This window comes from Mesoplodon mirus (assembly GCF_964341445.2).
Source record: "Mesoplodon mirus genome assembly, chromosome: 5".
NCBI classification, from domain to species: Eukaryota; Metazoa; Chordata; class Mammalia; order Artiodactyla; family Ziphiidae; genus Mesoplodon; species Mesoplodon mirus.
Window position 1 is genome coordinate 61,617,096 of NC_138980.1, and position 101,789 is coordinate 61,718,884.

The 101,789-nt window shown below is 40.4% G+C and overlaps 1 protein-coding gene across 4 annotated transcripts; it reads left to right on the forward strand.

Annotated features, from left to right (window-relative positions):
- Positions 1-389: 389 nt before the first annotated feature.
- On the forward strand, positions 390-79,260 carry PRELID2 (PRELI domain containing 2). 4 transcript variants are annotated; one of them, XM_082623090.1, is made up of 7 exons: positions 390-542; positions 14,271-14,328; positions 16,593-16,666; positions 18,202-18,362; positions 45,933-46,038; positions 70,541-70,610; positions 74,994-79,260. In XM_082623090.1, exons 1-6 carry the CDS (start codon positions 468-470, stop codon positions 70,598-70,600), a joined length of 534 nt encoding a protein of 177 aa, XP_082479216.1. In that variant the 5' UTR covers positions 390-467; the 3' UTR covers positions 70,601-70,610; positions 74,994-79,260. The 4 variants fall into 4 exon arrangements, with proteins under 4 accessions (XP_082479216.1, XP_082479219.1, XP_082479218.1 ...); XM_082623092.1 differs by lacking the exon at positions 390-542 and adding an exon at positions 848-868; XM_082623091.1 differs by lacking the exon at positions 390-542 and adding an exon at positions 10,582-10,609.
- The last annotated feature ends 22,529 nt before the right edge of the window (positions 79,261-101,789 follow it).

Sequence of the window (101,789 nt, forward strand, 5' to 3'; positions counted from 1 at the left end):
ATGTATTTATTATTACTTTTTTTTTTAGTGCTGCCAATAGCGGCTTAAGGCTCCAGGAGAGGTGATGACAAAAGCCTCAGTGGCAGGGTCCAAGCCTCCAACACACTGCGCCGCGGCTCCAGGGCGGATACTTGGGTCCATAGGCGTGGTCGGGGGCGTGGCGTGGTCAGGACGAGGCGTGACCGGCGCGGGGAGGGGCGGGGCCGGGGCCGGGCCGCTCCAGGCGCCTCCAGTCGACACCGCCAGGGGCCCAGGCACCTCCCGCGCCCGCCGCCCGACGGGACGCTGGCGGAAGGGGGCGGGGGCGTGACCGACTGTCTGGTTCTCCGGACAATAAAGTTTCGAAAGTTTGAAAAAGGAGGAGAAAAAAAACCTCCCACGCCCCTTCGGCTACCCTGACGCGCGGCCCGGCACCTACAGAGCTCCAGCAGCAGTGTGCTCGGCGGAGGCGTGGCAGGCGCGCCGGAATGGGGGTCACCGTGGACGTGCACGAGGTGTTCAAGTACCCCTTCGAGCAGGTGGTCGCCAGCTTCCTCCGAAAGGTATTCGCCCCGCTCTTTCTCGGCCGGGGCTCGCATTCTCCCGCGCTGCCCCGGTGGCCCAGCGGTCTGCGCTCCGGGCAGCGGGCGCCCGCAGCTCCCCTCACCTCCACTCTGCACCCCTCTGCCCGCTCGGAGGTCCACACCCACGGTCGGTCTCCCCTTCCAACTGCGGGTTTCGCCTCTGGGATGTGCTGGGCGAGGGCGGGGGTGGATTTCCTTGAGAGCTCCCCCACCAGGATGAGCGAAAGGCTCCGTGCGCGGCATCACGTTCACACCCTGCCCCAGCTGGAGGGAGAGTCGCGGGGAACCCAAGTTCTGGAGCTCCGGTGAGGCTGCACAGGGCTTCTCGATCTCTCTAGTACATCATTGACTCCTTCAAAGCTAGTGGAGGCTGTTGAAGCCGTCATCTACCACCTCACCACTTTCTCTTTTATTAACAGCTTGGGACTTTGGGCAGTCCCCATGCCTTAGTTTTGTAATATGTAAAATGGGAAAAATAATAGTACCAACTCAGGAGTTGTGAGGATTCAAGTGAAATAATTCCCGTAAAGTGCTTATCACAGTGACTGATGCTTGCTAAGTTCTTTAAAATATATTGTTTTTGTTTGTACTACTATAACCGTACACCCTAGCCTCAATATTCAGTGGCCCTCTTTATCTCAAGAGCTGCTCCTGGGACTGTGGCTCGTAACGGTAGAATGGGAAGTTTCTTTCTGGTCTGGTTCTGCCTTTAGTTAGTTCACTTGATGACCTTGGTCAAGGGTCATTTTCTCTCTAGGCTTCAGTTTCTGCATCTAAGATGTGTCCACTTAAAAAAATGCACAACCTAAAAGTTGAGAATTATGTTTTATTGGGCAGACTTGCTGAGGACTTAAGCCTGGATACAGCCTCTGAGATAGCTCCTTGGGGCTGGTCTGAGGAGGAAAGGGAGGGGCCAGGGTATATAGGAGTTCAGACAAAAAAAAAGGATAGTTGACCATCCAAAGATTACTGCTAATTAAAGAAAACGGGACATCTCAAGTTAATGAAATTAGTGTTTTTCTGTGTATGGAACAATGCAAGAGTCTGGGCCCATTGAAATTCCTTTGATAAGTGCCTTAACTATCTAGGACCTGTATCCTGTTTTTCTCCGTCCTGAACCCCCTCAGGGTGCACCGCTGGGGATGGCTGCAGAGGCTGAAGGACTTATGGCCACAACATCGTTTGTTTACTGAAATGGCAGGTGACGTTTTTTGTCCACAGATGAGTGTTGTATCAGATCTTCTTTCAGCTTTCACGATGTTGAGGAAGATTTGCAAGAATTGTAATTTGCCTTGGACAGCTGCCACTGGCAGTGCTCCCGGTGTGCCACCTGGAAGCCTGGAGATGGATTTTTTTAAGTGATAAGACCTGACCTCCATTAGAGGATGCACTTGGGGGCCCAGGTCACAAAGGAGTGAGTAGGACCCTGGTTAACATGAGGCTGCCATGGAGGCCTTTTTTGGGGGGGAATGTCAGCTGGTTAATATTGTTAGTTATCTCCTGTATGTAGTACCTGGTACCTACTAGGTGCTCAATACAAATCTGATGAATGATGAATGAATAAATGAATGAATAAATGAATTACAGATGTGCTGTAGACTTTGCCTTAGGCTAGGCTTCTGGGCCCTAAAGAGAAAAAGCCAACACCCCATTTTTGTTTTAGGGCTGGCACTTTGGAGTGTGGATTCTCCAGTGTCACTGCCCCTTTGGAAAGCCTTTCTGGGTTATCCTCATCAAGAGGCAATCTCTGCCTTGTCAGAGCTGGAGGGACACTTTGGGCCTCAGTGACCATCTTCTACAGTGTTGGGTAGTTACTACTGCATGTGTCTTTTCCCTCATCAGGCTCTAACCTTCCTCGGGGTAAGTCTCACTACTGAGGAAACACGTAGCACAGTGCCAAGCTCTCATTTAGAGAGTACTTGGCATGTGTCAAGCTTCTGGGCTAAATGCTTTTCTTTCATTCAGCAGGTGTTTAGAGACACTTTGTGTGCCAGGCTCTGCGCTGGGTGTAGGGCACCACAGACAGACTCTCTTCTCATGGAGCTGATGGTCTCTGGTGGGTGAGACTGACATTAATAAATGATTAACAAGGGAAAACGTAACTCCAGCTGATGATATGTATTTACACAGGGAAAGTTCACAGTGTTGCGAAGTCCCGGAGGGTGACATAGGGAAGACTTCTTCGAGAAAGTGACATTTGGGAAGTGATGGCTGAAACATGAGACGAGTTTCCTAGGCCGGCGGGGTGGGGGAGGAAGTGCTGTCATACGTTATCGTTTTTACTCCTCCCAGCAGCTTCAGGAAGTAGTTAGGATTGACTTCCATTCCATGGTCTGGAGAAACTGCGGTTCGGATTCCAAGCTCCCGCAGCTAGCAAGTGGGAGAGCCAGGATTTCAACACATCTGACTCCAAGCTCACACCCCCTAATCACCAGGCTGTGCTGCCTTGCACATAATAGACACTCAGATAATCACTGAGGGAATACCGTGCTGTAGACTCTACTTTGTGTAGAGTCTACAGTTTCCTTTTGCCTGCAGTCTTCTCTCAGGGTTTATTCATCTCCGACCGGTTGTGCCTGGTCTAAGGGTATAGCTTTGAAGGTGCGAGGGTGAGAAAATACATTGTTTTGGTTATCTGCTGTGTAACAGATCACCCTAGTGATTTAGTGGCCTAAACCAATGGTAAGCTTTTGATGGAAAGCTTTTAATTCTCACATTTCTACGAGTTGATTGGGCTCAGGTGGGCAGTTTTTAGGTGCCAGGTGTTATAGCTGAGGTCGCTTCTCTAGCTCGGTTTAGTTAGGATCTGGAAGAGTTTTTTTTTTTTTTTTTTTCAGTACGCAGGCCTCTCACTGTTGTGGCCTCTCCCGTTGTGGAGCACAGGCTCCGTATGCGCAGGCTCAGCGGCTGTGGCTCACGGGCCCAGCTGCTCCGCGGCATGTGGGATCCTCCTGGACCGGGGCACGAGCCCGCGTCCCCTGCATTGGCAGGCGGACTCTCAACCACTGCATCACCAGGGAAGCCCTGAAAGAGTTCTTATACAATACTTAGCAAAGCGCCTGGCACATAGTAAGTAAAAACTGAGGAGGACATTTTGGAAGGTAAGGCTAGGGAAAGTGGAGGAGGACATTTGCAGGAGGACATTTGCAGAAAAGGTCTAGGGATGGGACAGTGTTATCTCTATGGACAGTACACTTGCATTCTTTCTATTCACAAGGCAGTCCTTCAGAGATCCCTGGATGGGGCTATGTGACTGTCTCTAGGATGTCAGTAAATTCAGTTGCTCTGAGAATTTTTACCTTACATTATTCATTCTTTTTTCTTTTCTTTTCTTTCTCTCTCTCTCTCTCTTTTTTTTTTTTTTTTGGCTGCGCGGCATGTGGGATCTTAGTTCCCTGACCAGGGATCAAATCTGTGCCCCCTGCAGTAGAAGCAAGGAGTCTTAACCACTGGACCACCAGGGAGGTCCCCACCTTACATTATTTAAAGCCATGAACTGGAAGTCAGTAGACCTGGATTCCAATCATTGTGCTTCCTTCATTAAAAGCAGTTTTGAGGTGGCCTTGGGAAACAGTTTTCACCAGCCTATACTGTGCCCTTGAGCAAATTAGAAAGAGGCATCATCTAGGTGTTCTACACCCATAAGCTCACAGTAAATGGGGCTAGTGGGAGGTGTATGGGGCTACTTATGCAAGTTAGAAAAAAGTGCTCCTTCTTCTAGGTGCCCAATGGCCTGCTTGACTGGAAAACCTTGTGCAGTGAGCAACATGCACAACCTTATGAGACAACCCTACTGTCTTAATTTCTTATCTGTGAAATGATATGCTATGTACCCCACCAGTCTCCCAGGATTGTTGTGAGGATCAGATGTGTAACAGTTTGACAAGCATATGTTTCTTTTAAAGCATAAGGTAGTAAGAATGAGCCTTTTAGCAAAATACACTTTTATTTTTCTTTTACTCTTTTTGTATATATATTTTTTTTATTCAAAGGAAAGCACTTGGCAGAAGGGACAATCGTAGGATCTCTGGGAAGCATTTAATCTGATTTTTCACAATGGTATGTTTGAAGGTGCTACAGCACTGAGGAAGTTCTATTTTAAATAGAGTCTACTGATCTCTGGCTTTTGGTATGTTACGGCTTGCCTTCCAAGTTATAATATCCTGCTATTTTTAAAACCTGAGGAATGTTTGCTCTTCTTACACCTGCCTGTTGGATACCACAGGCAAAATATTAGCTACATACTCTCAAAGCTAAGTGGCACCTTGAAAACAAACACCACAATACTCTTTGTTCGTGGAGTGCAATGTTTCTCATTGAACTCTTCATAGAGGAGTGCTGTGAAAACCAAGATGGTTTATTCATCAGATGCTAAACTGCACTTCCCATGAACTACAGTGTCAGTGCTCCTGACAGTGTGTTTTGGTTTCTTTCTTTGAATGACTCTTAGCTTTCTAGTTATCATCATTTATAGCTGTTTCCTTCCTTTTACTGAAAACCATCTGCAAAGAGAACACACTGTTGCATAGATGGATATAGCAGCTGATAGGCTTACTCATCTCTGGAAGCTAACATGGGTCTGTTTAATGGGCTTGCCTTGCATGAGCTGGATTCCTAGATTTTCTAAAAATTTCTTCCTAAAAGACTTCCTAAATTTTGTCTACCTGAAATTTAAAGTCATACAAAAGGCCATTATGTGGCCTGGATTTTTCTTGTTTATTCTTAAATGAGGCCAGAGAAGCTACAGTTTTTCTTAGCATAGAGTTGTTCAGGTTGATTTTCTTGTTATGCTGTAGGTAAAAGAATCACTGTGAATAGAGTGTAAGCTTCATGGGTGGAGATTTTATCATCTGTTCCTGATGTATCTCAAGTATCCAAAGAGATCCTGGAACATAGTAGGTTATCAGCAAATCCTTATTGAATGAATGAGTGAAATACTGTCTTCAGGATTTAGCCCTATGTAATTTCAGACCGAAGCCAGTGTGGATTCAGTAACATGTCCTTACTTTGGGTACTGTAATCAAGCAGACAGATTAAAATAATTTCTTTGCTTCAACACAGTGGCCTCAGATTTTATTTATTCTAGCCAGGAGCTTGATGTTGTGAACAAAATGGTTTGAATGTTTACCCTTAAACTCAGAAAGGGGATTTATGAATGGCTATTTCCATTTAGAGTAGAAAGTTGATGGGGTAATTAATAATGTTTCCATTTCTGATCCTATTTTTTCTTCCTTGCATATCTGACACGTGTGGAACATCTCTCCCTACAGAGCTCCTGAAATATTTGGAGTGGACCCGTATTTCCAAAATAAGTGATTTGAAAATGATAGGCCTGGGTTAGCATAATGGTTATGTATCTTTTTGTTCACACTATAATAGTCTTTCTTCACTTTTATCTTCCTATCCTCAATTCCACTAGAAAATTAGGCACGACGGGAAGAAGGTGCAGACAGGAAGAGCATGGGCTCTGACATCAGCCAGGTGTCGGGGTGCTTCTAGCTGTGTGAGTTTGGGCAAGTCAGTTCATTTTGCTTTGCCTCAGTTTCCTCATCTGCATAATATTAATAATAATATCGTCTGGAGTTGTTGGGGGAAAGTAAGTTGGATAATACACACAGTTGCATACAATATACATAGTTTAATGTCACCACACAGTAGGTGCTTTAGTACTTGTTTAAAACAAGTACTTTTAAAGTACTTGTTAAAAATCGTTATAATAATACTAACAGAAATAATTTATGACATGTAAATCCATGAACTTGAAAATAAAAAGCTGAGAGAAGTAGTCTGCAGAAATCTTTTTAACTTGGAGTAATTAAAGGGAGAGTAACCATGAATAAAGGTGCATATTTGAATTATGACTTTTTTTTTTTTTTTTTTTTTTTTGCGATACGTGGGCCTCTCACTGTTGTGGCCTCTCCCGTTGCAGAGCACAGGCTCCGGACGCGCAGGCTCAGCGGCCATGGCTCACGGGCCTAGCCGCTCCACGGCATGTGGGATCTTCCCAGACCGGGGCACAAACCCATGTCCCCTGCATCAGCAGGCAGACTCTCAACCACTGCGCTACCAGGGAAGCCCCGAATTATGACTTATTTTTAAAATGTCATTTAAATAATATTAAAGCATACTTAGTAAGTTACCTAGTAGAAGTTGTGGCTTAGTACCTGAAAGATAGGAAAATTTTAACTATCAAAGTATAGTAGTTAAACATTCATATGTCTCCTAATAGAAATCCACAATAGGTCTGTGTATCATTTGGCCCCTGGGAGATGAAAAGCTAAATAAAACATATCCCTGGCCTCAAGGAGCTCACTGTCAAAGGGGACAAAGGGAAATGAATTAATTTTTGTGGTAAGTGCCTTCTCAGGGGCATATCACAGACATACAGTGTGGTGCAAGATTCATGTTTTAATTATAAATCTGTAAGGGCTTTTAGAGTACTTAGAGTTTGTTGCCTTTTTAAAAAGTAAGTGTTCTCTCTATTCTCTTCTCCAATGTGGCGCTTCCCCTAATGCTAGTGGGCAGGGATGTGTCAAGGAGTCCTTGTCGTATCTTCTACAAATTCTGCAGTGGTAAAGCATGAGCTTGTGAGGTTTTACTAGTCTAGGAAAATAAGAAATATCTTCTAGTAATTTTTGAATAATCATTTAAATATATCTGGATTGCAAATGGGCACTAATAGTATACTTAATATGACACCACAGTAGGTTACAAGATAAAGACTGAAGTCTTGAAACTAAGTTTTCAAAAATATTGAGTCATTTTTTAGTAGCAAAACCAGTAAGGGTGCCAGGTGTTACACTTTACATAAAATTATTTCCTTGAATTTCTATAACAACTCTTTGAGGTAGATTTTTTTTTGTTTTTTTTTGTTTTTGTTTTTCTAATTTTACAGATGAGAAAACTGGACTGACTGAGATAATTTGCCTGAGCCTGCCATAGGTGGGCATCAACTGAGGTCTCTTAGATTCTAAAACTCATTCTGTTTCCCAGACTTTCTTTATTTTACTTTCGTTTATTTCTTAACTTTTCATTTAGAAGTAATTTGACTTACAAAATGTTGCAAAAACAGAAAATTCGTGTCCTTAACTTCCTCAAACCACTATATAATTTTTAAAATCAGGGAATTAACACTGATACCATGTTAACTGTCCTATAAACATTATTCAAATTTTGGCACTTGTTTACTAATACGATTTTTTTTCAGTCTAGGATTCAATCCAGGATCCCACATTACATTTAGTTGTTGTATCTTAGTCTCCTCTTCAGTTCCTTAGTACTTTCTGGACCATGGTGCTTCCCAAGAGTACTGATTAGTTATTTTGTAGACTTTGTAACTTTAAATGCATTGGGTTTGTGTATGCATTTTTTAAAAAAAATAGATCTTTATCGGAATATAATTGTTTCACAATACTGTGTTAGTTTCTGTTGCACACCAAAGTGAATCAGCCATATGCATACATATGTCCCCATATGCCCTCCTTCTTGAGCCTCCCTCCCACCCTCCCTACCCCACCCCTCTAGGTCATTGCAAAGCACCCGAGCTGATCTCCCTGAGCTATGCTGCTGCTTCCCACTAGCTATCTATTTTACATTCAGTAGTGTACATATGTCGATGCTACTCTCACTTTACCCCAGCTTCCCTCTCCCTGCCCCCGTGTCCTCAAGTCCATTCTCTGTGTCTATGTCTTTATTCCTGCCCTGCAACTGTGCTCATCAGTATCATTTATTTATTTATTTTTTAAGATTCCATGTATATGTGTTAGCATACAGTATTTGTCTTTCTCTTTCTGACTTACTTCACTCTGTATGACAGACTCTAGGTCCATCCATCTCACTACAAATAACTCAGTTTCCTTTCTTTTTATGGCTGAATAATATTCCATTGTATATATATGCCACATCTTTATCCATTCATCTGTTGATGGACATTTATGTTGGTTCCATGTCTTGGCTATTGTACATAGTGCTGCATTTAATGTTTAGGGAAGAGGATTTTCCTTGGTGTCACAATTGTATGAATGATTCTTTTTAATAAACGTCATTATGTCATTGCCAATTATTGGGACATTTTGGTATGAATGAGCGTGAAGTGACGTTGGTTGGCCTTTGTTTAGACTCATAACTTGTCCCACCGGAAGGGCCTTTGAGGATCATCTGGTGGTCTACCACCCGGGCTTCACAGATGGCAGCAGCACAGTCTGCACATCTTGCCTCCTTGTCCTTTGTTTCTTCTCCTTCATCCTCCTACTGCGAAGGCCAACGAACAGCCATTCAAAATGTTTGTTGACTTAAATGTGTTTAGTCTTTTTTTTTTTTTTTCTTTGTTGTTGTTTTTTTGTTTTTGCGGTACGCGGGCCTCTCACTGTTGTGGCCTCTCCCGTTGCGGAGCACAGGCTCCGGATGCGCAGGCCCAGTGGCCACGGCTCACGGGCCCAGCCACTCCGCGGCACGCGGAATCCTCCCAGACTGGGGCACGAACCCGCGTGCCCTGCATCGGCAGGCGGACTCTCAACCACTGCGCCACCAGGGAAGCCCTGTGTTTAGTCTTTGGTCATTGACATTTTGACTAATCATTTGGTCTTGGTATAAAGTCAACTTTGCTTTTTTTTTTTTTTTGTGGTACGTGGGCCTCTCACTGTTGTGGCCTCTCCCGTTGCGGAGCACAGGCTCCGGACGCACAGGCTCAGCGGCCATGGCTCACGGGCCTCGCCGCTCTGTGGCATGTGGGATCCTCCCGGACCGGGGCATGAACCCGTGTCCCCTGCATCAGCAGGCAGACTCTCAACCGCTGCGCCACCAGGGAAGCCCCTTTCTTTAAAAAAAAAAAAAAAAAAAAAAAAAAAATTATTTATTTGGCTGCACCAGGTCGTAGTTGTGGCATGCATGTGGGATCTAGTTCCCTGACCAGGGATCGAACCCTGGCCCCCTGCATAGGGAGTTTGGAGTCTTAACCACTGGGACACCGAAGTCCTGGAAAGTTGATATGTTAATAACTCCTAACTCTCTTAAGAGTCAGCTTTATGAAAGCTTATTATATTTTCCCCTTGTAAGTAAGAAACGTAAATATACCCTATCTTTATGGATCTACTCCCAGAAATGTACTGAATGTTATTCCTGTAGTTAGATGGACTCTATTTCTTGACCTCTCACTCTTCATAGCTATGTATTTGTTTTAATGTGTATTTTGTTTTTTTACCCATTATTTTGAAATTTTTGGCCCCTTGCCTTTTAATATGTAAAACACATGAAAGCAAGGTATATGACAGTGTAGGAGAGTCTATGTTTTACCCTTGTTAGACTGTTACATACATATAATATAAGCAGTGATATTTGCAACACATTTATATCTTGGGGAAAGGGAAGGGATTAGTTTATACGTTCTGTGAAGAATGTAAAAATTATAAGTAAATTCAGAATGAACTCAAATATACCTTGAAAAATCCCTTGTGTCACCCAGAAAGTATGGCAAATGTGCAGAGCCCTGTGCAGTAATTATTAGCCACTGCAGTTTGTGGTCCACTGAGTGAGTTCCAAGGATGGCAAGTGTTTTTGGTAGATATTTGGGTCATCAGTCCACTTTGCTTCCATGAGAGTCACTAGTGTGTAGTGGGGACCGGAATATCCCAGGGTTACCCTGCTCGTGTGCAGGTCTTATACCATTATGTTTTTAACATGGAGACTCCTTATCTTAACACTTGTTAAGAGATTTACTCATTTTGAGGAGACCAAAATGAGATAATACATATGGTGACCTCTAGTATAGCACTCTGCACGGGCAAAGTAGATGTGCAATTAAGTCTGATGGGCTTGATCCTGATCTAGCTTAACCCTTTCCACTGTCACACTGTGTTTGTACAGGTGTCCAGAAAAGCCTGGTCACCTGCTTCCTGTCTTCCCAATTGGCATTCCTGGTGGTGATCCTCTCTGAGCAGCCTTCCCTCTCTCGACCCCTTATTAGCTGACTTCAGATACATTTTTGTGAATTCAATCATGAATATTCAAGTTACCACAAGATGGTGTCAGAAAATTTTGAGTAATGCTAGGTAGGGGGCGCCTCAGCACAATAAATCTTTAAAAAAAGTTAAAATATATGCCTTTCACGTCATGGTATTTAGCTATTGTAAATAAACCTCTGATTTCTTTTTCCATTCACATATGGAAGGAAACTTGAGGCTCATGTCTCTTCAACTCCAAAAGTAGTTGCATAGGAAAATGCCTTGAATCTTGCAAATGAGTTTACTAGAGCGAATAGTTTAGGATTTCTTGTGTTTGGCTGAGACAACTTCCATTTTACTTTGTAATTTGCAAGAATTGTCTAATGAGTGACCCTTAAGTATTTTACAATGGCTCCTCTTCATGATTTCCCAAGCCCCTGTTATCCCTTAGTCTGATTTATTTTCTCCTTATATATTTTATTTTTTGTTTTTCTGACTAACATGTAAACTCTCTAAGAGGCTACAATCTTGTTTGTTTCATTACACTGTCCCTAGTGCCTGGAACAATGCTTAGGTAGTCAGAAAACTGTTAAGTGAAGAATAGTTTCACTATTATTTAAATCGATACCCTTCACCCTAATAAGCAGATATTAAAGTTATATAAAAGCATGAGTAAAGCATTTGAGTTTATAATCTTTAGGAATTTCACTGATAACTTTGTGAAGTAATCAGAACTTGGGGAATTTTTATCATTAGCCTTCTCTGGTGATTATGTTTCCAACCTCTTTCATAATTTAGTTCAGTCATCTTCCTACAACTTACAGTGTATTTATAATATTCAGTCAGTTAGGATGTATTGATGAATATAATAAAATGAGTAAAATAGAACTGTAGTAGAGGCAATATTCTCATACTCTCATTTTACCTTAGTATAAGAGTTCTGATTTCTATACACACACACACACACACTAAAAATTAAGGGCATCTGTGTGAGTCTCAGATATCTCCCTCACTTCAAGGGTATTGTGTAAGTGAAGCCCCCTTGCTGAGGGACAGAATAGCTAAACCTGACCCCCCGTGGTGGCCATTATCTTCAAACAAATACTGAAGGTTAAACTTCAAGAAAACAAGCATTGTAATTTTGAGCATTTTTTTCTGGAGCAAACATGAATGAATGAATAAATAAATATTTAAACAGCCATGTTGGGGAATTCCTTGGCAGTCCAGTGGTTAGGACTTGGTGCTTTCACTGCCGGGGCCTGGGTTTGATCCCTGGTCCGGGAACTAAGATCCTAAAAGCCGAGTGTGTGGCCACAGACAAACAAACAAAAAGGCAAGTTGTTGATGTGTTATCAAGATTGCAGTTGCCCGGATGGGAGTGTGACTGGCAGAGTTTACGGCATGGGGTGTGATGTGGTGTTGAGGATGCCAAGGACTGAGCCCACTGCTCGCTTCATAGATTGGTTCCCCTGGTCCTCGAAGGGAGTAAGGTTTAGTTTCCACATTGATCCCAGAGGTTATCTTCCAGATTGTTCATTCATTCAGCAAATATTCATTGAGTGCCTGCTATGTGCCAGACACTGTGCTGGCTGGTGGAGATACAAAATTCCTGCTCTTGTAGAGTCTGTGTTCTTATCCCAGGTCTTTTGGGGCCACAGATATCTTTAACAATGTGTGAAAGTGATGGTTCCTTTTCCCTGAAAAATCAGTCCCTCAGTCAACCTCTTATACAAACGGATGCATGCAGACACAGAGCTGCCGTGGGGTGGGAAAGAGCCCTGCTCACTGAGTTTTGTAGACCATTTCCTGGGTTCAGAAGGCTTAAAGCTCAAGCTTACCAAGTGGAGGGCCCTGTCCCCTGCCCCCCTGCCCCCAGCCTGTTCGCTGCTCTCATCTCCCCCTCAGCACCTTACGGTGTTTTGGATAAGACTTCCCTGTGATTTTCCTTTCATATTAGATCGCATGATGAAGCAGTAAACCTCTGGGAATAGAGCCCGACAGGCGTTCAGCAGGCCTGGTCAGCAGCCTGCTTGTCCTCTGGCTTTGAGGACTTCTACTGTCTGAGTCTCTTTTTGCATCTGAGCAGTGGAAAGTGTGGGGTTTGAGTGACTGAGGTGTTTGAGGGTAGGTTAGGTGGGCAGGCCTTGAAGGCAAAAGAAAGTATCTGTGGCTAAATTACAGTCTTGATGCTCATTAGCTGGGGGATTTTGAGCAAATGACTTAGTTTATCCAAGCTTAATTTCTCACAAGTGAAAGGGAAAAAAAAAAACAACCCCAGAATGTAACTCATGGAATAGTTTTGAGAATTAAACTGAAATAATATATTAAACTGCCTAGGACAAAAATGGTAGCTATTATCAGTTTTTTTTCTTTTCATAAATTTATTTTTGGCTGTGCTGGGTCTTCGTTGCTGCGCACGACCTTTCTAGTTGTGGCGAGCAGGGGCTACTCTTCGTTGTGGTGCACGCGTGGGCTTCTCATTGCGGTGGCTTCTCTTGTTGCGGAGCACGGGCTCTAGGCACGTGGGCTCAGTAGTTGTGGCGCACGGGCTTAGTTGCTCCGTGGCATGTGGGATCTTCCTGGACCAGGGCTCAAACCCATGTCCCCTGCGTTGGCAGGTGGATTCTTTTTTTTTTTTCCCTTTCTTATTAATTAGTTAATTTATTTTTGGCTGCGTTGGGTCTTCGTTGCTGCACGTGGGCTTTCTTTTTAGTTGCGGTGAGCGGGGGCTACTCGTCATTGCCATGTGTGGGCCTTTCATTGCGGTGGCCTCTCTTGTCGCAGAGCACCGGCTCTAGGCGTGCGGCCTCTAGAGTGCAGGCTCAGTAGTTGTGGCACACAGGCCTAGCTGCTCTGCAGCGTGTGGGATCTTCCTGAACGAGGGCTTGAACCCATGCCCCCTGCATTGGCAGGTGGATTCCTAACCACTGTGCCACCAGGGAAGCCCTGGCAGGTGGATTCTTAACCACTGTGCCACCAGGGAAGCCCTATCAGCTTTTTATTAACATGAAATTGTGTTTCAGGGGAATTTAATCAATAAATAAACTTTTTTTTTGTATTTTTTTCTTTATTGAAATATAGTTGATTTACAGTGCTGTGCCAGTTTCTTCTGTACAGCAAAGTGACTCAGCCATACACATATATACATAAATAAACTTTTGAGCACCTGGCATAGACTCCTTCTGTGATTATACTCCTGTGATGCTGACCCAGCCACCAGGCAATAGTAAAGGACAATAGTGAAGGAATTCACTATGTATTGATACTAGGCCTGATTTAATTTTGTGGTTCTACCACTAACCAGCTGGGTGACCCTAAGCTTTCTGATTTTATTTAGTTTCCATTTAGTTTCTGAAAGATGGGATAATGATATCCCATGATCCAATCACAACAGAGAGGCTGCTTTTAAAAAAGATCATGCAAGTAAAGCATTCAATGCAGTGCCTCTTACAAAGAACACGCTTGATTTATGTAAGGCTGGTTCAGTATTAATAGTATTATTTATTCATTAGCTTAACCTAACCTCCCCCTCTCCATCCAGAGCTAGGTTGACTCCAAAGAAGGTTTCTCCTGATTTCATACAGGTCCAGTTGATGACAGCATCTACTTACCTATTACGAACTAGTAAAATTAAGACTCTTGATTGAAAACTGGCCTTAGAGATTGCTTGGATAATATTTACTGTTTCTGCAAATAACTGGTTACTATGAAGTAATTCACTTTGGTAAAAAAAGAGAATGGTAATTTTTCTTTATGTGTTTTCATTTAGTATCCAAACCCCATGGATAAAAATGTCATCTCTGTAAAAATTGTGGAGGAAAAAAAAGGTAAGTGCTACTGCTCTTTGTAAAGATGTGTGTCTTTGTGTGTGTGTGTGTGTGGCCTGTTATATTTTAAACAGGTATATTAACAGGTATAGTTCTGTATTCGAGGTGACTGATAGAAAAGAGCACCCAGCATTTCCAGCAGTAGAAGGCATGCCTTATGCTCTTGTCACTTTCTCCATTAAGAATTGATGACAGCTGTGACAGTTTACGTTTTTGAACACTTAAGGTGTGCCAGGCACTCTTACTTTTATTAACTTAATCCCCAGAACAATGAGGTCACATGGCTACGTTTCTTGATATATTCATATATCATTTTATAGATGGCAAAATAGATATGACTAATAGCATGTATATGAGATGTGACTGTAAAATGATTGGATTATGGAATCAAAACTGCTTAACAATACGGTGCAGTATTGACTAGAGTAGGGCTTGACAAATTATACTTGTGTTGCCTGTTGTTGTAAATAAGTTTTATTGGCACACAGCTATGCCCATTTGTTTATGTATTATCTGTGCCTACTTCTTTATCACAACAATAGAGTTGTGGTAACAGAGACTGTATGGCCCACAAAACCTAAAATATTAATATTTATCATCTGGCGCTTTACAGAAGATGTTTACTGATCCTTGGACTGGAGTGTAGGAGTCTTTCCTGTTCTCTGTCATTTACATCTCTGGTAGAAGCGTTTTCACTCTCAGTGTTTGAACTCGAGAGCTGGCAATGAAGGAAGCTATAGTGATGCACATCACCAATGTGTAAACCTTTGGAGACACCCAGGCTCGGTCTACCATGCTCTTGAACCTTCTGAGAAGACGTATGAGATGTTCATTTCGTGACTCTGAGGCATTCTCTCTGCTTGGTGAAGAGAGAACTGTCTTTGCGAGGGTATTTCCTGCACTCCCATAACTCTGTAAATATGATTAAAAGCCATTTTCTCAGGTACCTGCACTTGTAGGAGAAAGGTTTTATATGGCATTAGGAAAGTCTGATTTCAGGTCCTGATTTTGTTACTATCTACATGACCTAACTTCTTGGAGGCTCTATTTCTTCATCCGTTAAATGGGAAAATAATAACAACCTGCCTTTAGATTGTTGAGAAGATCAAATGATAGAACAATGTGCATATTCCTAAGTGGTTAATTATAATTTCTACCACTGACAGGGGCATCTTTGCCTCCGGGAGTGGCTCATCCATTTTCACTGTGTGTGCTGCAGACATTGGATGAGATGGCCAAAGGCATGCCAGTGGGCAGAGGAGATGAACCAATTTCTCACCCTACCAACAACTTCTGGGCACTCAGGGTGTTTGCACCAAGGTTCAGGGCTGTTATAGCCAGAGCTTTGAGAAACTGTAGGAACATGCTGAGTCACAGTAATTCACAGAGCAAAAGACAACACTTCAGAGTTTATATTTTTCTCTGATTTGGTTTCCTTTTTTTCTCAGCTCACATTTATTGTGTGTGTGTGTGTGTGTTTTTTTTTAATGTCCCTAGTGCTATTCTGTAAACTTCTTTCCAGAACAGAATAGTTCCAGCCACAGGGGGTCTGCTCCCCTACGAGAGAAGAGTATGCCCAGTATAATTAATAATAGGTTTAAATTTATAGCCAGAAACCTGTGCTTGAAAACATGTTTGGTGCAGAAGGTGGCAGAATCAGATTCTCCATCGTTTTGTTAAAACATTCTCTTTGGGTTTCCCTGGTGGCGCAGTGGTTGAGAGTCCGCCTGCCAGTGCAGGAGACACGGGTTCGTGCCCCGGTCCGGGAGGATCCCACATGCCGTGGAGCGGCTGGGCCCGTGAGCCATGGCCACTGAGCCTGCACGTCTGGAGCCTGTGCTCCGCAACAGGAGAGGCCACAACAGTGAGAGGCCCGCGTACCCCCCTAAAAAAAAACAAACAAAAGAAACCCAAAAAACAAAAAACATTCTCTTCATTGGAGCTGAGCAGGAGGCTCATTGGTCATGGCCATTGGAGTGTTGACATTGATAGTCCTGAGCAGTGAACGATTTACGATTCTTTCGTCCTTGAATTTAGAATGTGCAGTGTGAGTGGCTAGCTATTTTATCCTTATTCCTTGCTCACAGATACTTGGAGGGATTTGGCCCAGAAAAGTGGTCAGGATGCTGGGTTTTGAGTTAAATATTTTCTCTGGGAATTCTACATATAGAACATTGAGATTGACATTAAAAGTTTTATTGACATTAAAACAAAAATACATTTCTGTCAGTTTTTTTTTGAGTGTAAAAATTTTCTGTTTCTAGATGTGTCAACAGGGATCATCTATAGAAAGAGGATTGCAGTCTGTCAAAATGTGGTTCCAGAAATTTTAAGGAAGGTAAATTCATTTCAAAATTTAATCAGATTTGGTGTAACGTTGGGTGTTTTCCAAACAGTCATAGAAAGAGATAGCATTTTCTGATGTGAAGGAGTGTTAGAACTTCCCCAGTTCTCCTACCTCAGAGCCCTTCAAAGGAAGAAATCTGTCTCCTGTCCAACCTCAGTTTTGACAGGTGCTACCAGAGAGAGTTTTTTTCCTGTCTGTTTTGTCTCTTTTATGGAGGGCTCTTAGTGTACATAGAGATGGGCTACAATTATTTTAAAAGATACTTTGGACATTTTGCATGAAGTGGCCATGTTTTCTAATCTGTCCATGGTAGATATGACTCTTAGGTAAGAATGATCAGAAGTGGGCAGATGGTAAATATTAAGTGAAATCTTCAGTAAGGAAGAGAAAAGCTTCAGTTTCCATTTTAATGTCAGTAAGAATGGTTTGGGGAGTATAGTGTTTTCAGCACCCTCTGTAAGTCTTTTTGTGTGTGTTTCTGTAAAGTAATGGTATTGATGATGAAATCTTCATGATAGCAAATTGTTTTCTCTCTTTGAAATCCTTGAGCACTCTGGTGATTGTTGGAAAAAGGTGAGTGAAATTTTTAATCACATTGCTTTAACCGTAGAGGGCTTATTGACAAGAGTTCTTTTAGAATCATTAGGAAATAGAGGAGAGTGTCTTGCTGTGTACTTTTAAAAATGTCTCAGTCTTTTCAACCTGGAAGTGATCCTGTGTGTGATATAAAACCCAGCGGGGCTCCTGCCGGTTAGCTTGCAAATTGCTTTGCTGTGCTGTATGTAGAAAACATGGCAGCTTCCATCACTTTCTTATCATGGATTAAGACTCTGTTGGTTGCTTTAGTGGAAAGAAGGCTGATAGGACAATGAAAATGAACTTTCTTTTATTTTCCAGATAATAATATGTTGCAGTATGTGCAGCAAATTATTGCTGGCTTTTTCCACAGAGTGTGCACCCTGCCTTTGCCCTGTATACATGCTTTGCATCTATTATTTAAAAAGGCATTCAACTTTGTCTTGTATCTCCATTCTTAAATAATTTAAGAACACCCTGACTTGTACAATTCTGCCTTTGTAGCTTTGCATGTTTCCTCCACCTAGGAAAGCATACATTTCTAGATATTGGGCAGAGTTTAAAATGAAGAAAATATTTTATCTGATATTGTCCTGCATGTGAGCCCATAAGTGGGCCCAATTAGAATCTGTCAATTTAAGAAGGCCATAACCAGCCCTAGAGGAGACACGAAGGAGGCTGATACTTTGCTTACTGTTTAGCAGTTAGGGAAATAAGGCCAGGGACTATACAGGCTGTGTAAATCCTTGGCCATTTGCATGTCCTTACTAGCATTTAGTAAGGTCATAGTATGTTTGATTATCAAGGACTTACAGCCATTGGTGAGCCATCATCCATATATCAGGATCACTTGTCCTCTTAATTCCCCAAGACTAAAAGCAACTCTGAACACAGTCCTTATGTAGTCGTTCTTCCTAAATTCAGAAAGCCATTTTCTGTCTTTTGGACAGGTGAACATTTTAAAGGTACCTAATGTCCAGTTAGAAGAGGAATCATGGTTCAATCCTCAGGAAAGGAACATGGCTATAAGGAGTCACTGCCTTACGTGGACACAATATGCATCCATGAAGGAAGAGTCTGTCTTCCGGGAAAGTATAGAAAATCCAAATTGGTAAGATCACCTTGTGTGTGTGTGTGTGTGTGTGTGTGTGTGGTGTGCATGTAGGTTGGGTGTGGGGAAGCACAAATGAGCACGCATATTAAAAAGCTATGATTCCATACTTATAACCTCTGTTTACAACTCACATAAATTATATACTATTAATTTTTAATCACACAAGTAATCAGTAACTAGATTTCCCTTTGGGGAAAAAATGACAGCTCAACTCCTTTCTGACTGTCCTGTCCAATTTGGTGCCCTTTTTGCCTTCTCCAGAGGCAGTGAGTGTTATCAGTGTATTGAGTATTCTTCCAGACCTTTAAGAGATACCTTTAGATACTCATAGGACCTGTATAGTATGGTTTTGATTATCTTTTTTACATACATGCTTTCATTCTGTGTAAATCATTGTGCACTTATCTTTTTTGTTTAGTAGAATGTTTCTAAACTTTATCCATTTGTTGTCTATAAAATCGTTTATTCCTTTGAACTGCTGCATAGTGTTCAATCCTATCATTATACTACATTCTATTTAGCTTTTTTCCTTTTGGACAGATGTTCAGATGGTTTTTAGTTACTCTTATATATAAACAGTACTGTAATATTTGTGAAGCATACGATCCTTGTATATTCTACATGTGAATGTTTCTCTAAAGGAGAATTGATTTTATTATTGAAATATAGTTGACATACAGTATTATGTTAAAGGAGAATTTTTAATTGTCAGGTTTATTGAGTTATTATTTACATACAAAATTTATTCTTAGTGTATAATTCAATGAGTTTTGGCAAACACACACATATACAGTTGTGTAACCATTGCCACAATCAAACTACAGAACACTTCAGGTAGATTTTAAAGAGCTATATGCCAAGATAATTCCATGAGGAAAGAGTATTCTTTTCAACAAATGGTGCTGGCACAACTGAATATCCACATTCAAAAGAACGAAGATGGACCTCTATCTCACACCAAATACAAAATTAACTCAAAATGGATCAAAGAACTAAATGAAAGGGTTAAGACTATAAAACTCTTAGGAAAAAACATAGGTGTAAATCTATGCGATCTTGGATTAGGCGGTAGTTTCTTAGATATGACACCAAAAGCCCAAGCAACAAAAGAAAAAAATAGGTAAAATTGACTTCATCAAAATGAAAAACTTTTGTGCTTCAAAGGACACTGTCGAGGAGGTGAAAAGACAGCTCAACAAATGGGAGAAAATATTTGCAAACTGTATAACTGATAAGGGTTTAGTATCCAGCATATGTAAAGGACTGTTACAACTCAGTAATAAAGAGACAACCCAATTAATAAATGGGCAAGGCATTTGAGTAGATATTTATCCAGAAAGGTATACAGATGACTAATAAGTACATGAAAAGATGCTCAACATCTTTAGTGTTTAGGAAAATGCAAATTAAAACCACATTGAGATACCACTTCAAATCTGCTAGGATGGCTATAATAAAAAAGAGACACAGTAACAAGTGTTGGAAAGGATGTGGAGAAATTGGAACCCTCGCATACTGCTGGTGGGAATGTAAATGCTGCAGCTGCTGTGCAAAATGGTTTTTCAGTGCCTCAAACAGTTAAATGCTGAGTTACCACTTGACTCAGCAATTCTACATTGTATTGAAAAAATCCACAAAAATTTGCAGGAATGTTCATAGCCCCATTATTTGTAATAGGCAGAATGTGGAAACAAGCCAAATGTCCTTCATCTGATGAATATATAACCAAATGTGGTATATCCCTACAATGGAATATTATTCAGCCATAAAAAGAAATGGAGTAGTGATTCATGTTACAATGTGGATGAAGCTCGAACACACTGTTTTCAGTGAAAGAAGCCAGTTACAAAAGGCCATATATTGTTTGAGTCAGTTGATGTGAAATGTCCGTAACAGGCAGATCCATAGGGACAGAAAGTAGATTAGTGGTTGCCATGGGCAAGGAGGACAGGAGAAGAGGGAGTGAACTGCTGATGGGTATGGAATTTCTCTTTGGGGTGATGAAAATATCCTGGAACTAGCATTGATGGTTGCACACCTCTGAAGATACTAAAACCACTGAACTGTGTACCTTAAAGGGGTGAATTTCATGGTATATGAATTATTCTTCGATAAAAGAAAGTTATGTGGCTGGTTCTCAGGACATGCATCTTTTAAGTGTATACAGATTCTGTCACCAATATATTAATAAGTTAATTTACACTCTCAGCAGCAGCACATGAAAGCTTATTTCCTACAATATTGCCAGGACTTAATATTAACATACTTTTTAATTTTTGCCAGTATAATGGGTGAGAAATGATTAATTCCTTTGAAATAGGTTTACAAACAAAAGCAAACTATAACAAGCACCACATGTTAATAGTGATTATTGCTGTGAACTATGATTTCAGAGGATAATTTACTGTATGTTTTTCTGTTCTATATGGTTTGAGATTTTTATTTACCTGTCATTTTAAGGGAAATAAAGCCCTCAAACCCAAATAACTAAAAATCAGAAATCTAAAATCCGTCTGAAGCCCTATCACTTGTTCAAATCATTTCTGCTCCCCATAATTTTGGTCCTATAGTGTTAATTCTAGAATGCTCCAGCAGCACACTGGGTGAGTATGAATGTCAAGTCTTATTAGTGTCTGAGGTGGGCTTGCTGTGAACCACCCACTAGCTTTTTTCTTCTTAGTCTCCCTCATGTCAAGAGCTTCACATAGAACATAGATGTTTAGGATTAACTATAAAAGTTGTGGGTAAAGAATAGAGGTTTTTTTCCCTTTTTTTGTAGAAGTAGTAAAAGGACAGAATTGGCTGATTTTATGCAAAAAGCATAGAAGTCTCTCATATACCTCATTTTAGCCTCATTTTATCAGCTATCTGGGCTGTCGGCTGGTCTGAAAAGCAGTACTAAACCTTCATCAGTTCTTTGTAAAATAATAACTGTCCTGGAGAATCCAAGAAAGTGTCCTGCAGGACCTTTTTCCATTGTGTGTTTTTAAAAATTATTTTTTAAATAGTCATTCTGATTTTGGAAAAAATGTTACATGTATCTTGTAAAAAACACTAAATTCAGGGAAAAAAGCAGTTTTCATCATCTATCAATAGTGTCTGTTTACATAGGTTTCTTGGTCCAATCCTAATGGCATTTAGATTGTTTCTGAATTTTTCTCTATTATAAACAATGCTGTGATGAAATCCCTATGATTACATATTTCCTCACTTATTCAATGACCTTTTAAGGTAGATGGGACAGGTGGGATTTCTGGGTCAATTCAAAGGTTATGTGCATTTTATATTTTGATACATATTACCAGATTCCTCTGTAAAGAAGTTTGACCAACTACACCTTTTCCTTTCTTTGGTTTGTTATGTCCCTGTCCTCTGCAAAACACTCTCTTTTTAATGATTGACACAGAAGGCCAGTATTTACTGACTCCTATTATGTCAAGATCAAAGCTAGATCCTTCACCTGAGGTGTTTTGAAGCTAAGGTTAAATAACTTACCCAAAGAGAGATGGTCACTAAGTTGCCCAGCCAATATGTGACCCCATCTTGAGCAAAGTGGTGACGCAGGAATATGGACATTTTTAAAGGATGGACTTAATCTCAAACTGTAGGTTGCTTTGGATTCCAGGTTATGGAGAATGGGTTTTGTTCTTCTGGCAACAAGCAGTCACACAAAGGTTTCTGAGCAGGGGATGATGTAATGACAGCTGTGATTTAGGCTCTGGGAAACTTATGTTTTCTTAGGTCTTGACATGGATTTAGAAAGGCATTTTAGGTGGACATTCTAAATGAGTGGGTAATCTTGGGGGGACATGAAAGAAAGGACCCATTATTATTTCCATTCCTCTCCTTTGCAGGGAATGTGAGAGTAAGGGCTATCTACTGCGCCCAGAAGATGAAATATGGACAATCTTTTTTTAAAGAAAAAAAATGCTGTCACGGCTGCTGAGTCTAAAATTAGACCTTCAAGCTGTGTGTTGGTTAGCAGGTGTGGATGTGTGACGGGAAACCAGATGTCATTCTGTCCCTGTGCGTGGCCTGTCGGCTCAATTCAGAGATGGCCTGAAATGGGTTTCCCGTAGAATCTGGCCAAGCCTTGATCTGTGTCTCTTTACATAGATCCAGTTTTGGCTTTCTGCTGACGTCTCTGCAGTTGTGGCACCTTCTTGGGGAAGAGCTCCTTCGGTCTTCCTCTGTCTGTGTGTCACACAACTGGGTATTTCTAATATGCTTTCTTCCTTTATTACCTTCATTGGACATTTTTCCCCTGCAGTTTTTATGGAATGGAGTTTACATCCTTTTCAGAAGCTAGAGTGACGTGATGTTTTGCACTCATCTCAAATTTTCCAGAGTCCAGCTTGGCACTCCATGCCTCAGAGACGTCCTCCTATACTTGTTCTGTTCCTTCTCCTATACCCATCAGGCCGCCTTCCACAGCAAATTACAGACACCTTGACTCAGGTGATTCCAGCCATCACTTATATATGTTTACTAGGTGCCAGCCTCTGTTCTAAGTGCTTGATATATGTATGTATTTGTGTCTATATGAGTTTCTATATATAAATTCATTTAATTCTCATAGCAACCCTATGAGGTTGGAACTATTATTATGCCCATTTTACAACTTGAGGCTTAGAGAAGTTAAGTAACTTATACTAGCTAAGATGGCCAGTAAGTGTCAGAGTCAGGTTCAAACCCCAGGTGGTTTGGCTCCAGAATCTATGCTGCTGGCAATGACACTGTCCTTCCTCTTAGTAAGGAGCTCTATTATCTCCTAACCAAGTGGGGTACAGTTTCATAGTTGTTGTTCTTTCGGCTCCACCTTTCCCTGTGTATCCAATTTTTTTTTCAAGTTTGTTTAGCTCATGGCTGCCAGCAGCAACTAGGGTAGCACACATACTTGTCCTCATTTAGTGAGGGAAAGAGACCTGTGAGAGTGAGAGAACCCATCCCAACCAAGAGGGAAAAGGCCTTTCCCTGAATCTCTTTGAGTCAGCCTCAATCACCTGCTCCCTCGTGGACCAGTAAGTGTGATCGGAGGCTGATACCGGCTGACTGGCCCTCGCTAGTCAGGATCTGCCCCTAGAGCTGGGGGTGGGATCCCTTCCCTCTGAAACACATGGGCTACATGGGAGAGGGATGGGCACCTGGACACAAACACCACTGGAGTATAGTAAGGACCACTGCATACCAGTTTTCCTCTTCAACATGGTACCCACTGTCTTTGTTATGCATTGGAAGTGATAAACACTTACTACAGCAAGTGAATACAGGGATATCTCTGTACCAGTCATTGGGCCTCCCAAGGGACAGGAACCAGGAACTAAGGCAGTCTCACAGTCTCTTGTCTTTCCATACTTGGCTCAATTGTCCAAAATACAGATCTACTTCATTACACAGCCAGCCTGGCTGCTCCAGGCCTGTGCAGGGTCTCTCCTGTCCTGTGTCATGGTAACTGACTAGATTCTGGGGTTAGAAACCACCTCTGAAACTAAAATTATATGCCCTTGCACAATTTATTTTGCTTCTCTAAGCCTCAGTGTCCTCATCTGTATGATGGGGATGATATCCCTACCTTGGAGGGCTGTTGTGAGAATCAAATGAGTTGGTACATGCAGAGAGCTTAGAGCAGCACCTGCCCGTGGTGGTCAATAAATGTTAGTGCTCAACATCATGACTTATTGTTGTTGGCATCCTCATCTGCTTAAAAATTCACATGGCTTTTGATCCTAATCCTAAGCATGTACTATTTTAATACAGAAACAGTGTTTATGGGACTTCCCTGGTGGCAGAGTGGTTGAGAGTCCGCCTGCTGATGCAGGGGACACGGGTTCGTGCCCCTGTCCGGGAGGATCCCACATGCTGTGGAGCCGCTGGGCCCGTGAGCCATGGCTGCTGACCCTGCGCGTCCGGAGCCTGTGCTCCGCAATGGGAGAGGCCGCAGCAGTGAGAGGCCCACGTACCGCAAAAAAAAAAAAAAAAGAAAAAAAAGAAACAGTGTTTATGGTTATTTCCATCATGCTGCAGGGAGATGTTCCACGTTGTGATTTTGCATTCCCCAGGTTCACCGTCTCTGGGGGTATGAGCTCCTCAGTTCGAGAGTCATGGGAGTAGGAACACTTCTCTTTTAGTTCCAGAGTGAGATTGAAGCGCTGGAGAGCATAGCATGGAGGGGTCAGTGCAAGCGTTTGTCATGGATTGAATTCTCCTGGATTTGGGGTTCTCTTCTTGTCTCCTGCTATGACCATGGCTGCTGTAGACCCAGGACTGTCACGCACAGTGCTCTGAGGAACTGACTGGGTTTCCAGAGTCAGAGATGCTGCGGGCGATGCACAGCTTGGCCTTGGGACACTTGGGCCAAATCAGAGAATAGAAAAATGAATCTTAATCTGAAATAAAAAAAATCAGAAGTCCGCTCTCGTGGGAACATGCTTTATTTTTATTTATTTATTTATGGTTTTGGCTGTGCCACATGGCCTGCGGGATCTTCCCCGACAAGGGATCGAACCCAGGTCCCCTGCATTGGGAGCACTGAGTCTTAACCAATGGACTGAAAGGGAAGTCCTGTGCTTTGTTTATTATGTAGAGTAGGATACAGACATTTACTCTTGGAAGTGGGGAAAGGAGTACACTATTTTAGATTTTTCAGAATGAAAAGTCATGATGTCTGCCCTCTGAAACATTACTTTCCAAGATAAGCTTATTAATTTCTTACTCTTTTGTGTTTGCTTCTAGACTTTTTAATCTAAAAAATTTTTTTAACATCTTTATTGGAGTATAATTGCTTTACAATGGTGTGTTAGTTTCTGCTTTATAACAAAGTGAATCAGCTCTACATATACATATATCCCTGCATCTCTTCCCTCTTGTGTCTCACTTCCCTCCCACCCTCCCTATCCCACCCATCCAGGTGGTCACAAAGCACCGAGCTGATCTCCCTGTGCTATGCGGCTGCTTCCCACTAGCTATCGGTTTTACATTTAGTAGTGTATATATGTCCATGCCACTCTCTCACTTCATCCCAGCTTATCCTTTCCGCTCCCTGTGTCCTCAAGTCTGTTCCCTAGTAGGTCTGCGTCTTTATTCCCATCCTGCCTCTAGGTTCTTCATGACCACTTTTTTTTTTTTTTTTAGATTCCATATATATGTGTTAGCATAGGATATTTGTTTTTCTCTTTCTGACTTTCTTCACTCTGTATGACAGACCCTAGGTCCATCCACCTCACTATAAATAATTCAATTTCCTTTCTTTTTATGGCTAATATTCCATTGTATATATGTGTCACATCTTCTTTATCCATTCATCTGTTGATGGACACTTAGGTTGCTTCCATGTCCTGGCTATTGTAAATAGACCTGCAGTGAACATTGTGGTATATGACTCTTTTTGAATTATGGTTTTCTCAGGGTATATGACCAGTAGTGGGATTGATGGGTGGTATGGTAGTTCTATTTTAGTTTTTTGAGGAACCTCCATACTGTTCTCCATAGTGGCTGTATCAATTTACATTCCCACCAACAGTGCAAGAGGGTTCCCTTTTCTCCACATCCTCTCCAACATTTATTGTTTGTAGATTTTGTGATGATGGCCATTCTGACTGGTGTGAGGTGATACCTCATTGTAGTTTTGATTTGCATTTCTCCAATGATTAATGATGTTGAGCAGCTTTTCATGTGCTTCTTGGCCATCTGTATGTCGTCTTTGGAGAAATATCTATTTAGGTCTTCTGCCCATTTTTAGGTTGGGTTGTTTGTTTTGGTGATATTGACCTGCATGAGCTGCTTGTAGATTTTGGAGATTAATCCTTAGTCAGTTGCTTCATTTGCAAATAGCTTCTCCCATTTTGAGGGTTGTCTTTTAGTCTTGTTTATGGTTTCCTTTGCTGTGCAAAAGTTTTTAAGTTTCATTAGGTCCCATTTGTTTATTTTTGTTTTTATTTCCATTTCTCTAGGAGGTGGGTCAAAAAAGATCTTGCTGTGATTTATGTCATAGAGAGTTCTGCCTATGTTTTCCTCTAAGACTTTTACAGTGTCTGGCCTTATATTTAGGTCTTTAATCCATTTTGAGTTTATTTTTGTGTGTGGTGTTAGGGAGTGTTCTAATCTTATTCTTTTATATGTAGCTGTCCAGTTTTCCCAGCACCACTTATTGAAGAGGCTGTCTTTTCTCCATTGTATATTCTTGCCTCCTTAATCAAAAATAAGTTGACCAAATGTGTGTGGGTTTACCTTTGGGCTTTCTATCCTGTTCCATTGATCTGTATTTCTGTTTTTGTGCCAGTACCATACTGTCTTGATTACTGTAGCTTTGTAGTATAGTCTGAAGTCACAGAGCCTGATTCCTCCAGCTCCATTTTTTTTCTCAAGATTGCTTTGGCTATTCTGGGTCTTTTGTGTTTCCATACAAATTGTGAATTTTTTTGTTCTAGTTCTGTGAAAAATGCCAGTGGTAGTTTGATAGGGATTGCATTGAATCTGTAGATTGCTTTGGGTAGTATAGTCATTTGCACAATGTTGATTCTTCCAATCCAAGAACGTAGTATATCTCTCCATCTGTTTGTATTATCTTTAATTTCTTTCGTCAGTGTCTTATAGTTTTCTGCATATAGGTCTTTTGTCTCCTTAGGTAGGTTTATTCCTAGGTATTTTATTCTTTTTGTTGCAGTGGTAAATGGGAGTGTTTCCTTAATTTTTCTTTCAGATTTTTCATCATTAGTGTATAGGAATACAAGGGATTTCTGTGCATTAAGTTTATATCCTGCTACTTTACCAAATTCATTGATTAGCTCTAGTAGTTTTCTGGTAGCATCTTTAGGATTCTCTATGTATAGTATCCTGTCATCTGCAAACAGTGACAGCTTTACTTCTTCTTTTCCGATTTGGATTCCTTTTATTTCTTTTTCTTCTCTGTTTGCTGTGGCTAAAACTTCCAAAACAATGTTAAATAAGAGTGGTGAGAATGGGCAACCTTGTCTTGTTCCTGATCTTAGTGGAAATGCTTTCAGTTTTTCACCATTGAGGACGATGTTGGCTGTGGGTTTGTCATATATGGCCTTTATTATGTTGAGGTAAGTTCTCTCTATCCCTACTTTCTGGAGGGTTTTTTTTTTTTTTTATCATAAATAGGTGTAAAATTTTGTCCACAGCTTTTTCTGCATCTACTGAGATGATCATGTGGTTTTTATTCTTCAATTTGCTAATATGGTGTATCACATTGATTGATTTCCATATATTGAAGAATCCTTGCATTCCTGGGATAAACCCCACTTGATCATGGTGTATGATCCTTTTAATGTGCTGTTGGATTCTGTTTGCTAGTATTTTGTTGAGGAGTTTTGCATCTTTGTTCGTCAGTGATATTGGCCTGTAGTTTTCTTTCTTTGTGACATCTTTGTCTGGTTTTGGTATCAGGGTGATGGTGGCCTTATAGAATGAGTTCGGGAGTGTTCCTCCCTCTGCTATATTTTGGAAGAGTTTGAGAAGGATAGGTGTTAGCTCTCCTCTAAATGTTTGATAGAATTCGCCTGTGAAGCCATCTGGTCCTGGGCTTTTGTTTGTTGGAAGGTTTTTAATCACAGTTTCAATTTCAGTGCTTGGAATTGGTCTGTTTATATTTTCTATTTCTTCCTGGTTCAGTCTTGGAAGGTTGTACTTTTTAAGAATTTGTCCATTTTTTCCAGGCTGTCCATTTTAGTGGCATATAGTTGCTTGTAGTAATCTCTCACGATCCTTTGTATTTCTGCAGTGTCAGTTGTAACGTCTCCTTTTTCATTTCTAGTTCTATTGATTTGAGTCTTCTCCCTTTTTTTCTTGATGAGTCAGGCTAATGGTTTATCAATCATGTTTATCTTCTTAAAGAACCAGATGTTAGTTTTATTGATCTTTGCTCTCTTTCCTTCATTTCTTTTTCATTTATTTTTGGTGTAATCTTTATGATTTCTTACTTCTGCTAACTTTGGGGTTTTTTTGTTCTTCTGTCTCTAATTGCTTTAGGTGTAAAGTTAGGTTGTTTATTTGAGATGTTTCTTGTTTCTTAAGGTAGGATTCTATTGCTATAAACTTCCCTCTTAGAACTGCCTTTGCTGCATCCCATAGGTTTTGGGTTGTCGTGTTTTCATTGTCATTAGTTTCTAGGTATGTTTTGATTTCCTCTTGGATTTCTGCAGTGATCTCTTATTAAGTAATGTAGTGTATTGTTATTAAGCAGTGTATTGTTTAGCCTCCATGTGTTTGTATTTTTTACAGATTTTTTGCTGTGATTGATATCTAGTGTCATAGCATTGTGGTTGGAAAGGATACTTGATATGATATGATTTCAGTTTTCTTAAGTTTACCAAGGCTTGATTTGTGACCCAAGATATGATCTATCCTGGAGAATGTTCCATGAGCACTTGAGAAGAAAGTGTATTCTGTTGTTTTTGAATGGAATGTCCTATAAATATCAATTAAGTCCATCTTGTTTAATGTATCATTTAAAGCTTGTGTTTCCTTATTTATTTTCATTTTGGATGATCTGTCCATTGGTGAAAGTGGGGTGTTAAAGTTCTGTACTATGATTATGTTACTGTCAATTTCCGCCTTGTGTTACTGTCGATTTCCCCTTTTATGGCTGTTAGCATTTGCCTTATGTATTGAGGTGCTCCTATGTTGGGTGCATAAATATTTACAATTGTTATATCTTCTTCTTGATTCTTGGATTGATCCCTTGACCATTATGCAGTGTCCTTCTTTGTCTCTTGTAATAGTCTTTGTAACAAAGTCTATTTGTCTGATATAAGAATTGCTACTCCAGCTTTCTTCTGATTTCCATTTTCATGGAATATCTTTTTCCATCCCCTCACTTTCAGTCTGTATGTGTCCCTAGGTCTGAAGTGGGTCTCTTGTAGACAGCATATATACAGGTCTTGTTTTTGTATCCATTCAGCCAGTCTATGTCTTTCGGTTGGAGCACTTAATCCATTTACATTTAAGGTAATTATCGATATGTATGTTCCTATTACCATTTACTTAATTGTTTTGCATTTGTTATTGTAGGTCTTTTCCTTCTCTTGTGTTTCCTGCCTAGAGAAGTTCCTTTAGCATTTTTTGTAAAGCTGGTTTGGAGGTGCTGAATTCTCTTAGCTTTTGCTTGTCTGTAAAGCTTTTAATTTCTCCGTTAAATCTGAATGAGATCCTTGCTGGGTAGAGTAATCTTGGTTGTAGGTTTTTCCCTTTCATCACTTTAAGTATGTCCTGCCACTCCCTTCTGGCTTGCAGAGTTTCTGCTGAAAGGTCAGCTGTTAACCTTATGGGGATTCCCTTGTATGTTATTTGTTGTTTTTCCCTTGCTGCTTTTAATATTTTTTCTTTGTATTTAATTTTTGATAGTTTGATTAATGTGTCTTGGCGTGTTTCTCCTTGGATTTATCCCTGTATGGGACTCTGTGTGCTTCCTGGACTTGATTGACTTTCCTTTTCCGTATTAGGGAAGTTTTCAACTATACTCTTTTCAAATATTTTCTCAGTCCCTTTCTTTTTCCCTTCGTCTTCTGGAACCCCTATAATTTGAATCTTGGTGCGTTTATTGTTGTCCCAGAGGTCTCTGAGACTGTCCTCAATTCTTTTCATTCTTTTTTCTTTATTCTGCTCTGTGCTAGTTATTTCCACTAATTTATCCTCCAGGTCACTTATCCATTCTCCAGCCTCAGTTATTCTGCTATTGATTCCTTCTAGAGAATTTTTAAGTTCATTTACTGTGTCGTTCATTATTGTTTGTTTGCTCTTTAGTTTTTCTAGGTCCTTTTAAAACATTTCTTATATTTTCTCCATTCTATTTCCAAGATTTTGGATCATCTTTACTATCATTACTCTGAATTCTGTTTCAGGTAGACTGCCTATTTCCTCTTCATTTGTTAGGTCTGGTGAGTTTTTGCCTTGCTCGTTCATCTGCTGTGTGTTTCTCTGTTTTCTCATTTTGCTTAACTTACTGTGTTTGGGGTCTCCTTTCACAGGCTGCAGGTTTGTAGTGTCCATTTTTTTTGGTGTCTGCCCCCAGTGGCTAGGGTTGGTTCAGTGTGTTGTGTAGGCTTCCTGGTGGAGGGGACTTGTGCCTGTGTTCTGGTGGATGAGGCTGGATCTTGTCTTTCTGGTGGGCAGGTCTGCATCGGGTGGTGTTTTCTGGGGGTGTCTGTGACCTTATTATGTTTTTAGGCAGCCTCTCTGCTAATGGGTGGGGTTGTGTTCCTGTCTTGCTAGTTGTTTGGCATGGGATGTCCAGCACTTGTAGCTTGCTGGTCGTCGACTGGAGCTGGGTCTTGCTGTTGAGATGTTGATCTCTGGGAGATTTTTGCCATTTGATATTACATGGAGCTGGCAGGTCTCTGGTGGACCAATGTCCTGAACTTGGCTCTCCCACCTCAGAGGCACAGACCTGATGCCCAGCCGGAGCAGCAAGACCCTGTCATCTACATGGCTCAGAATAAAAGGGAGAAAAGGAAGAGAGAAAGAGAGAGAGAGAGAGAGAGAGAGAGAGAGAGAGAGAGAGAGAGGAAGGGAGGAAGGGAGGAGGAAACAGTAAAATAAAATAAAATAAAGTTATTAAAATAAAAAATAATCAAAAAATAAAAAAGTTGAAAAGTCATAAAAAAGAGAAAGAAAGAAGAGAGCAGCCAAACCAAAAAACAAATCAACCAATGATAACAAGCACTAAAAACTATCCTAAAAAAAATCCAAAAAAAAAAGAGAAAAACATGGACAGACAGAACCCTAGGACAAAGGGTAAAAGCAAAGCTATACAGACAAAATCACACACAGAAGCATACACATACACACTCACAAAAAGAGAAAAAGGAAAAAAAAAATATCATTGCTCCCAAAGTCCACCCCCTCAATTTGGGGTGATTCATTGTGTATTCAGGTATTCCAGAGATGCAGGGTACATCAAATTGATTGTGGAGATTTAATCTGCTGCTCCTGAGGCTGCTGGGAGAGATTTCCCTTTCTCTTGTTTGTTCGCACAGCTCCCGGGGCTCAGATTTGGATTTGGCCCCGAATCTGCGTGTAGGTCGCCTGAGGGCATCTGTTCTTCGCTCACACAGGACGGGGTTAAAGGAGCAGCTGATTCGGGGGCTCTGGCTCACTCAAGCCAGGGGGAGGGAGGGGTACAGATGTGGGGCGAGCTTGCAGTGGCAGAGGCCAGCGTGACTTTGCACCAGCCTGAGGCATGCTGTGTCTTCTCCCAGGAAGTTGTCCCTGGATCGGGGACCCTGGCAGTGCTGGGCTGCACAGGCTCCCGGGAGGGGAGGTGTGGATAGTGACCTATGCTTGCACATTGGCTTCTTGGCGGCGGCAACAGAAGCCTTAGTGTTTCATGCCCGTCTCTGGGGTCTGCGCTAATAGCTGTGGCTTGCGCCCGTCTCTGGAGCTCGTTTAGGCCGCGCTCTTAATCCCTTCTCCTCATGCACACCGAAACAATGGTCTCTTGCCTCTTAGCCAGTTCCAGACTTTTTCCCAGACTCCCTCCCAGCTAGCTGTGGCACACTAGCCCCCTTCATTCTGTGTTCACGCAGCCAACCCCGGTTCTTTCCTTGGGATCTGACCTCCGAAGCCCGAGCTCAGCTCCCAGCCCCGCCCGCCCTGGCGGGTGAGCAGACAAGCCTCTCAGGCTGGTGAGTGCCGGTTGGCATCATCCTCTGTGCGGGAATCTCTCCGCTTTGCCCTCTGCACCCCTGTCGCTGTGCTCTCTTCCATGGCTCTGAAGCTCCTCCCCTCCGCCACCCGCAGTCTCCGCCCACGAAGGGGCTTCTAGTGTGTGGAAACCTTTCCTCCTTCACGGCTCCCTCCCATTGGTGCAGATCCCGTCCCTATTCTTTTGTCTCTGTTTTTTCTTTTTTCTTTTGCCCTACCCAAGTATGTGGGGAGTTTCTTGCCTTTTGGGAGGTCTGAAGTCTTCTGCCAGCATTCAGTAGGTGTCCTGTAGGAGTTGTTCCACGTGTAGACATATTTCTGGTGTATCTGTGGGAAGGAAGGTGATCTCCGCGTCTTACAACTCCATCTTGAAGCTCCTCCTGCTTCTAGACTTTAAAATGTATTTATCTGTCAGTCCTGGTTCTTTTCCTTATTATAAATAGATTTTTATTGTACTATGTGGGAATGTAATTGATATGCACTAGATTTGGTTTTAATAACATTTACTGTATCCAAGTAATGTAATTCTAAATGATAATCATCTTGTAAAAGTTTTTTCTTGGGCTTTGCTCTTTCATCATAACTGTGTGTGTTTTGGTGGTAAATAAAAACTGTTATCTTGAAGCAGGATTTAAGTTATCACTGTCACTGGAGACTCATGCTGTTCATGAGGGTACAGAGCTGGGTTTTGCTTCTGAGTGACAAGACTATAATCCCATACTCAGCACTGAGCATCATGATGGCTCATGTCTTCACCTTTCCGTGTCTAAGAGCTTCTGCTTATCCATTGAGGCTTGCAAACCTTATTTCTGAGATTTGGAGATGTTCAGCCTAGTAGAATGTGTGTTAATAACATTGGTTACGTTGACTCAACATTTATAAGATGTCAAAAAAAATCCCACCTGCACTATAGTAAAAGAAACAAAAAAGTCAAAATCAAACTTTACACACAGATTAAATGACTCGGATGAGCAGCTGTTCTTAGTTCAGTAAGTTTTCGTTATCACTGAAGTGACTCGTATGAATATTCTTTGTTCTGTTAAATAAGGTATATAATATTTTTAATGTTTAATTTTTAAATTTCTGGATTAAAACATCCCAAGTCTCAAGTATTCATTTGGTGATTCACAAATAGTATAATTTGCATGTTTCGAGGGACTAATTGTTGGGCATTTTTTGTTGTGTATTTGTTTTTTCCGTACTCTGATGTATTTTTTTCCCACGAGCAAATTTGATAGTTTGGTGACTTGCATGCATTTGGCAGTAGCCTTTTTAGTTGACCTCCACGCTTGTTTTCACTGAGGTATTAAAATATTCTGGCTTTGTCAACTTTACTTAGGAATGATTCCTAAGCCTCGATCATGATGATAAAGGTCTTGAGGGTGTTGTTATCTAATATCCTGAATAAAAACCACTGTATTCATCCCCAAACAGGATGCCCTGTGCTTATATTGACCTTGATTTCCCATGCACCAGTGGGTGATGAGATAATTAGCAGAACGTACTGCCAGTTATAGAACACGGAGCACCAGTGCCTTTTCTGTAAATATGGCAGGCGTCTGGGCAAGAACCTTATTTTCCACTCAGTAAGACTGCCCTACAAAGATATGTTTGTGTCCATATAATCAGGGCCTTCTCTGCTTTTCCATCCTGTTGCACCCCTGCGTCTGGCACAGTGCTGGGCTCACAGAGAAGTCTCCGTGGCCATTTGTTGAATGAATGGCAGATAATGCTTCTTATGGGCTGAAAAGGGGACTGGCAGAAAGGGCACATGCAGATTGGGGAAGTCTGATAGGATATGGTATGAAATTCGGTGTAGAGGGACTCTGAACCCAGTAATATGGATACTTCTCTGCTGGTTTTTGCTGCTTGGTCGCTTACGTGCTGTTGGACTCTGGGAGAAGGGATAAAGCTGGCCTGAGATCCCTCACAGAGTGGTGTGAAGATTTAATAAGATAATAAATGCCCTACACTTGGGGAGTATAAAGCACTAGATAATGTAGGTTGTCGTTGGAACTAATGGTGAATAAATGCTGTTTTCAAAGTGCCGTGTTTCCTTAAAGGTACTAACTTTGACAAGTGGAGTAAGCTGTTTTATTGAAAATGGAGGTGATGATTGAACTGGAAACAATGATGTTTAGCCAAGAGAGCATTCTGTGCCATTTACAAGTAAGAGCTTTTGAAATATATTAGTGAATGCCTATTGATTTTTTTTTTCCTCTCCCATCCTCCTTTGCCCTTTGGTTTTCAGTTGTGTATTAGTGAAGGGTTGGGGGAGTTTAAACGTGTGGATTCATTGTGGTGATTCTAGTTCTGTCGGCTTGGGCTGGCTCCTGGGAGTCAATATATTTAAAGTTTTCCCAGTGAATCTGTTGAGCCTCCAGATTTGGGAACCCTTGATAGCTAGTTAGTATCCTGTGCTTACAGTGGAAAGCAGACATACAGCTGGCACCACTTTTGGAGCTCTGTTTTGTGCAAAGTTCCTGTTAATCTTATAAAGCATGACCAGTTGATAATCTGACTCTCCAGCAAACAGTAAACATTTCTTGGCAGAAACACCCTGCTGAAAGGTTTAGCAAAATTTGGATTAACTTCTGGAATCTCTTATGGAGCAGAGAGGCCAGTTTAATTTCCTTCCTCCCTTCCTCCCTCCCTCTCTCCCCACTTCCCTCCTTCCCTCCCTCCCTCCCTCCCTTCCTCTCTTTCTCTTATTTTTTTTTCTTTCCTTTTTACTTTCTTCCTCCCCTCCCCTCCCCTCCCCCCTCCCCTTTCTTTCTCTTCCTCCATCCATCTCTAGTAAATAAAAAGTTTGGGTATTAAAAATTAGAATGTTTTACCAACCAAGAATCGATGCCATGCAGAAACCCTAACGGTCCTGGGACAGTAGCCAGGAGCCTGATGACTGTCCTCCCAGTGTAAGGGTCTAACTCCTCCATCAGGTTGCGGGTCAACGCCTGGGAGCTGTTCACCCTCTTTTTAATCAAGGCTAGTATTGGTAGCTAAGCAAAGAGATGGGAAAAAAAATTGACCAGCTGAGTTCATTTTCCTGGTTTGAATTCACAGCTACATTTTGAGACATTTTCTGTGCTGGAGGTGGAGGCTGTTCCATTTCATATGTGTCTGACCTCAAGAGGGGTGTAGCCTTGAGAGGAATCTAAGTGGTAATTCCTAGCTTGCTCTGTTTTATTCTCTGCTCTGCTCTGGGAAGACTCAACAGCCTCTTTTCTGAAGGTAGGAAAATGTTCTGGCCCTCACATAGGTCCTGTTTGGATGAGTCTTGCTCCAAGTATTCTTCATTATCATGTTTAAAAATAATGTTTCCAGGGCTTCCCTGGTGGCGCAGTGGTTGAGAGTCCACCTGCCGATGCAGGGGACACGGGTTCGTGCCCCGGTCCGGGAAGATCCCACATGCCGCAGAGTGGCTGGGCCCATGAGCCGTGGCCGCTGAGCCTGCGTGTCCGGAGCCTGTGCTCCGCAACAGGAGAGGCCACAACAGTGAGAGGCCCGCGTACTGCAAAAAAAAAAAAAAAAAAAGTTTCCTCTTTTTTTCACAAGTATTACATGTTCATTCTAGGACAGTTACAAGATACATATAAGAAAAAACAATATATTCATGCCCTCTTCAGGTCAGTGCTGTTTCTAGTCAGTGACCCCAGAGGGAACCAATATTCTGACATCCATCTTTATAGATTAGTTTTGTCTCTTGTTGATCTTCACATGGAATGGAATCGTATAGTGTGTATTCTGTTGTATTAGTTTTTTGTCGTTGTTGTTTTTTGTTTGGCAGTGTGTCTAGGAGCTTCATCTTGTGTGTATCAGCAGTTTAGTTTGTTGTTTTCACATTGCTGTGTAGTACTCCATGGTAGGAGCATACTGCAGTTGCTACAATTTATTTACTCATTGTGCAGAATTTTTACAGACTTGGAATCATACTGTACATGGTATTCTGACTTTTACAATTAAACATTGCATTTGGGACTGTCTTTCCTTATTGAATGTGTCATTTTAAAATGGTTTTTAAAAATGGCTGGTCAGCTGTATTTATTGAATAAAATTATTCTAGTGTGTTTAATTATTGGGCATTGCATTATTTGCCATTATTTGCTCTTTTTTTTTTTTTTTTTTTTTTTTTCGCGGTATGCGGGCCTCTCACTGTTGTGGCCTCTCCCGTTGCGGAGCACAGGCTCCGGATGCGCAGGCCCAGCGGCCATGGCTCACGGGCCCAGCCGCTCCGCGGCATATGGGATCCTCCCAGACCGGGGCACGAACCCGTATCCCCTGCATTGGCAGGCGGACTCTCAACCACTGCGCCACCAGGGAGGCCCCCATTATTTGCTCTTATAGATAGTGATGTGATGAATATGTTTGTAGGCTGGTCTATGCCCTCATCTAAGATTTTTTGCTCAGAACCCATTGTTAGAAGTAGATGTTATGGGTCAAAGGGTTTGCACGTATTTGAAGCTTTTATTAGGTATTGCTAAACTGAAGTATGTATTCCTAAGCATCTCATAAAACTTCCCAGGGACCTGGCAGTTGGCAGTGTTGTATAGACTTATGTTTGAAATGGGATCAGGAACAGCTACATAATTTGCAGGAGCCAGTGCAAAATGAAAATGCAGAGTCCCTGTTAAAAAATAGATACGAATTTTGAAACAGGGACAGTGGAGCATTCAACTGAGTGTGTAGCCCTTCTGGTAGCTGAGCCCTGTGCCACCCCGTAGAACGTACATCCTTGAAGCCAGCCTGAATGGGATACATGCGCTGGTGGGCCCAATATCCCAAGACCAGCCTCCAATTGGACCAGTTCACAGACTTGTGTATTTTGAAGCTTTGTCCACCACTTAGGATGCCAGTAAGCTTGCACTGAATAGACACATTTCTAGGAGGCAGGACTGTGGGAAGGGACACAGGAGCTGATGTTACCTGTGTGGATTCAAAAAGTGGTCATGCCATTTACTTTTGGGTGACCTCATTAGCAAATTTGCCACTCGGAACCTCAGTTTTTTCATCTGTAAAATGGGGTTAATATTATCTACCTCATAAGATAGATAGTGAGGCACGAGAGGCTATTAATAAGATAGATTGTGAGAATGAATGCTATGTTTTAAGAGACTGAGCCCCCCTGCCCTATAATGTTTACCCGCATTAGGCTGCTAGGCTCCTGAGATCCACCGTTTACTTACTCCCTGTTCCTGCTCCTGGTTAATCGTTTAGGCCGCAACCCAGTGGTTCCTGGGATGGGTTAAAGGAGAGCCGCTCAGAGGGGAAGGGCTTTAGGAGTGAAGGTTATAGAGACCAGCAGGGTGTTTGGTCTCTGTGGCCGCTGTGCTGGGTGTGTGACATGTGATAGCAGGGAGGGAGGGAAGGCTGGAAAGATGGAGGGTTCTGGAGCTCCGAGGGCCTTGAATGCCAGCATGGGGCGGGAGGGACTCCTTGCCAAGTAGTTTATGGGGATTGAGTGCCATCTGGATGCCAGTGAAGTGGAAATCCTTTGGAGTTTACTGGAGCTGGATTTGTACTGTGGGCATTTAACCTCCCAGACACCGTGCCCTTCTTTCTGCAAATGGGAATCATAATGATGGTAGTAGCAAATAGCATTATTACTACCAATGTTAGTATGATTAACTAACGTGTATCGAATGCTTACGCATATTACCTTGAGTGCTGCACACCTATTACCTTATTCACCTTTGGAACAAAGTTTGAGTAGGTGTGATTAACCCCATTTTACAGAGGAGACTGGGCTTCAGGAACTTGCCTAACGTGGGCAGGTCCCCATTCGGTGTTAGAGAGGAGATGTGAGTCCAAGCCATCTGACTCCAGGAACCATATGCCTAATCATGTCCTGTAAAGATATATATATTTAATACAGATATATAAAATATAAGAAGCGCATGTATAATTATGTGTGTTCGTGTTAAGGCTAAAAAGTGCTTAGCACTGATGGAGGACCCTGAAAATTGAATTGAGTCTCTGAGGAAGCACAGTTCTGTAAGTGGGTCTGGTAAGCTGGGGGGAGGGACCGCGTGTCCTGGCGTGGTGAAGTGCACGCCCGGGCCGGGCAGTCTCCGCAGCAGTGTTGGGCCCTGCCTGTCCCTTGGGCCACCCCTCTGTGTGGTTACAGGAGAATGCCAAAAACAGCCTGACTAGAACTGAGATGTCATCACAACAAGCATATCCGTGGAACCATTTTTCCTTCTCAGACACTTTAATTAAATTCCCAATCATGAAAACAATTGGGCAAGATTTGCCATACCCAACCAGTCAATAATTCAGGGACAGGATCTCATTAAGAGCTTTTGCTTTCTGGAAACCGCTGTTTTGAGGATTCAGAGCTGGTGGCTGTGTGCTCTGGGGATTAATTCCTGATCCATGTTTCCTCTGAACTTTTTTATTTCCCCAAATTCAGAAGGAAACACATTTTCAAATGACCCCAGAGTAGGAGACTGATGGTGTAAGCTCTCATTCACTGTCACAAAGGTGTTCCTAGCTTTGAGCTGTGCGCTCTGTCATGATTCCATTGTGTTCTGTGTTGAATTCTGTCCGCCCATGGACAAAGCGATAGATGTGACTCAGGTATAGGCACCATGGGAGTGAGTAAGCCTCCTCTTTGAACACGTTTCCAGATGCTGTGCTGGCTTATCTCTCAGCCAGGTGAAGGCTGCCCCCTACTGACACTAGCAAGTGACCTCCTGAGACATTTGGTTCAATTTCCCTGACAGAAGTATTGAGATGTGCCATAAATTTCTCTTCTTTTGCTTCTCCCCTCCTCTCCCTCCTCTCTCCATCCTTCTGCCCCTAATGCATTGTTGATTTCTTACCATGTGCTAAGTCACTGCAATAGGAAATAATGCAATGAAGAAAAAATATATAGGTACAACCATTTAGAAAAACATTTGGCATGTTTTCCCCCGGTTTCTTTTTTTTTTTTTGGGGGGCCACGCTGCACAGTATGCTGGATCTTAGTGCCCTGACCAGGGGTCGAACCTGCGCCCCCCTGCAGTGGAAGTGCAGAGTCTTAACCACTGGACCACCAGGGAAGTCCCGGCATTTTTTAAAAGTTGAAACTGTGCATGTCCTGTGACCCAGATATTTGACCACTAGACACTCTAGAGACACTTGTGCACATATGTAGCTGGATGCATTATAAATATTTACTTTACAGAACTATTAGTAGCCCCAAACTGAGTCCACATTAAATGTCCATCTTCAGTAGAGTGGATAAATAATTTGGAGTATTTTCAAGCAATAGAACAGTATGCAGCAATGAAAACTAACAAACAACAGCTTCATGCAACAGTATGGGTGAATCTCCACTGAGCATGCAGGTTTAATTCCCTGTGCCTTAGTGAACAGTGACAAGATCAGGGTGTGCTTAGGAAGCTGATGGGGCAGTGTGGGTTATGAGGAGCCCATGCTGGAGGCAAGGATCCCATTGGGAGGCAGTTGTGGTGGTCCTGGAGAGAGAAAGTGCTGTGCTAAACCCAGGCAGTAGCAGCAGCAAGAGAGAGAATGACATGGACTGTTGAGGAACATTGGAAGTAAAATAAACACAATCTGGGGACTGAGTGAATGTTTGGATTGATTAGAAAAAGAACCATTTAACCTGTTGCCGAGATTTCTAATCTTATAGACTAGGATGATGGTTGTCTTCTTCACTGAGATAGGAGCAGGACTTGGGTTTTGAGGTGAATCTGCATGACATTAAGCTGTGACCTCAGGCAAGTTATTTAACTTCTCTTTGCCACAGTTTCCTCATGTGTAAAAGAGAGAAAACATTGAGTAACGACCTCAGAACATAGTACAGTGTCTGATACATAATACACATTGTTATTATACAGTTTTTTGAAGAATAAGTGTGACCCTGAGTATATAACATCATAAATGGATGCAGTCATTCCTTTAGGCTTAACAGAGATAAGACAGGTGTAGGAAAACTTGAATCATCTTTATATATCTCTTGAGTGAAACATCAAACAAAACTTGGGAGCAGGAGCAAGTCTTAGATCAAAAGGCACAAAGAAATGGAATTACATAGTGTGAGAAAAGGAAAGCCAAGAGGTGATTTAATGAGACTTTAAATGAAGGATAAGTCCGGAGTTAACATGTCCTCGGCCTTCCCTGGTGGCGCAGTGGTTAAGAATCCACCTGCCAATTCAGGGGACACGGGTTCGAGCCCTAGTCTGGGAAGATCCCACATGCCACAGAACAACAAAGCCCGTGCACCACAACTACTGAGCCTGTGCTCTAGAGCCCTCAAGCCACAACTACTGAGCCTGTGTGCCACAACTACTGAAGCCCGTACACTTAGAGGCCGTGCTCCGCAACAAGAGAAGCTACTGCAATGAGAAGCCTGCTCACTGCAACTAGAAGAAAGCCCACGTGCAGCAATGAAGACCCAACGTAGCCAAAAATAAATAAATAAAATAAGATAAAATTAAATTTAAAAAAGTGGCAGGATACACATTTAAAAAAAAGTTAGCAAGTCCCTTTGCTGAAAATGGTTCTTGGTAGCACAGAACCTTTTAAAGAATAACTTTTTATTTATATAAAAATGATCCTCAAGGATTTATTAGTGATGTTTTTTTGGTGATTGCCAAGTAATACATCTTTATTACAGAAATTAGTGAAAAGAACGAAGTAAATAAATAACACCTATAATTCTAATGCCCGGAGAGTCTGTTCATATTTCAGCTCTGTCCATTTTTCTGTCTGTCTGTCCGTGCATCCATCCATCCATCTTTTTCTCTTTCTTTTTTTAAAAAAGAGCTGAGGACTTCCCTGGTGGTGCAGTGGTTGAGAATCTGCCTGCCAATGCAGGGGACACAGGTTTGAGCCCTGGTCCGGGAGGATCCCACATGCTGCGGAGCAGCTAGGCCTGTGCTCCACAACTGCTGAGCCTGCGCTCTGGAGCCCGCGAGCCACAACTACTGAGCCCGTGTGCCACGACTACTGAAGCCTGCGTGCCTAGAGCCCATGCTCTGCAGCAAGAGAGGCCACCACAATGAGAAGCCCACGCACTGCAATGAAGAGTAGCCCCTGCTTGCCATAACTAGAGAAAGCCTGCACCCAGCAACAAAAAACCCAATGCAGCCAAAAAATAAACAAAGAAATTAAAAAAATAATAATAAAAAAGAGCTGAAATTAAACCCGTAAATTGTTGTGTAAGTTGCTGTGTTTTGTGTAGGAACTTAAATGGAGGCTTATCTAGCATGAGGGATTTAGGTTAGCAATGCGTATTAAGAAGAAAATGTCTGATGTACTTTGTCAATGAGTTATTGAGAGAAAGCACAGCAGTTCCTTCTCTGGCAGTCTTAAAATACAGTGGGATAAACTCTCATCTCATTGATGGCAAGGGCATGACCCTGCTTTACTGCCCTGTTATTCTCTTATATGTGGGCCAAGCCTGAGAGTGCTTTTCTGAGCACTTGCTTCTCCCAAAAGTGGCAGAAAGAAATGTTGGTTAGAATATGTTATAAGTGAGACTTATATTAATCCCTCACCTATGTTTTCCTTGCAGACTGAAGAGTACATTTCTCCTAAGAGTGTAAGACTGCTCAACTTCTCATTTTGAAATATTAAAATCACTGTAAATTTCTACTCTGACTGATCTGGAACAAAGACAGGAAAGATTAGTGTCACCAGGATATAGTTTTACATGAGCAAATCATTTAAAATAGGCTTAAATCTAAGGTGGAAGCTGCTTTGCTTAGACTGACTAGTTGCCTAGACTATTTATGTCATATTGGCTGAGATAACTGTGTGTGTGTGGAGGGGAGGGGAGAGGGGAGAGAGGAGAGGGTAGACAGGAGAGGGTGAGGGAGAGGGAGAGAGAAATATTCTGAAGGCTTCCTTTCACTATATGCATGATCTAAATGTAGAGGCTACTGCTATTAGAGAATTAGAGAGAAGCTCTAATTAAGAGGTTATAGTAGCTATTTTTACCAAAATCACAGCTTTTTGAAATCATAGTTTTCTCAATATATTTCTTAGTGTTAGTGAATGTGCTCATATATACATGTACAAATACACCCAAGTACACCTATGGGAGATTTGGCTCCCATTTCCTTTCCTTAGAGATATAAGAAGGTAGGGGGAAGTTTTTTGTTGTTGTGGAATATTTTTGATTGTAAAGAAATTTAATATTAATTTATCCATTTAACAAATACTCATTGAAGTCATTGAATGTAGGCACTGTGCTGAAAATGGGGGATAGGAAGTCATCTAAAAGCATTAAGGAATGGTAACAAGCCTTTTAGTCAATGGTGCACATGTAACTGTTCATCTGTACCTGTTACTTTGTGGCCTCAGATGCGAAGTCCTTCTTGCCTTCAGGGTAAAGTCTAAGCTCCTCAGTCTGGGAATACCATCTGCAATCTGGTCTCTATCTGTCCTTCCAGCCCTATCTCCTAACATCTCCCACACCTACCTTATACGCTAGTCATTTTTATGGAAAAAAATTGATCAAGCCCCTTACTAAGTATTGGGTATTTTCAGATAACTGGCTGCTCTTCAGACATTCTCTGCTCCTTCACACCTTCTTGTCTGAATCCTTGTGGTTTTCCTCTGGTGGAATGCGTTGCCTGCATTTGCTGGTGTGACACTCACCCTCTTGTCTGTGTGTCTTTCCCACTAGTCAGTGAGATCCTGGAGGACAGAAACTGTCCTTCCCTGTGGGGCTCTTGCACCCAGTAAGGTGCTTAGTAGATAGTAGCCACTCAGTCAGTGTGTAATGAACAAATGAATAAATGAGGCAAAGTCCAGTATCTTGTGGTGATGAACTCCCTCAGCTTTTGTTTATCTGGGAAAGCCTTAATTTCACCTTCATTTTTGAAGGATAGTTTTAACAAATACAGTATTCTTGGTTTCCAGTTTGTTTTTTTTCTTTAGCACTTTGAATATATCATACCAATTTTTTGTGGCCTACTAAGTTTCTCCTGAGAAATCGCTGAAAATTTTATGTGGGCTCCCTTGTATGTGACAAGTTGCTTTTTTTCTTGCTGCTTTCAAGATTCTCTCTCATTGTCTGCAACTTGATGATTTGATTATAAAAGTCTTGATGTGGGTCTCTTTAAGATTTATCCTCTTTGGCATCATTGAGCTTCTTGAATTTGGATGTCCATTTTCTTCCTCAAATTTGGGAAGTTTTCTGCCATTATTTCTTCAAATAGGCTTTTTGCTTCTTTCTTTCTCTCCTCTCCTTCTGGCACTCCTGTAATGTGTACATTGACCACTTCATGATGTCCTATAAGTCCATTAGGCCATCTTAACTTTTCTTCATTCTTTTTTCTTTTTCATTTTTCATTCTCCTCTGACTCAGTAATTTTAAATGACTTGTCTTCAAGTTCACTGATTCTTTCTGCTGCTTGATCAAATCTGGTGTTTAACCCTTCTAGTGAATTTTTCAGTTTTTATATTTTATTCTTCAGTTCCTGGATTTCTGTTTTTTTTTCTTTTTCTTAAAATTAGTTTCTATCTCTTTGTTGATATTCTTATTTTGTTCATGCCACATTTTCCTGATTTCATTTAGTTGTCTACCTCTGTTCTCTTTTAACTCATTGACCATCTTTCAGGTGGCTATTTTGAATTCTTTGTCAGGTAATTAATAGATTTCTATTTCTTTAGGATTGGTTTCCAGAGATTTATCTTGTTATTTTGGTTGGGCCTTGTTTCCTTGTTTCTTTGTTTACTTTGTGATCTTTTGTTGAGACTTGGGCATTTGAAAAGACAGCCACCTCTCCCAACCTCTGCAGACTGGCTTTGTGCAGGGGAAGACCTTCACCCATCAGCCTGGGTAGAGATTTTGGGGGGGGGCCCTCATGTCTTTTGTGAGGATGTTTCTCTTTGGGGCTTGTGTGTGTAACTTTCCAGTTAGAAGGTTTGCCCCTGTTATCAAGAGCTCATATTCTCTTGCTCTCCCTGGTGTCTGTTTGTGGTACTGCAGATTCTTTGGTGCTATAACAAGCCACCATGCTTGCTTTTGTTTTTAGCAGCCCTCAGACATCCAAAGTATGCTGCTGTTCCCTTCAGCATTCTGAGTCAGGCAAGACAGAAACCAGTTTCTTGGACAGCCCACTGTAAATTCAGATTGTTAGCTGTACATTCCGCTCTTTTCTTTCCTTCCAAGGAGAAGCCAGGAGTCAGGGTTTTTTTCCTGATTGTGGTGCCCTGTGCTGGGTGGATGGGGACTGTGACAGGTAAATGCAGCAAACATTCTTGTTCACTTCAGTGTGGCTCTGCTTGGCTTTGTACTCGCCTGGGGTGCTGCAGTCTCTTAGCTGGTTTATGCACTTCTCATAAAGGCAACTTGGCCCATAAGTTGGGGTTGCTGTGGGGGAATGAGGGCCTGGGGCTTCCTATCCTACCATCTTTATGACATCACTCTCAAGTGTTATTCAAATCTTTGCTTTATGAAATGGAGATAATTAATATTGGTAGAACTTTTTAAAAAATTTTTAATAAATGTATTTATTTATTTATTTATTTATTTATTTATCTATTTTGGGCTGTGTTGGGTCTTCATTGCTGTGTGCAGGCTTTCTCTAGTTGCGGCGAGTGGGGGCTACTCTTTGTTGCGGTGCATGGGCTTCTCATTGCGGTGACTTCTCTTGTGGAGCATGGGCTCTAGGCGCGTGGGCTTCTGTAGTTGTGGCACACAGGCTTCAGTAGTTGTGGCTTGTGGGCTCTAGAGCGCAGGCTCAGTAGTTGTGGCACACAGGCTTAGTTGCTCCACGGCATGTGGGATCTTCCCGGACCAGGGCTCAAACCCATGTCCCCTTCATTGGCAGGCGGATTCTTAACCACTGTGCCACCAGGGAAGTCCCAATATTGGTAGAACTTTAAATAGGTTAGTGGCACATATAATCTGTCTCACCTCCTTTTCTAATCAAAGATTAAAGAAGTCATTCCAGGGTTCTTCCCTGTCTCTGTCTGTCTGTCTCTCTTTAGTAATGGTGGCTAACATATAATTAAGTTCCTTACTTTGTGTCAGGAACTGTTCATGTTCCTGTTGTATGTATTAATTCATTTACTTCTGATACTAGTTGTAAAAGGAAGATACTATAATTATTCCCAATTTTCATGGGAAGAAACTGAGTTAAGAGAATCTAAGTAATTTACCTGAGGTCATACAGCTGATTATTGTCTCATACTCAATTTTAGCAAGACATTTTGTAGCATGGAATGAGAAATATATATATATATATATATATATATATATATATATATTTACTTAGAATAAGTTAAATTTATTTATTTTGGGTCAGGTAGAGATTCTTAAAGCTTGTTGACTGTCCCATGACACTCACAGTTTGATCACTGAATTATTTGTTAGGTATAAATAAAAATTCTGTGTTTTGCAGTTTTTATAATCAGAATAATGTACCCATGTGTTTTCTCTTCTTTCCAGCTTTATTGAGATGTAAGTGACATGTAATATTGTGTGAGTTTAAGATGTACAGTGTAATGATTTGATACCTGTATATATTATAAAATAATTATCACAATAAGGTTATTTAACACATCCGTTACCTCACATAGTTACAGTTTGTGTGTGTGTTGAGAACTTTTAAAATCTACTTTCTTAGCAACTTGAAATGAATCGTCTTTAATTTGAATATAATACATTGCTTATATTATATAAACTGGAAGTCTCCTTTTGATAAAATCTTTGTTGTAATAGGCAGTTATTGAATATGGATATTATTTTGTGTTGATTATAAGTGGTAGTAATGCTGTTGGAAATCCCTATAATTTAAATATTCAAATATAGAATGACACCAAAGGTGACACCAATGACACCAAATGTGTGTATATATATATATATTTTTTTTAAATTAATTTTTATTGGAATATAGTTGCTTTACAATGTTGTGTTACAAAGATGTATATTTTTGTTTTTTGCAGGACAGAGTTCATTCAAAAAGGCAGGATTTCAATCACAGGGGCTGGTTTTCTCAACTGCGTTTTGGAAACTTTTGCCAGCACATTTTTAAGACAGGGTGCCCAGAAGGTAAGCTTCTTTTCACTCTGAACCAACATTAATTTTAAGAAACCATGGAGATTCCCATTGGGTTCTTGAACAAGGCTCATGAACAGACAAAACAAGAAAAAAATAAAATTAATAAACATATGCAAAGATAATTACCCTCACTAATTATTACATAAATCCAAATCAAAGTAAAACTAAAGTGCCATTTGTGGCTCATTAAGTTAAAAACATGCCAATGAAGAGTATGTGATAATGTGGGAATACTTATAGTCTAATAAAGAGAAATAATCAGAATGAATAATTATATTTACTGTATATACAATGTGATGACAGCTATTTAGTAAAAAACATAATAATAGCTAATATTTATGGAGTGCTTACCATGTGCTACTCACTAAAAAGAATATTTAATCTTGATTTAATGCTCACAAACCTTGGAAATAGCTGTTATTGTTGTCCTGATATTCTGGACAAAGAAGACACAGAGTTCTGGAGCTCCTGATTGTCTTTTATTGTGGTTTTCAAGCTCTGTACTTGTGGGAGCTTAGGCTTCCATGAATGTTATTCAGAGGCCACCTTGAAGTTCTAAGGTCCTGTGTTACCCTGTGTTTTAAGTAGTGCTATTCTTTTTTTCATCTGTCTTATATAGCATTACATATGAGATTGATATATCCTGTTTTCTTGCCTAGGAAAGTCCATTTCTTATGCACCTTTATATGCCTATTGTAGGTGTTCCAAAATATTTTAAAATTATTTTATTAGTATTTTATTTTATTATATTTAAAAATTATTTGTCATTATTATTGTTATTAATTATGTTGGTGAACATAATCACTTATTTCCAGGGTTTACTCAGGTATGATGCATATGTTACCTAGTTTTGTTTTGTGGGACAGGCTTAATGGCTGGTCTAAAGAACTATTGTTATGACCTTAGAGATTTTATGGGTAATAGAACCTGGTTCTCATTTTACAGATCTAGGTTCAAGAATGAACCTGGACCACAATGTGTTAATCTGGGAGGCTGAGGGTGATGGATGAATATTTGGTACTGTACTGTACTCCATAGATATACTGTCTAGATTGATGATATGTTCCTGACCCTGGTGAGCACATTGCCAGGCTGGCCCCACCTGTTTAAGCCTGGGCTTGAAGTGGATAGTTGAGCTTCTGCAAGGTCTGATGTGACTGTCACTTACTCAGACATTATTGTGGGTTTACCCTGCTATCTTGCAAAATATGCATTTGTAAAAAGCCCCATGTTCTGCAAAATTGCACTCTAAAAATAATAGTGCTGATGAGAAAAATAACTTTGGTGCTATGTCCCTGACTGAGTTGACTTCTTGGACATTGTTTGTTTGGTTTATTTATTTATTTATGGGCACATTGCATGGCTTGCAGGATCCTAGTTCCCCAACCAGGGAGTGAACCGGAATCTTTGCAGTGTAAGTGCAGAGTCCTAACCACTGGACCACCAGGGAATTCCCAGGGACATTGTTTAGATTAAAAGTGGCAAAGTTTTTCTGTAAAGAGCCAGATAGTAAATTTGTTAGACTTTGTAGGCCAATAGGCAAAATCAAGATACTGTGTAGGTGCTTTGTAACAAGAGAGAACCAAATGTGCACACATTTTTAATTGACAAAATTAAAATTATAATAATAGTAATTGAGTATAGTTTTTACAATAAAAGTCTACTAAGCATATAATTCTTAAAAGAATGGAATTCTTTTTTGGGGGGAGATAACATTTACCTGAGTTGGGGTTAAAAATTAGTATTCCTTACCATCAAATTGGTTGCAAATGTTCATTTGTAAAAACCATTGTTATCTTGTGCACCATACAAACACAGGTGGTGGCTGGATTTGGCCTGTGGGCTATAGTTTGCCAGCCCTTCCTTTAGATAAATAAATATTGTTTGTTTAATCCGAGTGGGTCTCTATTTGACCTGCCCATCATTCTGAACCTTTTAGTGACTTTTAATCACACAGTGATTGTGTACATTCTGATTCTGTGAGATACATAAAGAGACACTATTATTCCCATTTTGTTGATGAGAAATGTCTTGAAGAGGTAAGTGCACCCAGTCTTTAGGTGGCTACTTGCCCAGAGTTCTTCCTCTTGCATATATATTTTGAGTACCTGCTTTGTGGGAGGCACTGTGTTGAGTGTGGGCTAAATGGATTTACTCAAGGTCACAGGACTGGCAAAGGGTGGAGAGTGGACTCACATCCCCATCTTTTATCACTTACTGTGCCACTCACTGTTCAAAATGTGTTCAGATGAATGAAGCAGAATGCTAGCCAACTCAGCATCATGTTGTTGTGCTTTAGATGAATTTGTGTTGCAGTCCTACTCGCTCTATAGTTATTAGGGCTCTTTGGTTGCAAATAACAGAAACTACCTTTGGCTAGCTTGATATAGAGCTACAAGGGTGGTGAGGCTGGCAGGCTTCAGAATGGTCTGCCCTGGAACTGAGAGCTGCCAGGAACTCAGGTGGTATTCCTTCTTTAGCACTTGTCCATACGAATATGCATCGGCTTTATTCTCTTCTTATGCAGTCTGGCTTTCTCTGCTTCACAGGCGGTATAGTGTGACCTCCGCAGTCCAAGTGTACTGTTATGTAGATTTCTGGCCAACAGAGAGACTGCTTATTTCTTCCTTCTCTGGAAGGAACTCTCAGTGGCCTTCCATAGGTCAAACATGGCCAGGAGGGGAGAAGCCAGGTTGTGTAAATATGGCTAATCCTATGTCACAACTACGTGGATCAGCATTAGGGTGTTAGTTCCGAGGGAAAGGGGTGGTAGAATGGGTAAATACTCCTAAAGTTTTCTGGCATGGTCTTAACAGTAGTACTAGGCTCTTGATGACAGAGAGACAGTTTTATTCATCTTACACCCAGTCCCCCCAACCATAGTACCTAGGACAGTGCTCAGTACATATACGTGGACATGAGTAAAAAGGAAATAGAATGCACAGCAAGGTCCACAGCAGGTTTCTGGTGACTGTTATCTGGAAATCATCAAGTGACTAAATTTTTAAAGTGAGTAATCCAGGTGATTCCTCTGAATTCCCACTTATTATGCTCAGAAGGAAGAATATATTTTTCCTGCTAGCTTTTGCCTTTTCTGACTTTACTTTTTTTTTTTTTTTTAAAGAGGCTTAGTTTAATTAGTTAGCTTTTCAATTTTAGGAGCCACTCATGCTTAAGTGTCTTTTATCTTTTACCCAAGTGGTGATGTTTTCCGGTATCAGCCCGACTTCCTGATAAACCTTCACAGCTGAGCCTGATTAAGTGGTTTCTGTAGAAGTCATCATTAGAGTGTTTTAGGTGACTTTATTTTCAGTTTAGAACTTTATCCCTGAGGCTGTTTAGTGGGAACGTTACCAAATTGATCGTTGGACCATAGCTCAGCAGAAGCCCTCTGCCTCGGTGGCGAAGGTTCCTTTTCCATTTGGATTCAGACAGCCAATAATGAAACCGATGCTGTTACTGAAACAGCACAAATTTTATTCAATGGCCAGAGAATGGAGAAGTGGGAAATTAGTTCGCAAATCAACTTCTGGGGGTGGGGAGTTGATCAAGGCAAGATTTTTAAAGGCAGGGTTAATGGTGGTGGTGGGTGCATATGCATTGGTTTTCTGGGAAAAGGCAGGGTTCTTCCTGCAACTGCGTGCCACTTCTTTTTCTTCCTTCTGTGGTCCGGTACTTCCTGTCATGGCACTGGTAGGTGTGTCATTCAGCATGATATTGTTATCATGAGCATATAATGAGGCTCAGGGTCCACTGGAGGTCAGGTCTTCCACCTTCTTGGATTTGGCTCGTTCTAACCAATTCTGGTGGCCTCTTGTTTTTCTGTTCTGGTGGTTTCCTGTAAGACAATATAACACTTCCCTTCCTTCAAGAAAGAGGGCAGGTTAGAGCTTGAGGCTAATAGTCATGGTAACAGTGGTGAAGGTGGGATCTGTTTTTTTTCCCAGAAAAAGAAAAACTAGGTGCTCACTATATCTGTGTGTATAAATTAAAACCTAGTTCTAGATATGGACCCCCAAGGTGAGATTGAAACCGTGAAACTCAGATTGGGACTTGACCCCACATGCTGGGACTCAAACCTGGCCAAAACCCAGATTGGAACTTGAACCCACAGTCATTTTATTTTTTGGATATATTTAATGATTTTAATTGTGCCCTATGTGACCACGTGAGAGAAGGAGATTAATCTTGAGATGTTATGGAATGCCTTCTTATTTATTTATTTTTTTAACATCTTTATTGGAGTATAATTGCTTTACAATGTTGTGTTAGTTGCTGCTGTATAACAAAGTGAATCAGCTATACATAAACATAAATCCCCATATCTCCTCCGTCTTGCCTCTCCCTCCCACCCTCCCTATCCCACCCCTCTAGGTGGTCACAAAGCACCGAGCTGATCTCCCTGTGCTATACGGCTGCTTCCCACTAGCTATCTATTTTACATTTGGCAGTGTATATATGTCCATGCCACTCTCTCACTTTGTTCCAGCTTACCCTTTCCCTTCCCCGTGTCCTCAAGTCCATCTCTAGTAGGTCGGTTTCTTTATTCCCGTCCTGCCCCTAGGTTCTTCATGACCTTTATTTTATTTTTAGATTCCATATATATGTGTTAGCATACGGTATTTGTTTTTCTCTTTCTGACTTGCTTCACTCTGTATGACAGACTCTAGGTCCATCCACCTCACTACAAATAACTCAATTTTGTTTCTTTATATGGCTGAATAATATTCCATTGTATATATGTGTCACATCTTCTTTATCCATTCATCTGTCGATGGACACTTAGGTTGCTTCCATGTCCTGGCTATTGTAAATAGAGCTGCAATGAACATTGAACCCACGGTCTTTTAATTGAGATCACACACCTGGTCTCAGGACTTAATGAAACTCAGGTTCTTGATTCTCATCACAGAAAGAATTCAGTGAGAGACAAAGTGATAGGTAAGAAGTGGATTTATTTAGAGAGAAACACACTCCACAGACAGAGTGTGGGCCATCTCAGAAGGTGAGAGGCACCAGCGTACAGGGGTTGTCAGTGTTTATAGGGGTGGATAATTTCATAGGCTAATGAGTGGGAGGAGTATTTCAGCTGTTTTGGGGAAGGAGTGGGGAATTGGACCATGGCCCACTTTTTGACCTTTTATGGTCGGCCTTGGAACTGTCATGGCGCCTGTGGGTTTGTCATTTAGCGTGCTGATGTGTTACAGTGAGCATATCCTGAGGCTCAAGGTCTACTGGAAGTCGAATCTTCCGCCATCTTGGACCTAGTTAGTTCTCACCAGTTTTTGTCATGTCCTATGGCTGTCATTCTTTTAAAGGTTGTGCCCTGCCCCCTTCCCTCCTGTTTCAGGATCACTTCTGTTTTTGTTCCTCTGGGGGCTTGTTCAACTGCTTTTCTCTTTTCCCTTTACCATTTTGAGGTGACTTGCAATTCGGGGGCCTTTCTGACACAAACATTGCTACTATGAACAAAGGTGAATAAATATCTGTTTAAATCTCTGCTTTCAGTTCTTTGCTGGATTATATAGTAATTCTGTGTTTAATTTTTCAAGGAAACTTCCTAAAAGTTTCTTTTTGAGATAGCTGTCTATCTTTGTCCATGACAGCAATGGACAGTATCATTACTGTGTATTTTCCTCATACTGTGGACAAGTAATATGCTAGTTGTCAAATACATATTTTGCCATATACATACAGATACATATGCCACCAGGTAAGCAAGCACTCAAAAAACTGACTAAGGAAACAGAGGAATATCTGAAGGAAAATAGGGATTGGTGGAAATCTGGGAAACATGTAAGGCTTCATACACATTTCTGCAGCCTAGGGGAGTGGCCAGCAACTGTGAAGCAGAGCTGGTAGTAACCCAGACCAGCCAAGTCTAACCTCAGGGATCCTCAGAACAGGAAACAGAGATCAAGATATTACCTGGGGCAGACATGGCTCTGCAGGTGCTCCCCAATTCTGGGAAGGCAACCCTCAGGCCAGTGTTGCTCAGTCTTTTTTCCATTATCACCCCCCAACTAAGGATCCTTTGTAGACTTTCCTAATTGTCCCCCCCACCCAATGTTAATACTAATATCCTATAGTATTATCCTATAATTATGATAAATATCCTAATTATCTGTTTATACACTGTATTATATCTTTGCTATATACATAAAAATTGCAAGATATTTTTCACTTCCATGAACAAATTGTCATCTGGTTTCAATATTGTCCCCGCTGAGAAAGCGTGCTTTATACTGCATTGGGTGTAATAGTCTTTTGTAGTTTTTGTCTCCATCTCTCCAAATCAAAACAAAACAATCACCAGTTCACCCCCACTCTCCCACCCTCCCCCCCAAATTCCAAACAAAAATCAAAAGAACTTTTTGGTGAACTCCCATGTGGTTCTTGTAAATCCCACATTTTATCTGGGAGACGTGTAGGAGATAATATGGGTGCTAATAGTCTTGTCATGCAAGTGTTCTTTTTTTAGTCCAGTTGTCTGAGTACTTTGGGATGACTACAACTGCTGTGGAAATGCAGGGCCTTCATTATGCACTCACACAGAGATATTTTTTTTAAGTTTATGAAATACATTTTCAATGTGTGATAAAATAATTTGTTATTTCAGCCACTCTCCTGGCAAGGCCCCATTATTGGTTCCATCATTATTCTTCTTGTGTTGATTAGGAGGCTGAAGCAGAGAGAGATTGAATTCAACAGCATGTGAAATATTTGTCACTGAAACAATGTGGGCAAGTCAAGCAACTTGTGCCTCTTTTAAAGAAGGTCTGGCCTAGACATGTTATGGCTAAAGAGATCTGAATATGCTGCTTCCTTAGGGTGTGTGCTTATTTGAGCCTTATGAAATCCATTTTAATAGTGGAAGATAATTCTTTGAGACAGAAGATACTGTTCCTGTGTATATACTAGTATATATATATATATATGTATGTTGTGTGTGTGTATATATATTGGATGCAGGTATGTGGATATATGGATATATACACACACACACTATATGCTATATGTATATAGTATAGTATATTCAGGTACTATATATGTAGTCCAAATGGGCATTGGAAAAATCTGTTTGTTGCATCATTTTTTTAAACTAACTGGATTAGTTATCTGTTGCTGTGTAACAGACTACCCCAACACTCCACAGCTTGCAACAGTGCACGTTCATTGTCTCTCAGTTTCTGTGGGTCAGGAGTCTGGCATGGCTTAGTTGGGTGCTCAGCCTTATGGTCTCACAAAGATGTAATTAAGTTGTTGGCTGGGGCTGCGATCTCATCTGAAGGCTCAATGGAGAGGATTCAGTTCTAAACACTCACGTGGTTGCTGGTAGGATTCTGCCGGCCTCCCTTGGTTCCTTGCCATGTGGGCCTCTCTGTGCAGCATCTCACAACATGGCAGCAAGCAAGAGGGAGGGCAAGAGGGTGCAAGCAAGGCAAAAGCCATAGTTTTTTTGTTTCCTAATCACAGCAGTGACATCTCTTTATTTTCTGTATTCTGTTCATTAGGAGCAAGTCACCAGTTGTAGCCCACAGTCAAGGGAAGGGGTTACACAAGGGCATAAATACCAAGAGGTCAGGAACACTAGGAGCAGTGTCAGAATTGCCTGTCATACTGACCTAAGCAGATTGGTGTGCCAGGTTGTATGTACAGTTGTTAAGGTCTTTTTGGTACCTATTGGGAATGGAGAGGGTAAGCTGCACCCACATAACCTCACTACCAGCTTATGAAAAAGTTCTGCAACGCATACAGATGCTTTGTTAATCATTTACAAGGAGACCCAAAGTAGCTTCCTGTTCTGTAAGTTTGATTACATTTCTGTCCTTCTGGGTGCTTCGTTCTCTGCAGGCAGAGCTGATGATATTCCAAAGGCAAGATTCAGCTCTTTTACAGATAGCATCAGGTAGCCAGAATCTTCAGTCCAGTGTCCGGCTACAGGACTATTTAGTCATAAACTGTGGGTGCCTTCCCTAAAGTTGGCAGGTGAAGGCATTGCTAAATTGTCTTAAATCCTCATTGCAAGGATGAGTGTTGCTCTAGAATTTTGAGCTAATCCCCATATCTTAAGTTCTACTAATTGAGGTAATGAGAGTCCATTTCTAATATCCATTATGCTGGTTAGCAAGCCAGTGAAAATTCACTATTTTAACTTTCCTTATGCTAATTATCAAAGCCTCTGGTGGTTTCTGATAAAGATTACCGAGGTTTCTATGGAGTGAAGATTGCTGATTAGAATGCTCATAACCAACGCCTGGAGCATGAAGCCTACATTAGGGCAACTTACTACCTGGTGTATAACTTGAGCTAACACATGCACCATAACATTATGCTGCACATGCTGAAATATTTTGAAGCAAATTATAGACATCCTATTAATCGTTTTCCACATGCCAACTCCTGAACTAAAAGCCTAGTATGTTCTACCTTTAGAAAGATTATTCAGTGTGAAACAAGGTTTTGCCTGTGTGCTTAACAAATGAGAAGCTTTAGAGAAGTGCCCCGTGGTACATGATCTGGTTTTCTTATTTCCCAGATGTCACGTTTCACATCTTGGACCCTCAAATTTCTCACCTCTAAAATGGAGTGATAATAATCTTTCACAGGGTTATTTTAAGGGTTAAGTGAGGGCATATATATGAAATATGCCTGGCACATAGAAAAACTTAAATAATCACTAGCATTAAGAGAAATTCTCTAATAAGAAGTATATTTTTTAAGTAAATAGGCTTTTAAATATTTATCCAAACAAAAATTTTACATAGCAGCAGTATGGGTAAGGTTTCGTTTCTTTAAAAATGATTTTTCTAATCATTTTTTAGATCCATAATTTTATTACTTGTTGTATCTACATTTAACATTTTGATATAGATCCTTCCGTATGTCCTTGTGTATGTTTGCATATGTATGTATATGTTTTTTTTTGAATAACAAAATTGGAATTGTTCTGTTTATTTAGCCCGACCTTGTCATTTATGGACATACTGTGAACATTTTTCTGTGTCATTACACATTCCTTGAAAACATGATTTTTGATGCTTTCATAATATTCCACTGGCATAATAGCTCTTATTGTTGTTTTCTACTTTTTTCACTATTATAGATAATATTATAGTAAATCCATGAATGTAAATATTTGTGTATATTTCTGATCACTTCCTAGGCTAACGAGTGTGCACATTTTAAAGACCTTTTTTTTTCTTTTTACATCTTTATGGAGTATAATTGCTTTACAATGGTTAGTTTTTGCTTTATAACAAAGTGAATCAGTTATACATATACATATGTTCCCATATCTCCTCCCTCTTGCGTCTCCCTCCCTCCCACCCTCCCTATCCCACCCATCCAGGTGGTCACAAAGCACCAAGCTGATCTCCCTGTGCTATATGGCTGCTTCCCACTAGCTATCTATTTTACATTTAGTAGTGTATATATGTCCATGCCACTATCTCACTTTGTCACAGCTTAGCCTTCCCCCTCCCCATATCCTCAAGTCCATTTTCTAGTAGGTCTGTGTCTTTATTCCCGTCTTAGCCCTAGGTACTTCATGACATTTTTTTTTCTTATATTCCATATATATGTGTTAGCATACGGTATTTGTCTTTCTCTTTCTGACTGACTTCACTCTGTATGACAGACTCTAGGTCCATCCACCTCACTACAAATAACTCAATTTCGTTTCTTTTTATGGCTGAGTAATATTCCATTGTATATATGTGCCACATCTTCTTTGATATGTAACACCAATTTGCTTCCAGAAGAATTCTGCCCATTTGTAGCTTCCACCACCAGCTGGCTCTGGGTATTATCAGCTTTCTTGCTGTATGACTTGAATGAATCACAACCTCTTAGGAACTTGCATTTGTCACTAGGAAAGCAGGGCTAATTAGTCTATCCTCATGGGATTGTTGTGAAGAAGAAATGAAGTTGTTAGCTCCAGTCTTCTGATTCTTACTCCAAAGACAGTGAGAGTTAATGCTCTGTCATTAACTAGTTGTGTGACCTCAGTCCTCTTCCAAGGTTTTAATTGTGTTACCTTGGGCTAGTTGCCCTGAACTGCTCAATTCCTTATCTATGAATTGACTATATAGTGTCCACACATGCATGGCAGTCACAACCCTAAAAAGAGCGGACATTTCAAAACCCAGTGATAATTCCAAGATAGAGGAAAAGAGCAAATAAAACTGTCATTCAAAAGAATAAACTCACAAAGATGACATAAGAACACTAGTGTAATGTTCTGCTGACTATATATTAGAGACTTCTATTTCGTGCTTGATTATGTGAATTCTTTCAATATTCTTTTCATTACTTGAATCACTTGAAGAACTGATGAAATATTTTCTGTCCCTCTTATTTCCCAGCTTTCAACTTAAATCTGTTGATAATACTTTTTAATCCCACTCTTGGGTGCTCAAATAGATTGATTTACTTGATATTTATTCATTAGATGCCATGAGAATATTACCAGGATTCTGATTTTTAACAACTTATTTCTAGATCAGTTAAGTAATAGCAGCTGCTCTCTTTTTGCATATCCCACTCCCCATCAACTCATCTCAGCCTGCTCTTATCTCTAGAGTTTTTAGTCCCGAGAAATATAACCTTTGCAGTGAAAACATCTTAGTGAAAATGAGTGTTCTGCAACTGATAACAGTTTTTGTTCCTTCCACGAAGTTTAAATCCATGCCTTTACCTTGACTGTGAGACTCAGGAATCCAAAACCCCTCAATGGCTCATTTGAATTCATCATGGTTGTGATAGACTACTCAGCGGTAAAGCTTCTGGGAATCCCTTAAGTCAGCCAGCTGAAATTCTGGGGTATTATCTTCTATGAAACTAGATGAAACCTGGGAAGTTAAGCTCTTTCCTGAAATGATAGAAAGTGGTTTCCTGAGCTTGAGATGAGTCTCTGTCATTATTTGCATAGTGATCAGAAGTCATGTCCCTGCACAGTGGACTGTGCAGCACAGGGGCCAGGAATCAGGAAATCTGAGCTCTGGCCCTGCCTTGGCTGCACTCTCCTGGCCATGGTGCTTGGACTAGTTATTCTCAACTGCACTATCATTTTTTGTAAAATCAGGGATTGGACTAGGAGGTCATTTTCAATTCTGACATTGTATGATTTTTTTTTTTTCCGAAACCACCCTCCTTTTCCCCAGTGTGTAAATACCAAGATTTTTAACTGTGATTAAAAATCTTCCAACAAGCAAAAGCCCAGAAGCAGACGGCTTCACAGGCAAATTCTATCAAACATTTAGAGAAGAGCTAACACCTATTCGTCTCAAATTCTTCCAAAATGTAGCAGAGGGAGGAACACTCCCAAACTCATTCTATGAGGCCACCATCACCCTGATACCAAAACCAGACAAAGATGTCACAAAGAAAGAAAACTACAGGCCGATATCACTGATGAACATAGATGCAGAAATCCTCAACAGAATACTAGCAAACAGAATCCAATAGCACATTAAAAGGATCATACACCAGGATGAAGTGGTGTTTATCCCAGGAATGCAAGGATTCTTCAATATATGCAAATCAATCAATGTGATACACCATATTAACAAACTGAAGGATAAAACCCATATGATAATCTCAGTAGATGCAGAAGAAGCTTTAGACAAAATTCAACACCGATTTATGATAAAAACTCTCCAGAAAGTAGGCAAAGGGAACTTACCTCAACATAATAAAGGCCATATATGACAAAGCCACAGCCAACAGCATTCTCAATGGTGAAAAACTGAAACCATTTCCACTAAGATCGGTAACAAGACAAGGATGCCCACTCTCACCACTATTATTCAACACAGTTTCGGAAGTTTTAGCCACAGCAATCAGAGAAGAAAAAGAAATAAAAGGAATCCAAATCAGAAAAAAAGAAGTGAAATTGTCACTGTTTGCAGATGACAGGATACTATACATAGAAAATCCTAAAGATGCTACCAGAAAACTAGTAGAGCTAATCAATGAATTTGGTAAAGTTGCAGGATACAAAATTAATGCACAGAAATCTCTGGCATTCCTATACACTAGTGATGAAAAATCTGAAAGAGAAATTAAGGAAACACTCCCATTTACCACTGCAACAAAAAGAATAAAATACCTAGGAATAAACCTACCTAAGGAGACAAAAGAACTGTATGCAGAAAACTATAAGACACTGATGAAAGAAATTAAAGATGATACAAACAGATGGAGAGGTATACCATGTTCTTGGATTGGAAGAATCAACATTGTGAAAATGACTGTATTATCCAAAGCAATCTACAGATTCAGTGCAATCCCTATCAAACTACCAATGGCATTTTTCACAGAACTAGAACAAAAAATTTCACAATTTGTATGGAAACACAAAAGACCCCGAATAGCCAAAGCAATCTTGAGAAATATAAATGGAGCTGGAGGAATCAGCCTCATGGACTTCAGACTATACTACAAAGCTACAGTAATCAAGACAGCATGGTACTGGCACCACAACAGAAATATAGATCAATGGAACAGGATAGAAAACCCAGAGATAAACCCACACACATAAGGTCACCATATTTATTTATTTATTTTTTTGTGGTACGCGGGCCTCTCACTGTTGTGGCCTCTCCCGTTGCGGAGCACAGGCTCCGGACGCACAGGCTCAGTGGCCATGGCTTACGGGCCTAGCCACTCTGCAGCATGTGGGATCTTCCCGGACCAGGGCATGAACCCGTGTCCCCTGCATCGGCAGGCGGACTCTCAACCACTGCACCACCGGGGAAGGCCCCAAGGACACCTTATTTTTGATAAAGGAGGCAAGAGTATACAATGGAGAAAAGACAGTGTCTTCAGTAAATGGTGCTGGGAAAACTGCACAGCTACATGTAAAAGAATGAAATTAGAACGCTCCCCAACACCATACACAAACTCACAATGGATTAAAGACTGAAGTATAAGGCCAGACACTATAAAACTCTTAGAGGAAAACGTAGGCAGAACACTCTGGGACCTAAATCACAGCAAGATCCTTTTTGACCCACCTCCTAGAGAAATGGAAATAAAAACAAAAATAAACAACTGAGACCTAATGAAACTTAAAAGCTTTTGCACAGCAAAGGAAACCATAAACAAGACAAAAAGACAACCCTCAGAATGGGAGAAAATATTTGCAAATGAAACAATAGGCAAAGGATTAATGTCCAAAATATACAAACAGCTCATGGAGCTCAATATCAAAAAAACAAACAGTCCCGTTAAAAAATGGGCAGAAGACCTAAATAGACATTTCACCAAAGAAGACATACTGATGGCCAAGAGGAACATGAAAAGATGCTCAACATCACTAATTATTAGAGAAATGCAAATCAAAACTACAATGAGGTATCACCTCCCACCAGTCAGAATGACCATTATCAAAAAAGCTAGAAACAATAAATGCTGGAATGGGTGTGGTGAAAAGGCAACCCTCCTATACTGTTGGTGGGAATGTAAATTGATACAACCACTATGGAAAACAGTATGGAGGTTCCTTAAAAAACTAAAAATAGAACTACCATATGACCCAGCAATCCCACTACTGGGCATATACCCTGAGAAAACCATAATTCAAAAAGAGACAGGCACCACAATGTTCATTGCAGCTCTATTTACAATAGCCAGGACATGGAACCAACCCAAATGTCCATCGACAGAGGAATGGATAAAGAAGATGTGGCACATATATACAATGGAATATTACTCAGCCATAAAAGAAACGAAATTGAGTTATTTGTAGTAAGGTGGATGGACCTAGAGTCTGTCATACAGAGTGAAGTAAGTCAGAAAGATAAAAACAAATACCATATGCTAATGCAAGTATATGGAACCAAAAAAAAAAAAAAAGGTACTGATGAACCTAGTTGCAGGGCAGGAAAAAAGAGGTAGACATAGAGAATGGACTTGATGACATGGGGTGGGAGGGTGAAGCTGGGGCGAAGTGAGAGTAGCATCGACATATATACACTACCGAATGTAAAATAGGTGGCTGGTGGGAAGCAGCCACATAGCACAGGGAGATCTGCTCTGTGCTTTGCGATGACCTAGAGGGGTGGGATAGGGAGGATGGGATGGAGGCTCAAGAGGGAGGGCATGTGGGGACATGTGTATGTATATGGCTGATTCACTTTGTTATACAGCAGAAACTAACACAACATTGTAAAGCAATTATACTCTGAAAAAGATGTTAAAAAAAAGATTTTTAAATTTGTCTGACAAAGTCTTGAAGTCTGCATAAAAATTCAGGAGTTGAAGCTAAGTATGGATCCAAGAGCATCAGAGATAATTCATGTAACAAGTAGATGGTCACGCGTTGAGGTGTTGGTAACAATATATTTAAAAATAAGACACACACTTTTACTTTTTTTTTTTTGCCATGCCATGTGGCTTGCGGGATCTTAGTTCCCCGACCAGGTATTGAACCTGGGCCCTTGGCAGTGAAAGCGCGAAGTCCTAACCACTGGACCGCCAGGGAATTCCCAGACACATGCTTTTAAAAAAATACTAATTAGCAAGAGAGGGTAGTAAGCACGTGGTACTGATGTTCCAATTTCATTTTAAAATCCTATGCACGTGAGCTGAATACACCACATATTACAAAGATTGTAAATCTCTTAGATGTCTTTGAGTATTGGTGCCTGGTAATAGGTACGTTGGCTTGTTTTCAGTCCATGTCTTCTGTAAATGCAGACTCTTCTGGAAAATTTGGAGAAAGCCAGTTACAGTAATAATAGTTGTAGCTATAATTTATTGAGTGTTTACCAGGAGCCAGGCCCTGATGAGGAAGTGGAGGCACACGTAGGTTAAATTACTTGCACGGTGTCATCAGCCAGTGTACAGAGCTTAGTACGCATACAACTTTGAAGCAGACACTCGAAGTGTACAGCATTGTACTTGCTTTGCTGTTGCTCTTTTACACTCACAGCCGACTGGAATCTTTGGAAATTTTGGAGCCATGTTCTCCTCACTGTTCTGGATGGAATTTCCAACCAGTCTGTTACTTTTCTGAGCCCGTTCTTGTACTCTGTTGTGCTAAATTCAGAGACAATGAGAAAATAGGAATTTGTGGCTACCGTAAGTCTTCACGTACCTCATGTAAACCTAAGGCAGACACAGAATTGAAAACTGAAACAGCTCTGGCTGGGCTGCATTGAAATAGCAGAAAAATAGGGGCTGTATCCGCAGCTTGTGTGGACTAAGAGTGTTTTAGTCACAGGTCTTTGGTGGATCAAATCTGTTGTAGGATCGGGCTTGGATTCAGCTAGGCTCTTGGTGCAAAATTAAGGCTGTTAGTTTGACCAACAAGGCCAGGAATTAATACAGAATTCTGGACAGAGCAACTTGAATTGCAAAGCTAATTTAATTTTTTGAAGGTACATCTAATAGTTAAACTTCAGTTGTGTGCTTAAGCCCTGGAGCATGCTAATTAATGCTAATGAGCTCTCTGAGGTGTCCAGCTGTTCCTCTTGGTCATTCTCACCCCTTCTGTCAGTGGTCATTTCTTATTCTGTATCCCCACTCTATGGTAGAACTTCATCTCTTGCTGAAGGACCCCTTGGTGTGCCCACACTCTGTGGGACTAGGGGCACCAGGTAGAGCCCCAAGCAGATGATGGGGAGGACACTGGGGTGTCTGCCTGTTAAGGAGAAAAGAAGCCTTGTATTTCATGAGCCCAGGTTTGTTGGAGTGATGTTTCTTGTCACTTTCAATATCCTCAGAATTCCGTTTGCTGCCTGGGATTTGACCCCTTATTCTTTGTCTAGGTTTCTTTCTTAGATTCTGGCTAAACTATTTTTTTCTGAATTTCCTTGGTAAAGGAAAATGATGGGTTTTTGAGAGTTGAGTTGTTGATACCCAGTTTAAGAAGAATTTAAAGGCTATAATTAAAAATTTTCTTGATCACTGGCCTTTGATGAGGATGTAGCTTTTGTTACTTTTAAAGACATTGATGTTTGTTAAAGCCCACTAGTTTTTCTACTCTTTGCACTTCTTGATATGTTTGAAATATTTCATAATTTAAAAAATTGCTGCACTTCCCCCAAAAAGACTTATTCCATTTTTAAGCAGAATTAAAAAAAAAACATTTTATATAAAATGTTTTTGAGTAGGTATTACCTGCACATAAATGTGTTAAATTATATTTGCAGCAGAGCCATTTATGTTCTTTTGCTCTTGCGCTCTCTGAAAGCAGCGTACCCTGTACTGACCAGCTATGTGACCTTGGGCAAGCCGTTTAATTTTCTGAGTCTCACTGTTGTCATCTGTAAAATGAGGATAATACAGGAACCTATTTCAGAGAGTACTTGTGAGGAGTGAATGAGTTGCATACATAAAATGCTTAGGAGCTGACTTGGCATACAGTAAATGATCAGTTGTTACTGTTTGGAAAAATATTTATTTATTTATTTATTTGGCTGTGCCGGGTCTTAGTTGCGGCTTGCGGGATCTAGTTCCCTGCCTAAGGATCCAACCCAGGCCCCCTGCATTGGGAGAGAGGAGTCTTACCCACTGGACCACCAGGGAAGTCCCAGTTGTTACTATTATTTAAAAAGAAAAATGCAAGGAAATTATAGGCAAAAACTTAATTTTTTCATTATGACATGATAGACAAATGTTTAGCGGTTATAATGAGGCTGTTTTGGAGTCAACCCAACCTGATTTTAAATCTCCGTCCCCTCTCTGATAGGGTATATACGAACTTAAGATAAAAAGAGAATTATCTGGGCACCCATTGGATTTGTTTATTGTCTAGGCATCAGTTGGATTTACTTACTCTGTTAGAGACAATTCATTGATTAAATGTACCAGCATGCTGCTAACCATTTTCTCTCTCAGAATAGGGAAGAAACAAGGGGAAATTATGACTGAGCTTAAATCTGATGAATAGTGAAAAAAATGACTAATAAAGGGAATTGATAGGAACCTTGTTGTTTTTTAGTTTGGTAGTATAAGAGTTGGTACAAGACTTGGTACTAGGACCCTTTGGTGCCAGGCACCGAGCCAGTGCTGCTTCAATGTAAGGAAGATTGTCTTACAATTAGGCCTGAGACAGAGGGAATAAGGAGTATAAAGCATCCCATCCATGGAGGTTTCTAAGCAAGATCACAGTTGTCAGAAATGTCATGGGTGGATGTATGTGGCACTGCATGGGAGGCTGGCTTTGATGTTTAAAAAAATTACTGATAATTATACCCAACAGATACACATGAACAAGCCATATTTTGCATGAAGTCTAAGTCAGAAAAACTGAAATTATATACAAGTCACATTTTAAAAAATGAAAAATGGAAATAGACTTATTGAGTCACACTGGAGGGTGGGAGACCAGTGACTAAATGCCTTTTAGCCAACAAAAGGTTCATGTCAGATCAGGGTTTATTTGCAAATTGGCAATATGGAAATGGCTTTGTCATCTTCCATTGTGATATTTGATCCCAGGACAACTCCTTAAACTGGATGGTCCACTTCCATTTCTTTGCTGAGAGTTTCCTATCTGGACTAGGTAATATAATGTGCCTTCCAATTTTTAGATTTCATTATTTTGGAATATATTCTTTTCCTTTACAAACTGTGAGATTAAATGTTCTCCTTAAGGAGAGAGGAAGCTTTATAATGTGAAGCAAAGACATCTAAATTACTGTATCAGTTTAATGTTCTGCAGTTACATTTAAAGATTTTGAGTTACTTATCAAAATAAAAGTGAATCTCACTCAATAGTTTATTAGCCCCTGTGGGAAAATTATATTGAAGTCATACAGTCTGTTAGGATATTCCTACTTGAAAAGCATTATATTTAAAATAATTTGTGGATGCAATTAAATATTGATTTGTATATTAAGAATCATGCCATTTAGTTTGGGCGTAGGGCTGAAATACCTGCTTTATGTATCAGGCTTTTTGAACATAATCAATAGGGAAGGGAAGGAAAGCCCTTGCTGTGTACCCAGCATCATACTAGGTGTCTTCACACGTGCAATCTCATTAAAACCCTACAGCCCCCAGTGTTGTAAGATCCTGGATCCTGGACTCTTAATCCAGATTGCCTTGGGTCAAATCAAGGCTCTACCTCTTGGTTATTATGTGATTTTGGTCCAGATGCTTAATTTCTCTGAGCCTTGGGTCTCATCCAAAAGAAGAAAATACTCTCTAAGGCAGATAGGAGGGTAAAATAAGCCAGTGCAGATGAAGTACTCAGCACAGTTCCTGGCACACAGTGTGTGCCAGTACATTTGAACTCCTGTTGTTTGGTGTTATCCTGGTTTTATAGATGAGAAATCCTAAATATAAAAGAATTGGACAGCATCAGATTAAAAGATACTTTATTGTGGCAAAGAATCCTTTCCTGGAGAAGCATTGAGCAGTGTTCTCTTATCTTTTGATGAGAAAACTGAATGAGGATTCCTCCCTTCCTCCCTCCCTGCGGTTGAAGTGGGCTAGAGGCAGATCAGACAGAGCCTTAGGTATTAAGAGCAGTGGAACACTGTTGAAGGGTTGAAGCAGGGAAGCGACATTTTCTTTTTTCCACCATTTATTCATACTGTTATGATTCTACATAACGGAAATGAAAAGATTCTGAGAAAGTTTTTTGTAAACCAACTTAATAAAAAAAGTTTAGAATCAAAAGGGAAGTGATATTTTTAAAGTAAACTCAGTGTGTACCTTTTTATCAAAAGGTGAGTGGTTTTATAATGCACACTTCAGCATCTGAGATTATGTCACTTTCTAACTCCTCTCGGCTAATCAGGATTCTTCAGGACTCATTTTAAGTCCCTGCTTTGCTGTCAGTTCTTTCCACAGCATTCCCTTCCTTTTGTCTTTCATTCTTCATTCTTTCCTTGTTTGGTTTTTTTTCGTTTCCTATGGCAGCCCCTGTTATCCTGACCTTTCACCACACTTTCTAGGATGCCAACTACTGGGCAGATCGCACTATAATTCCAAAATTCACACTCATCAGCCTGGCATTCAAAAGTATCAGTTGGTCCGTCTTATGATTCATCAACATTGAGCATGTATTTTGTGCCAGATTCTGCACCAGACAATAAGGATTCAAACGTAAGTAACTTTTGTTCCCTGTTTCTGAGCACCTTACCATCTAGTGTGGTAGACTTGTAAGCCGATGATTGATGGGTTGATTGATAGATTCATTCGTTCATTCAGTACACATTTACTGCATGCCTTCTGTGTACTGGGCATTGTTTTCCTAGGGGTTACATCTTGAACAAGACAGACAAGGCCTCTAGCCTTATGGGATTTGAATTCTAGTGGGATTAGATGATCACGAAAGAGATTTAGATGAACAACCATTTACTGAGTGTCTACCAGAGGCTAGGTACTGTGGTAAGCAGATCAGACATTATTTTGACAAATTCTTAGCACAAACCCAAGTTACTGTATTATCTCCATTCAAAGATGAGGCAGTTGGGCTTCCCTGGTGGCGCAGTGGTTGAGAGTCCGCCTGCCGATGCAGGGGACACGGGTTCGTGCCCCGATCCCGGAAGATCCCACATGCCGCGGAGCGGCTGGGCCCGCGAGCCATGGCCGCGGAGCCTGTGTGTCCGGAGCCTGTGCTCCGCAACGGGAGAGGCCACAGCAGTGAGAGGCCCGCGTACAGCAAAAAAAAAAAAAAAAAAAAAAAAAAAAAAGATGAGGCAGTTGAAGGTTGGAGAATTTAAAGTGCCCAAGGTTTCACAGCTAGCTTGGACTCAACCCTAAAACCTTTTAAGAGTGTTGTTGCCTAATTACAGGGCTATTTGTGAGATGTTTTATGTGCTGTTGTCTCTTCCAGGAAAGAGCAGAACTAAGGTGGGAGGAAGAGTATGTGTGAGCAGGTGGGGAGTTTGCAGGGGAGTGGAAACATTGGAAGTGTAATAGTCTCGTCTCCTGCTGCATCCAGTCCGCTTAACTGCACATGGACTGATGTTCCCACCCCCGTGCGTTTTGTTAATCCCTCTGCTTGGCCCTTCCCCTCACTCTTGTATGTCACACTCATAACCAGGCTTGGGTCTTATACAAACCATTCACCTTCTAGCAGCTTCTGCAGGTCCTCCGTTTACGCAAGATCAGTCTCTACTTCCCTTCTTCCATTGACCTTTTTTTTTTTTTCAAGTGCGATAATGTTTCTCAGAGGCTGTGTTGTTTTTCAGTTATTTTGCATTCTTCTAATTCCTCCCAAGAGACCGATGATGCCCTCTTGAGTAGAAGCATCATGTCTTATATTCATCTCATTCCTCACAGCAGCAGTGCAGTCTTTTACACACAGTGGGCACGGATACTGTTTCCGGTACTTATTCCAAAGCCATGATCCAAAAGAAAGCTTGTTTTCTGAGGCGGGAGGAGAGGTCTTCCAGTGCCTAATCTGGTTATCACAGTACCTAGCTTCTGGTAAACACTCAGTATGCAAACAGTTGTTCTTCATCTAATTATGGCCAATCTTTTATCATTGTGATAACTAACTGAGCAATTCTCTTTTGTTAAGAGCTCCCTATATATGTGTCTTTTGAGAACTGCTTTAGAACTTTGTAATTTTTTTTTTTTTTGGCTGTGCCACACAGCTTGTGGGATCTTAGTTCCCCAACCTGGGATCAAACCCAGGCGCCTGGCAGTGGAAGCACAGAGTCCCAACCACTGGATGGCCAGGGAACTCCCCAAGAACTTTGTAATTTTTATAACATCTAATATTACCCTCTTCTCCTCTGCTTGGACCTTCCCCTCACTCTGTATGTCACACTCATAACCAGGCTTGGGTCTTATTCAAACCATTCATCTTCTAGCAGCTTCTGCAGGTCCTCCCTTCATGCAGCCCTCTTCGGGGACTCATAGGTAAATCAGAGCTTCTTAAGGAAGCATCAGTTTGATAACAAAATAAAGATAGCGTCTGGATCTAGCCACATTTAGTTCCAACTTATTCTGCCTTCTCTTCAGGCAAGCTTTTCGTTTTCTGTAATAATCAGCTATTTTTCAGACACTTCTAGAGTGGGGAATTGGTGAAGTGTTTTGAATCTGAAAGACGTGACTCTGGGACCCCTCTGTGGGAACGTGTCTGACCAGCACAGCCCTGGTATTAGGGAAATGAGCCTGGGAGGTCTCCCTTGTCTGTACATTGGCAAATACAGAAAGATGGCCTGGTAACAGGGAGAAGAAATTCTCAGAGGGGAAGGACATAATCAAATCAAGCTGGTTTATGGTTTGTCAGTCCAAAAAGCTTTTAAGTTAAGCTCTATCTATAAAGGTGGATCCACATAATGTTTGTTCTGCATTTCAGGCATCACTGTGTGATAAGTGGTGTAAATTTAGCCCCTTTAAGCCTGATCTCTTGGGGGTTGAATTTTAAGCATTGAAACTATTCGAAAGGACTCTATCCATTGGGTTTTGATTTGGTCCTTCCTTACCAAAGAGACGGACTAAATAATGGCTTGGCCTCCCTGGTAGGTTTTGTGTTTTTAATTCATTTATAGGTCTCTCTCTGTCTGCCCCTGTTCTCCACCTTCTATTTCTAACTGTTCTGCTTAAAAAGACTAAAGTGGTATGAGAGAGGGGGAAAAAAGGGAAAGAAAATCAACTGTCACAGTGTGAGCATAATTGATTCAATAAATAATGTCTTTCAATTCCCAAGGCAAACCCCAGCGTCTTCACTTGTGTCAGTTAGCGCTCAGCTCAGTAAATGGTGGCGTTCTTAATTTAGACAGATGGGGAGAGCTCACCTGTGCTCACTTCCTAAGGAAGGAGTCAGCTTTTCTGGTTTTAAAGACATTCCGACTAGACTTATGGGCCCACTCTGCCAAAAGAAGCTTGCAAAGGAATTACCATGGCTATTTTTATTCTTCCTGAAAATAGAAGGAAGGCATTTAATTATTGCCCAGGGGTTTGTTGAAACAAACAAAAGAAGTTGAGACAAGGGGAATGAAATCTATTAGTCTGTAAGTTCCATGAAGGCAGGGACTTAGGTTTGTTCACCACTTCATCTCCAGTGCACATAGCAGGTACACAATAAATATTGGTTAACTGTTCTGTTGTTGAGCGAGAGAGAGCAGAAGTGAGCACAATTCAGATCTTAGGTTAAGCATTAAGTTAAATTTCATTCCACTGGTTGTTTCATCCCCCAACCCCTCCTTTTCCCCCTAGTTCTTAAAAAGGTGAGTAGCTCTAAGAGTACAAGAGTATATTACTGTATCTTCACAAATGATTAGGGACAATTATTTCCTCAATTCCCAGGCTTGCAGAGGTGGTATCAAGCTGCTTTTTACAAATTCTAGTATATGAACTAGTTGTGCTTCGGAACCACATGAGGAATATTTGCAGATTCCATGCCCCAGTCCTCGAAGTTCTGATTGAATGGGTCTGGGTAGGGCTTGGGAATCTGTATTTGCTTTTGTGGGTTCCCCTAGTAATTCTGGTGTGCACCTGCACTATCCAGTCAACCTCCCAGTCCCCTTGGCTCTCTGGTCTAAGTTGCAACTTTGTAAAAGTGATTCGCCTAAGGTACCCAGCACAATAATTGGCAGGGCTGTGACCAGAACCCAGGTCTCTTGACTCTGACAACAGGGCTCCTGGTCCTACAGTCTACTGTTGTGGCTCACCCCACAGTCCGTGCTCCTTGGCCTTGCCAAGATCCTTTAATTAATACTTCCTCCTCTCAAGCTAGTGGCAGTATTTGTGGTGATAGCCAGCTAGAATCTGAAGGACCTTCGGAAACCTCAAGGAAACGTTAGATTTTGTTCAGTGTACTTTAGGACTCAATATATTTTATTGTCTTCTCGAGGTGCATCCCCCTCCTGTGGCTCAGAACAAACCCCAGGTAAGAAGTCCCTGCCTTTCTCTTGTAGGCCCACTCAGTGTCTCCCAGCCCTGCCTGACCATGTGGAGCAAGCAGCTGGTACTTGTTAAAGGTACAGCCCTCTGGGGCCTACTTGAGTCCTATGAAATCAAAGCCTTCCTGTGCGGGGCCTGGGGACCTGCAATTTAAGTTAGCATTGATCATTATTATTCCCTCTCATCCACACTCCTGTCCCTGAGAGCATCGTGTCCCATTCCCCACAATCCAGCTTTGAGTTCCTTAACACCCCAGTTCATAATTATATCACAATCCTGCCTTTCCGTCTGAAGGTTCAGCCTCTGGTACAGGACTTGTCCTTGAAGGAGGAAAGAGGGAGTATCTGCTTTCCTCTTTTTTCCAGGGTAGAATTTGACCGGCCGGGGTGGGTAGGCAGTCAGCTTGATGCGTACAAACAGCTTGATGCGTACAGTCATGGAGTGAGCCTTGCAAGGTTAAGGGGTGCCCTTGAAACCAGAATTCAGTGGCTTTATTACTGGCTTTATTACTTAATAGCTGTATAACGTTGGGAAAATTACTTAACTCTCTTTGAATTTCTGTTTTTCTCATCAGTAAAACGGGGGTAAGAATAGTACATGTTCATAGATTTTGTGTGTATTACACAAGGTGTCCTAGTCGGCTCTCGGACACAGACTCAGATAGACATTTTTATGCGGAGGGTCACTGGAGAGGGCTCTCGGAAACAACTCTTGTAAGGGAGCGAGGCAAGCAGGATTAGGTAGAAGGCGACGTTGAACAGTGATGCAGTTGTGATGTAGGTCCCAGCTGATCCCGTGGGGAACTGTGGCGATGGAATGCCCTTCAGAGTTGTCCCGAATTATGGGCGGGGGCTGGGTCTTTCTACGCTATACCCACCAGCCATGAGATGTGGGCCACCCCTGCAGAGGGGCATGACCTCAGGGAATGCATCTCCCTTTGGCTGAGGGTAGCTGCGTGCCAGCCTATGGTGCTGGCAGAAGGGGGAGGAGTGCCTGAGTCCTGGGGGTATCTCCGTGGTGCACCCTGCACCCACTACCTCAGATAATGCACATACAGACCTTAGCAGTGAGTCTAGCACATTTGTAAGTGTTCAGTGAACACAGGCATACCTCGTTTTATCATGCTTTGCTTTAGCACACTTTGCAGATATTGCACTTTTTACAAGCTCAAGGTTTGTGGCTACCCTGCATCAATTAAGTCTTTTGGCATTATTTTTCCAACATCGTCTGCTCACTTTGTGTCTCTGTGTCACATTTTAGTAATTTCAAACTTTTTCATTATCATTATACTTGTCATGGTGACCTGTGATTTTTAATGTCACTATTGTAGTATTAACTATTACCATGATTATTCCAGCTCAGCAGTGCCACTTAGTAACTGGGCCACTTTCAGGAAGTTCTTAACATCACTTGGATGGCTTTCTTATATTTAAAATGGAAGAGGCACAGTTCTGCTCTGCCTGCTTCCCTGAGTAGTTCTGAGCACATGTGAGGATAAAGTATGTGAAATTGCTGAGTAGAATATTATAAAAATGTAAAGTATGACTACGAGCCTTTTCTGAAAGGAATATGTGGCCATGGCTTGGATTCCTTGAAGGGAAAGGTTGTGATAAATGTAAAAGTGCTTGTCCGTGAAATGTGGCATTTTGATTTTTCTTTCTTCTCTCCATAGGGAATTAGAATAATGGAGATGCTGTTAAAGGAACAGTGTGGTGCCCCCTTAGCTGAATAAAGACTCATCAGTGAGTACCAAAAGCAAAATCAGAATTATTTACTCAAGCCATGTCTTCATGCTTATAAGCCTGAGTATTATGCATCAGCCTCCCCGGGCTATTCATGCTGTACGTTTCCCAGTTATATGCATGGGATACTGCCTCACAGGTTTTTGTTATCCGTTCTGTACCTTTATTTACTTGGTTCTTTGATTTTCGAAGCAGTTTTGTACTACGTTCTGGGTTACAACCGCACTCAAATTGTTTAAACTGTTTAGCACAATCCACCATGATTAGCACCCTCAAGGTGGCATAGGTTTGTAGAGACTGCAGTTCAGAATTAACTGAAGCTCAATTTCATTGTCCTGAGAACAGTGAAAGGAGGGGTTTAAAATTGTATTTGGAGCAGCTTTAAACTGCTTCAACTGTTTAAAAGAAAACAAGAAAGGGGCATGTTGATTGGCCAGTGAAATACAGACATTTTACCAGTCATGAATACTCCTCCCGATTTGGGGGCAGGGTGCTCCCTGAAATGCTATTGAGAAGGATTCCAAGGCCTTGAGAATAACTCTCCAGCTCTGGGTAAGAGTGTTATGATTGATTAACAATGTCTGCCATGGGCACAGGATGAAGAATATAACACTTGTGCTGTAGCACATGGCACTTTTAGGGCAAGTGATGTAGGGTTAACAGATAAGCAGGGGGATTTTGGAATTACTTCCTTTTTTTATTCCTTAAGTTTTTATTGTCTGCCTCAGGGACAATGGTCTTCATGGTGGAAAGCACAGAACAAAATTATCTGAGAGACTCAAAGCCTAAAATAAATTTGTATAGTGGATTTGCATCTTACAAGATTTATTGGACTTTGATTTTTAACGTCTGAGAGAAGGTAAAACCTTTGAGTAGAGCACACATTGTTGTGGGTAGTTCAGAATTACCTCAAATTTCCTTATGTTGGCTTAAAACTAGAGTATACATGGTTTTGTGTAAGCAACTTGGTCTCTAATTTTGATATACAATAAAGTTTGAGAACAGTTAACCAAAGAGGAAGCAAAAGGAATATTTGTGTACGAGAACCTCAGCCTTCAAAGCATGCTGGCCAGGCCTGTGAATGAGAATTGGAGAATCATAAAGGTTCCTGCTTGTTTGCAGGTTTGACTCCCTTCTGATTAATATCAAGCCTCTGTATACATAACACATACTAATACATTTATTTATTATTGGAATGGCTAAGCAAGATAATTTCATTTAGCGCAAGCCTGGAACATGGCAGGTGCTCAAAAAATGTTGGCATGGAATCTAAATGTGGCGTGCTCCCACGTCTCTGTATGTGGAAAAGCTGTGGAGAAGAACTTGGCCATGTCCCCCTGTTTTTCCAGGCTGGCCTCCTGTGAGGCTCACCAAATACCACTAGTACTTGTGCACTTGAGCACAGAGCCCATCTTATCCTGCAGGGTGGGATCTAAAGTCAGCGCCAAGTGAAAAGAGAGGACGAGGAAACTCCACTTACAAGTGTGCATTGGTTTTCAGACTTTATTAGTTATCTGGAAACTTTAGTGAGTATCAGAATCATCTGGAGAATTTGGTAAACACAGCTTGGTGAGTCCCACTGTCAGAATTCCTGATTCATTAGGTCTGCAGGGAGGGGAGCCTGAGAATTTGTGCTTCTAGCCAGTTCCCAGGTGATATTGGTGAGGCTGATCCATGGACCACACTTTGAGAACGATTGCTTTAAATAAGTTCTCATCTCTGAGTTTGAGACAGATGAAATGCAAGCCCCGCAAAAGCTAATAGCTGGGGTTTTGAAACTGTTGTCACGTATTCCATCGACTTTAGATTAATCAGAGGAGGAATGATTTTCTTTGTGGGGCCTTTCCCTGATTTTAGCATCTCAGCTTCTGCTTGTTTGCCCTTTTTTTTTTTTTTTTCTTCTTTTCTTCCCCCTGCTTGAATGTTGACAGGCTCCACAGTTGGAGCAAAGATGACTGAAAAGAAAAGAGTTGAGATTCAACAACAACTCGTATTTGAAATTATCAACTTGTGTTTGTGATTTAGTGTTGCTAATGGGAAAGAGGAAACTAAACAAGTATTACCTCCTGTCTTAAATGACCCATGTTTTTGTTTTTTTGTTTTGCTTTTACTGTGCTGGAGAGCTAAGTCATGAACTCAGGGCTTTGTATTTCCTTTTTTTTAAAAAATTTATTGTATTTTATTTATTTCTGGCTGTGTTGGGTTGCTGCGCACGGGCCTTCTCTAGTTGAGGCGAGTGGGCTCTACTTTGGTTGCAGTGCCGGGCTTCTCATTGCTGTCGCTTCTCTTGTTGTGGAGCACGGGCTCTAGGTGCGCGGACTTCCATAGTTGAGGCACATAGGCTCAGTAGTTGTGGCACATGGGCTTAGTTGCTCCACGGCATGTGGGATCTTCCCGGACCAGGTATCAAACCTGTGTCCCGTGCATTGCCAGGCGGATTCTTAACCACTGTGCCACCAGGGAAGTCCCTGTATTGTTTCTAAAAAGCAACCAATTCCTCCTCGCTGAAGTGAAATAGTTGAGGTCTGGATAACTACGAGTTTAGTGCAGGACAGGTGCATTTAATGCATTTAATGCAACGCAGTTCCCGAAGGATTTACATAGTTGGAACTGTCATAATTTATGACCAGTTTTCTCAGGAGCAAATATGAAGTAAGAGGTGTATACTCTTACCACTTGGATCTACAATTACTGCAAATTAGGGGCTATTGATGAGACTTTAAGCTTTTTTCAAAATCAGCTTCATTTAGGTATCATCTGTGCACAGTTAAAACGACTAATTTCAATGTAGGATTTGGTAAGTTTTGACACATATGTACAGTTATGTAAGCATCACAAAAAACATGATGTGGAACATTTTGAGGCATTGCTGTTGCTGCAGTGCTGTTGCCAGCTTATTACTTTTAGCTCATTTTCTTGACTGATTTTACAAAGTTTGGCAAGTTTGAAATACACCTGTTTTAATGGAACTTTTTAGTTTCTCAAAATTATATCTACTGGAAGTGGGAGAATGTTTGTAGATAGGGGAACTACCTTTTATGAGCAGTAAAATGCTACATTAAAAGAAAAGGCTGTGGGGGGGATTAGCTCCATAGCTGTAGAGCAGAGGTCAGCCAACTGTAACCTGGGGGTCAAATCTAGCCTGTGGCCTCCATTTGTAAATAAAGTTTTATTAGAAAACAGCTATGTTCCTGGCTATGTTCCAGCTACAACAGAAAAGTGAAGAACTGTGACAGAGATCTTACAGCCTGCAAAGCCTAAAATATTTACTATCTGGTCCTTTAAAAAAAAGTTGTCTCTCCCTGGGATTACAGTTTGCCTAAATTAACATCAGGTGGCCTCGTGGTGGTGGCTTGGCCTTTTTTTAATGTAGCATTTGATCACATCTTACCTCTATTCCAAAGTTAATAGTGCAAGAGTTTATTTTTTCTGCATTAGCGCCAACATAACCACTTGGATGGTATTATTTTAAGGCATAAAAAAGCACTAAAATGATCACAACAAGGAAGTTAAGATACCAGCAATAGTGATCATTAAAACTGCTTCATAAAGTTCCAATGCATGTGCATGAATGGGGTAGGAATATAGGCATTTCGTTTAGCAGATAAGATAGCACTGGGATGTGGCAATAGTGTAGGTGCCGTATACAGTGTACTCAAATTTTGAGCTTTGGAATTTTGCAGTTCTTAATGTTTTAAAAAAACATTCCATGGGGTCTGCACAAGTGTGCCTAAGGAGACATTATTTAATATTTTTATATTCTACCACATTTCAAGTTTGCATAATTTAAAGTCACATAGAACGTGACCACATTGGGTAGGGTACCTCACACTAAAGATGCTCCCTAGATCTCTCTGGCCTGTATATCTAAGTGGGCGTTTGATAGTTAAAAAGCTTAGAAAGTGATTTTGTCCTGAGCCAAACGGACAAATGGAGGTGCATAAATCTCACTAATCAGTGGGCTTGGGGTGTTGCTGCTGACACATCCATCTGATAGATTTTTGATTTCCTGTCATTTTTGAAGAAAACAAATAGCCCTGACATCTGTTTATTCTTGCTGCTGGCAGTTGGGAGACCGGGCTTGGTGAGGTTTGAAAATAGAGTAGAGTTCTTCCACATCGGAATGATTAAGACCTCAGTTTTAGCTATGTCTTAACCGCCCTTTGAACCAGCTCCTCTGGGCAGTTGGTAGTTTATTAATAAAATGAGGTGCTTGCTTTGTTTGAAGATCATTAGGAGGCGGAAATGCAATTTCTTCAAGAATTATCCGTAGTGATAGAATTCAAGTGACTCTTAAGAGTTGCTTCAGAAAAGAGGGAAAATAAGTATTGATTGTTGAGACATGTTTATTAGGTGATAAAGCCTGTTTGCTTTCTCTTGCAGGGAAGCTGTGTTGTGTCTACTTTTGCTCGAGAATCTTTTCTCGGACACAACACATCCAAAGACACAGTTTTCGAAATACAGGTGTTGGCAGCTTACAGAAGAGGAAACCTTTCTGCCGGGATTTGACATGATACACTCCCCCTGGGAGCCAACCTCACATAGCGGCTCTCGTGGAGCTGAGACCTTCTGGCTGATTCTTATGGCATAATCTCTACGATTTTACAAATAAAGGAAAAATCCCATAGAAGGTGATGTCTGCCCTTCTTCAGGATGTCCTGCTGGTTGCCTGGTGGCAGTGTTGGGGCAGCCAAGGATGGGCCAGAGGCATGGAAAATGCTGCTTTTGCCTGTTCGTTCTCTACATCGTTGCTCATAGGATTCATGAGAGGATTCTGGGGCGAATAAAGGACTTAAACCTGATACCTGATTCTTAGGTGGCCTGGAACAGACAGGAATATACCATACCTGTGTTGAAGTTAAGCCATATTCACAGTAATGTTGAAGATTCTCAGAAATCAGGAGCATTTGATTTCTACCCATCAGTACTACATAACTGCCATCAGCTAGCTTTTATAGTATAACACATGAACTGTGATTGGTCCTTAAAAGAACCTGGGGAGTGGGGAGACAGGCTATCATCTTGGCTCCTTCTAACTCATTCTGGCATGTGGAGCAGATTATGTGACCTCTCTGGTTTTCATTGGGCAAATGGGGATAATTGGGCACAGCTCTTTCTACTTGTGATGATTAAACAAGGTTGTTTGGTATGAAAAGCACAGGTTTGGGAGTCAGACGCACTCCGGTTTGAATCTGAGCAGGACCACGCAGCAGCTTGGTGATTATGTATGTAATTTAAAATCTTTCTTAAAGATCTTTCCTAGATTCATTTTTTAGGTTTGTAAAATGGGACTATAGAGTTAACCTTATGAGGCTGTTGGAACAATTGGAGATCATGTGATAAAGTGCCTAGCATGCTACTTGCTACACAGAAGTAAATAGAAGCTATTATTAGTACATGAAACCATTTTGGAAATATACTTTTCTAACGTAAGGTAATGTAGTAGTATTGTTTGAAAATTAGGTGATGGTAGTTTGCATTCCCCATGATCCGAAGCCAAAATGTAAATGCACACTACCTAAAAGAAAGCTTGAAGAGGGGCAATAATTTGCAATTCATTGTCTTAAGATAAAACAAGTTGGGCTATTACTGGAAAGTCCTGGGGAAATTATTATTTTTTTAATATTTGAAAAATTTTCCATTTAGTGAATTGATGAATTTCAAAGCAATTGTTTTTTTAAATTTTTTAATTTTAATACAAGCCTGCCACTGTGAGCTCCTCTTATTGCATTTGAGCTGTTTGTTCTGCCTGAGTTTTGTGTCTTAGGATAATTTCCCTTCATTTCCTTAGTGTTTCATTCTTCAGTTGTGTTGGAGGGAAAGTGAATGGTAGAAGCCAGAACACACTTTGACCTCTTTCCAGTTTGTAAATGGCAGTTGGTAGGCTTTAGGAATAAGAGTGTATTTACACACATAAAAGGTGATGTGAATTATCACAGAGGTGAGAGGTGAGAAATCTGTACTTGGAGGTTGATGTTAGAATAAATGTAATTCTGGGAGTTCCCTGGTGGCCTGATGGTTAGGACTCCAAGCTTTCACTGCCAGGGTCTGGGTTCAATCCCTGGGCAGGGAACTGAGATCCTGCAAGTCTCCTGGCACAGCCAAAAAAAAAAAAAAAAAAGAAAGAAAGAATAAATGTAACCCTTCATACTCAACAACTTGCATTCTGTGAAAGCAGGAGTTCTCAACCTTGACTGTCCATTAGAATCACCTGGGAGCTTTCTGCACTCCTGCTGCCTACCTTACGTCTCGGACCAATAAGTCAGAAGCTCTGGGGGTGGAACCCAATCAGCAGTATTTTTTAAAGCTCCCTAGGTGATTCCAATGGCCAGCGAACACTACAGTTCTGGGTGATTTGCAGATATCACCTGATTCCTTTCTTCACATCTCCGAGGTAGGAAAGTATCTTTGTAGTAAGAATTATTGTTAGAGTGAAGCACAGAGAGGCTGATTTTTTGCCTTAATTCCTTGAAGCTGGCATGGCCAGTGCAAATGCCTGCAGGGGTCTGGCAGGTGATCTGACGTGTGCAGCAGGCTGGTGGCCGCTGGGGAGACCCCAGGAGTACATGGCTGTGGTGAAAGGTGGGCAGCTGCTGCCCGGCTCCAGCACAGTGTTGCCAAGTGGCTGGTTTTTCTAGTTCTTCCAGTTTCCAATTTTCCAGGAAAAGATAGTATTAAAAAAAAGAAAGAAATCACCCAATTTTTATGTGTTGGCAACAAATTCAGGATTGTTTAAAACATTGTGCCGGCCAAACAAAACATGTTTGCCAGTAGTTTCCAGCCTTTGCTTCAAGAGTGTTAAGGACCAGCTTAAACATCTCAGCCAACTTTTAAGAGATTTGCGTTTCCCTATTCTGGTTGTAAGCTGCTTTCTGCCTCTCCTCCAAGACAGCTTTTACATGTATTTTCCTCCCCATTCCCAAGCAATCCTCTGAACTTGCATCAGACACTTATCCTCAGTTCCCCCCCGCCCTCCGTGGGCATCCATTACTTCAGGTTTCACATATATGGCTTAGAAATCGTATGCTCCTTCTAAAATCAGTTAGGGCTTGTTAAACTTTTTTATTATGTGTCAGAATCTTCTTCCTGTGATAAAACATTTAGAAGTCCACATGTGATTTGATTATCTATAAAATGTCAAAACCGGGAGTATAGCCTTACTGGGTACATTAGGAACAAGTGTGGGAAGGGTTAATTCACAGACCTGACCAGTATCCTCCTGACTGGGTTGCTGAACCTACATACGGAAGGTGCGGATGTATTACAGTGATTCCCAGGTTTCTACTTGTACCAGAAATCCTTGGGTAGGTGGGCTCAACTGCAGGTTCCCAGGGCCTCCCCCAGAGATTCTAATTCATGGAATTTCATTTGGGACTCGGGGATCTGCATTTTAAAACAAGTTCACCAGGAGTCTTGGTTGTGCTGTTTCGCAGACCAGATTTTGAGAAACAGTGATTTAGGGGAGGTGTTTGTGGCCTCTGTGTCTTCTATCATTTAAGAAGGGTTTATAGTCAGTTGGGCCTACTGATCAATACAGCTGATCACTCAGGACACAATATAAAGTTCTCATGCACAGAGAAGCTGACTGAGGCTATCCCTACGTGGTTGAGGTGCTTTTACCATGAACCGACTTTTATGGTTTCAATCGTGGGGATAAAAAAGGTGCTATATTCTTTTGATATAAATTGCTTTGTGTATTTTATAAGCAGTACCTGTGTAGTAACATCCCATTTATCAGACATCGTGGATGCATGGTATAGCTGACTCAAGGTTATTCTTTTAAGTCTCACATCTTTTTTGCTCTATTTCTGCCATTTACGCGGAACTCTTTTTTTTCACATCTTCATTGGAGTATAAATGCTTTACAATGTTGTGTTAGTTTCTGCTGTACAACAAAATGAATCAGCTATATGTATACATATATCCCTGTATTGCCTCCCTCTTGAGCCTCCTCCTAATTTAGTATACATTTCCCTGCTTTTGCAAGCAGAATCTACTGAAGATAATGAAATCATTTGAGTCATCATTTATGTTTTGAATTCTTTCAGGTCCTATTTAGGTTTGTTAAAGCCCCTCCACTGAATGGCTCTGCTCTTTGAGTTTTGCCATGGTTTTCATAGTTTCTTCTTTTCCGTCACTGTTCCCTGTCGTTTCTCTCTTCCTTAACTCTGCCTGTCTTTAGGAACATTGCTCTCCTTTACTGTATGGAGTTGGGAATTGCTTTAATTGCACTATATGTCAAGTAACAGTAAACAGGAGCTGAGTGAGTCTTTGGGAGGTTTTTTTTAAGCAGTGAAATGGATGAACGTTGCTGCATTGACTTGGTGACATTATTTTAGTGGCTCTGCTACTTCCTCTAACTTACTTCCTCATCCTTGACTGCAGTTGTCTGATCTGTGACCTCAAGATAACTGAGATATTGCTACAAATGATTTACTTAGATCTGTAAGCTGTTGTCTCCCCAGCTGTGTTAGTGTTTTTATATGTCCAGTTTTATAATGTGAAATGTAAGTAGATTACAAGTGAACATTTCTGTGCCAAGTTTCTGTGCAGGATAAAGTGTTTTTGATTCAGTGTTACTGTGATCTAGAACTATAAATTAGTTGTATACCTGTGGAATTCAATCCTGCCATCATTCTGAAATAAAGGTGTCACAACTGATATTTATGTGTGAATTTTAATTTCTTGAGGGTATCACATCACCTGGCAGAGCTTGTGTTTATCATTTGTAGTAGTGATTCTAGTCCTTTCAGCAGCCCCAGATAAGAGTGTTATACCAGCCAGATGATGTTAGCTCCCCGCTTCCCCCAAGTTGAGCCGTTAACGTTTCTCCCAGAAATAAGCAGAAGCTGCTCTTACTAGGTGACAGAATGGGCCATGTGCTAATGGAGCAAAGGACCAGGATATGCAGAGCAAGAAGAAATGAAGCACAAACAGTGGCATGAAGTCATGGGGTCCCAAAGGGGGAGGGAGAGACAGAGCAACTGCTTGTTGACCTGCTTGTGAGGCTCAGCTGTACCTTCTGTACTTTGTTTCTGTGAGATTTGCCCTTATCCTTTTATTTGTCCGCCTTTTACTTGAATGTATGCAAATGGATTTCTGTGCCTGGTTTCCAGAGTGCCTTGTCCAAGCCCTATTGATGCCTTTCTTTTGTTAGAGCCTGAAGGCCTTTAGGGGTAGAGTCCTTGGTTCACCCAGCACTTACTGAGCACCTGCTGCATGCAAGAGAAAGGCAGGATTTGTCTTCTCTTTTGACTTGATCCAGTAGGTTTCCAAGAGGCTTGCACCTTCATTGTGCTGACAGAGGGCAGTAATGGGCACCAATTGATGGTAAGACCAGACACATTTACCTCTTGGGTAAATCACACCATGATTGCTTAAAGGATGCAGAAAATAGCACAGGAGGCATAGCATAATGGAGAGCTTAGCACAAAATGTATAGCTTGATGGCCTCAGAGCCTCACCAGCAGATTGCATGGTTGCGTAATCATGTCTGACTTAGTGGGAGACACCTCATACCTTTTTGGAAGATAACGGGTTCTCTCCAGCCTCAGCCTTATATACAGAAAGGTGGAGCTGCCCTGCATGAGACCACCTTCTCATCTGAGCCACGTAGGGGCTGCACAGTGCACAGTGATTGCAGGGTGCAGGATTTTCTGGCATAAAAGTCTTTTACTTTCAGACTGTTCTATTACAGCCTGATCTGAGGACGTCCCTGAATTCAGGGCTGCAGTATGTGTCTTGCTTCCCTGATGTCTGGGTGGTCATGCTAACTAGTTCTGGCTAATCCTGCAAACACCAGAACCTTAACATGAGCCTTGGAGAGACTGAGGCAGATAGAGGGGTAGAGTCCTAAGAACGACAAACCCGGTGTGGTGAGGACTCAGAATAAAAATTAACTTACAGAAACAATTGACAGAAATTTAAAATGCAGTATTTCTTACATTGCTCGACTGCCAGTTGGAACCCCCTGAGGAGCTTCAGAAATACTGATGCTTGGATCCCACCCCCCGAGATTCTAGGCTGCAGCCCCTGCATCAGGAATGCATCAAGCTCCCCAGGTGATCCTGATGCCAAGGGCAGCAATTCTGTCAACTTCAGAAGTAGTGTTTGTTCTCCCAAAAGGGGTTATGCTTAAGCTAGCTGGCAGAAGGAGTTTGCAATACGAGAACTCTTTTTTCTAATGTTTTGCCTCTAGTCCTTAAGAAAAATATAATTCACTGTCTAAGAAAAAAGTGCTCCAGTGTCTCTTAAATGCTAATAGAAGAAAAGAGAGCCTCAAAATATTTCACCATGCTCAGCCTGCTTTGTTATGATTAAAAGTTTGGGTTGTATTTGGTGGAACAGAATCCCATGCAGAAAAAGGATTCCATGATAACTCAAGACCCTTACTTGTCTGAAAGGGTTAAACTGAGTAACTGTACTTCCAGACCTTAAGATGTAGTGCTCTGTGCTATGGACAGCCGTGCTGTGCAGGAGGCAACGGAGAGAAAATAGCAGCCCCCATCCTGCTAAATTAAACTTCATGGAGCTCTTCTCCAGCATTCTCAGAGAAGGTTAGAGCCATTTTGTGCCTGCCATCTGTTAGGCTGCTGGTGGAATCATTTCTTCTTTGTGTCGGTGCCAGGATGAACATTTAGATCCGATGACAAAGGAAAATGCTAACTGTTCAGTTGTATGTTTTTGTTTTCCTATTTTGAGTTTGGGTGTCTTCTTAAATTCAGAAGTCCTTAAATTGTTCAAACTTTGAAATCATCACATTGCCAGTTTCTTTAGAGGTTTAGGGGACATTATTTTCTGAGCTGAAGCTCCTCTGTTATTTGTGTTTGTTTAAGGATGTCGTCAAAACCATTCTTGTCAGTAAGTCCAAAAAAAATTCCCCTGGTCCTCAGGACAAGAGGTTTACAAAAATAGCCAGAAATATTTTAATGAATGAATTACCCCAGTGTAACATTATTGTAAATGGGAACAGAATTTGGGGCAAGGAGGGGGAGAAATGTACAAGGTCATACCTGTCACTCATTAGGGTGACTACCAGGAAACCTTTACTGTCTGACAATTTCTTTCCCAAGTGACATTTCAGAGTTGGGGGATATAGCATGGAAGTTTAGAGCCTTAATTCATATCTTAAAAAAATATTTCTGAACATATCCATAGGTACAGCAGAAAAAAGTCCAGTACAGTTCTTCTGGTATCTTGATGATTGGATTTAAATAAAGCCTTTGGAAAACTTGGAGTCACATCTGAGGCGCTAGATGGCTACGATTTTTAAATTGGATTAAACTATGCCTCAGAATACAATTAGAACGATTCCAGTATGGGAAGTAGTCTTTTTGTCTGTGTGAAGTTAGAGCTAGCATTATAACTTATTTCCTTAAGTGTTAATCGTTCTGTCAAGTGGTATGAGTCCATTTCCTCCTGGAAAAATAAATGCTAACAATGTTTTTGGGCCATATCAAAGGCAAAGATTTTGCAGAGAAGAATTGGGGAATAGCAAAGTGCTAGCCAGGCATTTATTTCCCTCGATCTGCCTCTGAAACCTCTTCCTGGGGTATCACCTGCCATAATCAAAGCAGGGTATGTATTTGTAGTGGGAATGTATGGCCGTCTATGTGAGGGAGGTGTGGAGCCACAAGATAGATGGGCAAAATGTTCCTCTTAGAACATTTTTCTCAAAGATTTGTGGGAAAAACATTTTTATTAAAACAAACGTATAACTTCGTAGAGGGTAAGATTGGAATGGATTCTTAATTTTTAAAAAAGGAGACGTAGAAGACATTTTGCTTGGGACACTGCTTAGAAAGCTGCATTATACGTAGCAGGTGTTATATTAGGTTGAATATAATGGAAATACCAAAGGATGACATTTACATAGGCTCAGCCTGATAGAAGCACTTAAAATTAGTACATCCTCAAACACTGCAGGGCCTTGTTCTGCTGGGGAGAGGTCCCTCTTTGGAAAAGTTGGAGACACTCTGATGTAGGCCACCTCCAATCCCTGGAACTCCCAGAATTCCCATGCCCCTCAGAGTCGGTCTTCCCTCCCAGCAGCATGGCCTTTGTCTGCCAATGTCTTGTAATATAAAATGGGTAAACCTTGCCTTCAGGGGCATCACAGATTATTTTGAGGGCTGAGTTAATGTCTCTTAGTTGTTGAGAAGGAAGAACATAAGTAGGAAGAGCAATTATTGAATATTAAAATTTAAATATTTTTCACTATAATTTTTTGGGGGGCAGTTCTGTTTCCACTTTTGTTCAGAGAAAACATTAGTCAGGAAAATTTTATTTGTCAATATAATGTTTTTCACATACTGTTTTCTCCTAAACAGAGGCAGTTCAGATGCACCTATAAACCACAGCTTTCTCTAACCAGGCTGTCTGCAGTGTTAACCCAGGGTGCTTGTTAAAATCAATGGAAGGGGTGTGATTAAGTCTTGATGAGGTAAAATAACAAACGCAGGGAAAAATTAATGAAGCAGTGTTTTGATTCTTGTAATTATAGTGGTGTGACTGGCTCTGCTATAGTGAAGTTCTTATCATTTCCAATAAGAAACCTCTTTTCTGGTTTACAGATATATTTTAACTGTCATGTAGATGGAAATTGTATGGCAGCTGCTAGCAGGAATAACCTTTATTTTTGTTTACAAAACACATATTTCTATTGAGAATGACAACTTTGGTATTACCCCAGCTTCTTTGTTGAAATAGCACATCCTGGTCAGATCTGAATTTCCCTTCACAAAAGTGATATTTGACAATAAATGTGGCATTAGATTAAAATACAAGAAATCTGAGCATCTGATTGGATTTGAATACAGCCCCAAGGTTTAAACTAGAATCCTAGTTATGCTCTGTGCTGGCTGTGTACATAAGCTCTCTGGGCTTCATTTTCCTCATATGGGATGGAGTAATAATAGGGACTATTTTATAGGGTTGTTGAAAGGATTGAATAAGTTCCAGACATGTAAAAACAGTTGGAATGGAACAGTGCCTGACACATATAAACACTCAGCAATCTCTGGAAGAGACTCTGGCGTTAAGTCTTTAAACATTTGGTAGAATTCACCAGTGAAAGTATTCAGGCCTCAGATTTTTGTTTTAGGGAGATTTTTAATTACAAATGTGGTCTGTAATAGTTGTAGAGCTATTCGAATTCGAATGTTCTGTTTCGTACTGGGTGAGTTGAGGTAGTTTGTGTTTTTCGAGTAATTGCTGTATATTATACAAATTGTCAAATTTATGTGTGTAGAGTTGTTCATAGTATTTTCATATTATCTTTTTGATATCTGCCTGGTCTTTAATGATAAGCTCTGCTTGTCAATTTTATCAGTCTTTTCAAAGAACCAGCTCTTTCTTTCATTGATTTTTCTCTATTGCTTTTCTGGTGTATTTTATGGACTTCTGCTCTTTATTATTTCTGTCTCCTGCTTGCTTTGGGTTTATTTTTCTCTTCTTTTATAGGTATTGAGGTGGGAGCTTTAGAGTATTCTTTTGAGACTTTTCCACTTTTCTAATGTGTACATTGAGTGCTATAAATTTCCCTCCTAGCACTGCTTTAACTGTGTTCTACAAATTTTGATATGGTGTATTTTCATTTTCATTCAGTTCAATTTATTTTTAAAAAATATCTCTCAAGACTTTCTTTTTGACCCATGGATTATTTAGAAGTGTGTTGTTTAGTCTTCCGATTGGGGATTTTCTAGATGTCTTTTTTTTTTTTTAACATCTTTATTGGAGTATAATTGCTTTACAATGGTGTGTTAGTTTCTGCTTTACAACAAAGTGAATCAGCTATACATATACATATATCCCCATATCTCCTCCCTCTTGTGTCTCCCTCCCACCTTCCCTATCCCACCCCTCTAGGTGGCCACAGAGTGAGGTAAGTCAAAAATAGATGTCTTTTTTGCAGTTCATTTTAATCTGCTTACACTGTGAGTGGAGAACACACCCTCTATGATTTCAACTCTTTAAATCTGCTGGGGTTTGTTTTCTGGCCCAGGATGTATAAACTATCTTGGTATATGTTTCATGGGCACTTAAGAAGAATGGATATTCTGCTATTGTTGGGGGAAGTGTTTTGCAAATGTTGATTATCTCCTCTTGGTCAGTGGTGTTTTTGAGTTCTTCTGTATTCTATCTGATGTTCTGTCTAGTTGTACTATCAATTATTGAGAGAAGGGTATTGATATCTCAAACTGCAGTTGTGGATTTGTCTGTTCCTTCTTTTATGTCTATAGATTTTTGGTTTACATATTTTGTAGCTCTGTTGTTTGGTACGTAACACGTTTAGGGTTGCTATGTCTTCTTTTTAGATTAACCTTTTTATCATTTTATAATGTTGCTCTCTGTCATTGATAATTTTCTTCGCCCTGAAGTTTCCTTTAGCTGGAGTACCTTTAATAGGAGTGCCTACATTTCTTTTTATTAACATTACATTTTAAGTGCATTTCTTATAAATAGCATACAGTTGAGTCATGTTTTTTAATCTGCTTTGCCAATCTCTGACTTTTAATTGGTGATTTAGATAATTTACATTTAATGTAATTATTGATTTATTAGGGCTTAAGTCTTCCTTTACAAAAAAAACTTTGTTCTTTTTGAGTGGGGGCCTTCCTTGGGGTTATTCAAACACATTTTAGAAATCGTGTTTGGTTTATCAATACAGTGTTTTTGAGTGAATCTCTTTGTATAGCCTTTTCTTCTAGTGATTGCTAGGCTGCCCCTTTCCTGGTCCTCTGCCTAGAGAGAGAAGGCTTTTATTGTTTTTGTTTGTTGTTTTTGTTTTTGTCTGTGCCTCTTGGCATTTCCAGGTTGCTGGCTTCTCTAACACTCAGTCTGAAATATGAGTGTCACGGAGAGAATTCAGAAAACTCATTGCAGTGTTGTCATTTGGGTGTCAATTTTCCTGGTTGGTTTTCATTCTTTACTTCATTTTTCATAGCATTCTTGTTTTGTTTTGTATGTCATGTTCAGGGTTTTGTTTTGTTTTTAAACTGGGGTATAGTTGCTTTACAATGTTGTATTAATTTCTGCTGTACAATGAAGTGAATCAGCTATATGTATACATATATCCCCTCCCTTTGGACCTCCCTCCCCACCCCCATCCCACCCATGTAGATCACCACAGAGCACCGAGCTGAGCTCCCTGTGCTATACAGCAGGTTCCCGCTAGCTCTCTGTTTTACACATGGTAGTGTATATATGTCAATTCCAATCTCCCAATTCATCCCCCTCCCCTGTGTCCACACATCCATTCTTTACCTCTGTGTCTCTATTCCTGCCCTGCAAATAGGTTCATTTGTACCATTTTTCTAGATTCCACATATATGCCTTAATATGCGATAGTTGTTTTTCTCTTTCTGACTTACTTCACTCTGTATGACAGACTCCAGATTGATCCACGTCTCTACGAATGACCCAGTTTTGTTCCTTATTATGGCTGAGTAATACTCCATTGTATATGTGTACCACATCTTCTTTATCCATTCCTCTGTAGATGGACATTTAGGTTGCTTCCATGTCCTGGTGAATTATTAGAGAAATGCAGATCAAAACTACAATGAGGTATCACCTCACACCAGTCAGAATGGCCATCATCAAAAAATCTAGGAACAGTAAATGCTGGAGAGGGTATGGAGAAAAGGAACCCTCTTGCACTGTTGGTGGGAATGTAAATTGATACAACCACTAGGGAGAACAGTATGGAGGTTCCTTAAAAAACTAAAAATAGAACTACCATATGACCCAGCAATCCCACTACTGGGCATATACCCTGAGAAAACCAGAATTCAAAAAGAGTCATGTACCACAATGTTCATTGTTCAGGGGTTTAAGTTTACTACTACTGACTTTTATTGGGCTCCTTTCTCTACTTCAATCCTACCTGTCTTTCAAGTCTTAGCTGAAGTGTCATTTCTGTGAAACTCCCTTTGAGTCTACACCCTAGGCTGACGCTCCATTTCTCTTTCCCATAGCACTCTGCACTTCTCGTTCTAATGACTTTGTTCAATGTCTGTCTCCTCCATTTGACAGCTCTGAGGGCAGGAATTTGGTCCCATCCTGATTAAATGAGTGACATCAACATTTGTAAAACGAGGGAGTTGAAATTGATGAACTTAGAGATCTTTCATCTCTCACTTCTTTTCCTTTTTTCTCCCCATTTTCTCTTTCTCTCTCTCCTTTTCTCCCACCTCCCCCTTCCAAATAATTTCCAAAATAGAATCATACCTGAAATCTTCTCCTTCTGTGCCTTGCCAACATTAGGTTTTATCATGAAAAACAAAATCAAAATTTTGGTTATATTAGATGAATTATGACATCTTACTATGGTTCTGTTTTGCACTTATTTGAATACCAGGAAAGTTTATTCATCCTGTCAGCAAATATTGAACATCTTCTATGTTCCAAACTCTGTGGAAGAAGGCCCTAGACGTAGAACAACTCACAAAACAAAGGCCTTGCTCTCATGGAGCTTACAGTTGAGGTTTTCTCATATTATTATTGATCATTTACATATCTTTTGTGAATTACATCTCCACATTAGCTGCTTATCCACCTGCTACCCTCTCTTTTTTTGGTGTTCATTTAACAAATATTTTGCTCAGGAGTATGGGAGGTGTAAAGTTAAGACAGTCCATTTCACAATTCACTTAGCATCTATTCTGCCTCACCAGTACATACATTCAAACAAAAATGTTTTTCTCAAAAAACAGGTCTGAGCAGCCCACTTGTCACTATATTGTACACTCGATAAAAACTTTATTTTGAAAAAAAGACCAAAGTGATTGTGCTTTTTGGCATTTTATTTTTATAATAAATGTGTGGCCTCACTGTGTAGCAGCAGTTAAATACCATACGTTGAAAGAGGGAATTGAGCAGCTGGATTTAATGGAACCATTTTAACAAGGACCAGTTGCAGTGTTAGGTAGTAATTGCAAAGGAACCTGCCTGGACTTTAATTTGTCATCTTGTTTTATTTAAAAATGATACTCAATTTGCATTTTCCAGACACCAGAGGCAGTAATGAGAGGTCCTGGGTGACAAGTCTGTAACATCAGCAAGGTTTTATCTTTTTAATTTATTTTATTTTTAACATCTTTATTGGAGTATAATTCCTTTACATTGTTGTGTTAGTGGCTACTGTATAACAAGGTGAATCAGCTATACGTATACATATATCCCCATATTCGCTCGCTCTTGCATCTCCCTCCCACCCTCTCTATCCCACCCCTCTAGGTGATCACAAAGCACCGAGCTGATCTCCCTGTGCTATGCAGCTGCTTCCCACTAGCGATCTGTTTTACATTTGGTTCTGTATATATGTCAGTGCCACTCTCTCACTTCCTCTCAGCTTACCCTTCCCCCTCCCTGTGTCCTCAAGTCCATTCTGTACATCTACGTTTTTATTCCTGTCCTACCCCTAGGTTCTTCAGAACCATTTTGTGTTTTTTTTTTAGATTCCATATATATGTGTTAGCATACGGTATTTGTTTTTCTCTTTCTGACTTACTTCACTCTGTATGACAGACTCTAGGTCCATCCACCTCACTACAATTAACTCAATTTCGTTTCTTTTTATGGCTGAGTAATATTCCGTTGTATATATGTGCCATATCTTCTTTATCCATTCATCTGTCGATGGACACTTAGGTTGCTTCCATGTCCTGGCCATTGTAAATAGAGCTGCAATGAGCAATGTGGTACCTGACCCTTTTCGAATTATGGTTTTCTCAGGGTATATGCCCAGTAGTGGGATTGCCGGGTCATATGGTAGTTCTATTTTTAGTTTTTTAAGGAACCTCCATACTGTTCTTCATAGTGGCTGTATCAATTTACGTTCCCACCAACAGTGCAAGAGGGTTCCCTTTTCTCCACATACTCTCCAGAATTTTTTTGTAGATTTTTTTGATGATGGCCATTCTGACTGGTGTGAGGTGATACCTCATTGTAGTACTGATCTGCCTTTTTCTAATGATTAGTGATGTTGAGCATCCTTTCATGTGTTTGTTGGCAACCTGTATATCTTCTTTGGAGAAATGTCTATTTAGGTCTTCTGCCCATTTTTTTGGATTGGGTTGTTTGTATTTTTTTGATATTGAGCTGCATGAACTGCTTGTATATTTTGGAGATTAATCCTTTGTCAGTTGCTTGGTTTGCACATATTTTCTCCCATTCTGAGGGTTGTCTTTTGTCTTGTTTATGGTTTCCTTTGCTGTGCAAAAGCTTTTAAGTTTCATTAGGTCCCATTTGTTTATTTTTGTTTTTATTTCCATTTCTCTAGGAGGTGGGTCAGAAAGGATCTTGCTGTGATTTATGTCCTAGAGTGTTCTGCCTATGTTTTGCTCTAAGAGTTTTATAGTGTCTGGCCTTATATTTAGGTCTTTAATCCATTTTGAGTTTATTTTTGTGTATGGTGTTAGGGAGTGTTCTAATTTCATCCTTTTACGTGTAGCTGTCCAGTTTTCCCAGCACCACTTATTGAAGAGGTTGTCTTTTCTCCACTGTATATTCTTGCCTCCTTTATCAAAGATAAGGTGACCATATGTATGTGGGTTTATCTCTGTGGTTTCTATCCTTTTCCATTGATCTATATTTCTGTTTTTGTGCCAGTACCATAGTGTCATTATTACTGTAGCTTTGTAACATAGTCTGAAGTCAGGGAGCCTGATTCCTCCAGCTCCATTTTTCTTTTTCAAAATTGCTTTGGCTATTCTGGGTCTTTTGTGTTTCCATACAAATTGTGAAATGTTTTGTTCTAGTTCTGTGAAAAATGCCATTTGTAGTTTGATAGGGATTGTATTAAATCTGTAGATTGCTTTGGGTATCTACTACATGAATTTTTACTTTTATCTATTATTTTCTTCTTTGTACTTTATTTTGGTTAACTTTACTGTTCTTTTAAAAAACAATTTTTGAGAGTAAACCTCAGAATATCGTGGAGGGCCTCCGTATGTCTGGGTTCCCTCTAAAAAGATATATTTTTAGTTTGCAATAAGCATATAAATCAATTTTTTTCTTCTGATTACTGCTTGAATGTATTCCATTAATTCTAATATGTAGTAGTTTCATTATCATATTTTAGAGATTTTGAAATTTGGAGCTGTATTTCCTCTTTCACTTAATATTTGTTTAAGAGAAAAATTTTTATTGCATTATAATTAGGGAGTGGTGTTTGTAATATTTCTTCTCCATAGGACTTACTGATGCTTTCTTTGTGACCTAAGAGTTGAGTGGTCAATTTTGTAAATGTTCTGTGCTGCTTGAGAGGAAAATGTATGTTTCATTATCGGGTTTAATGTTTGCTATGTTTCCATAAGATCTATTTTATTGAGAATGTTGTTTAGGTGTTCTATAGCCCTGTTAACTCTTTGTCTACTTCACCTGTGTTGTAATGAGTGTAGTTTGCTGAAGTCTATTATCAGTGTATTTTTGTGTACTTCTACTTGCTTCTCTTGTAGTTTCAGCTCTGTGAAGATGATTGCTGTGTTATTTGGTGCATAGACACTTCTGAATATTATAGCTCTATTTTGAATTGCCGCTTTTAGCATTAGTAGTGCCCTTGTTGTCACATTAATATTTTTTTGTTTTTGGCTTGCATCCTACTTTGACTGATATCAGGATTGCAAACACTGCTTTCGTATTGATTTCATTTGCCTGTTGTGGCTGTATCCATCCTTATATGTTTAGCCTTTCAGAATCACTTTTTTTTTTCAGGTGTGGCTCTTGTATACCAAAGGTTCGATATTTCTTTATGAGTCATTTTGGAAATATTTTTCTCTTAAAAGATGAGTTAAGCTAACTCACATTTATTAATATACTTGTTACGTTGGGTCTCTGTCATTTTATTTTAATTATAATTACTATATCATCTTATTAAATTTTCTCTGTTTCTCTATGTGATGTGTTTGCTTTGGTCTTTAATAACAAAACATTTTTTTAAAATTAGGATTAGGTATCTGTTGATAAGCTCTGTACTTATACCTTTTTAAATGCCCTTCTCTACTGTTTGCTTAGTTAACCTTTATTATCTGGTATGTCAGTTTCTAATGTATCCTTTGACTCCTCCCTTTTATCTGTACAACAGATGTTGTCAAAGTGTGGTCCACTGGAGGCCCCTGAAACCCTTTCAGAGGGTCTGTGATGTCAAAACTGTTTTCATAATAATACTAAGACTTTACTTTGCTTTTCCACTCTCACTCTCTCATGAATGCACATGAACATTTTCCAGGGGCTACATGATATGTGATGATATTATCCCTTTGATAGCTAATGAAATGTGTGAAACACATATGAAAATTAAGGTGTCTTCTATTAAGTCAGACCTTGAAGGGATTTGCAAAAATGTGAAATGATGCCACTCTTCTAACTATATTTTTTTGGGAAAAGCATTGTTTTTCATAAAAATGTTGTTTATGTTTCTGTGTAATAGGCTTATTATTCTTATTTGTAAATAAATAGCTTCTCAGTTTTAATTTGTAATATGGGATATATTGATACCTATAATTCAATAAATAAAAACTTTCTGAGATTTTCAAATTTTACAAGTGCAAGGATTTGGGAGGCCAAATCCCACATTTGTACAACATCAGTGAATTTATTCTCCTTTCCATTTTCCCTCTCCCTTCTCTTCTACTTTTTATTTATATCATATTTACTTTGTCAAATACATTTATTTGCATTTTGTCATATGAGGTATTCATATACACATGATTGTGTTTTTAAGATATTCATTTCCATTGGTCTATTTTTCTGCTATTATGGCTTTATTGTGTGTCTTTATATATGGTGGGCAGCTTTTTAACTTTCTGTTTTATAGTTGATTTAGATATGCTTTGACCTTTCCTCTTCCATGTAAATTTTAGAGTAAATATGATGACTTTCTCAAAGGTTTTCAAGTTGAAATTTTATTGGGAATTTATAGATTAGTTATGGGAAAATTTACATTTTAAAAATTATAATTTCCATTTATTCCACTCATCTTTGTCCTATATTGGATTTTAAAATTATTTTCTAGAGAGGTATTGAGATTTGTTGCTTAGCTGAATTCCTAAATATTTAATATGTTTGTTGCTTATTATATTTTCTATTGGCTATTGCTGATGTTGAGAAATACTGTTGATTTTTGTAGGTCAATCATATATCAACAACATGGCTAAGCTCTCTGATTTTTTTCTAGTAGTTTGTCTTTAGATTATGTTGGTTTTTCTAAATAGACGGCCATATATAATCTATAAGTAATGTTTCCAGTAATCACTGTTGCATTTTGAGCATTTTATTTTGTACTTGTGTGAAATAAAAGTAAGAAAATATAGCAGTGTCAGGTTTGTTCTTTGTTGTCCATGAGCTTCATTTATTCTTACCTGTACTGTCCAGTGTGATTATTTGAGATTTGGGGCAGCACCTGTAGGGTGGTGTGTGTGTGTGTGTGTGTGTGTGTAGTATTATGTTAAGACTCATTATGAGTCCAAAAAAGTCATTCTTTGTAACATGGAGAAGAAAATATTCAGCCTCTGAAGACCACATGTACTGAGGAGGAGAAACATTTCTCTGAAGTCCTCTCATTTGTATGATACCTGCTGATCTTTTTTTAATTATTAATTTTATTGGAGTATAGTTGATTTACAATGTTGTATTAGTGTCAGGTGTACAGCCTAGTGATTCGATTATACATATACATATAATCATTCTTTTTCAGGTTCTTTTCCCATTTATTACTATGGAATATTGAGTAGAGTTCCCTGTGCTATACAGTAGGTCCTTGTTGGTTATCTATTTTATATATAGTAGTGTGTGTATGTGAATCTTGAGCTCCTAATTTATCCCTCCCCCACCACATTTGCTCTTTCATAACCATAGGTTTGTTTTCAAAATCTGTGAGTCTGTTTCTGTTTTGAAAATAAGTTCATTTATATCACTTTTTAAAAATTAGATTCCACATATGAGTGATATCATATGATATTTGTCTTTCTCTGTCTGACTTACTTCACCTAGTATGATAATCTCTAGGTCCATCCATGTTGCTGCAAATGGCATTATTTCACTCTTTTTAATGGCTGGGTAATATTCCATTGTATATATGTACCACATATTCTTTATCCATTCCTCTGTCGAGGGACATATTTAGGTTGCTTCCATGTCTTGACTATTGTAAATAGTGCTGCAATGAACATTGGGGTGTATGTATCTTTTCGAATTATGGTTTTTTCTAGATATATGCCCAGGAGTCAGATTGCTGGATCATATGTTAGTTCTATTTTTAGTTTTTTAGATATCTGTTGATCTTAATACCTTGGTGAGTTAACTAACTAACAAAAATCAAACATTGTCTATTTTACTTACTTGATTTGAATTAAGAATTTTTTGTTATTTTTATTACACAATTTATTATTTTAAACTAAATAAGTAATAAAACATTTTAATTGTAAATTATTCAAATCGTATTCAAATGATGTAGAACTAGACAGGATAGAAGCCCCTCCTTTTATCTTATTTCATATGTCCACCTGCCCTTCCTTCTATCACTATCAACAGTTTTTGGGTGCATCTTTCATCCTGTTTCTTTATATTTAAATACATATGCTTATCTATTACACCACTTTTTTCTTCAGCTACTTTTTAAGTATATTCTTTATTGAAACAATTCACATGCCATAAATTCCACTGTTTGAAAGTGTACAATGTAGTGGTTTTCAGTATTTTCATAAAGTTACATAACCATTGTCACTATTTCCACATCATTTTTATCACCCCAAAAGAAGCCCCATAGTGGTTAATAGTCACTTGCCATCTCTCTCTTCCTCTAGCATCGCACAACCACTAATATATTTTCAGTCATTGGATTTGTGTAGTTTGGATACTTCACATAACTGAAATCAAACAATATGCGATCTTCTTTTACTTAGCTGCATATGACTTTTTAAAATAAGTATTAATGGGATCATAATAAACATATCATTCTGATTCTTTTTTCTCTTAGTATTTCTTTCATATCATCTTATATATTTCTGTGTAATTATTTTTAGTGGCAGTATAGCATACATGGACCTGATGCATCCTAGTTTATTCGTGTTCCATTATTGATGAATATATGGGTTGTAGCCAGTCAATGTTATCAACAATCTCATACTGAAATTTGTTATTGATACATGTAATGTGCATGAGCTTTGTCTACCAGGGGAATCTACAAAATAATAATAGTACCCACCTTAAAAATTTATTGTGCAGATAAAGCAAGAAAATACCAGTGCTTTGAACAATGCCTGGCAAATAGCAAACTCTCAATAAATGGTAGCTATTATTAATATTACAGAAATATTCAGATCTTCAGTAGCATAGAAAATGTTTATGATACAGTAGTGAGTTTACAAAGCAACCCAGTAAAATAGTATATATTCTTCGGTAGCAATTTTGTGATAACTATATCTGCTTATGAATAAAAACTCAAAGGAAATATTTATATGTGGAAAGAATTGCTTTGCTATGATGATGGTATTGTGGGCTGCCTTTTTATGTTTTCAGAATGTCTTTCAAAATGTTGTTATGTCAGTATAAAATGATAAGAAATGTGGAGAGAGAAGAAGAAATCTTGATTTGCCCTTGCGTGAGAAAGAGGTTCCCAAGCATCTTCCTACGGGGGCCCCCCACCCAAAACAGTGTGGCTCTGACAGGAATGAGTCAAGACTAAGGTAGCTCACCATGATTTTTTCATCATCTTCTGAAGGCTTCCTCATGGTTTTCTCTCCCGTCATTGTAAAAATCTTTGCTTTATCTCCTTGGTTATTCATTTATGCATCCATTCAGTAGATATTTATTGAGAGCCCACTGTGTGCTAGGCATTCTAGGCACTGAATGGACATTAGTGAACTATGTTGAACAGTGGAGAGTTCTTGAGTTTTACATTAGAAAAAAAATCTTAGACTTATACCAACAAATAAATAAACAAGAAAATACCAATGGTAAGTGCTGTGTAGATAATTAAAATACAATGATGTGATGATACTAGACAGCGTGGCTACTTTAATATTATATTTTTAAGAAATTTATTTTATTTATTTTTGACTGCATTGGGTCTTCATTGCTGCATGTGGGCTTTCTCTAGTTGCAGAGAGCAGGGTCTACTCTTCATGGTGGTGTTCAGGCTTCTCATTGCAGTGGCTTCTCTTGTTGCAGAGCATGGGCTCTAGGCACACAGCTTCAGTAGTTGTGGCTCAAGGGCTCAGTAGTTGTGGCTCGCAGGCCCTAGAGCACAGGCTCAGTAGTTGTGGCACATGGGCTTAGTTGCTCCACGGCATGTGGTATCTTCCTGGACCAGGGCTTGAACCCGTGTCCCCTGCGTTGGCAGGCAGATTTTTAACCACTGTGCCACCAGCTAAGTCCCTGGGGTGGCTACTTTAGTTTGGTGGTTAAGACTTCTCTGCAGAGAAGTTTACCTGTTGAGACCTAAATGACAAGAAGAAGCCGTCCATGGGAATGTTCTGGGGAGGAACATTTCAGGAGAGTGAATAGCAACACCTGAAGGCTTTAGAGCAGAAACCAAATTGGTGGGTGGGAACTACAGAAAATGGGCCAGTGTGTGTGTTGCTGGACAGTGGTGGGTAAAGTGGGAGCAGAATGAGGTCAGAGAGGAAGACAAGCATCAGATCGTGTGGGGCTTTGTAAGCTAGGGCAGGGAGTTTGGATTTTATTCTAAGTGTGGGAAGCATTAGATGGTTTTAAATAGGAGAGTGACTTGCTTGGATCTATGTTTCAAAAAACATCTAACTGCCTGTTCTTTGGGAAATTGATTTTAGGGAGAATGGAATCAGGGAGATCAGTTGGGAAGTATAGCAACGGTCTAGACAAGAGATGATGATGACTCAGGATAGGGTAGGAGCTGTGGAGAAGAAATGGCTGTTGCGGTTCTTTTGAAGACATTTACCTGGATCTGCAACTGAATTGTGGGGCATGAAGGAAGTAAAAGAGCCAAAGATAACTCCTAGATTTTTGGCTTGAGTAAACGAGTAAGTGGTGATGCTATTTCCTTTGAAGAAAACTGAAGACTGTCTGGGGAATAAAAAAAGTTCTGTTTTGATTGTAGTAAAGATTCCTATTAGATATGCAAATAGAAATGACAAATGGAGACTTTATTATATGAGTGTGGATTTCCATGAGAGATACAGAAGTCGTCAATACTGCTGTGGTATTTATTTATTTATTAAGTCTAGTTTTCTTAACAGACTTCATTTTTTAGAGAAGTTTTAGGTTTACAGAAAAGTTGCACATATAGTAATTAGAGTTTCCACATTTGTCTCTCCTCCACACATGGTTGCTCCTGTTACTAATATCTTATGTTAGTGCAGTTACAATTGATGAACCAATATTGATACATAATTATTAAACTCCATAGTTAGAATAATTTACTCTTTGTGTTTTACAGTCCTATGGCTTTTTACTAATGTATAATAGCATGTATCCATCATTACAGAATCATACAGAATAATTTCACTGCCCTAAAAATGCCCTGTGCTCTACCAATTCAGCTCTTCCTTCCTCCCCTTGAACCCTCTCATCCACTGATAGTTGTACTGTCCCTATAGTTTTGCCTTTCTAAAATGTCACAGAGTTGAAATCATATGGTAGGAACCTTTTCAGACTAGCTTCTTTTACTTAGCAATATGCATTTAAGAATCTACCATGTATATTTGTGGCTTAATAGCTAATTTACTTTTTTATCACAGAATATACTCCACTGTATGTACCATAGCTTTTTTTTACCATTTACTATTGAAGGCAGATGTGGTATTTAAAACCAGGGGATTGGGTGGGCTCAGCTAGAGGGAGTGTGTAGCTAAAGAAGAAAAAGAGGTCCTGTCTTGTACTTTCATAGTGCGGCAGTTCTGATGTGAGATTTCAGGTGGACCCAGAAGCTCCCCCTGCTCCTGATGAGAGAGATGACAGGAAGCCACATCGTTTTATTTTTGAATGATTGTGACTACGGTCCCTTCTGGAGTAAGATATTAATGAGGAAGGGGGAGAGAGGATTAATGATAGATCCATGGGGAAGCAGAACTGAGCACTACTAAGATTCACAGTGGGTGGGATGGGGGGAAGGACATTCTTGGGCCAGGAGAAGACACCAAAAACATGGCGACTGGAGGTCTAAAATCAAACCTGTTCTACAGAAGATTTGCTCAGGATGGTCTTGTAGTCATTTTGGGAGGTGTCAGTTATATTTATTCCATGGGATCAGAGATAGGGCAACTTTCCCACTCAGGCACTTGCCCCAGCATAGCTCATGGCATCTCACTACCTTTGTGCGGTTTTCTGGCCATACCTGGAGGCAGCTGTAGACAGTGTCCTTGATGCCAGTTTGCTGGGAAATTTTCCACAAAAGCACATGCGGATTTGTCCCACCCAACTGAGAAGGCTGTTTTTCTGGATAGTTCTCTGTTTATGCATGAAGAAACTTGGCACTGGTGAAGTGGTAGCTTATTTTCCTTTTTTGTTTGGTTTCATTTGTGCTTCAGAAATAGAACAGATTAAGCATCACTTTCTTTTGAAGGCTCCAGCTCTCCTTACAGCATGACTTTAAATTCTGTTCTCCCCAGGCGAGAACGTGGAAAACATCTCTTCTAGCTTTTGTTAAAAGCAAATGCAGGTAGCTGGGGAAGCACTATGTGGAGACTGGACTGAGTGGATGCAGAGCCCTGGAGCTGGGGAACTAGAGGACGGATCTTGAATGGGATGCTAGACATTGCTCATGAGAAACCTGAGGAGGATACTAAAGAGACAGCTACAGTTTTCCTGATGATTGCCGCCAAGTTTTTTGAGGACCCAGCTGTTGTGGGTCTCTGGTTGAGTTTTTAAGCAGGATCAAGTTACAAAGTGCAACACACCTATCCACAGGGGCTCTGATAGGATGTGTTTTTTTGGAGCTGAAATTCATATATACATCTAAGCTATTAGTCAGAAAGCTCTTTCGTTCTAGATATTTATTGGATGTCTGTGATGCACCAGGCTTTATGCCAAGTACCAACGATACAGGGTGAAGAAGGCCAAACAGAATCTGCCTTTTAGAGCTTACAGTAGGGTGGCGAAGACACTACTGAACAGGAGCTGACAGTCCTTGGGAGGGTCAAGAAGGAGCTGATGGCAGGCAGCCTTGTCAAGCTGTGTGGATGACAGGCTCTTGGTGCTCCAGCCAGGTGTCAGGGCTGTGCCGCTGAAGTGGGAGAGCCAAGTTCAGGACACTGGTCCACAAGAGACCTCCCAGCTCCACATAATATCAGATGGCGAAAATCTCCTAGAGGTCTCCATCTCAACGCCAAGACCCCGAATAGCCAAGGCAATCTTGAGAAAGAAAAGCGGAGCTGGAGGAATCAGGCTCCCTGACTTCAGACTATACTAGAAAGCTACAGTAATCAAGACAGTATGGCACTGGCACAAAAACAGAAATATAGATCAATGGAACAGGATAGAAAGCCCAGAGATAAACCCACGCACATATGGTCACCTTATCTTTGATAAAGGAGGCAAGAATGTACAGTGGAGAAAAGACAGCCTCTTCAATAAGTGGTGCTGGGAAAACTGGACAGCTACACATAAAAGGATGAAATTAGAACACTCCCTAACATCATACACAAGAATAAACTCAAAATGGATTAGAGACCTAAATGTAAAGCCAGACACTATAAAACTCTTAGAGCAAAACATAGGCAGAACACTCTAGGACATAAATCACAGCAAGATCCTTTTTGATCTACCTCCTAGAGAAATGGAAATAAAAACAAAAATAAACAAATGGGACCTAATGAAACTTAAAACTTTTTCACAGCAAAGGAAACCATAAACAAGGCAAAAAGACAACCCTCAGAGTGGGAGAAGCTATTTGCAAATGAAGCAACTGACCAAGGATTAATCTCCAAAATTTACAAGCAGCTCATGCAGCTCAATAACAAAAAAACAAACAACCCAATCCAAAAATGGGCTGAAGACCTAAATAGACATTTCTCCAAAGAAGATATACAGATTGCCAACAAACACATGAAAGAATGCTCAACATCATTAATCGTTAGAGAAATGCAAATCAAAACTACAATGAGATATCATCTCACACCAGTCAGAATGGCCATCATCAAAAAATCTACAAACAGTAAATGCTGGAGAGGGTGTGGAGAAAAGGGAACCCTCTTGCACTGTTGGTGGGAACGTAAATTGATACAGCCACTATGAAGAACAGGATGGAGGTTCCTTAAAAAACTAAAAATAGAACTACCATACGACCCAGCAATCCCACTACTGGGCATCTATCCTGAGAAAACCAGAATTCAAAAAGAGTCAGGTACCAACATATTCATTGCAGCTCTATTTACAATAGCCAGGACATGGAAGCAACCTAAGTGTCCATCAACAGATGAATGGATAAAGAAGATGTGGCACATATATACAATGGAATATTACTCAGCCATAAAAAGAAATGAAATTGAGTTATTTGTAATGAGGTGGATGGACCTAGAGTCTGTCATACAGAGTGAAGTAAGTCAGAAAGAGAAAAACAAATACTGTATGCTAACACATATATATGGAATCTAAGAAAAAAAAAACAGTCATGAAGAACCTAGGGACATGGGGCTTCCCTGGTGGCGCAGTGGTTGAGGGTCCACCTGCCGATGCAGGGGACACGGGTTCGTGCCCCAGTCCAGGAAGATCCCACATGCCACGGAGCGGCTAGGCCCGTGAGCCATGGCCGCTGAGCCTGTGCGTCCAGAGCCTGTGCTCCGCAACGGGAGAGGCCACAGCAGTGAGAGGCCCGCGTACCAAAAAAAAAAAAAAAAAAAAAGAACCTACGGGCAAGATGGGAGGGAATAAGGGCAGACCTACTAGAGAATGGACTTGAGGATACGGAGAGGGGGAAGGGCAAGCTGGGACAAAGTGAGAAAGTGGCATGGACATATATACACTACCAAACGTAAAATAGATAGCTAGTGGGAAGCAGCTGCATAGCACAGGGAGATCAGCTAGGTGGTTTGTGACCACCTAGAGGGGTAGGATAGGGAGGGTGGGAGGGAGGGAGACACAACAGGGAAGAGATTTGGGGACACATGTATGTGTATAACTGATTCATTTGTTATAAAGCAGAAACGAACACACCATTTTAAAGCAATTATAATCCAATAAAGATGTTTAAAAAAATAAAAAAGCAAATGCAAATGCAGGGAATACTTGGGAGGGATTTTTTTTAGTTTAATTTAATTTATCTGTGGTTGAAAATAAATCTTTTCTCCCTACAAAAAAAATAAATGCTCATTGTAAGGAAATTAGAACAAATCGGAAAAAATACAAAGAAGAAAGAAAAAAATTGGATGGTAATGACACTGATGAAATAAGATTATGTTAGAGCTGGAAGGGACCTTAGAAATAATCTAACTAAACTCATCAAACTGTTTTATAAAGGATGAAACTGGGGCTCAGAAAAGTTAAGCAACTTGTTCAAGGTCACATGGCTAATAATGATAAGAAGACTTAGAATCTTTTTAGTTTTTGATTAATATGTTTTTATTGTACCAGGGTTTGTGAAATTTTTATTTTTTCCCTTTTAGTGATGAGACTCTTTTTTCAGTCAAATCTTATTTAGAAGCCCAGCATATAAAACAAAGATGTTCTTGTTGGATGGGAGCAGGTGGGGAGGGAGAGCTGCAGGTCTATTCTCCCCACCTCCCATGACCCCCAGAATTATTTGGAGATACCCCAAGAGCATGCCTCAGATTTACCAGGGCAGCATATGATACATGTAATAATCATTCCTTGATACCATTCATTCATTATTTTTTTCACCAGCCATTTATTGGGTGTTTACTGTGTGCCAGGCACTTTTTGAGGTGAAAGGAATACATACTACCTTGAACAAAAACAGGCAAAAAGAAGACAGGATGTGTGGCGGGGAGTGGGGGTGATATAGTGTGTGTAGGCTGCCTCTCCTGGGCTCTGTTCTCTGCTGACCCATGGCAGCCTTTTCTGTTCCTTCTGTGTAGTTTTAGATACCCCTTATCGTTTGAATCAGGGACAACAATTGGTCTAAAACATCCCTCAAGTCCTAGTTATTTTTCTGACTTGGTTTGCATAACTGTTTGGTCTTTCTTTGTTCTGAGAAGATGTAACATTCCTCAGTGTTCATTAGCAACCATCCATTTCTCTGACAGTGGGCTTAGGCATTGCCCTGAGACTAATTTCTGCTTCCACTTTTATTAGAGGTGAGGAACTTGTCAATTCCAAAGGCTGCCATTTTAGCCTTTTGGGGACAAATTTTGTAAGGAAACTACACATCCTAATTTAACAGAAGTTAAAAAAAAAAAACTCATTTCTGTGGGAAATTGTCCCCTAATGTAGCTTATTAGAAAATCACCCGCTTTCCAACATTAGCGGTAAACTCAAATCCCAAAGGTTAACCGAGCCTCTTGCAAGTTAGCTACATGGTCCTCCACCTCCCTTTAGACCCCAACACAAAGCTAAAAGGCAGACAGAGCAGAGTTGGGGTCCTTGGGGTCAAATCTGGCTCTGCCCTGCACTGGCTGACGATGTTGGGCAAGTGATTTAACTTCCCTGAGCCTCAGGCTCCTTACCTATATATTAAGATAATGGGCATGAAATCAGGGTCATTGTGTGATTAAAAGGAAAAGAATTTTATGAAAGTGGCACAGTGCCTGGCCCACAGATGGACGCATAATACATCTTGTTTCCTTCCTCCCTTTCCTTTGAATCTCTAGTTTGAATTTATTCTTTTCCTAAGAATAACTTTCTTAGGACAGTGACTTTATGGGGAACAAGACTCACCTGGGGATTGTGTCAAAATGCAAAATCAGAATCAGGTCTGGGGGTGGGAATTGAAAGTCTGCATTTCCAACAGGTTTCCAAGTAGTAACTGCATACAAAGCCCCTGGACATGCTTTATATGCTTGGTCACTTTGGAGTCAGTCGTGTGATTGAATCCTGACTTTGCCAATCACTGGCTGGGTGATCTTGAGGCTCACCTTTCTGAGCCTCAGTTTCTCAACTGGGGTGATTATGCATCACAGGTACAGTGAAGATTTAAAATGAGATAGTGGGTACCAGGAGTACAGCACCATTACTATTTTTGCTACTTTTATATTAAATATATTAAACTGAAGGCTAATAACACTGGCATAGAAAACATGACCTGCA

Excerpts from the sequence above, each read along its gene's own strand:
- PRELID2 (XM_082623090.1), top strand. The coding sequence starts at position 468 with ATGGGGGTCACCGTGGACGTGCACGAGGTGTTCAAGTACCCCTTCGAG. Across the intron at positions 14,329-16,592 it reads AATTGTGGAGGAAAAAAAAG|ATGTGTCAACAGGGATCATC; the intron begins GTAAGTGCTACT and ends TTCTGTTTCTAG. Across the intron at positions 46,039-70,540 it reads TAAGACAGGGTGCCCAGAAG|GGAATTAGAATAATGGAGAT; the intron begins GTAAGCTTCTTT and ends TTCTCTCCATAG.